Genomic DNA, 144179 nt, shown 5'->3' with positions numbered 1-144179 from the left:
CCAACCAGTATAATCAAACTAGAAACCGGCAGAATCCCGCTAAAAGCCTCAAACATGACATCAGATTGGTCCCTCGCCTTCATATCTTGGCCAAATGTTACTCCTGGGTGGATAAATTGGTTTCGTAGAGTAGCAGGCAGTCACCGAGCCACCTAGGAGCAATATGACATAAGCCAATGTCTCAATTTATCTCTATCTGAAATGGTTAAGAATGAGCCGATGCTCATATCAGCTTCCTTCTTTTGGTCTGATGCCGTAAACGCCTTCTTGTTTGGTCATGGCCCTATGACCCAACCTTGCTAGATGTCATGATGCTGACTGGACTGAATATCACTGCCTCTGATAGAGCTTTTAATTTTCTAGACCCGGCCTCTTTCAAGATAAAAACCAGAACCATCGGTGGCTAGAGCAGATATGTCTCTGAGAATATGAAAACCGGCTCGGTGTCAATCAGAGAACACACCGCTTTCCTCAACATGTGGTTGGAAAAATTCATCTTCTGTGGCAAAACAGTAGGCCCAACCAACAACACCCTGAAGATGGCTGAAACTTTGGCTAGTGGAAACCCGGTGCCCCTTGTCAAACATATTTTAGGATCAGTCTACCATCTTCTCCACCAAGTATCGGCCAAACTAATGGCCAACAAGTCAATCTCCAATCTGGGAGGTCCCTGGTGGTTATCCAGCCATGGTTAAACATGTACATGCATAAGACCATGGGTATCAGGCTATCAAAACTATCTTTCTCATCTGAAGTATTTGATGAAGAGGAAGATCCAATCACTCGCCGTTGCACTTCCTTCGGTGAAGCAGCTATTATGATTGCCAATGATTCCAATGTCTTTGGCAAAACTTATTTCTTCAAATGTTTCTACAATGGCTTCACCGAAGACTCTACCATCTAGTTTGCATATCATGATGATAACAAAGAGTATGAAAATCCTTTCAAGTTCAATCTTGATTCTTGGAAAAACGACGAAGAAGCCACAAACATTTTGAGAGAGGCCATATCTCCAAGAATTCTGCCTGCCAACTTCACCTCTGGCAAGAGTGCAATTGGCTATGAGTTCTGCTACCCATCAGTTGTAGCTAGGCAACTGGGATTCGTTCAACTACCGCCCCTTCTCTACTTTGCCGATAAAGTGCAGGCAAGAAACTCAATCGGCACTGCCCTTACATATAATCGGTTGAAAAGTTTGGAATCTGTCATCGACACGACACAGCTAGCCGATTGGCAAGTAGCGTCGCTTACCACCATTCCTTTCATACAATGGTGGTCAGAATGGCAAGAGCACCTTTTTTGCGGATCACTCAAGGTCTACTGCATTGCCTTGGATGAAAATTACCAGGGTTCTGATGATGAGGTAAATATAGAAACTTCTTGTTGCATTCTCATGTTATACTACTTTTTTGCATTCTAACAAATCGTCTTATCAGGTTGACAGTACTCCACCTCCCACAATCAGCAGAAGCGGACTGCCGATCAGATATGCTCCACCAACTGACTACCCTCTCATCGGCTATAATGCACCAACCCTTGCTGATGTCGCTGCTGGCAAGAAGCGAAAAGTGACCAGCACCAAGAAAACAATTCAGAAGACCCCGGGCTCTTCCAGTCGAACCCTGATCATTGTATTGGCACCAAACGCCGATGTTTCAGCAGCCTCATTGCATTGGTACCAAACGCCGATGTTTCAGCAGCCGCTTCTCCTCCTCGTTCAGAAGGTAATGAATAACCCTATTCCTTCTACGAGTTGTAATGCATCTCTTATTGACCTTGTCATTCGGCATACTCAGACATAGCTGCCGAAGATACGGATGAAGATGACGTCCAGGAGATTGCCTCCCAAACATGTCTGATTGTCCAGGTATTCTTCTTGCTTACTCATAATCTTCTGATAAACACCTGATATTTGCATTATCACATCAGATTCAGCATCTTCCTTCCAAGAGGGCCAGAATAACTGCTTCACCAATCCAGGTAACACAACCATCTTTCTTTTTCTGATCAAATTATGCACTTAACATTGATCCCTCTTCTTCAGCAAACATCAAGCGTTGTGCAAGAGCCATCAATTATCCCACAAGATGCTCTTCCTGACTCTGGTGTTTCAACATTACCACTCGTATCTTCTTCTGCACCAATCACTGATGAAGTTCCACGAATTCAGGTAAGATATCCCATTATTTTCAGAAATTCAGAAAGAGGTCATCTAACTAACATTTCCTTCTTCCTGACTAGGCACAAGATAGTCCAGACAATAGTCTGTTCTCTTTTCAACTTGGGGCAGTTGGTGCAAAAGATGAGGTGCCATCATCAGCTGAATCGGCTCCATTTTCTGAAGAAACCAAGGCCAAACTCCAGGAAATTCTATAGTTGCTTAATCAAGATATTGGCCAATTGGTTCGAGATGCTGAGCCGATTCGTACCATTCTGAGGTCTCTGAAGGGTACTCTCCCTGAATCCCTTGAAGAAGCACTGCATCCCGCTGCCTGTATTGAGAGTCATCAGATCTCAGTCCTCAAAGCCCAGAAACGTCTCTCTGATCGGCTTCACCAAGAGCAAACGATCAAACAAAGAGATGATCTGAAGAATCTCGTAGACACAACCCGAGGGAAAATTGCTTCTTTGACCCAGTCCAAGGCAGCTATGGAGCAATCTAAAAGAGATCTAGAAACCAAACGGGATCACCTCATCAAGGAACTGGAACATGTGAACCAGGAAATTGCCGATGTGGATAACAGATTATCCCAGCTTCCAACGGCTCTTCAGCAACTCGAAGCAGAGAAACAAGAACAAGCTCGTCAGACCTACCAACTCCACAAGAGCATCAAAACAGTACCCGGCTCTACCGAGGCCGACATCCAAGAGATCCAGATTGCTTATGATATTCCTGCGTGCGATCTCTGTAATCCAGAATGCCCTGGGACCCTTGTGAACTATCACTCATTCTTGTTGTGGTGGAAAAACTTTTAATCTGATGTATTGTAAATGACACTTAATTTACAATCTCTGCTTCTGCCCAATTCATCATTTTCCTTTTGGATTTTATTGCCCTAAGGTCGATACAAGAATTATATCGGCCATCCATAGCCAATGTTATCACAAAACCACTGGCTTTTCCTTACATTTTTGTTCTAAAGGCGACACTTGTTATGTCGGCTATACTAAAACCTAGCCGATGTCCACACCATCAGCTTTTACAATGTCACCTAAGATTCATCAGTAGATCCAATTGCTGAACTTGATGATATCTCATAATCGGCGACTTTCAGAAACTCTGCTTCCCATGCTTGGCCAAAAAAGCACTTCACTCTTTCATAACTCTCTTCACAATCCTCTGCCGACGCAATACTGAATGATGAATCGGCAGCAACGACTTCAACAACATCACCGATCCACTGTATAAGGCATTAATGCATGGTAGATGGTATGCAACAGTTGGCATGAATCCAATCTCTCCCCAACAGCAAACTGATGATCCTTTCCCATTGATAACAAAGAAAGTAGTAGGAAGAGTCTTACTACCGATGGTCAAATCAACGCACAACGCTCCAACTGCCGGATATACGACTCCTTCAAAATCTTTGAGCATCATATCTGTCTTGGTCAGATCTTCACTACTTTTTCTGAGCTTGCGTAACTTCGCATAAGGCATTATATTTACCACTGCTCCTCCATCCACCAGCATCTTTGTGATAGGTTTGCCATCAACAAATCCTTTCAAGAACAGAGTCTGAAGATGTTTGCATTTTTCATCCTCTGGCTTCTCAAAAGTAGCTGGTATAGGCTCCAAATTTAGCTGAGCCATAGCCTCTTCCAATTCTTGTTCTTCATAATCATTATCTAGAGCCATGAACTTGCTAGGTAGCATGAAGACCATATTAATAGGTGAGACTAATGACCCTGATGGTTGCTCTTCATCAGCCTTTGGCTTGACACGCCAAACTTCAGATCTGACTCTATTCCTCGGAGCCTCTCTTCTTTCCTCTTCTTCTAGTGCCTCTGTCTGATGCAACCTTTGAACTCGCCTCTTCTGTGATATCGTCAGGTTTCCCGGACACCATCGAGGCCGATCAATGTTATCATGAACAGGCACTCTTTCTGGATCTCTGCGGTGTGGGTATTCATTAGGAGCTTGAGCAACTGCAGTTTGTTCGACTCGCTCATCAGCAGAAATCCTTCCTCCTGCAGGATCACATAGCATGGTCCTGCCCCCCAGCCGATCATGTACAGAGATGTGTCTATCATCACCTCTTTCTCTAATGATCGGCCCTCGAGGCCTATGGTCGAAATGTGGCTTCTTGTATGACCGGTCTTCATGATAGAAACCGTTGCACTCTGGACAATTATCCACCGTCGGCAGAGTCAACCTTTCTTCCCAACAGTACACAAAGAAAGGACACTTCCAATGCCCTTTCATCGTCGTGCAGAGTCTTCCCGATACTGTCTTCTTTCTTGATCACACTGGAATTTGTTCAACAACATCTGAGACGTGACCTTCTTCTTAGGCACCGCTGATTCTTCTCTCTATTGAGGCCCTTTGCCTTTAGCTTCATCGGCAGTTATCTGTGCTTTGGGATCAATAGCACCAGATTCTTTCGCCAATTGCGATGTGAGCATCTTTGTTTGTGAAACATTACCCTTCTTTCCAACATCTACCATGTTTGCTGGAAACAGATGCCCATCAATCTTCATCGGCTTTTTGGGTGTCTCAAACTTGAGCCTACCCTGCTCTATAGCCGATTGTATTTGCTGGCGAAACACTTTGCACTCATTGGTGTCATGAGACGTTGCATTGTGCCATTTGTAATATTTGATACTCTTCAAATCCTGATCTATCGGAATTTTATGGTATGGCTTCAGCTTGATCTGCCCCTCTGACAGTAACAGGTCGAAGATCTTGTCAGCCTTGGTAATATCGAACCCATACTTCTCGGGTTCTTTGTTACCGAAAGGACATGAGATCGGCTTCTTATTGTTTTGAACCCATTCAGCCGATCCCACCATCTGATCATCGTCTGAATCAGAAGAATCTGAACTGTCAACAAAATTAACTTTCTTCTGAAAGTTACTTCTCTTCTGCTAATACAGTCTTGCCTCCCCTGTCATCCTGTCGGCCATCTGACTGATGCTATAGAACTCCTGAGAAGCATACTTCTCTTTGATGTGTGGCAGGAGTCCTTGGAAGGCAACCTCTGCTAGCTGCTGATCAGATAGAACCAGACTAAAGCACCGGTTCTTGACATCTCTGAACCTCTGAATGAAGGTAGCGACTGATTCATCGTTTCTTTGCCTCAGGTTGGTCAGATCGGTCAGCTTCATCTCCTCTACACCAGAGTAGAAGAACTGGTGGAACTGCTTCTCCAGATCGGCCCAGTATATAATGAAATTGGCTGGCAACATAGTGAACCATGTAAAGGCCGATCCAGACAAAGACATAGAAAACAAATGCACTTTTAATGCGTCATGTTGAGCTGCTTCTCCACACTGTACGTTGAACCTGTTGATATGCTCCACGGTGGAGACTTCCCCCTGTCCAGAAAACTTAGTGAAATCTGGAAGCTTGTATTTGTGGAGCAATGGCAGTTGATCATAAGCAGCTAGATATGGAGTTCTGTCCATCAGATTCTGCTGCTTTGGCTTCAAACCAAACTGATCTCTCATCACCTCAGCAATCTTGGATGCCCAGTCAATCTGTTGGCCACCAGTTGATACTGCCTGTGGTGCTGGTGGAGTCAACGGCAAAGTTGCCAATGCTAGCTGGACGTTTGGCAAGGTCATCGGCTGAGTAGCCGATGTTGTCTGTGTAGCTTGCTGAGGGGGTTGATTGGATGGTGATTGGTACAGCACCATCTCATTGCTATGATTGCCCTGTGTTGCCCTCTGACTAGGCTGACACTGTGTAATATTAGGCACATTAGGCACATCCACATGGCGCAAGCCGCCAGTCGCAAGATCATGGAAACCCCAGGTGACTCCATCTATTAGATAGGACTTCTGTTGGAGACATGGGTTGCAGCATCATCGCCAAATACTGTTGTTGAGGTGTTGACGCTCACTAACGATCATTTCCAGGCGTCAACTTGATCAGAAAATCATGAGAGTTTGCATTTCTTTCACGCATCCTTATCCAATAAAGTCCCTAAACCACACTTTACCTTTTAGAATATGCAAGTTGTGTTTTCAAGCTAATATGCAGGTTACAAGCACACTTTCGCCTGACACAAAATCACAAAAATTATCAGAGCACTGATTCAGGCTCAGATGGACCAAAAGTAATGCAAGAACCCAATTCAAACAAGTCAAGACAGGCCAACCCCAGCGTGGATCAGACAAAGAGGCCCAAGACAGCCCACCAAAAGAAGTTCCGGGCGGTTGGTGGCCCAAGCAGGCCGACCGACCTACCTGGTCGGCCGACCAGGCCCGTGGGCCCCACCGCCTCAACCAGGGCACGTGGCACTTCCCCATTGGTCCCCTACGTCGGTTGTGCTGGCTTCACCCCATGGCTCCCTGCTATAAATACAAGGGGCGGTGGAGAATAGGACACACACACACACCACACACCACTCACCTCTCCTCTCTTGCATTCCTTGCATAGTCTTTAGGCTTAGTGGAGTTTAGGAGAAGTCTAGGAGTCATCGAGCCGCCGGAGTTGCTCGAGAGTCTGGTATGGGTTCATCTCTAGCTCTCTCTTGTAACATTCGGTTGTTTGTAACAGAATTAGACTATGGTTACCGATATCTGCTTGAAGTATATTCTGAATTATCAAGTATATGCTTCTTGTCATGGTTGCGTTATCATTCTATGCTTGCATTGTATGATCGTCGTGTGCTGGAGATGGTTAGTCTTTTGTTCTTAGAACTCTATCAACTGCTGCAGTATTCGTATGATTGCTCGAGTGTGATGTCTGTCCATCCGGAGGGTGGGGGATCCGCGCGGGACACTAGAGTATCCCTTACTAGTGTAGACATGGTGTCTAGATTAGCTAAGTGTTGCTGGATGTCAACTATACCCACGGTTTGTTGCTTGATGTTATTATCTTACCCCTGTTTATGCATGAGAATATCCAATCTAGATAGAGTTCACCCACTAATCTATATATTCTCTCACTCACTGCCTTCCCTGCGGAAATATAAATGACACCCCGGTATACTCCCGGGTAAAATGCTACAGCGGTATTCCGTGCACTTGCGGATTTATTCGTGGTTCATGAAATACTGCCACCCCAAATTGGCATCTGCGGGCGTCATCGCTGGTGACGTTGGTAGGCGCTAACAAGCATTTTTGGCGCCGTTGCCGGGGAAGGCACAGAGTGAAATATATAGATAAAAGTTGTGAACAAAATCGAAATTGGTATTCGCTTGCTAAACAGGCTAACTTGGCTTTGTTTTCTTGTCTTTATTCATATGTAAATAGGGTAGTGTATGACCGGTTTCGATCTGCCGCAAAACTTTCATTCCAATCCAGAGTCACTTTTGAGAAGAGTTCGACCTCGTATCGTACCTCCTCAGATCTCACTCTCGGCAGTCGATCCAGTCATCGCATCATCATCAGCTCCTAGAGCTTTGGCCCAGAAGACACTCCGTGATTACTCTGCTCCGTCTGCTAACTAGGTCCCTACTGGGCCTGAGGTTAACACCGGAGGAGAAAATTTCGAGATCAAGACGGGTCTCATTATGATGGTGCAGGCCAGCCCATTCTATGGCAAGGCCAATGAGGATGCCAGCACTCATCTCCAGCAGTTCCTGGAGCTCTGCAGTACTTTTGTTATCAAGGGTGTATCGCAAGATGCTATCCGGCTCCGTCTGTTTCCGTTCTCTCTCTTGGGGAGAGCGAAGCAATGGTTTTATGCTAATAAGGCTGATGTGGATACTTGGGACAAATGTGCCAAGACGTTCCTCTCGAAGTTCTTCCCGACGGGCAAAACCAATGCTCTTCGTGGTCGGATTTCAAACTTCCAGCAGGCGTCAAATGAGTCAATTCCGGAGGCTTAGGAGAGGCTTCAGGAGTACATTCTAGCGTGTCCGCACCATGGAATGGATAATTGGCTCATTCTACAGAACTTCTACAACGGGTTGACACAGTCATCCCGTGATCATGTGGATGCCGCTGCGGGTGGAGCTTTCTTCTCGCTAACCATTGAAAGAGCTACATCATTGATCGAGAAGATGGTTTCCAACCAAGGTTGGAGCGATGATCGCCTCCAACCACGCTAGCGAGGTATGCACTCCGTTAAGGAGGCCAACATGCTCGCTGTGAAGATTGATCTCCTCCTCAAGAAATTTGAGGATTATTCCCAAGATAAGGCTCAATTGCAAACACTTCAAGCCTTGGAGACTCGCATGACGTGCGAGGTCTGCGGGAATGTTGGACATTCGGGCGATAATTGCCCAGAAACCCAAGAAGAAGCTCTATTCCTCAATGGCAGCAATGGGTTTTGTCTACAAGGAGGTCAGGGGTGGAATCAACGACGCCCATACTACCAAGGAGGTAATGGGAATTCGAATTCTTTCGGTCCTAACTAGCCTACCTTGAGAGATCTTGTCTACGGCCAAGCGAAGATCAATGAATCTCTTCAAAAGAAGTTGGCCGCTATAGACAAATCCATGGAGACTATCCATGCCAAGATGGACGGATTCTCCACTGCCATGAAGAACCAGCTGAGTTTCAATAAGGCGCTAGAAACTCAATTGGCTCAACTAGTTGCTGCTACACCTGCTGCTGAACTAGGGAAGATTCCAGGGCAACCCGAATCAACTCTAGAGAGCGTAAATGTCATCAATGCTATGTGGAAAGAGTCACTTAGTAGGACACCCCTCAGCTATGCAGAAAAGCTCACACGGCCAAGAAGAGGTGCGTGGGGCGAGTTAGCAGCCACAATAAGAGAAGATCCCGGAACCCCAGTGATCAGTTGGTCAATCTTTGACTATGAATTTGATCATGCCCTTTGTGACTTTGGAGCCAGCGTCAACATCATGCCCAAGGTAACTTTCGAGAAGCTAGGCTATCCATCAATCTCCCCTACCACTATTTGTGATTAGCTGGCGGATTCCATGATAAGATATCTAGAAGGAGTTGTGGAAAGGTTAATGGTAAAGGTCAAGAATACCTACATATTAGTGGACTTTGTAGTCCTTGATATGGAAGGAGATCTTAGAATTCCGCTCATACTTGGGCGACCATTCCTCAAGGATACAAACGCCAGAATTAATGTGGGGATAGGAAGAATCAGCCTTCGTATCATGGGAAAGACCATGAAATTCAAGTTCCAGAACAAAAGGGAGGTATTCCTGATTCATGAGGATAGTGAGAAACAAGGGCTATGGGCAGAGCCAGGTTGGGATGATCAAGATTATCATCCCCCTTCCAAGCCAGCTTGGGAGGATTGGGAAATTCATACTCCACCAACCGAGCCAGTGGAAGATGACCAGAAGATCTCTGACTTCATCACCAACACAGTATGGGAAGATCTGGAAATTGTCTATCCTGCATCCGAGAATCATGTTCCTGCACAACCTACTCCACCAAAGAAGACCAAGAAGGTGTGGCGCAAGAAGAACAAGATGTCATCGACCGCAACTATTTCTCCAAGTACGGACGAAACGACCTCAACCTGATCAGGTATGGAGAAAGGTCCTACTTTTTGGATCCTAAACCAAGAGCTAGCTTGGGGGAGGTTCCCTCCCCTAAGTCAACTGTATCCCTTTATTTGCTTTCAATTAAATTTGATAAAAAACTTTCAAAAACAAAATAAAAATTTACTGCTTTATTTACCTTTTTCATGATGCGCGGTAAGAATGTTTTAACTCCTTTTGATAAATTGAAAAGATGAGTTTTGCTTTGCTCTATCATGTCTGTTGTGCCTAGTTTGAAAATAAGAGTTCTCTTGAGTTTAAATCTGCTGGTTATGCAAATATCTTGTCAATGAACCTGAAAGTTCCGTGGGTTGCATATGCTTGATTCAAGTCTAAGTTTTTGAGAGTTCAGATATGGTAAATAAGGTTGTGCAAGCTTGTTCTAGTGATGCTTGAAGTCTGGAGTTGTTTTCAAAAATTATAAAAGAGGCAAGTTCCCCAGCGATATGCAATGTCCTACCAAAGCGATATGCCATATTCCATGAGAAACCCTTTACACATATGCTGCTTGATATTCTGTTGAGTTTTGTCAAATTGTGTGACCCTAGAGAGATGCTTTTCATGCTTTCTCGATCATAAGCACGTACACGTCCCATCCAATTGCTACACTGGGAATTGGCACCACCACCCATTCATTCCACATAAGTGCTCCATGTCTTGGTGATCTCTCTCGTAGAACATCCCTGAAATAAAATAAAGTCAGATTATGGTTGCCCCAAAAAGAGAAAAGATGGCATGCCAAAGAAGCATGACCCCAAAAAAAAGAGAGAAAAAAAAGGGGTAGCCATGTCTCAAAAAAAAGAAGAAAGAGACATAGGGATGATACGAGAGAGAAAAGCCATTACCTCAAGGAGTAAGTCATATCCATCCATCCATCCATCCACTCATACACTTGCACCTTTTGATCGAGATTGCATGACTTGTTTCTCCATGGATCCTCTCTTTGACTTTACAATAAATAGAATACAAGTGTGCCATGTTCTTATCCTACCTTGAGCTCCATAAAGGCTTGTAGTAGTAGGGAAGATCAAAGGCAGATATTGCCCTGGTAAGGAAATACAAGATGAGTGCCTCGAGAGAGTTATCCTGGGAGCTTTGCCATGTTTTCAAAATTCTTTCAAAAAAGTATCTCCAGATGGATTGCGAATCTATGAACAAGTAAGTATCACTCTATGCACCGTTCTAACTTTCAACAGCCCAAGACAAGGAAATAGCTAAAAAGCCCCATGAAGGAGTAAGGTAATTGAGCAAAGGTAAGGTACGAGTCAAAGTGATTTTCTGATCAACAACCTGATTTGTCCTACTTTGCTCGGGACGAGCAAAGGACAGCTTGGGGGATCTTGTTGACGCTCACTAACGATCATTTCCAGGCGTCAACTTGATCAGAAAATCATGAGAGTTTGCATTTCTTACACGCATCCTTATCCAATAAAGTCCCTAAACCACACTTTACCTTTTAGAATATGCAAGTTGTATTTTCAAGCTAATATGCAGGTTACAAGCACACTTTGGCCCAACATAAAATCACAGAAATTATCAGAGCACCGATTCAGGCTCAGATGGACCAAAAGTGATGCAAGAACCCAATTCAAACAAGTCAAGACAGGCCAACCCCAGCGTGGATCAGACAAAGAGGCCCAAGACAGCCCACCAGGCGGTTGGTGGCCCAGGCAGGCCGACCGACCTACCTGGTCGGGCGACCGGGCCCGTGGGCCCCACTGCCTCAACCAGGGCACGTGGCGCTTCCCCATTGGTCCCCTACGTCGGTTGTGCTGGCTTCACCCCGTGGCTCCCTGCTATAAATACAAGGGGGGTGGAAAATAGGACACACATACACACACACCACACACCACTCACCTCTCATCTCTTGCATTCCTTGCATAGTCTTTAGGCTTAGTTGAGTTTAGGAGAAGTCTAGGAGTCATCGAGTCACCGGTGTTGCTCGAGAGTCTAGTATGGGTTCATCTCTAGCTCTCTCTTGTAATATTCGGTTGTTTGTAATAGAATTAGACTATGGTTACCGATATCTGCTTGAAGTATATTCTGAGTTATCGAGTATATGCTTCTTGTCATGGTTGTGTTATCATTCTATGCTTGCATTGTATGATCGCCCTATGCTGGAGATGGTTAGTCTTTTGTTCTTAGAACTCTATCAACTGCTCCAGTATTCGTATGATTGCTATAGTGTGATGTCTGTCCATCCGGAGGGTGGGGGCTCCGCGCGGGACACTAGAGTATCCCTTACTAGTGTAGACATGGTGTCTAGATTAGCTAAGTGTTGCTGGATGTCAACTATACCCACAGTTTGTAGAGGAAGCCGGCAGGTGGTGACAGCCCTGTCCGAGCCTTTTAGTAATCCTCCACGTTCGGTATGGGGGTAGGAAGTACATAAAGTCGCCGGGGTGTACGGGCTCCTCCCATCGCTTCGATAGCGATCTCCCTGTTGTGTAGTTTAATCTCTAACGAGCTAACTGATGAGAAAGTGTAGATATAGCTAGCCTAGTACAGCTGACTCGAGCTCTGACTTTTACCTTGCACCCGGCCTAAAGCATCTTTTATCTTTCTTTTATTTATTTATCCGAGAGGGTAGTTTGTGTGTGTGTCACACTACCTCCTTCCATGTTATTATCTTACCCTTGTTTGTGCATGAGAATATCCAATCTAGAAGGAGTTCACCCACTAATCTATATATTCTCGTACTCACCGCCTTCCCTGCGGAAATATAAATGACACCCCAGTATACTCCCGGGTAAAATGCTACAGCGGTATTCCGTGTGCTTGCGGATTTATTCGTGGTTCATGAAATACAGCCACCCCCAAATTGGCGTCTGCGGGCGTCATCGCTGGTGATGTTGGTAGGCGCCAACATGAGGTGTCGGCCATGGAGCCGACACGTTGCTTGGACTTGCTGGCGAAGGTATCGACGTAGGTGTAACCACCGGTTGTGACGCTGGTGCGGTTTCTTGGGGCTGAGTCGGCTGTGGAGCCGACGCACCGACTTGCTAATTCATCGGCTGAGAAGCCGATGCACTTGGCTGCTTTGATGGAGATGGAATCATGAATTCTGGAGGCATACCAAGTCCAGTAGTTGGATCCCAAACAGCTGGGTATCCTGACATGAAATTCCCCTGTGCATATGTAGCCATCGGCGTAGAATTGGTGTACACAGGAGGAATCTGAGTTGACGCTACAGTACTAATCAGCTGTGCATCTATGACACCCTCATCAGCCGGAGCTTGAGGATGGATCTGTGACGTTCCAGTAGCCGATCCAATAGGAGAGAAAACCATCTGACTACCCTGGTAGTAAGCTGGTCCCATAAATCCAGGCGTCCCTCTATCTTGTAGCATCTTGAGCACAGCATTATGGATGTGGTTGGCCATGAGTGGAGCATGATTCACGAAAGCATGTCCAATCGCCTGATTCATCAGATGAATCATCCTGTCCTCCTTCTGTGACACTTCATGTGACACAAAAGTGGGAAAATCGAATTTCTTGATTACTTCTCCACTTCTGTTGGTGCTGAAGGATAAAAGGCACCGTTGCTCGAAAGCATCTGTTATTACTTTAAGTTCTGCCTTATGTTCTTCCTTCAACTTCTCTTTATCGATCGGGATCTGATTCTGTTCAGACACCTCTGCCTTCTCTGACATCTTGATGTTTCTGGTCCCACCAGGCATGCCAAAAGATGTGTTGACGCGAGATGATCACACACCAAGCCCAGGAGCCCCGCACGCCAAGCCCAGACTGCACTGATTTGAACCAAGGCGTGCCAGTCAATTTGACCTATAAATTGACAAGGAAACAGCAAACCATCAAATTCAAGAGTGTATCGGCTGGATTTCCGAATCACTCTTACGAGGGGTATCGGCAAGGCCCTGCCGATACAGAAGGCGACAAAAGATCGTGTAAGATGAGCGTGTAATAAAAGCGATCTACTATGGATCGGCAATGAGTTTCCGATGCCGATGAGCAACCAGACGGCTAGATCTGAAGCCGACACGTGCCAGGTAACAATGTACAAACCCACGAATGTATGGATCTGGACAAAGCTAAGCTTATGATTCAATCTAATCAGCTTTATGAGATTTATCATGATAAACAAGGAGCTTACAACCGATTAAACAGATCACTAAGCTGGATAGTTTGTGAATTAATCTAAATGAGAAAACAATGATACGCCTAGAGATCAAAGCTTAGATAAATTCGGTAAATTTTGAATAGATATGAACGAAGCGACAGCAATGCGCTTGGAAGCTAAAGCTCATATTTACTCGGTAAATGAAAACTTACCAGCAAACCAAGTCGCTCGAATGTGAGACGTCCTTGATCAGCTTGAAAGCGCTCGCGAAAAGAAAAAAGATGGTGAAGTCGCCGACAAGAAAGTAAATTGCGAGTAGTAAAGTTTTGTTTGTTTGGATGTGTATCAATCTTTACAATAGTTCGGGGGGGTCTATATTCTAATACAGTTCTTGCCGATTACGGCAAAGCATTGATTCTATCTAAAGAAACTTATTCTAATAAATAAAAAACACCGCCTTCCAAACCGAGACCATCCCGTATTAATACTTGCCTAGAAAATGTTGAGACGTCCGATCGGCATCAAACTATGCCCGATCCTCACCCTCCGTACACCATCATTATTTCCAACCAGGCATTCCTCTCCTTTACCGATCCTTTGACACGTGCCGAAAAATGGTGTCAACAGTATCATCATGATGAGGATATCTGCCATCAATGAGTATAGGATGTTCGATCTATCAAAGCATAGTAAGTCCACAGCTAGTTGTATAAGTGGTTTGCTTAGTTTTGTCGATGAGCTGATTCATGTTATTGGAAAGTCGGATGTTGAGAAGCTGACTAATAATCCTTTCAAAGATTTGCCGACTTGTGATGTTGCTGGTCAAGATGAAATTCGGCCGTCTCAAGCTGAAATTGTTAACCCAATATTCCCTAGCGTGAGCATAGAAACTGTATTGGATACTTCTATGCTCGGTGGGCAACAAAGAAAAGATAAAGGGGTCGGTTGTGACAAAACCAATCTGACTGATCTTGGGACTGGTCTAACCGCTTCATCCAAGATTTTGCAAAATAAATCAAAACCTAGGATGGTTAAGCCTAAAAAACCCGAGATTAGTGTTTGGAAAACTGTTGAATCCAAAGGCCATCATAAGTATGAAAAGAAAACGCTAAAGCCAAATAAGGAGCAACCTGCTAAATCCTCAAACTAGAAGGATATCAAACATGCTAGTCAGCCTAAAAATGTCAAGCAAACTCCAAAACATCAAGTCCATCATCGGAATCAGCTATTTTTTCTACATTGATGTCGTTTCCATCATATAGATCACCTATGAATATGCCATGGGGCGCTTATTTCAATATTCCTTATTCTTGTCCACCGTGGTTTTATAATTCATATATGTCATCTCTTCATAGATATTTGTATCTAGATTATATTACCTATAGGGAGCCGGTAATTAATGAGCTACCACCTATGCATAGTGACCATTTTGATAAAGAAAACTAGTCTATACAGAAAAATAAGCGTAAGGTGGTCAAGCAAGTCTATCGTGTCAAAAAGGATGGTAGAAATTCCGATTTAACACCAGACATAGAAAGCTGAAAAATGAAATATCATCAGCTAGTTCTATTGATCAAATTGCCCCTGATATTGAGCATGTTTCAAACAATATAGCTGAACAAGAGTCAAGTTCAGATGGGGGGCAACACGAAAAGGAAAATGCCAGATCTGCGAAGACCGGTCTGACCGGCCCTGGAACCGGTCCAACCAATCCATTTGGGGACTTTAAGAACAGCCCCAAAACTGAGAGGAAGGAAAGGCCAAGTTTCGAAGGACTTCGCCAAATATAAGAAGGAAGGGGTTTCCCATAAGCAGAAGAGTCGGCCAAATAAAAATGAGATGGCGAAGTCATTGCCAAACATCAAGAGCAACCGGATCTTCCTCAACAACAAGGTATTCATAATGCTGAATCGTATCCTTTTACTGGACTGTTTATGCCTTGGTTTTGGTCACATTATGATTATTATTCGCCTTACAATTATAACATGATACTCATGCAACCATATGGTATACAATATCCTATATCATATTCAAATTATGGTTCATCACAACGTCCGATTACTGCTAGTACTAATCTGGTCAAGATCGGTGCATGTGCTAATGTTAACCAGTGTGAGAAAAGCAACAAGCCAGGTTATAAGTATGCACAACCGAGATGGTGCCCCTCGGGCTTATCTCACACCCAAAAGAGAAGACTACAAAGAATGCACAAGAAACGAGCAATGGAGCGACCAACCGAAGATCAGCCAGCTAAGCCGACACATATCAGGAAGGAGTGGAGGCCCAAGTAGGTTAATCCAGTTTCAGCTTGAGCCAATCAAGTTTATGGACGATAGTGTCTATTGCCCTTAGAACAATATATGGCCGATGAATTGTTCATCAGTGTTCTTAGACAGTTTTGTTCTAGAAGATTTTTTTTGGCATGCAAGTATTGCCAAAAAACAGGGGGGCATATGTTGATGACCAAAATTGGCAGCAACAGGTCTGACCAGTACGCACAGACAGTTTGATAGGTCTGAAGTAGCAGACCGTCCGTGGCCACAGGCAGACCGTCCGCAAGTCAGGATGTTCGGACATCCGAACATTCTGACCTGATTCTACTGCTAATTCTGAAGGTGCGGACCGTCTGCATCCCATGTATGGATCGTCCACTAGTTTGAACATCCGAATGTTCTGGCCCGTTCACAGTGGAATTTGACGATCGAACATCTGAACCAAGGCGGACAGTTCGCCTGAGGCCAATCGGTCTGAACAGTGGATCTAACCGATCCAATGCAGAATCTGAGTACAATTAAAGATTTTCATAGATTTAGATCTGTAAAAAAATTTCTTGCGGGACAAGTCCTCCCCACCCTATAAATATAAAGGGCCATGGCCGATTGAAGGGATCCAATCGAATTTATCAAACATATTTATCTTTTACCTTTTCTCTTTGCCCTAAACTTTTCCAACCCTATGTGTTGTTGGCCTCTCATCTCCATGGCGTGAGGGGGTGCCCTAGCTAACCTGCGGAGCCTAGGGCAATCCATCGTGTGGTTGCCCTGACAGGGTCCCTCCCGGGCGAATGTTCATTGGATCTTTGTTGGGCTTCCCGGTGAAACCGGTCTAACCGACCTACCAAACTGGTCTGACCAGATCTCGCGGAGGTGCTGCAAGGAGCCCTCTACGAAGTGCACGTGACGTGCTCGTGTGACGGTGCATTTTAGTGTCAACAGCTCTCAGGTGCCGCAGGCAATATACTACCCTAATGGTGATGTGTTGAATGCTGGCAAACGAGGTGGCATGTCATACATGTGGAGGAGTATTGTGTAGGGTATCAAAACACTGAAAAATGGCTTGATATGGCGAGTGGGTAACGGGAGAAGTATAAATATTTGCAGTGATCCATGGCTGCCACAGGATTGCACTAGCTGACCTATTACACCAAGGAGAGGGTGTCTATTGGTTAGTGGAAGATTTGATCGACCCAATTACGGTGTAGTGGGATGGGGAACGTGAAGTAGTTATTTTATGAGGGGTGATCCTGTCATTACCTGTCTTGCCTAGCTGGATGATGTGGTCGCATATCAGTATGACAGTAAAGGAATTTTCTCATTGAGATCAGCATACAAGGTGCAGAGGGAGCATGATATGAGGAGGAGTCGGCATGGTGCACCATCATCTTCTAATGGCCAGCTGGTCCGGGATGATGACATGTGGAAAGGGCCATGGAAAATCAAATGCCTAGGTAAAATAAAACATTTCCTCTGGAGGCTTGCACACAATAGCACTGCACTGTGAATTGAACTGAGAAGGCGAGGGGTGGAGCTGGACACCAAGTGTGAGCTGTGCAACAGAGATTGAATGAGGACGGCAGCCACCTATTTTTTAAGTGCAAGCACGTTGCCAAAGTGTGGCAGGCTTTGAACCGAGAAGGATACAAGGCAGCTATTGCACAAATGCAAGATGCAAATAAAGTCGTTCGGCATATAATCGCTATGAAGGAGGAGGAACAGTTGCAAATGGTCCTCGTTTTTGTAGCATTGGTGGCTTGAGAGGAACTGAGTACATGAAGGGGACCCTATGCGCTCGGCAGAAGACTTGGCATACATTATTCAGAGACAGTCATCTTAACTTCTGAAACTGGAAGCACACATTGAGGGGGCGTGTGTCTCTAGAAGGAAGCGATGGTGCAGGCCAAGTGAGGGGTTCACGAAGATCAACACAGAGGGATTGTTTATCGAACCAAGTAACCAACTGTCAGCGGCGGCGGGGGGGGGGTGTCATTCGCGATGATAACGCGGAGGTCACCCATGCGGGAGCGGGAGCTATCAACACTTTCTGGACGCTTTCCATGCGGAGTTATGTTCACTTGCACCCATGGTGTGGAGTAAGCCGTGGAAAGAGGAATGGGCCTGGTCGTCCTGGAGACGGATTCCCAACTGGTCAAGTCAGCACTGGAGTCGAATAAATTTACACTCGCAGCGATGAGTGGTCTCGTGTACGAGCTGAAGACCATGGTCGGTTCTTCTTTTATTGATTTTTCGGTTAAGTAGGAGTACTGCCCTAGAGCTTGTAGTAGGGTGGCGCCATAACCAGATGCGCTAGAGGACCTTGTGATCAGTGATTCCGCTGATGAATAATTGAGTTAATGGAATGAAAGTTCCTTCAACAAAAAAAAAGGTAGCCACCCGGAGAAAAGAGAGAAGAGAGGACTCAATTTCATATAGAAGACTACGGTTTGGTTTGTGGGTCTAAGAAGAAACAAATGGTCAAAAACAACACCAACAGCATATAAAACCCATATGAAATTCATCAAGTTGGACATCATGCTCCAAAATCTGTTATAAGCTGACTCTCACCTTATTAGTGACTTCCAAAAATAATTCTTTTGCATTTTCGTCCTCGCATAGTGTAAAAAGAGATTACCAGAGGTTCTATACGTTTGGAACGGCAAGACAAGAATTATAAGCTGACTCTCACCTTATAGACTTCCAAGATGGTACTAAGCCAACACAACTGGACCACAAGACCAGATCATTTATCGGGTTAGGTCAGGTTCGGATCAGGTCAAAAAAACCCGACATTTTTTTCTTCAGCCTATACCCGGCCCGACCCAACCATCGGGCTGAATTTTTTTGCCTGAGCCCAACCCATCATATGGTCGGGTTTGGTCGGGTCAAACCCGATTTTTTTGTGTATAAAGTTTGGGTCGGGTCGGGTTTCGGGTCAAAAAATTCGGCCCGTGCCCGACCCCTTTTGTCGTGTCGAAAAATTCGGCCCACGCATTATTCGGGTCAGGTTTTCTTCGGATGGGTCGGGTCAGGTTTATCGGATCGGGTAGCCCATGATCAGGTATATGGACCATATGGGGCCGATAACTACTACAACTATGAGATAGTCGGTTGCGTAATTAAAATTACTTTTTTTAAAAATGTCAATGCATGAATCTAGTCAGTTCAGATGGTCTTCTGGAATATCATTTTGAACTTAGACGTTCCATATGGATTTTTCTAAATAGCCTATTTGTAATATGTATAATAAATTGTTTAGATTTCGCGCCACAACTTCTTCACCCGAACATCAAAATTGAGAAAACCATATATCCATGAAAAGCTTCTTATAAAATAGGGGTCCTATTAGTGTTAGTTTCTTGGGTTCCAGGGTTTACATAAAGGATCGCGCTGTGTGCACTAGGTCGGACATGGGGAAACATGCTCTAGTCATGGATATACAAAAGGATCATGTGTTCTTCCCTAGATCTAATACAAAAGTAAGAGAGAGAAGTAGAGGTCGACAAGATCCGCTGGCAACCGGAGGCGCTGGCGTTCGGAGTCGACACGGCTCCAATCGCGGCGACGAACTCCAGGTCGGTGAAGAGCACGTCCGGCGGTGGCGAGGGTCGGCGTGGATGTCGGTGGCCCTCAGGTCGCCACCGACACTGGCCGGCGACAGGAACGGAGGAGCGCGTCGGGGAAGCGGTGTCGGTGGAGCTTCCCGTCGCCACTGCGCACCCTAGATCGGATTAGGGCTAAGGACTGTAGGTCGGGACGGCGGAGGTGGCGAACTTGGGTTATCGAGCTGTGGGGTCCCCACCCCCTCTATATAGCGTAGCGCAAAAGGGGCCCACCAACCACAATAAGATTGGGCGCCCCCGATCAAGGCGCGGATTCAAGGCCCGATCTGGCCTTTGGGCCAAATCGGCGAGAGATCAATCCAACTATCTTCCCCTTGATCTCCTCTTTCTTATTGCTTTTGTTCTGTATCTGAACTTGCTCCATTCCATCACAAATCAGTGGATAGGGCGTGCCTCATTGTAATAATTACTACCGTTAGATTAACAGCCACAATCACCTTTCTGTTCTGAAACAGAATCTTATTCTTGGCCCTCTTTGTCCAGGAATCATAGGTCTTCTCTCAACCTCATGCTGGCTAATTGTTCTCTAAACACATTGGGTGGTAGACCTTTTCCGAAAGGGAAATAAACCATATATCTGTAAAGCCCACTAAGACCCAGTAGCAGTAGAAACAGTGTGTGGCCCAGTAGTAGTGGAAACAGTGCGCGGGGCCCAAATTAGGAATCTGAATTCAACACTTCCATCGGCACTGTAGTCTCCTCATCGGCCAGAGCTTTCTTTGCCTTCTTCCTCCTCAAGCCCCAAAAAACCCTAGCCTCTTCTCTCTTCTCCGAGCAAATGGCTAGCAACAAGCACGCCGGCGAGGGTTCGTCCACTGCTCCTCCGCCGCTTCGTCCCCGCCTCGAGTAAGACATTTGCCCTTCCTGTAGTTGCTGCATTTTAGATCTCCATTTGACCCCATGTTTGCAGATACGCCGCCATGGAGCTCCCCGCCAACTTCCAGGTCCTGGATGAAGGTACTCAAGACTACATCCACAACCTCCTCCACCAACTCACCGAGGCCCACTGCGACCTCGACCGAACATAGACAGACCAAGTTGTCGTACGCGGCCAGCTCACCAACGCCGAGACTAGGGCTGCAAGTAAGTTTTCCGGCCATGCCTTCCTTAATGATTTTTCCCAAATCTTTTACTCTAATCCCATCTTCTTTCAGACCAGGAGTCGTAGGTCCAGACCCTCCTGGACGCCGCCAGAGTCGCCATTGAGTCGGTGAACGCAAGGGGGAGCACCGTCGCCGCACGCCTCCGGAACGTCCCGGCTGGCGTCATGGAGGTTGCCGAGCACGGGGTCCATGTTGGCGCCGCCAGGGCCATCGCCGTCGTCTCCTCCATGTCCGGGGCGGACTACCGGCAGTGGGAGCCGGTCTTCCCCGAGTGGGGAGAGGCGCGGAACGCCTTCGACGAGCTAGTTGACGACCTCAGCCTTCCCGCCGATGCCATCGTCGCCGACGTGAGCTTGGAGGGAGTCGTTAGCAATCTCTTCGGAGGAGAGTCAGATTAGGTTGTAAATGTAACAGCCTATCTGGCTCTTGTAAATATAATCAATGGACTAGCTTCTCCCCTGTTCGCCTTTGCTCTCTGTTTTTACTGTGTCTTGTGCTAATTTTTTGTCTTGCATTTGTTGCACCGAACAAACCAAATAACCCAAAATCGAACAGAAAACCAAGTCGAATCCAAACCGCATGTTTTGGATTTGATTTTTGATCTAAGGGTGATACATGTCATATCGGCCACGAAAATACCTGAACGCGTTACGATACGATCAAGTCTTTTCTAATTTTGCACTAAAGGCGACACTCCTTATGTATCGGCTATTTCAAAACCAACCGATTTTCTCATGTAATCGGCTATGCATCTACCCAAACACTTGGGTAATATTTCTTCAAATATTTGCCATTAAGTGCGCTGAAAAAATTTTCTCCTTCCAATGTTTCCAGAATGTACGCATTCCCATGAACACATCTGCTAATTTTGTATGGCCCCTCCCATGTCGGAGACCATTTGCCGAATTTGGGATCTTTTGTTCCTATTGGCAAGACTAGCTTCCACGCTAAGTATCCTTGGTCAAAAGACTTGGCTTTGACTTTCTTATCATACCATCGGCCCACCCTAGCTTTATTAGCTTCGATACTGATGAGAGCGTTCAACCGATGTCCAGCCAAAACTTCCAACTCATTCTTCATCAGCGCAGTATAATCATCGGCTGTCAGCTGATCTTGAAATGTAACCCGTCTAGAACCGAGTCTAGTTTCCCAAGGAAGCACAGCTTCATGCCCATAAACTAGCTGATACGGAGACAGTTTAGTGGCCCCATGGCAAGACATTATGTAGGCCCACAAAGCCTCATCAAGAGTCATATGCCATTTCTTTGGCTGCTCTTCAATTTTCCTCTTAATCAACTTAATGATCCCTTTATTGGAACCTTCTGCCTGACCATTGGCTTGAACATAATACGGGGAAGAATTTAATAATTTAATTCCCATACTTGTAGCAAAATTCTCCAAATTCTTCTGAAATAAACATACTGCCTTGATCGGTCGTAATAATCTGTGGAGTACCAAACCGATAAACAATATGTTCCTTTACAAATTCAATCATCTCTATGGATGTCACAGTTTTCAGAGGAATTGCTTCAACCCATTTGGTGAAGTAATCTGTCGCCACTAGTATGAACTTATTATTCTTGCTGGATGGTGGATAAATTTGCCCAATCAAATCAATTCCCCATCCTCTGAATGGCCATGGCTTAATAATAGGATTCATAGCCGATGCCGGTGCCCTCTGCACATTTCTAAATTTCTAACACCCTTGACAACCTTTATAAAAAGTGAAGCAATCTTCTAACATAGTTGGCCAAAAGTATCCGTTCCTCCTGATTACCCACTTCATTTTGTACGCCGATTGATGCGAACCACAGACACCCTCATGTATTTCTCCCATCAAGACTTTAGCTTCCTCTTTGTCAAGGCATCTGAGTAGAACTGCATCAATTGTTCGATAATACAGCTCTCCTTCAAGCAACACATATTTAGTTGCCTGGAATCTGATTCTTCGGCTTACTTTCTTGGAAGGATTTTCAAGATATTCCATAATTTCTCTCCTCCAATCATCAGCAGGTAACTCTAAAGTCATCACACCCTCTATCGGCCGATAACCAGAAGCATGCTGTGCCAACCGATTAGCATCTCTATTATAAAGCTTGGGTACATATTCTATGGCTACCTTTTTTGAACTCTTTCAGTAATCGGCAGCATTCTTCATGATAAACTCGCAAGATATAATCTTTACATTCATATATGCCGATTAACTGATTAACCACCAGCATGGAATCCCCAAATATTTCAACTGCATCAGCTCCAATTTCTTGCAACAGCCGAATTTTTTTAAGCAAGGCTTGGTATTCAGCCTGATTGTTTGTAGCAGTAGCTTCTATTTATAAAAGACAACTCAAATGTTGCCTTTCGAGGTGACACCAAGACAATGCCAATACCAGATCTAACTCCACACGACGAACCATCAAAGAACAATGTCCATGGAACTAGATCAACAATCCCCAATTCTGGCCCGCAATGCTGGACAACAAAATCGGCCATAACTTGTCCCTTAACTGTTTTGGATGATTCGTATCTCAGATCAAACTCAGACAAGGCCAAAATCCATTTTCCAATTCTCCCACTCAAAATTGGCAATGAGAGCATGTATTTAATAACATCATCTTTGCTTACCACAACACACTCAGCCGATAACAGATAATGTCTAAGCTTGGTACAAGAAAAGTATAAGCAAAGACATAATCTTTCAATAGGAGAATACCTGGTTTCAGGATCCAAGAGTCTTCTACTGACGAAATAGATCACACATTCTTTTCCTTCAAATTCTTGAATAAGGGCCGATCCGATAGCTCATTCATCAGCCGATAAATATAATTTAAACGGCTTGTGCTTTTGTGGTGGAACCAACACAGGAGGCGATGTTAGATACTGCTTGATTTCATCCAACGCCTTTTGCTATGCTTCGCCCCATACAAATTTCTGATCGGCCTTCAACTTCAATAAAGGACTGAACGGCTATATTTTACCGGATAGATTAGCAATAAACCTCCGAATAAAATTAATCTTGCCAATCAACGATTGATGTTCAACTTTTGTTTCTGGAGCCACTACTTTGTTAATGGCTGCAATGGTCTTCTGACTAATCTCGATCCCTCTCTCATGCACCATGAATTCAAGGAAATGCCCAGCCGACAAACCAAATGCACACTTGTTAGGATTCATTTTCAATCCATGTCTCATGGTACATTCCAAAGCTTTGCGTAAGTCGGCTAAATGTTCTTGGTACCCTTTGGACTTCACCACAACATCATCATTATAAATCTCAACAATCTTGCCGATGATCTCATGGAAGATATAATTCATGGCCCTCTGGTACGTCGCTCCAGCGTTCTTCAGCCCAAAAGTCGTGACGATCCACTCGAACAAACCGACATGTCCTGGACATCTGAATGCAGTTTTATGAATGTCTTCCTCAGCCATGAATATTTGATTATACCCAGCATTCCCATCCATGAAACTGATCACTTTATGTCCTGCAGCAGCATCCACCAACATATCGGCAACTGGCATTGGGTAACCATCTATCGGTGTAGCTTTGTTGAGATTCCTAAAGTCAATGCATACACGTACCTTCCCATTCTTCTTATACACAGGAACCACATTGGATATCCATTCAGCATATCTGCATTGCCTGGTGAATTTTGCTTCTATTAACTTCGTGATCTCGGCCTTTATGTCGGGTAGGATCTTAGGATTGCACCGTATTGATCCTTGCTGATGTGGCCGATACCCAGATTTGATAGGCAAATGATGTTCAATAATAGATTGATCCAAACCTGGCATCTCATAATACTCCCAAGCAAAACAATCTTTGTATTCTTTCAACAGCTTCACTAACTCCTGCTTATACTCGGGATCTAACTTAGCACTAATAAACGTCGGCCTTGGTATATCTCCATCTCCAATGTCCACTTCCTCCAACGCATCGGCCGACGTGAACCCGTGCCCCAACTTCCCTTTATCTTCTAGGAACTCATCCATTAGGAACGGTTGGGAGAACCGACTGCTTGGATCGGTAGAAGCATGGAAGTTACATTAACCGATGTAGCCAATGATTCTAATTGCTGTCTTTCATTGGCTTTTGGCTTGACACGCCAAACTTTAGATCTGACTCCCCTCCTGGGAGCCTCTCTTCTTTCCTCTTCCTCCAGTGCCTCTGTCTGACGTAGTCTCTGAACCCGTCTCTTCTGAGACCTGGTCAAGCCTCCAGGGCACCATCGAGGCCGATCAATGTTGTCATGAACAGACTCTCTCTCTGGATCTCTGCGGTGTGGGTATTCATCAGGAACTTGAGCAGCAGCAGCTTGCTCAACTCGCTCATCAGCAGAAATCCTTCCTCCTGCAGGATCACGTAGCATGGTCCTGCCCCCCAGTCGATCATGCACTGAAACCCTGCCCCCCAGCCGATCATGTACAGAGATGCGTCTATCATCACCTCTCTCTCTCTCTGATGATCGGCCCTCGAGGCCTCTGGTCGAGACGTGGCTTCTTGTGCGACCGGTCTTCACGATACAAACCGTTGCACTCTGGACAATTACCCACTGTCGGCAGAGTCAACCCTTCTTCCCAACAGTACACAAAGAAAGGACACTTTCAATGCCCTTCACGTCGTCGTGCAGACTCCTCCCAGTACTGTCTCCTTTCTTGATCACACTAGAATTTGTTCAGCAGCATCTGAGACGTGACCTTCTTCTTTGGTGCCGCTGATTCTTCTTCCTGTTGTGGCTCTTTACCTTTAGATTCATCGGCCATTATCTGTGCTTTGGGATCAACAGCACCAATCTCCTTAGCCGATTGCAATGTGAGCATCTTTGTTTGCAATGTATTCCCCTTCTTTCCAACATCTACCATGTTCGCTGGAAACGGATGCCCATCAATCTTCATAGGCTTTTTGGGTGTCTCAAACTTGAGCCTACCCTGTTCTATAGCCGATTGTATCTGCTGACGAAACACTTTGCACTCATTGGTGTCATGAGACGTTGCATTGTGCCACTTGCAGTGTTTGATATTCTTCAACTCTTGATCTATCGGGATCGTATGATATGGCTTCACCTTAATTTGCCCTCTGACAGCAACAGGTCGAAGATCTTGTCAGCCTTGGTAATATCGAACCCATACTTCTCGGGTTCTTTGTTACCGAAAGGACATCAGATCGGCTTCTTATTGTTCTGAACCCATTCAGCCGATCCTACCATCTGATCATCATCTAAGTCAGAAGTATCTGAGCAATCAACAAAGTTGACCTTTTTCTGGAAGTTGCTTCTCTTCTACTCATACGGCCTTACCTCCCCTGTCATCCTGTTGGCCATCTGACTGATGCTGTAGAATTCTTGAGAAGCATACTTCTCCTTGATGTGTGGCAGGAGTCCTGGGAAGGCAACCTCTGCAAGCTGCTGATCAGATAGAACCAGACTAAAGCACCGATTCTTGACATCTCTGAATCTCTGAATAAAGACAGTGACCGATTCATCATTCCTTTTCCTCAGATTGGTCAGAGCGGTCAGCTTCATCTCCTCTACACAAGAGTAGAAGAACTGGTGGAACTGCTTTTCCAGATCGGCCCAGTATATAATGGAGTTGGCTGGCAACGTAGTGAACCATGTAAAGGCCGATCCAGACAAATACATGGAAAACAAACGCACTTTTAATGCATCATGTTGAGCTGCTTCTCCACAATGTACGATGAATCTATTGATATGTTCCACAGTGGAGACTTCCCCCTGTTCAGAAAACTTGGTGAAATCTGGAAACTTGTACTTGTGGGGCAATGGCAATTGATCATAAGCAGCTGGATACAGAGTTCTGTACATCTGATTCTGGTGCTTTGGCTTCAAATCAAATTGATCTCTCATCACCTCAGCAATCTTGGATACCCAGTCGATCTATTGACCACCAGCTGATGCTGCCTGTGGTGCTGGTGGAGTCAACGGCAAGGCTGCCGATGCTGGCTGGACATTTGGCAAGGTCATCAGCTGAGCAGTTGATGCAGTCTATGTAGCTTGCTGACGGAATTGATTGGATGGTGATTGGTATAGCACCATCTCATTACCATGACTATTTTACGATGTCTTCTGATTAAGCTGTTGCTGTACTACTAGAGGCACGTTCACGTGGCGCAACATGCCAACCGCAAGATCCTAGAAAACCCATGTCACTCCATTTGCTTGAGGAAATCTATTTGCCAGTACTTCTGTAGGAGACTTGGGCTGCAGCATCATCGCCAAATTCTGTTGTTGAGGTGTCGGCCATCTGGCTGACACGTTGCTTGGGCTCGCTGGCGAAGGTACTGACATAGGTGTAACCGCCGGTTGTGACGCTGGTGCGGTATCTTGAGGCTGAGTCGGCTGTGGAGCCGACGCGCTAACTTGTTGATTCATCGGCTGAGAAGCCAATGTACTTGGCTGCATTAATGGAGATGGGATCATGAATTCCGGAGGCATACCAAGTCCAGTATTTGGATCCCAACCAGCTGGGTATCCTGACATGAAACTCCCATGAGTTGACGCTACAGTACTAATCGGTTGTGCATCTATGACACCCTCATCAGTCTGAGCTTGAGGATGGATCTGTGATGTCCCGGTAGCCGATCCAATAGGAGAGAAGACCATCTGACTAGCCTGATGATAAGCCGGTCCAACAAAGCCAGGTGTCCCTCTATCTTGTAGCGTCTTGAGCACAGCATTGTCGATGTGGTTGGCCATGAGTGGAGCATGATTTATGAAAGCATGTCCAATCGCCTTATTCATCTGATGGATCATCCTGTCTTCCTTTTGTGCCTCTTCATATGGCACAAAAGTGGGAAAATTAAACTTTTTAATTACCTCTCCACTTCTGTTGGTGCTGAAAGACAAAAGGCACTGCTACTCAAAAGCATCTGTAATTGCTTTAAGTTCTGCCTTGTGTTCTTCCTTCAGCTTCTCCTTATCAATCGAGATCTGATTCTGTTCAGACACCTCTGCCTTCTCTTTAGTTGACATCTTGATGTTTCTTGTTCCACTAGGCGTGCCAAAAGATGTGTTGAAGCAAGGCTCTGCCGATACAGAAAACGACAACAGATCGAGTATGATGAACATGTAATAAAAGCGTTCAACTACAGATCAGCAATGAGCTGTCAATGCCGAGAAGCAACTAGACGGCCGGATCTAAAGCCGACATGTGACGGGTAACAATATACAAACCCACGAATGTATGATTCGATCTAATCGGCTTTACAAGGTTTATCGTGATAAACAGGGAACTTACAGCTGATTAAACAGATCACTAAGTCGGGTAGTTTGTGATAATCTAAATGAGAAAATAGCGATGCGCCCAGAGATCAAAGCTTAGATAAATTCGATAAAGTTTGAATAGATATGAACGAAGCGACAGCAATGCGCCCGGAAGCTAAAGCTCAGATTTACTCGGTAAACGAAAATTTACCAGCAAACCAAGTCGCTCGAATGTGAGACGTCCTTGATCAGTTTGAAAGAGCTCGTAGAAAAAAAAATGGTGAAGCCGCCGATGAGAAAGTAAATTGTAAGTAGTAAAGTTTGTTTGTTGGATGTGTATCAATTTTTTACAATGGCTGGGGTTTCATATTGATACCCCATGCTAACACAATCCTAGCTAATTACGGCAAAGCATGATTCTATTCTAGGGGATAAAAACTACTTCTAAAAATAAGATAACTCTTGCCAAACCGAAGCCAATATATCTGGTCGACTTCCTCCTCTTCGGTCAGCAAAATCTTTGACCGTGGCACACGATCATCCCTCCAAATCCACCAATCATACAGCGCAGAACATTTTCTCCTTTGCAACACTCTTCCTTGACACGTGCCAAAATCTGGTGTCAACAACATCTAAAAATAGTAGATTCAACATTTTTCAGAAACACATACAAAAACATGTTGAAAATACTACCTTCAATAATTTTACAAACTATTTCAACATCTTAAGAGAATGAATTCAACATTTATCAAAATCAAAATCTATATTTTTCAAAAAATGGATTGCCATATCTTCTTCTCGGCTGCAGCGCCGGTGCACGCCGGGAAGTAGGGGGCAAGGGTGGCAATGCGCGACATAAGCCTATGCCGCGGTGGCGCGCACCGGGGAGCAGGCAGTAGGGCTGGCAGTGCGCGGCGTAAGCCTCTTCCGCGACAGTGCGCGGTAGGGAGCAATGGGGCGGCCGCAGCGATGGCGCGCGATGAAAACCTCAGTGGCGGCGGCCTACAGCAAGAAGCAGGGGGATGGGCGGTCCGCGACAAGAAGCAGGGGCCCCCGCGCGGCGAAGACCTCGACGGCGGTGGTGCGCGGCGGGAAGCGCACGCTGCGGGGGAGGAGGGGGGATTCAGATCCTCTGCAGTCGCTTCATCTGCGTCGTTCTGCTGCGATGTTAAACTCCTCTCGCGGACCGCACAATAGCAAGTCCGAGCGGCCCATCGGAGCCCATGATGCGAGTTCACCTATTCCCCTTTGCCATCGATCATTGTCTTCCTCATCTCCTCGGGCGTCGTCGTCATCCCGAGGGCAGGCTGATGCGTCTGCCCTCACTCCCCGCCTGGCTTGGCTACGGTGGAGTTTGGCCGCGCTCCTTCTCCTCGCGTCTGGCGGCCGAGCCTCTCCTCCACTCGTCCGTGCACCCGGCTACAGCGGCTACGCCTTCCTCCGTGTGCGGTCTACTGCGGCATCCTGCATGTGCCTCCTGCTTCGCCCACACCGGATTGAGCTTGAGGACTGAATTCGTTTCAGTTAACTGCGTGTGCCTCCTGCTTCGCCCACACCAGTTCAACTCATAGGATTCTAAATCCGTTCCAGTTAACAGTAAATTCGGGGAAAATCACTGTCGTATTTCGATTTGATCTGTGCTTTGACTGCTCCAGCCAAGTCGTTCACTCAGCATCTCTAGGGCCAGGGACTACAACGCAACTATCGAGTTCTACTAGGCGCTGATGCTTGCCGAGTCCAACTCCGCCGTCGGGCACCGCGTCGGTGAGCGTGTCATCCGGGGCACGTCTATGGAGAAGCACTCGAGGTTCTAGCAGGGGAGCGAAGGCAGCCGCAGCCTGCCATCAGGATGACGACACCGGAGGAGACGAGGAAGAAGATGATCGATGGCGAAGGGGAATAGGTGAACTCGCCTCATGGTGATGGGCCGCTCGGACTAGCTGTTGTGCGGCCCGCGAGAGGAGTTTAACTAGCTCGCTATTGGATCGCAGCAGAACGGCGCAGATGAAGCGACTGCAGGAAGCAGTCGATATGCGCGACTGCAGAGGATCTGAATCGGGGGTAGGGGTGGGCATAATACCCGAAACCCAAAACCCGTACCCAAAAAACCCGAGCCCAAACCCGAAAAACCCGAGTCCAAAAAACCTGAACTCTAATTCGGGTTCCAACCCATGGTACCCGAAATTATTATGTGTAATTCGGGTATCAGGCCACGGTACCCGAACTACACGAACAACAGGTCAGCCCAAAAATATCATTCATTTCAGCCCACTCATATTTGCAGCCCAGCCCACCAAACCCCTTCCTAATCCTAACCCTGGCTAGCTCCCATCCCCCTAAGCCCCCATCCCCCACTCAATCCGCCGCCACAGCACCCACCCGGCCACCTCAGCCACCGCCAGACGCCCTTCTCGGTCCTCGGCTCCTCACCCCCCGCCGGCCGACTCGACACTACCGCCTGCCGACGCCCTCGCCCCCGCCGGTATCCGCGGTGCCACTTTGGCCCTCGACAGCCCGAAGACCCCGCCCTCGCCGGCTGCCGGTGGAGGATGCCGTGATGCTGCTCCAAGTCGGGGAGAGACGGCATAGGGGTCGCCGACGCAGCTCTGGTCGGGGCAGTGACGGCCGGGAGGGCAGGGCCGCGGCGCAGATCCACTCCGGACCCCTGACGGCCCAACGCCCCCGCCCCCGCCGGTGGTGCAGTCTGCGCCACCGCGCCGCCGACGCCCCCGTCCGTCTCCACGTCACTGGTCGAGCCGCCGTCGCCACTCCTGCTATAAGCTGTAGGGCTGCCACTTCGGGTAGTTCGGGTTTACCCGAACCCAAATTTTGGGGTACTCGAAATGTCGGGTTTTTATTTTTTTTCAGGCAAATTTCGGGTATCAAATCTCAAAACCCGAAATTTCAAAAACCCGAAAACCCGACCCGAAACCCAAATGCCCAGCCAAAATCAGGGGGTGCGTGGGCATCAGTCCAGCAACAGCACCAACGTAAATGGTGTGGTGGGGGGGATGGATAAGGGAAGCATGAGTGTGATGGAGATAGTGGTGGGGTTAAGAAATCCAATGAACAGGAGGTGTTGCATGAAACATTGAAAGTTGAGGAAGAAAAAATCTTCCAGAAGATATATAGAATCGACATACTCCTTCCACCCTCCTCTTAAGAGCAGGTACAATAATGGGCTTATAGCTAATCTAGTCAGCAATTTTGATGATGTGAAGGGGGAAAGGAAGGAGAGAGAAGAGAGCTTGGCTCTAAGTTAAGCACCAAGCTAGGCACAGATACATAGGCAATAGTGGGTCCCAATAGAGATCTTTGTGAGGAGAAGAGGAAAGAGAATGAAATCACATAATAATAAAAAAATATTTGGAGCCAAATAAGAGCCTAATTATTGTATAGCTTGGCTCTTGTTCTTTAGCTATAAGCCAAGCACTTGGCTCTATTATTAGCTCGGTAAGTCTACTCAAAATTCGTGCCCACCACTCTCAACAAGATAAGCAGACACACCGTAGGTCCGTAGCACACTAGCACTGGGCGATTTTTTTTATTTTTATATTTTTCAATTTCATTTTTTACAAAAATATATTTTTGTTTTCGAAATTTACAGGAATATACCCCGGCCGTCCCGCTGCCGGGCGGCAGGGGCTTTTCTACAAAAAGTTTCGCGAAAAATTTGTGCCCGGACCCCTGGAGGACCGGTCGCTCGGCAGCGGGGCGACCGACCCCCCAGGCCGCCCGGCTGCGGGGCGACTGCCTCCCCCTCCACTATATAAGGGTTTGGCTGCCACCCCACCCCTCATTTGCCTCACTAAAAATCCAGTAAAAAAGAAAAGAGAGGAGGGAGGGAGAGGAGGGGTGAGGGAGAGAGGAGAAGCGGTGAAGCCCAGCCGGATTTTCAAGCCGGCGACTGCAGGTAACCAAAATTTTCTACACTTTACAAATAGACTATAGTGGTTAAGGTAAAAATATAGTTTTCAAGTTTAGGTGTAGTTATTTGTAGTGATTAGCGTTGATACAGTACATTAGCAATCTGATTAATTAATGTTAGTAGTGATTAGTATTAGATTAAGGATTTAGGTACGGTTATGTATGGATATGTATTTGAACTAGATGGTAGCATGTAACAATATAATTTTATTATGTATGTATAGTTGAACCATATGGTAGCATGTAACAATATAATTATATTATGTATGGACATATAGTGTTGTACGATGGTACTATTTAATTTAGATGTGTGATTGTATTGCATTGTTTTGATCTTACGTGGTAGGTATGGCCGGGGTTACTCCTGTGTTGCTGGACCCAACAATAGACTAGGGTCACCGGTCCTTCCTTGCTGTGGTTCAGTACCAACAACTCAACGTGCTGCATCCACGTCCACCTGCAGAGTTGGTTCCTGTAGACCCACGATGGGTGCCCAGGTGATATGTCATCTATTTTTTGTTTTTATCCGTTATACATTTCGTTATATAAGGTATTAACGTTTGTGCACTGTATGATGCAGGCAGAGAGAGGTAGGTCTTCTCACTGTGGCTCGTCTTGCTGAGAGTGCCTTGGTGAAGCTAGACAGGTCTCTACTTTCAGCTCTCGTTGACAGATGGAGACCTGAGACAGAGACGTTCCACCTCCCTTGTGGAGAGATGCCACCGACTCTGCAGGACGTTGCGATGCTGCTTGGTCTTCCTATCACCGGAGACGCTGTCGGGCCCCGCGTGGTACCTTCTACGTGGCTGGAGGATCTTGAGCAACGTTTTGCAGGTGTTGCCACCACGATTGATCCTGAAGATTTCAATGAGCACCCATAGTCGAAAGTCCCTTCCAAGTCATGGCTCCTACAGTTTCAGGTACAACTTCCTACAAAACGATGTATTGATGCATTTTATGGCTTTGAAATACCTCATGTGTTTCTTATTCTCAATGTTCGTACTTCATTGCAGCCGGATCTGTTGCCAGCCGATACTGATGAGTACAACGTGACTAGATCACTCGAGGCATACCTGTTGTGGTTGTTTGGGTACATCATGTTCAACAACTCACACGGCTACTGTGTGGATAGGGTGCCTGTGCCCTACGCACAGGAGATCGCCGATGCAGATGAGGATGCCATACCCATATAGTTGGGGTTCAGCGGTTCTTACATGCACATATCGTAGACTCTGCAAGACATCACGGCAGAATGATAGGAATGCTATCCTAACGGGGTGCTCAATTCTGCTACAGCTTTGGTCTTACGAGAGGATTGTTATCGGTCGTCTCATGATTGACCAGTCACCATACAAGCCGGATATGTACGGTGACACGGAGGACGACAGGCCCACCATGGGGACTCTCTGGTACTCTCGACAGGTATGGACCCGATAAAAGTTTGTATTATATGCATACTATGGTCATACATTGTTCCCTCAATACCTTCCTTATGGACACATAATTTTTATTTTTGCAGAAACATGGGCACATGTACAGACCCGGCGGTCTTATACTGAGTTTGTTGTGGAATTTGATCGATTGACCCCAGAAGATATTGTGTGGGAGCCATACAGTCCTTCGGCTATAGCCACACGTGCACTGCTTGGGATATCTTCGGTGTGCACACAGGACCAGGGCATATGAATGACTACTGCAGGATTAGTGTACGACGTTGCAGTTGAGGCCCACTGCCCGGACAGAGTCATGAGGCAGTTTGGTCAACGCCAGTCTTTCCCTGTGTCTTCAGCGTTGGATCGTGTTCAGCGCCATGATCATAGGTAACAAAAACGTATAAGTCCCCATGTACTAATAACGTGTAACTAATTTTTATTTAACGTGCAGTTTATCAAGGGTTGGACATCCTTTCTCGACAATGTGGGTCACTAGATTACAACTGTGGGTGGCTGCGTGGGATGATGCAAACGAGCAATTGGCTGAGGATACCGGTCCACACACTGAGGCTTCGTTTCGGGCGTACCTGACCTGGTACGAACAAAGACTCGTTGTCGTTTGACGTATACTGACATGCATCCACAGCCGCATGTTGCGACTTCCCAGGATGGCTATGCGCGACACAGGGATGAGGCACTAGCTGGGGCGGTGAGTAAATGTTGACGGCATTTTCGATCTTTTAAGATTTGTGTACTAAGTTTTATTGGTTGCAGTTTGAAATGTGTAGGTTGCTTGAATTAGATTGCTCACTGAATGTAATGAGGATTCATGGCGGGTCTACGATGAGCATGCTGGCGCAACTCGAGCCATGGACCACTCAACGTGATAGAGCCCGAGGCATCCTTCAGGCCTTTGGTACGCGGACGGAGTACGAGGATTCCTACGGATCGTCGCAAGCGTCAACGTCGGTTCCTTGTGGTCCCGCATAGCAGCAGCCTCCCCCATACCACCAACAGTACGAAGGTATGGTGTGATATTTACCGATCCGTATGTTTGTAGGCAGTATTTAAATACGACTCCACATAGGATACGGGTACCCCGGTTCTCAGCCCTATGGAGGGCTAGGTGCCTCGCAAGGGGCTCCATTTCAAGGAACTCAGTTTACCTCTATGACACCAGCTGTAGGGACTTTAGGTAAATATGTGGTGCATAATTTTATTTGCTTATGTTTTATGGTCGAAGGTTCATACGTTATTATTTACACTCAGGATCACAACAGTTCACCGGAGCAGGGCCTTCTTCGTATCACCCTATGCCGCCACCAGGAGAATATGAAGGAGCTTCTTCCTATCCACCACCACCACCACCTCCAACACAGGGTACGTACAATAATTTGTACGGAATTGCATTCACCTATTGAACGTTGCTTAAAAAAAAATTTGGTGATCTATAGGGTGGTCTCAAGACAACGACGAGGCCAGCTTCGACGACTTTACACGGTTGTTTGCTATGCCTGTCTAGGACGATAATCCTAGCTTGCATACACCTGTGGCTCTGTTACGCCGTCCTGCCAGAGACGTGAGGCCACCAGACCGTCATAGCTACCCTACAGATCACGTACACGCACAACAACATAAGAGAGGTCGGCATGGCAGGGGTGGTTAGTTGTTGCCACTTTTTTTTCTATTGTCATTATGGACATGTCGTCTTGGTTTTCATATTCCGTACTCAAACTTCATCTATGCTACCTTGCAATGCAAGCACACTTTTACAGTACTAATGAACTGTTAGACCATGATATGGTGTATAAATAGTATTATGACGAACCGAGTATTTTTTTCCTGGAATTTTTGAACCAAATGAGGGGGACAGCCCAAATGAGGGGGCAGCCCTTTTAGAAGGGAATGGGGGCCGGTTTTGGGGCAGCCCTTTTAGAAGAGAATGGGAGGTGGCCGCCCCGCCCCTGCTGCCGGGCGACCGGTCCTCCAGAGGCATGGGCGCAAATTTTCAGCGAAACGTTTTGCAGAAAAGCCCCTGCCGCCCGGCAGCGGGGCGGCCAGGTGCCGGCCGCCCGGCAGCGGGGCGGCCGGAGTATATTCCTGTAAATTTTAAAAACAAAAATATATTTTTGTAAAAAACGAAATTCAAAAATAAAAAAATAAAAAAATCGCCTAGCATTGGATCTCCTACCTGACCCACCAGTAGGTCCTCTACTATAGTGTTCCGTTGACTGATCGCTGCTAGCCAACCAATTGTCGCCCACACGTGAAGAAAGCGAGAATTCAGCCCATTTATAAGTCGTATTGCGGAATACAGCTCGGCCCATGATTGTTTTTTTTTTACTTTTCTTTTTCATTTCAGTGGAACTAAAGAAAAACACACAAAATGGGATGCAAACTACAAGTGGTCTAGATTGAAGTTTGCATGGTTTGCAAAAAAAATTGGTTTGCACCAGATATATTTCCAAACTACAAACCTACCTATCGAGTGAGATAGAAGCCAACTACAAGTCTACAACTACACCATTGGATGACTTATATTTAAATAAACTTTAAATATTTTCTTCTAAAATGGCTACTCCATGTCTTTTTTTCTCCTCCTCCTTTTTCTTTATTCTTTTTCTATAGTATTATTATGGACACTTGTTCCCTATGTATATTATATATTCGGTTGCATGAATGATTTAATTTGTTTCGAGTGCTTCTTCCAATGAAAGGTAGCATTGGTCATTGAGATTTGAGTCGGTTGCATGCGACGGAGATCTCTAGACAAGGAACACGGAAAATTGTACGAGGGGAACAATTCGTGCAGAAGAGAACAAATTGCAAAACATTGCTATCCAAATAAATGGTTTTGATTCAGGGGTATTGACTATTGAGTACAGAGCTGACAAATTACAGACTGTTGGTGATCCAACTTTTTCTCCAACACATACATATAAAAAGAAGAATACAGTAAACAAAGTATCTGTTGAAGCCGTCTATACCGAACCTTTTATTGACTTTCAAGAAAATCTGAGTTATCCCCTTTCAATTCAAAAAAAAGTATCTGTTGAAATCATTTTTTTTCACCAGCTTTAACTTCATTATTGAAGCCGTTTTGGAAGAAGAAGCCCTTCCAAACTGTCTACGATTCCCTGGCCAAAAGCCGGAGAAGAACGCAGAAGATGGCGCCTTCATGCAAACCACCCCACACGGCGATGGACACGGACGCGCACCTCACCGCCGGCTACTGCGCCGCCACCGGCACCTACAGCAGCCACCACCCTCCACTCGCCACGGCCGCCGCCGCCTCGTTCCCCGACTACCTCTTCCCGCGCCTGCTGACGTTTCCTCCCGACCGCCCGGCCTTCGTCGACGCGTCCACCGGCGCCACCCTCTCCTTCCCGGACCTGCGCACGCTCTCCCTCAAGGCAGCCGCCGCGCTCTCCGCGCTGGGCCTCCTCCGCGGCCACGTCGCCCTCCTCCTCGCGCCCAGCTCGCTCCACTTCCCCGTCGTCTCCCTCGGCGTGCTCTCCCTCGGCGCCGTGCTCTCCACCGCCAACCCGCTCCTCACGCCCGGCGAGCTCGCCAACCAGGCCCGCGACTCGGAGCCTTTCCTCGCGCTCACCACCGCCGAGCTCGCCCCCAAGCTCGGCTCCCTGCTGCCCGCCTCGCGGGTCGTCCTCGTCGACCGGCTCCTCGCCGGCCTCGACGGCCACGACGCGTGGGCGGGCGCGTCCGGCATCGGCCCCGACGACCCGGCGCTGATCTTCTACTCGTCGGGCACGACGGGGAGGAGCAAGGGCGTCGTCAGCACGCACGGCAACGTCATCGCCGCGGCCGCGCTCCTCCAGCACGTCTGGCGGCGCCGCGGCGACGGCGACGATGCGGAGGACGTGTACGGGTGCGTGCTGCCCATGTTCCACATGTTCGGCTTCTCGGCGTTCGTTCTCGGCACCCCGGCGATCGGCGCCACGGCGGTGCTGGTCCCCGGCAGGTTCTCGGTGGACAGGCTGATGGCAGCAATGGAAGAGCACAGGGTCACCAGGCTCCTGGCGGTGCCGCCCATGGTCGTTCAGATGGCGAAGAAGGTCGCCGCCGGAGAGCCGTCGCTGACATCATCCGCGCGGCGCCTGTGCCTGAGGGAGGTCGTGTCCTCCGGAGCGCCGCTGCAGCGCGATCACATGGCGCGCTTCGCCAGCTGCTTCCCGCGGGTGTGCCTTTTGCAGGTTAGTCATTACTTTACTCGTAACAAGTCTCAAATTCAGTGTTCATCATCGTTCTCCTTTCTTCAGTAATCCATCCACCTTTTGAACTACAAAAGTAGAACCCTTGGCGAGTTGCTACTATTAGACCTTTTGTCATCAAATGTACTGATGAGTGATGACACACAAACCGTCTCCAACTAATCACTCTGATCAAAAAAATATCTATAGAAATCTAAAGTCAAATGTGTGAATTCATACAGGTATATTGGTACTAAACATTATTTAGGCAAGAACATCATTGCAGTATATATAGTTTAATGATATATTTCTTTCAGCTAATAGTACAAGCTTTACACATCCAATCAAGATACATTTTGGCAGTCTAGTTTAAAATGGTGTGCAGTTGCATTTGTAAACAGATATGATAGCGTGTCTTGTGCCACATTGGTGTGGCGTCATCGTTATGCGACGTAGTGGTTCTTTTTTTTTCTTAAAGTCAACATGTGTAGTATAATGACCGATGGTTCGTTGAATACTTTTTCGAACATGTACGACACAGAAGAGACCTCGATCCTCATTCCTCAGGGCAAATTTTTTACAACTAATAGTTGCACCATTCTTGAAGCCACGTAGTTGACCTAGATAGTTGACTTCTCGTTCATAAACAATATTTGTAACCAGTTGACTGTCGAACTGTACTTAGTAACTATATAACATGGTAGGAATTTTCGAAGCTAACTGCTTCCTCACGTATTGATTAGGTTATGATTTCGAGTCTGTTGAACTATTAAATTATTAAGTATACGTTCACTATTACCTCGTAAAAACAACCAAGACAGTTAAATTATCTAGTTGCGAACTTCGTTTAGATTCTTATAGAGGAATTATCCATTCTGTTTTGAGTCTCTGATTGGAGTCTCAAGTTTTTTTTTAAAACGTGCCTAGCACGAATTTCATTAAGAGGCAAGTAATACGATCAATACAAACCTTAATAGGCAGATTCTATTAAGGCGGTTATAATGTACCATTAAGGAAGTGGCAGGTGACCCAACACCAAACAAGAACAGCAAGAACAACTTAGAAGAAAACACACACCAACCTACAAATCTAAACACGACCAAGCATCTGAACCTTCCAAAAGATACAACAATGTCAAGGGTGCAACAAGTCTCCAAACTCAACAAAGCATCCACCCGACCAACATAACCATGGCAGCAAAGCATCCGCCCAAAGCGATCACAACCAACATGACGGTGGTGGCAAAGAATCCACCAGTGAAAGGAGGGCCAGCAAAGCATCCACCAGACGACGACCTGCACAACCCTGACGAGATGAGCAAGATAAAATAAAAGCAGGTGGAGAAGCAGGAACTCCCCCGAGGAGAGTAGACGACCACCGCTAAGACCAGGCGTAGGAGGGGCCGGACATTGCCAACAATCCCAACAACAACGAGCAGAGCTTCTAGGATAAAGCCTCCATGGAGGGGGCGACACCACAGGCGCAGTCATCGTCCGACCAACATGATCAAAGTTTTCACCAGGTAGGCTCACCGGAAAGGAGGGAAGATGGGGAGAGAATGACGTCTTCAAGAAGGTAAACGGTGCCTGAGGGTGTCATTGTCATCGGCCCGCAAGCAGGGCCAAGGCTTTTACCTTTCCCCCGCACCCACCCTAGAGCCGAAGATATACTACCTGGCGCCAGAGCACCGCCACGGGGCCGAAGAATGCTACCACAACGCAAACAGGACCTCCCGCCGACTAGCTTTCCATCACCATAGACGGTGCATACACTAGGCATGGGCAGGGCACTCTAGCCATGCCCCCTAGCGCACGACCGTCGAAGCGCACGCAAGCCGCACCTCCTTCCCACCAGGCAATGAAAAGGGGGGAGGGGGGTAAGAGACCACATGGCTAGGGGAGGTGCGTTTTCGCACCTCCGGCCGGGCTAGGGGTGGCGCACAACCGGCTACCAGTGCCCACGACTGGGACCACCTGCCAAGGAGGTAGCGGCACATCTAGGCCGTGCCCACGACCCACCAGGGGTTGGGAGGCAAAGGGTGAGGCGGTCGACGCCCCTATGTGATAGGGATAGGCGTGGTGGCGGCGGCAGACAAGTTCCACCCAAGGAGCCCCTAGAAAGGCGGCCACGACACAAGGGGAAGCATCGCAAACCACCACAAATCCAGCAAGGAGGCGGCCGGATCCTCCCCATCAACGGGTGGCGCAGCATCAAGAATGACCTAGGTTTAGGGGCCCGTGGGAGGGAGGCGGGGGAGGGGAAGGGGGCAAGTTGAGCTAAATTTGGCTCAATCGTGGGCCGCCAACGCTGCCCAGACGATTGCCGATGGTGGCAGCGGCCTTGGGCGGGGGACGGCAGCGTGTCGCCAGGGAGAGTGACACAGGGGCAGTCTCAAGATACGTAAGCTCAATCTTTTGTAGGCGTCCATAGGTTGTACATGTCTAAGTATATTTATGGAGGATTCTGCGTATGGTCAATTTCAGACTGGCTGTCGGGTAGCCCCTTTCCCTAGTTCATAATATCAAAAAATAGACAGATATAATATTATATCCAAAATATTTTTATAAATTCCGGGATAAATTTTTTGATAAATGTGGAGAACAACAAACTAGAAACAAATTTTGGAGAAAAAACTTCAAATAAAAGGACGAAACAAAAAATCTAGATGCAAAAACTAGGATCAGACTCAAAAATAATAAAAGAACAGAACACAAAATTTCAAAGAAAATATGAACAGCAAATTCATGAAACAACAAAAGTTTTATGTGTAACTTTTAGAAAAAAATACAACAAAAAACCAAAAGGAAAAAAATAGCTAGCCGCCGCCGCGCTCGCCGTCATGCCGGACGAGCAGAGTGCCGTCCGCAGCTGCTTTGGGCCATGCTTCGCCCGCCGTGGAGTCCAGCCGTCGCACCCATAGTCACCGTGGAACGTGGAACGCCGTGTTCCACGTTCCGGGAACGGCGTTCCTGTTCCGAAACGCGGCAACATTTTAGTTCCGACAGTGTAAAAATGCATCCAAAGTGTTTGTTTTCCATGATCCTGTCGTTCCGGGAACTTCGGTGACTATGACCGCGCCCTTGTTTGGTGCGGGAGATCTTCGCCTCCTCGCTTGATGTGGGCTCACACCTGCATCCTCCGTAAGCTTGGGGAGAAGAGACAGCAGTATCCTCCGTAGCTTGGGGAGAAGAGAGAGCGGGGGAAAAGGAAACAGGGAATGAAGGAGAAGAAGGCTGCCCGCCTGCTCCTGGATGAGGATGGAAGACTGACCGGAGGAGATAAGACATGCACGTGGGACCCACCATGTGAATTGGCTCTACGCTTCCGCGGGACCGAGTTGGCTTCCATCCGGGCGAGCGTAAAAACAGTATCGGATATATTTATAGGGATAAGTGTCGGTATGTAATGTTGTGTTTGCCTTTCTACTGTGTTATCCTTCGTACCTAGCTATTGTTAATTACCAGTAAACATAATCTGTTTATGGATAGTACTTGAAAAATTGTCAGTTTTTACAAGATTATGAGCGCGTAACAATTGGTATGGCATACGATATATTAGGTAAACAAAAAAAAATTCGCAAGATCGGGCACGAACTGCAAATGAAGAAATTGGTAATAATTGGGCATCGGACTCGTAAGCATCATGCAGGAAATTGATGCCAGGCTTAACAATGTTGTTTGCGTGCGTGCAGAGCTACGGGCTAACTGAGACGACGGGGAACGTCACCATGTGCGACCTCTCGCCGTCGCTGCACGGCAACGGCGACGGCGGCGTCGAGTCCTCCAACGAGCCGCCGACGTCGATCTCCATCGGGCGCCTGGTTCCGAGCACGGAGGCGAGGGTCGTGGACGAGGAGTCCGGCGAGTCCCTCCCGCCAAACCGCGTCGGCGAGCTGTGGATCCGGGGCCCAAGCGTGATGCAGGGCTACCTGCGCCGCGAGGAGGCCACAGCCGCGGCTCTGGTCGCGGACGACGGCGGCCGCCGGTGGCTGCGCACCGGCGACCTCTGCTACGTCGACTCCCACGGCCTTGTCCACGTGGTGGACCGGATCAAGGAGCTCATCAAGTACAAGGCCTACCAGGTCGCGCCGGCCGAGCTTGAGGACGTCCTCGCCGCCCACCCAGATATCCACGACGCCGCTGTTGCGCCGTGAGTCGGCGTACACTATCACTTGATTCTTCTTGCTCCCTCCGTACCGGAAAGGACACAACAATTCTAATTTTTCCTTTAAATCAATCTATATTAATTATTAATACTATTCATAATAACAAATAATTATAATTAAATTTGATACAGAATATTTTCATATCATCTCTCTTTGGAACATAAATGTTACTATGGCCTTGTTTAGATCCAAACTTCAAAATTCCAAATTTGTTGTAATCGCATACATGATGTATTAAATGTAGTCGAAAACAAATCGCATTACACAAATAGATTGTAAATCGCGAGACGAATCTAATGAATATAATTAAGTTGTGATTAGATACTAAATTGCTAGAGTAAAGCTACAGTAAACATATGCTAATGATGGATTAATTAGGCTCATTAGATTCGTCTCGTAGTTTACAGACGAGTTCTTTAATTAGTTTTATAATTAGTATATGTTTAATACTTCAAATATGAGAAGATTTTCTTTCAAAATTCCAAAACCTGAGAACTAAACACACCCTATATTTCTACGAAATTATATTCTTTTTGGGAGACACAGTACCTTGTACACCTGTGACCATACACCTGTGACCAAATGACATGACTTCACATGCGTTGCTGATGGTTTGGCACGGCCCCAAAGGTATCCCGACGAGGAGGCCGGCGAGATCCCGGTAGCGTGCGTGGTGAAGAAACCAGGGAGCAACCAGCCGCAGGCGCAGGACGTCATCTCCTTCGTTCAGAGCAAAGTGGCGCCGTACAAGAAGGTGAGGAGAGTGGTGTTCGTCGACTGCATCCCCCGGTCACCTTCCGGCAAGATCCTCAGGGCGCAGCTCAAGTCGTTCCTGCGTACAACGACATGCCAAATGCATGTAGGAGCAGAGCTACAAGCTGGGCCAACAGCAGCCCCAAACTGATGGAGGGCCTTCATAACTTTGCAAGGATGATGATGAATAAAGGTGGCTTGCATTCGTGGTGTACTAAGACCTGTTCTACCACATGAAGTTTGAATTACGATATAACATGTATACGTACACAATTGGTCTTTCTCCATGGCTTGCATTCTGAGTTTTCCTCTTGTGTTGCTTCATGGGCTCCTACCAGCTCAACTTCATTCAGTCAGGCATCCGCAGCAAGATTGACCAGGATGCCTTGCTGGAACTGAAGGCAATCCAGCATGCTGTCATCCTGAAACGGAATTACTAAACTGTGTCATGGTCCAGGGTTAGTAATAGTATGCAGCCTTTTAGGCATCACCGCATCATACCCGCTTCCATTGGCAACTCGACATTCTTGACAAGCCTCAACCTTAGAAAAAAAATGCTGCAATGTCGAATCCTGCAACTGTCAGCCACATATACCGGTTGTGATATCTTCACTTCTCAAACAATCCACTCCAGGGTGAGATCTTAGTTGGCCTGAGGAACTGCAGCAAACTTCTTGTGAGCATCAGGCTTGGCATGAAGCAGCTCATGGGAGGAATCCCCAATAGGCTTGGAGAGCTTTCAAACCTCCAAGGTGTGTTGTGGCAGAACAACCTCACAGGGGCGATCCCAGTCACTTGCCAATCTCTTCTAGGGAATCAACCTCAGCAGCAACCGTCTCTAGGGCAACATCCCTGAGGAGTTGTGTTGTTTGATACTGCTAAAGTAACAGAATTACATGCTCTCAAGAACAATTTCCGAAGAGTTACCCCCACATGATTGGTCTAGAAGAACTGTATTAGGCTCCAAACAACCTTTCGGCATCAATCCCTTAGCTTGCAGGGCTAGAGCCAGGAAGCTTTTCCAGACCAGCAGCTAGTGGAAATTGTAGATCCTGTAATTATAGCAATAGACGAAAACTATGCATGTCATTGGTGTGAAGGAAGCAACAATGGTCATCAGGGACAAATCAACAGCATCAGCAGAAAGGATATCATTATCCATGAGGGATGCTGCCATATCGAGCTGCGAATGCAAAGGATAAAGGTCCACATTATCCGCCAATAAATGCCAAATCAAAAAAGCTTTCAGGCTAGATAGATTAAATCATGGGGGTTGATACTGTTGTATCACATCTTGGGAGTAAGAATGTCAACCTGTCCTGCATGTGCCTACTGCTTAGACAGAACTGCTCAACAACAATGACTGCAGTCTGCAAACATGTAAAATAAAGAATTACCTTCAGCTTGCAGGCTACTATCCAATTTGAAATTTATTTTTGAAGTGTCTAAATCTTGAGAAGCACAAGCATGCCTGATGCCAGTCAAGCTTATTGCTTTTTCAAGTACTTGAATACATGTCTTAAATGAGATCCTTTTCAGTTAATGACCAAGCTGTAACATGGAGCCTCCACAGCATCATTTTAATTTATAATTTATCCTAACTATTTTGAGATCTTCCAAACAGTTCTATCGTCAATTCAAACTTCGGTAATTTCGAGTCTTAATATCAAATGCCCTGTTCAAATTTTTGATAATGTGGCCTGAGGATTCTCCTGCTGCAAATATTGTCAATGTCAAACGCCCATCCAGATTACAGATGGCACTTTTCTGCTATACACTCTATGCATGAGTTGCTACAACTTACAAATAAATTAAATAATGTCAGTGGTTTCATGGAACAAGCACCAGGAAATTCTATTTGGCTTTCTCTTCACATTTTTATGTGTTCTCGCAGAAGAAAATGTATTGGCAACCCTTCAATATCATCTTTTAACCATTCATATTTCTTCAGAAAAGCAAATACAAAAGATATTTCAGTGCAAAGGGTGCATCATCAGCCCTCAGTGGCATCTTGTTGGCCCAGCCTCTAGGTGAGTTCCCATTGGCAAGCGGTAGAAGAAGGGGATAGGTGAGAACAGAGAGCACAAGATTCTTGGTGCTGCTGAACTTAACTAGCGCTGCAGCTACTATCCTATCTTGCATATATCACAAGTCAAATGTACGCTGCAGCTACTATCCTATCTTGCATATATCACAAGTCAAATGTAGAGTAAAAAGACATACACCCACTACTCCACTACCTTCTATTGTTGCTGACTACAGGTACTGCCTCCTGCTGACTACAGTGCATGGCCAAAAGAAAAGAGGATCTCTACTTGCTCCATACAAGAGAGAAGCAGGAGCAAGGCTATCCATCACTTATTGTGTAAATCATTCTTGGCAGATTAAGACCACATCAGTTATCTTGTTCCAAAGCTAAAAGTCCAAGTACCAAGGAACTAAACAAGGAGCTACAAGTGCTCTAACCAAATAGTCTAAATTCAGAACAAGACGACCAAAGCTCAAATGCTCAATGCTTCTAAAATCTAAAAGAGAGATTATGTTACATGTTGCCTTTGTTTAATCACCATGGAAAGATACTGTTTTTTTTCTCATGACGCACATTCAGAGGAAAACATAAGATAACAGGCAACTTGCACAGTGAGTGAATTATACCCTGCACTCAGACAATTAGAAACAACTTGCATGTTATGGAAGGTTGCCAACCAGCACCATGGATCTTGACCACTATACTGCTGCTCCAGATTTGGTCACCTTTAGACCTGTAGAAAGAGATAATCATCAAATTATCTAGCTGATCCAATGAACTGAATAAAACATTGTTCACAGCTAACTTTAAGAGCAAGAAGCATTTAGAAAGGAGTGGGAATACTATGAGTCTTCTGAAATATTCAACCTATGTATCTTTAGCAAATCATACGAGCCTATTGGGGCTGACTTAGATGTAGAAATAACATTTAACCATATCATCAAGTGACATGTTAGGCTCTAGCAATGATTGTTGGGAGGGGCAGTAACTCTGCAGAAAGTAAGTACAACACACGTGCCTGTCTTTTATGAATAGATGCATCTCTACAAAAGTACAAACATATGCATAAAGAACTATGCATGCATGTATTCTTCCAAGAGAAGGAAAAAAAAAAGACACCAGTAAACCATGTAACCAATAAGAGATCTTTTTTATGTCTAACACACAAGCTCCCCTGAGCTGAGCACTCCTTGCCATTAGAGCCTTTGCGGTACAGTATACCCCCTTTGACACGTGATTCAAAAAGAACGATTACAAAGCAAATAGGCAATGTCATATCAATCAAGAATTAAAGGGTGAATGAAGTAACATTTGCACCAGTTGCAAATTTGTATAAGTCCCTACTTGTCCTTTCCATACAAGCTTCAGCAATATTCATTCAGTCTTTTGGCTGCGAACTCCATCCATTGCCTTCCCCCAACATTTGGAGGCATAGTCATCGGTGAGGCCTGGGACATGGTTCTTGAAAGGATGCACAAACTTCTCCACAAAAATCTTCTCACCCATCGAGGCAGTGCCATAGTAGTCCGGCTGACCTTTCAGCAAACCTTTCTCCCTGAGAACTTTGAGCAAGTAATGCCGGGGCAACAACCGCCGCTCAACACTATACATGAGCAGCACTGGTCTTCGAGCAATATAGGATACCTCTAGACCGACATCCTTCATCAAGAAATCCATATTTCCCTGAATCTTTTGCTCAGACGTGCCCAGAACGAGAGGCTGCTTCCTCACAATCGCCAGCACATCATCCTTTGAGAACCCAACATTGTGTAACAGCAGTATTCTCCTGGCAATAACCCCCTTGTCAATAAAAGCAACCACAGCGATCGCGCGGCGGAACATTCTGGCACTACGCTCGACACCCAACTCCTCCACTCGCTGGACAGTCTCCTTGAGAAGTTCTGGTTTCATGGTGAAGATCCGACTGACGTAGAGATTGGTGCCAGCAATCTCAGAAATGTCCTGGCCGCATTGCCGGAGGAAGGCCACGTTGGGCCTGGCAACCTTGTCCAGATCCATGCTGAGAAGGCCGGAGCACGACCTGAGGACCTTCAGTAGCTTGTCGAAGGACCCGATCTCGGCAAGCCAGAACTCGAGATTGCTGCGGAGAAACCTGTTGCGGAAGGAGTTGGGGACGAGGGGAACGAGGCGCGCGATCTGGTCCCGCGACAGGCCGAGGTCGCGCAGGTCGGCAACGCGCCGGGCCAGGGTCTGCTCCACGTCGGCGCAGAGGAAGGTCGAGTCCATGACGACGACCCTGGTGACGTCGGCGGCGGGGACGCGGAGGGTGCTCTCGAGGTAGGCGAGCACGGCGTCGGGCCTGGCGCGGGACGGGAGGTGGGAGATCTTCGCGGCGGCCTTGAGCGCCTGCGCCTGGGTGAGGCCGCAGCGGGAGACGAGGTAGTCCGCCGCCGCGAAGGAGCCGGAAGAGGACGCGGCGGCAGCGGAAGAGTGGAGGATGAGGGGAGGGGCGTGCGAGGAGGCGGGGAGGCGGGATGGCGAGCGGAGGATGCGGGAGAGGGCCGCTCGCAGGTGTGAGACCACCATGGCGTTCAGGCGGCAGTGGCGGCGGCCGGCTGCCGGCGGCTGAAGGGTAAACGGCGGAGGAAGAGGGTTTGGGGCTTCGCTTCCGAACTCAGCTTCTTGCAGGCTCCTAGCGAAATGTAGGCGCCGCGCTTAATCACAAACAACGAACGGAACTGAGTTGTCCAAAATCCGTAGGCCCAAAAGAATACGGCCCATACAAAGCCCAATCAGAATCCAAATTCATTTATGTTCTTATTTTCAAAATTTAAAGACCCCGATTCGAAAGTTTGCAAAAAGCATGCAGTTGTTCGTCATCGTTGTGGGGTTGCTTCACGGGTTAATCTCAACCCACCAAATCAAAGAGCGGATGAACTGTTCATCATGTACATCTACGATTTGTACCATTTTTTAATCATGTACATCAACGATTTGGACCATTTTTGTGGGCATAGCAGGTGTTGGGGAGCTAGCCAAATGTGCACGCAGTTGCCAGCCAGCATTTCTAGATCCCCATTGGAATTCAGAGTTCTTATTATCCAAATTCTGTGACTTATAATATGTTCCCATCAAACTCCAAAAAGTGTTAAAAATATATTCCAAAGGACAGTTGCACATGCGTCACAGCGGGACATGATCCCAGACCCAGAGCAAACGGCCACAAACAAAACTAAATCAACCAGACCCGAACTTCCAAAGAACGGCATACAGTAATGGTACGAGTGCAAAATACAAGTAATTGTAGGATACACAAATCTCTGCGCATTCTAGTTGGTATCGCAGATCTCCACACATGTACAACTGACTAGCACATCAAACTGAAGCTCTCCCATCAGGAGCACCATGACCATGCAGCATATGACATGTCTCCAGCTTTAAGAAAGCTCGACAACATCCAACAGCACTGGATGAGCATTCAGTAACCCACGGAATTGCAAAATATCATGCTCCTATTTATCTCCAAAGGGAATCGACACTGGCGACAGAAAAGATATGCATCCAATCTCTGCCTTTGATTCAAGGGTGACACCGATTCTCAACTTATAATCTGCCACCAAACTATTACCGCATTGTCAGCTATAGCAGGAAGATAGGTATACACAATAGGTACTCTTCCAACAGCCGAGCTGGGACTTGCGATACATCTCAGGTTTCCAAGCAAATAGGCCATTCTTCACCATAGTCATTCATGTGCTTCTTTTGAAAAGCATATGAATCTTTTGTATCATGATTGGTGATTAGGGTAAGAGTATCCATGCCCCCTACCCATATACCCATATCCTCCACCATAATAGCCACGACCTCGAGGACCACCACCATGAGGACCACCCCCACCACGAGGGGCCCTCCCTCCTCGCATGCCCATTGGCCGATGCCTTGCCGAGTCACCGAAGGTCTACAACCAAAATAAACATCATCAGCACTGAATGCTAACGAGATGTGTAAGGTAAAGAACACCGTATATGTCTGTTCAATACCTCGGTATCAATTTTTCTCTGCTCAGAGAATCTAATCCTTCCACTCCTCCCTCCATTGTCAATTGTGTTGCACGAGTGAATCAAAGAAATCATCTTTAACATACACAGGCTTTGCACACACAAGAGAAAAAGCTAATCAGCATCTAAGATATTGAACAGTAAAACATGAAAAGCAATCCAATAGAACTGCTACCTTAGCTTCTGGCTTTCTAGGAGATATTTCATCTTCTACAACGTCTTCATAATCATTTGGATCATCATTTAACTGTCCTGTACTTTTACCAAGATGACCCCATACTTCATCTTTGTTGAACTTCTCATTCATTGCCATGAAATCGAAGTCCTCTGTGAACTTGGTTATGGGACGTGAAAGCTGTAGAGAGAATGTAAGTGAAGACTACAATCTAATGCAAAAGTGGAGCAGAGTCCAAAAAGGTTCTGAATATAGAACATAGGCACTTAACGACCTCGTACTTGAAAAATACTTTTGGGAGTTCAGTTGTCCACCATTTTATGTTTCTAGGTGACAAGACGATTTGTTTAAACTGCTTTGATTTGATTAAAATACTTTTGGGAGACATTTAATGACAAATGCACTGGATTAGTATACTGCAAAATCTTTGCAACTCTCAACTGGGAAGTCCCACAGCAGTATACCCCAAACAAAAATAACTAGCATATTAAAGAACAGTAGGTACAGTTTTGTTGTAGATTCTACATTATACTTGATCAAACTACTTGAGCTACAAAAGAATGCTGAAAATACCAAATTTGCCTAACAAGTCATTTTATAGAGCTCATCAAGCAACCAAGAGCGCCGAAGTATCTGATAGTGCTTTCTTGAGGATGTAAAAATTAGTAAGTATATTCACCGGGTACCAAGTTGACTTCATATCACAAGAACTTCTGTCTCAGATAAACGTAAAATGTTTAGAACAGAAAATGTTCTAAATCCTAATAGCCTTTGGAAAGCTATTAGGCTTTAGAACAGAAAATGTTTCAGAAAAACGTACCCCATTTCCTCCACCACGACCTCTTCCTCTTCCTCTTCCTCTTCCTCAGCCTCTGTTGTTGTACTGAACATATGAGGAAGCTCCAACAGGCTGATACCAAAAGAATTACAGGAATGAGGAAGGCAACAACCTCAAAGCGTGCAAATAACTTGTACCTTATGATGCAAACCCGCAAACAAATGTTGTGTTCTCTTTTTGAGGGGTTATTTCTTGAAGGGGATGTGTGTGTGTGGGGGGGGGGGGTGGGGGGGGCATGTGGGGGGAGTTTATGCAATTTTCCTTAAAATAACATGCTTTCTATGTCCACCTGTCTAATAACATGCTGTCTAGAGAAACCACTACCTTCTCAAGTACAGGCTTTGGTGCTGGCAACAGAGGCTCCTAATTTCCGGACGGAGCAACCGCAGGTTGTTTTGCCTTCCATTCGCGCTGCTTAACTGCTTTATTTTCACCTATCACTTGCACCTCTTCTGACAGAACAGAAGAGGAAGCAGCCTTCAAGGGTGAAGCTGTAGACGAAGTAACCTGAGAGGATGGAACCACAGAGGAGGTTGCCTGAGAGGATGGAACTGTGGAGGCAACCTTAGAGGATGGAACCGTAGCAGAAGCAGTTTGCAAGGCCTGAGATGGAGTAACTGTGGAGGAAGCAGTTGGCAGAAGTCGACCAGGAGTTACCAATGTAACTTGCTCTGCAACATTGACTGGTCATGCATCATTAGCAGAAGGTGGCTGAGAGGAAGGCAGATAGGTTGGCACTGGAGCAGCAGGTACACTCACAGGCTTGTCACTGGAGAGAGATGGCACAGTGGAGTCGGGTAGAGCTACTGGCTTAGTGTTCACCAAAGAAGGCATGCCTAGCGACACGAGCATGGAGGGTTCAACTGTAGAAATTGAAGGACTCACAGACGGGGGAGTTAAACCCACCGAAAACACAGAAGCGGAAATGGAGGAAAGCTTATTTGGCAGTTGGTTTCCTGATGATTCTGTAACTGATGTACTCGATGAAGCAGGTGCTGACACTGATGTCGAGACACCCAAAGATTGACTTAGACTGTTACTATTACCAGGTTGAAGAAAAGAAGGAAGCTCTGGAATACTTGGAAAGCCAGCTGGTAAGGATCCATTAAGCCCAGGATAGTGGACAGGAGGTTGCAGTGCTTGTGGAACTGTCAAACTGTGCGGTGGCCGGAGAAAGGGTGGTGGCTGAAGATGAGGAAACCCAGTAGGTGGTGTGTAATATCCTGGCCAGTACATTGGTGGCATTGTTAGACCGGCGCCATTTGCTGATGCTGGCATAGGTGATGAGTTCCATGACTGTAAGTTCGCGCCAGGTTGGAAAGGTGGCAAATTCCCTTGAAATGGTGGTGGCATCTGAATTGCGGATGGAGCATTGTGTGAAGTAGTATCAGCTGATGTTGTGCTTGCAGCAGGAGGCAAGCTTGTAGATGACGAGACTGGACGAGGATAATGTGACTGCACAAAAAGAATAATAACAGTGAGCAAAGACGAGAAAAATTATAAAGAATTTTTTACAAGAAAGAACCATAAAAGGCATTTAACATACAAGAAATAACAGAAATTTACCTGAATAATCGCAGGATCATTGTGTAAACTGTAAAGGTGCCGGCTGAGCTGGTGGAGAGGATTTGACTTGCAAATCCTACAGTAAAAGGTAAGGCTAAGATACCACCAAGAATATTATAAAGGAGTATCACAAACACATCAGATTAATGGAAACAGTGAATGAGCAAACTCACTAAGGAAAACAGCGAATCATTAAAAAAAATATGTTTGCATTGAAGGTGCATGACTCCCTAAGGCTTTGAGAACACGTATGAACAAAGCTGTTAGGATCTCAATATAGACATTAGGAGATTATTAGAAAACTCATGCTCATGTGGAATCACTGTAATCATCATGCAACTAGGATGTCAGTTAAGTAAAACCATAAATATTAGTGATATAGTCCTTTCAACTTATAATATTTATCTATGTTTTTAAAGCGGTAAGGCGAGGCGAGGCGATCCACCACCGCCTTATCGCCTAGGCGACGCCTAGGCAGGCTAAGGCGGGCTAAGGCGAGACCTTAATCAAGGCGAGCCGCCACCGCCTTGTCGCCTAGGCGACGCCTTGAAAACAGAGATATTTATAATCACAATTCATGAAGTTATACCGCATACATGAAAAGTCCTAACTTAATCCCAACCCAGACAAACATACTTACAAGAGCAACCGCACCCTCCTAAATTTTCCTTCAATACCCATCCAGTAAACTATACTGCATCAGCCAAGGCCTTGATTCACCACACCCTCAGTAGTTGCCTAATTCAGGAGCTTGGAATAGACAATTCGTTTTCTAGCATTTATGTGATTTCCTGAATCCATCTGTGCATTATCTTGCTCCAAATAACTACAGGACTAAAATGGACAATTCTCAAGTTTACCATACTGAACAGCACGGGATAATATAGACCAAATCAATGATGGCAAATTGTTGTTCAATAGTAACAATAACAGAAATTAAAACTTAAAGCATTAAGGGGTATCATTTTTGTTTCACAACCATTACCTTTATATCACTCCCTCGAAAGAGTATGTATTCATATATCTTGTCACTGGCAGGAATCTGTTGGCCATCCTTCTTACGACCTTCAGTTCCAAATGAGCGAACTGTAACAAAAAGTGACATGTTAATACAATCAGAATAGACAAAACAAAGAGAAAAGAAAGCATTACTAAGCTAAAAGAAGAATACAAGTTAACTCTAGATAACTTCTTTTAATGAAACCTCCAGGAAAAGAATAATTAAAAAGGTCATGGAATTGGGGAAATACGAAAGCCAATAAACCTCTCCTACAAGAGAAACTCTTGGTGTCTTCAAGGATTAAAGAAACAAATTTAAGTTGCTGCACAGTCTTTTGAAAATGCCTAGGCTCTAGACAGACACCATGCTTAAAACCTAACTCGGTTCAGGTAGTCATCTAGGCAGGCTAGACAGCTACACTGTATAAATTGAAAAGGTTCAACGAAGGACATTACTCAAATATGCCAACAATAGATAAGGATATTGCACAAGTAAAAAAAGGATGAGATAGATAAGTACTAGATAAATATAGGACCCAAATTCAGAATCTGTCCAATATGCTATTAACACATTAAAGTTTACTATTTGCTCTCTAGAAAACATTGAAGGTAAACTCCGTGCGATTTTGAAATTATCGTGGATTTGACTATATTAAGACTGATCAAAATACACCTATCCCCCACATAAAAGGTCCAGAAGAGAACCCATGCCAACCTTTGACTGGTTGTCTCTATGAAAAAGAAGCAAGTCAGCTGACAGCTTGGCCACAGATTGTTAGCAGTTCGACAAAGCATTAAATCCCACCATTACAAATACTGATAAGCACACAAGGCACGCAACATTAAGTGCAAGCAACGTCAACAAGGAATATAATTTGGATCTGAAGTATGTGAGCCCAAAAATAAACACCTGCCTTTTCTGTCAACACTTAAAATAGGTGCTTGGCAAACCACAGCTAGACAACCCAAACATAACGGACCTGGAACACATATCGTTCTCGATTTCGGTGTAACTAGACAATCCAAAGGTGGCAGAGGTTCCTAGCCCTTTCTGCTTACGGTTTCTGGTGCATAGGTGTTCGAAAAAAGGGCACGTAAAGTGAAGCAGGATTACTCAGAATAAAGAGTTTTCCATATAATTAACTGATGTACAAACCTACCTCGTAAAGTCGTTAGAACATGCATAAGCTGCACAACTTACCGCAATGTTCACGGTAACGGCATATGGCCTATCTTATTGTGCTATTTTGCCAGTGAAGTAAATAGACAGTGTAAGATAACAAGATGTGAACAACTCAAACCCGTACTAGATGCTTATTGCCAACCACGCACTTTGCATAACCTGAATTCCGCAACATTCGTTACCCATAAGCATTAAGTATTTCATACGCATCCTAGCTTACGAGAGAATTAAAAATAGTAAGAGCATGAAAAGGCTGAAAACCTAACAGAAATCGTCCAATGGAGAATTCCAAAACCTAACACGAATCGGAAAAAAACGGGGGTGAATCCGTAACCCTGACGCATCCCCCATGCCTCTCCTGCTGCCACGACCGAGTACCCCCGACCCGTCTAGGAAGAGAAGAGAGGGGGCATCCTTTACCTTCCTGAGCCCGATGCTGGATTCCTCGGTGTTGATGGTGTAGAGGACACCCTCGTACCGGATCTCGCTCTTGGACGTGAGGCTGATCACGCTCCCGATGTACGACTCCGGCGCTCCCGCCGCCGCCGCCATCGCCGCCGACCGCGCCTAGGGTTTCGATCCCCCGCTCCCTCTTCGCTGGTTTCTTTTTTTTTTTCTCTATCTATCTCGCCTCAAATATTTGCCCCTTGTTTTTTAAAGCCCTTCCTAATCGCTCCCCCGCGTCGTCTCCCAACCAGGGTTAAAAAAACCGGCCAGAACCGGTCCGATTACCGCGGTTACCGGTCTAACAGGTCCGGACCGGTTTCGGTATCGGGCGGTTAGAAACCGGCCTAAATTCAAAATTTAAATTTAAATTCAAAAAATGAAAATTTTCTAAAAATACTTCAAGGTGCGACGAATCTAATGGTGTCAAATTTTCTCAAAAATTCGTTCATTTAGTATAGTTTGCGGGGATTTGAAGTTAAACAAAAAAACATGCATACAAAAATATACAAATACAATATAAAAGTAGTACAAAAGAAGGTTGGAGGGTTCATTTAGACTAAAATATGTTATACAAACATTTATTTAGTATACTTTGCGGGCATTTAAATTTAAACAAAAAAGAAAAAAAATTGAATTTGACCGGTTACCAGTCAAACCGACCGGTAACCAGTCAAACAGGTCCAGTTTGACCGTCAAACCGACCAGCTAACCGGTGCTGACCGTTTTAACGGGAACATTTGAATTCAATTTTGAGTTTGGGCGGTATAAACCGGTTACCGGTCCAACCGGTCCGGTAAACCGGAACTGGTGGCCGGCGCCCGGCGGTTAGGGTCAAACGGTCGGAAAAAAAAACTTTGCTCCCAACTCGCCCAAGTTTCATTCATATGGACTGGTAACGTTGCAACCTCGGGCCCACTTACAGGTGGGTCCATACGGACCTCAACATGTGGACCCACTTGGCCGTGGAGCTCGCGGGCGGTCGGGTTCGACGGAGAAATTTTAAGATTTGGGTTTCGATTCGTGAGCCTTTTCAGGTGATGTGGATGTATATACTGCAAGTATGTAAAGAAATAAACTTGTTTGTCTGTTGGTATTTTTTCGCCCTGAGCTCGATCCGGCACATAGTCACATAGGATTGGGTTCGATAATGTTAGCTAAATATCAACTTTTTATATATAATTTTTGGGTTAGATCAGATTGGATTAGGTTGTTTCAGATTTTGGATCATCAGCTCTGAATCCAGCCTATACATTTCTCGGTTCTTTCGGGTTGGATTTTTTTTTGATGGATCGAATCCGATTTGTCAGGATTAACAGCCTATTATCAAGCCTAACGAGAAGTGGAGGTCTTATGGCCGGATTCGTGACGATAATGATAATGGACCGAATTGGTATGACCATAGTCGTCGCATTGACAATTTGGTGTTTGATCCGTGTGCTAATGTTCTTAAGTGCAAGTTAGCGCTATCGTATCAAACGGAAAGTGCTAAAGAGGTGGGTTAAATTTTTAGCTAAGACTTAAAAGCTCTAGTAAAAGTATAAATGCTAAAAGATGCTAAAATTTAACACTTAATTTTAGCTTATCCAAAGCATGTCCCATGTAAATTTAGAGTCGGAGGTCAAATTGAACTCAGCCTCTGCTAACTTTTAAAAGTTTTCTGAAAAAGAATTCAGAAGATTAGATTAGCATTTGGCCACCAACACTAAGAATTTTAAAACTTTACCTTAACTTTTGTCTCAACCAACATATAAGTGGTGATTGGTTGGCTGCATCAGGCCAGTCCCACTCAAGAAACCACTAGTAGTTTCTATACTTGTCATGTCATATAGACACTACTCATAGAAACTATATCTCCAATGAATAGTTTTTTCAAAATAAATTGCTATCCAACCATATCTATTCTCTCTCCTATTTTTCTCCAATCCTCTCTTTTTTTTGTCTTGGTTTTCGTGTAGACATGGTTTCTTACATGAGACCTGGTTTCTTCATATTTTATCCTCTCTCCTCATTAATTTTGCTATCATATCAACTTTTTGCTTATATGGCAATATATTTAATGCTATGAAAACCAGCTGAGTTGAAGGGTTGGGACTGCTCTCACCCTGCCCAGACTCCTCGGGTGGATCCAGCGCGTGATTGGATGGCTGGGCTTAACTCCTCGACTCGCGGGAGCTAGGCATTAGTCTATTAATAATGTTATTATTGAATAATTAGCATTTAAGTAGTAATTATATATTTTAAATTATATTAAGATTTACAAAGGTAAATAAAACTATTAAAAGTTTAAAACACAACTCCATAAGCTAAATATTATAAAATCACTTATTTTTTTAATCTTATCTCATACATATAGGTAACCAAACATTTTCTCTTCTCAACCATTCTGGACACATACAGATAACCAAATAAGAGGATTTGTATGCACTCTGCCTGACTCAGGAGTTTGTCTCACAGAGCGAGCCAGACTAGGATCACGCAGGCTACCAATCAGACCCATAGCACACTGCCCTCCCCCCTCTCTTAATTTTGCCTTGTATTCCGCCACTGGCTAGATCAGTATATTGGTGGATTCACTGTGAAAGTGTTGTTATGCCAATACCAACCGCAAGTTTTATCATTATCTGTAAAGATATCTTATACTCTTATGCCAAAAGTGTTGTTATGCCAATACCAACCCCACAAGTTTTCATTGCATAACTATATTTCTTGTGAAAAGACCTTCAAAACAAAACTCGCATATGTCTCAACAACATTTTTAAAAAACACATAAATTGTTTACATAGATTTAAAAAAGATGTCAACATAAATTAGTAAAAATGCTCAATTAACTTGTTAAAGTTACCTATCATTAATCATGCAATAAACATCCACGCACCCTAACACAATTGTTTGTCATTATCCTCTAATCACATCATCCAATTATCTTCTAAATATCAACACCAATACCCACTTAACTAAACTCAACCAATATCCACTTAACTAAACTCAAGCAAGACAAGCAACATTTTGTAAAATGATGAGCTTGTCATCATTTTACAAAATTCATATGCAAAGTAGAATAAACTAAAAAAATATTTTCTCATAGGGAAAATATATCTTTGAAATATAGTGGTGTGGGATCTTGTTTCAAAGCTTTTATTGAAATGAGTGCAACTGTGGAATCTAATTTTGATTTGGACGCTCAATATTGAAACTACAGTCTTTTCTTTATTTGAAATTGTGTATTGCGTAACGATACAGAAGTTGAGTAGAATGAAAAAAAAACCAAAATAGAAAACTGTGATTATAGACTTTCCCTAAAAGGAGTGGCCGTACGGCGGGCCACCTAGTGTACGCCTGCCCGTACATTAGCCAGCTCCATAAAAAAGTAGTAGTTGTTTTGGTTGTGTGTTTGGTGGTCTCAAAGCTCTAGAGCTAAGTGGAATTGAACTTTGTTTATATATTAAATTATGCTTGGTGATGTAGCACTAGCTCGATCTTTCGATAGGTATGATATATAGATTCGATTGGTGGAGGACTTGACGTTGGTGATCCGGACTTCTAATCAATCAAGATTCAATCCCCTGCAATCTTTACACCACTGCTTTGTTGGTTATTAACCAAACACAACTCGATTGATCTAGTCAAAAAGGTTTTTCCTTGCAAGTGAATCGAATAACACAAGCAGCAAAGTATAAACACAATCTGAAATTGTAGATATATGTGAAATAGATCTGAGTAAAGAGTTCAACCTCTCAATTCAAAAAGACTAATCGACACAGTAGAGGAGAACAAGAACAGAGACTCTGTATCACAGTAAAAGGACATATCGCCACAGTTACAATAAACCGATCTCAGTTTCTCAATGGAAAACTAGAACTAAACAAAACAAAAAACTCTTATGTGGTGGCTACTCAGTTTATGAGAGAAAAGGGACGTCCTAGTGTTGGGGGTGACCAGGGAGGTGTCCTCAACCTGGGCATAAGACCCGACATGATAGAAGGCCAACTTGGCCGAAAATAGGAGACATAGCACCTTATCATGGTCATGCAAAATGGTTCACGAGGTTTCTGGAGCTAGGACCATAATCAAAAGAAGCATCTCATCGTCAGGCTTCCAACGCATCCAAGAATACCACATTTTGGTGTTGTATGAAGGAGATATCACCGTTTTGGTGTAGGACTGTCGGCTGATTCCGAAGTAAACTCATGGTCCAAGTTGGCGATGACTTGTAACTTAACGATGAGGCCCGCTTGTGTATCTCCAAAGTGGTGATGTCCTCATCACTTAGGGTGGACCCACCGTCGTCATAACACAGGAACAAATCCTAGTCGATTATCACTAGAGATGCACCATCCAGCAACAAGATTGAGCGAGACGTTAGATTTCACGGGACTAAAGACTCCCTCCTAACACATGAACAAATCCCAGTCGATCAACACATGAACAAATCCCAATCGATTAACACATGAACAAAGAAACCCTCATCATACCATAGAAATTTAGAAAAGTATATAGGGCCATCAGCGGTTGTGTCTGCTATTGGGGAACACAGCAGGTTTCCGCTGATGGGTCAAAAGTTTTCAGGTTTCCGCTGATCGGGCCAAAGGTTTTAAATCATACGCACGACGTACATCTGGGCGTGGAGGTGACTTTGATACAAATTAAAATCCTCCTGCACACAATAGGCAGAAGCAGTTAGTTCATTGGAATTTGAGAAAATTCAATGCAACCACTCACCGTACAGCCGTTATTGCTTACCTGATTGGGAGAATTGGCAGCACTATACAAGTTGAGCACGAATGGTGGAACATCAACAAATTGTAGTGCCCTATTTGTCATCTTCACAACTGCTGACACATACAAGTTTCCGGTGGTTAGGCGAGACGGATCCTCTTCGCTGAGGTATTCATATCCAAATCTCCCGTTTCTGCAGCTGCTGGATCCATCTGGCTAGCCAAACCCATCGGACCCTCTGTGTTTGGACATATCCAGCGTACCGGCATAGAGACCCAAGCATGGCCCTACAATCGAGACCATGCCACCTTAGGCCTAAAAGTTCTCATGCCAGGACTGTGCTTGGGCAAGACCAAATAAGAATGGGCCTCGTGCCCCATGGGCTTCGAGCCTTTTGGTCAACTATAACGGGCACAAATTCCTTTCATCCGTATGAGTAAGCATCTATTGCACGCGTTGAGTTCGTCACCCCACACTTGTTTACCCACCTCCATATGCCAATCCAATCCATGTGCTGACAACTTGTTTACCCACTTCCATTTGCCAATCCATGTGCTGACATCGCTGGCCCTCATGGCCTCATTAAGCATCTATTGTACGTGTTGAGTCCGTCACCTCAAACTTGTTTATCCACCTCCACGCGCCAATCCATGCGCCGACACAGCTAGCCCTCATGGCCTCATGTGGCAGAATTCCCTTGCATCGTTGTCGGTGTCCCGACCCGGGGGCCTGGATCCCAACTAGTAAATGCTGCGTGTTTCCTCGTCCCAGATGATGATGCAAGAGGCAATCACAGTAACGCACGGTTTATCCTGGTTCCGGCCGCGGGGCCGTACGTCCAGCAAAGGGAGTGTGCGAGGGCACTGTATTATCTTGCACCCGGAGTGCTTGTAGTAGGGGGTACAAGCAAGGCGAGAGAGGGAGGGAAGCTCCCAAGTCTCTGCTAGGAGTGGAGTCGGTTGAGATGAGTGCTCAGTAGTGCTGAGAGTTCTCTTGGGAGATAGAAACCAGAGAGAGACTAACTAGCCAGCAGCCTAGAGTCCAGTTAGAGCCCAGAGAGGCTTAAAGGGGGTCCGCCTCCTCCTTTTATAGTCACAAGGAGGGGGCGGCGTACACGAGTTTAGGGGCGCGGAAGTCGTCGTTTTCCCCTGAATCGCGGGTACAGTGGTCGAACACTGTAGGAAGTACACTGTGGGGAGGTGGCGCGCGTCGCAGTCGTCCCGGACATTGTCCTTGGTCCTGTGAAGATCGCGCCGGTCGTCCTGCAGTGTCCCCCAGGCGGCGTGGTGGTGGTGTGTAGTAATGGCGCGCGATGGTCCCGGACCCCCTGGTGGGAGTGCGGGCGTGCACACTAGAAGGTCCGGGGGACACGTGGAAGTCCCGGACCCCTTCCCCAGTGGGAGGCGAGTCCGGATGGTCGGCGTCGGCAGAACAGTAATGGGAGCAGTGCCGAGCCCATCTTGTTCTGCGTGCAGGTCCCAAGGCACTGCTACAGCATCCGGGATGGCGGAATGGTGACCGGAGTCAGCGGATGGGGACCCCGGTCACATCCACCGTGGGAGTGGCAGTCTGACGCCGCCCGTCCTTTGAGGCGTGGCGGAGTGGCTGGCCTTTAATGCCTTCGTACGGCGGACGGTTGGGCGGCAGGGCCATTTGTCCCTTGTGCCGAGAGACGGCCTCGAGCGAGGCGGAGATAAGTCACCTGCTCGAGGGCGGATCCGCTACCCTCGAGCGAGGCGGAGGTGAGTCACCTGCTCGAGGGCAGATCCGCTACCCTCGAGCGGGGCGGAGGTTGTCCGGCGGGCCCGAGAGGGACCCTCGAGCGAGGCGGAGGTTGTCCGGCGGGCCCGAGAGGGACCCTCGAGCGAGGCGGAGGTTGTCCGGCGGGCCCGAGAGGGACCCTCGAGCGAGGCGGAGATTGTTCCGCGGGTTCGAGGGGGATGTGAATGGGCCGCACGCTGGGCTTCTTTGAGTCATTTACTTTCTTCCGGATGGGAAGCAGGCCGTGGGCCTTTGTGGGCCCAGTTACTTTAACAGGTGTTTTGTGTTTTTGGAGCGATCTTAGTACCCCGATTAGGGTGTCCCTAATTGTGATACCCGACAATCGTTGGTCCTTCCCCGGAGATAAACGATGAAAGAAATCGGTGCTCATAGCTTAAGATAGATGATGAATTAGACAAATTTAAAATCTTAACCTATAACTTAAACTAAATTGCACAAAATTTAAACTAGAACAAACTATATATCAAAATGTCAACTATAAAATTTTTTATATTGACAATATACTACATGCACTGGCCGCCACTGCTACACTAGTATGGCGGCGCCGAGAACGAGGGGTGAGGGTCGGGGTGGAGTCCGGCAGCCGGTGGCTAGGTTTCCTCCCAAGCCGCCTTGAGAAGGGGATGCAACCCTGTTGCCATATTGATTTAACTATTGAAGTCCGGATGAACAGCACGATAAAACTGGCACATCATAATTTCCATTGTATCAGTACCATTTATATATACAATAATTTCTTATACTGTATAATCTCATGTCTGCTTAAGTCTCTTTGATATTCTAAATGAATTTCGGTGCCTAACTTGGAAAGTTGTAAGTTGCATCATGATGAGCACGGCAGCTTGCATTCCATGCGACGATCAATCCGGCAGCAACATCTGGAAGAGCATCTCGTTCCAGACGTCGATGGGGCCGGGCAGGCACCAGTGCACGCAGAGCGGAGCCAGAACCAACATAAAGGGGGGCCAGTTTGCCAATAAAAGCCATCCATAATTAGGTCATCAAGAAATTAGTATCACAGTTCAATAGATACAAGTGTGTATTTGTCTGTAAAGACCATCACACTACCAAATTAATATTATATTGTTTATATGCATGCCAAAATGGTTGGACGCATAGAATCAAACATACCAAAAAATGCATGTTTGGCTAATTGCTGTACGAAGAGCAGGCGAGCAGCAGAGAGGCCAGACTTGCTATACAGGAGATTATGCGTTATGGGGCCATGGACTTCAGAAAAATTTGAGAGACAAGGGGGGCCATGGCCCACTATGGCCCCGTGTAGCTCCGCCAGTGCTCGCAGTCGTTGTACAGCGTCACGTTCTCGCTCGCCCAGTGGCCGTACCGGCTCGGGTGCCCGTCCGGCCGGAGCAGCATCGCCGCCGTGGTGTCCATGAGCTGATGAGCACCAGCCTCGCCCTCGCGCCGGCGGCTTTCCGCCTCCGCCTTGGCCCTGGCGAACTCCTCCACCTGCGCTGCGTGGAAGTCGAGGTCCAGCCCCGCCATGCGCGCCTCGTCGGCAGCGTACGGCCGCGTCCGCCGGCAGTCGCCGCCCTTGTCCCACTCGCCGCCCTCGTAGTGCGACGTCGGCGACAGCGTCCGCACGACCGCCGGCACTCGCCGCCCTTGTCCCACTCGCCGCCCTCGTAGTGCGACGTCGGCGATAGCGTCCGCACGACCGCCGTCCGGCCGAACCCCCCGGCGACGAGCGCGCGGAGCGCCATGCGCTGCGGGTACCGCAGCGTGAGGTCCGGCACGCCGGGGAGGAGGCAGTAGTGGCAGCCGACGACGCGGCCGCCGGCCCCGCGGTGGAACACGGAGGGCCGGGTGTGTTAGGTTGATCTCCTTCCTAATAGGCCCAACGGCCTATTAGGCCCTTAATCCGCGCTCTGATCGGGGGCGTCCAACCCTTAATGGTTGGTGGGCCCCCGTTGCACTGCGCTATAAAGAAAGGTGGAGGCCGGCGGCACACGGTACGAGGTTCACCTGTGCGCCGCCAAAACCACCGAAAACCCTAGCCGATCTGAGGGTGCGCAAGAGCAACGGGAAGCCTCCGCCTCCGCTTCACTGGCGCTTCCTCCGCTGCAGCCGACTCCCTCCCGCCGTCGCCGCCACCGTCCTCGACACCATCGGCCCGGCGTCGACCTCTCTGCTTCACTCGTCGCCGCCCTTGAGCGGATCTCCATCAACGAACCCGAGATGGTCGCCGGCTCGAGCTCCACTGGTGGTACAGAAGGTCTCTCTCCCTCTCAGTGTACTCTTGTGTTCTCTACGTTCTAGATCTAGGAACATCTTGTGCTTGAACAAAGAAAAGAGAAAGAGATCCATCTTGATCGTGCACTGTGTTGATTCTAATATTTACATTGGTATCAGTCGCCTACACTCGTGTAGATCGAGATTGGTAAAGTTGGATTCGTCTGTGATTCGAAAGAAATCAAAGGAAAAGAAAGAATACGATGCAAATCGAAAAGAATAGAAAGAATCGATGGCAAATCGAGTTCAACAGTGAAACCCTAACCCTAACTCTAGGGGAAAAGGGACGCCGGACTTACTGGGTCTATGCGTCACCCATGGCCGCCCTCGTGCGGGACAGACCCGCGCAGCCCGTTTCGTCGGGGCGCGGCACAGGATGCTCCGCCGCTCGCCGCCGGGACGCCGGGGCGCACGCGCGCGGGCTCGAAAGCGAGGCGCCATCCATGGCGAGCTCGACGGCGGCGCGCTCACCCACCGGCGAGCGCGCACGCCGGCGAGCAAGCCGCGGTGGCGCCGCCCTGCCCACTCCGCCGGGTCACCATGGCCAGCGGCCGTCGCCTCCGTTTCATGGAGAGAGAAGACAAAGAGGGAGAATGAGCCTAGGGTTTGCGGGCGATGCGGCGTCGCCGAGTTTTGTTCCCGCGAAAAGAGCGCTCGGCCGTCCGATCTTGATCGTCGGCGACGGACGGCTGGGAACGGCGGCCGGCGAACGGGCCAGTTTTGGCCCAAGAGGGGCGCGGCGCCGGGCCGGTTTGGCGGCCTGGCCATTGGCTGTTGGGCTGAAGGCCCGAGCGTCACGCGCGCCGAGCGGGCTGGGCCGATTTCGTGACTGGGCTGCTTCAACAGTGAAAGCTTTAAAATTGTTTTTTCTATTTTCCAGAAGCATTTTAATGGCAGTTTTTGAATAGTTTGATTATAGTTTGATCTCTATTCAATTTTGCACCAACGTGTTTATTGTTTAGAGATAAAAGTTTATATTTTTGCTTCTGGAAATAGAAACTCCTACATGTTTCCGCTGCTAAGTTTATATAGTTGCTTTTATACTTTAATTCGAACCAACGAGACAATTAAAGTTTAAGAGCTTGGTTAAAAGCTTATTTTAAGGATTATGGTATTGTTAATTTTCTGACCAACGTTGTTAATTACAATATTGTAATTTTCAGCGGGGATGAACTTGATGGGATTCATCAGTCACATCCCGACTCTAAAAGGAGACAACTATGGCGAATGGATCAAGAAGGTTGATCTTGCTTTCGTCTGTGGAGAGGTGGATGAGATGATCACCACTCCAAAGCCCACTGAGCCACCGGCTCCAGTGAGAGGGGAATCTGACACTGATGCTGAGTGGCAGGAAAAGCAAAGGGACTATGCTCCCATAAAGATGGCTTATGATCTCCAAAAGATAAAGTGGAATAATGCCAACAAGAAATGTGTGGCAGTGATAAAGAACACAATTGATCCTAACATTTTGGGTTCAATTGGAGAGTGTGATTCAGCTGCAGAGTACCTTGAAAAGGTAAAGAACCAGTTTACTGGTTCTTCAAAGACATATGCCACACAGATCATAGAGCAGTTGGTCACAAAGAGGTACTATGGCAATGCCGGTACTATAAGAGATCATATCATGGGGATGTGCGCCTTGAACTCCAAGCTCAAACCAATGAACTTGGATCTCAAGGAAGAGTTTATGGTGCACCTGGTGTTCGCCTCTCTGCCAAAAGAGTTTGCAACATTCGTTGTAAACTATAACTCACAGCCAGAGAAGTGGAACATGGAAAAGGCTATTGCCATGTGTGCACAAGAGGAAGATAGACTCAATAAACAGAATGGTGGGTCTGTCAATTTTGTGCATAATAACAAGAAAAGGCCCTTCCATGCTGCTTCTTCCTCTAAAGCTAAAGACAAAGCCCCTATGCCACAGAAGTATCAGCAACAGCGTCAGCAACAGCGCACTCCAGCACAAGATGAGTGCTTCCACTGCTTTGACAAGGGGCATTGTAAAGCAGATTGTCCCGCTTATTTAAAGATGATAATGGCAAAGAATGGTGAGAATGTAATTTCATTTGTTAATGAATCCCTGTATTTAAAGTTTTCTAAATCTACTTGGTGGATTGATTCTGGTGCAACTGTGCATGTTGCAAATTCTTTACAGGGATTCCGTTCGACAAGGACTACGCAAAGAAGCAAAAGACACATTAAAGTCGCGAACGGAGTACAAGCAGATGTTGAAGCTGTTGGCGATGTCTCCATCGAGCTAGTTAATGGTTTCATGCTTGTATTAAAAGATGTTTTATTTGTTCCTTCGCTTTAAAGAAACTTGATAAGTGTATCACGCTTAGACACAGATGGTTTTGGTTGTCATTTTGCGAATGGCAAATGTGAACTATGGTTTGATAATAATTGTATTGGTGATGCTGTCCTTTACAATGATCTTTATTTATTATCTATGCGTGATAAAGTGCATTCTGTATGTAATGTGAATGTGAATGAATCCTTGTCAAAGAAAGAAACAAAGAAAAGAAAGAGAACTCAAGATACTTCATCGAAATTATGGCACTGTCGTTTAGGCCATATTTCGAGGGGGAGAATTGAAAGATTAGTGAACAGTGAAATTCTTCCATAGTTAGAGTTCTCTGATCTTGAACAATGCGTCGAATGCATTAAAGGAAAATTTGTAAAGCAAATTAAAAAGGGTGCCAAACGAAGTGCAGGAACGTTAGAAATAATTCACACTGATATATGTGGACCGTTTCCTGTTAAAAGTGTGGATGGCTATGATTCGTTCATAACATTCACAGACGATTACTCCCGCTATGGTTACATTTATCCAATTAAAGAAAGATCTGAAGCATTGGATAAATTTAAAATATTCAAAGATGAGGTTGAAAATCAGCTTGACAAAAGAATTAAAATAGTAAGATCAGACCGTGGAGGGGAGTACTACGGTCGACATACCCCTTATGGACAAGTTCCTGGACCCTTTGCGAGGTTTTTATAGGAAAATGGTATAGTTGCCCAATACTCTACACCGGGGGAGCCTCAGCAAAATGGAGTAGCTGAAAGGCGCAACCGTACACTAATGGATATGGTGCGCAGTATGATGAGTTATTCCTCATTGCCATTGAGTCTGTGGATGGAGGCATTGAAAACCGCCATCCATATTCTCAACAGAGTGCCAAGCAAATCGGTGCCCAAAACGCCGTATGAGCTATGGACAGGAAGAGAACCCTCACTGACTCACCTACGGGTCTGGGGGAGCCCAGCTGAGGCTAAAGTGTTTAATCCAAATATTGGAAAACTGGATCCCAAAGCTGTTAGCTGCCATTTCATAGGCTATCCTGAAAAGTCGAAAGGTTTTCGTTTCTACTGCCCAGACAGACATACAAAGTTTGTAGAAACGAGACATGCTGTCTTTCTAGAAAGTGAAATGATCAGGGGGAGCATGGTACCTAGAGAAATTGACCTTGAGGAGAAGCGGGTGTATGTGCCTACTCCTATGATTCAAGAGCCATTTTTCTCACTACCTGTTGATGCTGCACCAAAAGTTCCTGAAATAGTGACGTCAGTACCTTCTTTGGTTGTTGCTGCGCCAACTATTCCAGTTATTATGGTGTCAACACCTGTCGCAACTCCACCCATACCAACTATGAGCGAAGGTTTGGAACCTGTCATCCAGGAACCGCATGAACTCGCGGTTGGACATGAGGAGGAGGTGCTACAGCCCCCTATGGAAAATATGCCACAAGTTGAGGCACAAAATGTGCCACAAGCAGTGGCCCTTAGAAGGTCACAAAGAGAAAGAAGGTTGGCTATTTCTAGCGACTATGAGGTTTATAATACAGAAGAGGTTCATATGGAGGGTGATCCCACTTCATATGAAGAAGCCATGAGAAGTATTCACTCATCTAAATGGCTGGAAGCTATGAAGGATGAGATGAAATCAATGAGTTCCAATGGTGTTTGGGACTTAGAGGAAATTCCTAAAGGAGCCAAAACAGTAGGCTGTAAATGGGTTTACAAGATAAAACATGACTCCAAAGGGAATGTAGAAAGGTTCAAAGCACGACTCGTGGCAAAAGGCTTTACGCAAAGAGAAGGGATAGACTATAACGAAACCTTTTCTCCGGTTTCGTGTAAAGATTCCTTCAGAATTATAATGGCTTTGGTGGCACATTATGACTTAGAGTTACATCAGATGGATGTAAAGACGGCATTCCTTAACGGGGATTTGTATGAAAATGCTTACATGGCACAACCAAAAGGTTTTGTCATGAAAGGAAAAGAACATATGGGGTGTCGCTTAAAAAAATCCATTTATGGATTAAAGCAAGCCTCTAGGCAGTGGTATTTAAAGTTTGATGAAACCATAAGAAAATTTGGGTTTAAAGAAAATGAGGAGGACAATTGCATTTATGCAAAGTTCAGAAGTGGAAAATTTATTTTCCTGATCCTGTATGTGGATGACATTCTACTTGCTAGTAGTGATGTTGGTCTGCTACTGGAGACAAAGAAATTCTTGTCCTCAAACTTTGATATGAAAGATCTTGGTGAAGCTTCATTTGTTTTGGGAATTGAAATTCATCGAGATAGAACAAAGGGGGTATTGGGACTGTCACAAAAGGCATACTTAGAAAAAGTTCTAAAGAAATACAGTATGCATATGTGCAAGCCTTCACCTGCTCCAATAGTCAAGGGCGATAGATTTGGGAAATTTCAATGTCCCAGGAACCAGTATGAGATCGATCAAATGAAAGCGGTTCCATATGCTTCAGCTGTCGGAAGCCTACAGTATGCTCAAGTTTGTACACGTCCTGACTTAGCTTTTGTTACCGGGATACTTGGTAGATATCAAAGTAATCCAGGACAGGCACACTGAATTATGGTAAAGAAAGCATTACGTTATGTGCAAGGAACAAAAGGCCTCATGCTAACATACAGAAAATCCGATTCCCTAGAGATAGAAGGGTACTCAGATGCGGATTTTGCGGGGGACATCGATGACCGAAAGTCCACATCCGGTTATGTGTTCACACTCGCAGGGGGAGCTATATCGTGGAAAAGCTCCAAACAAAGCGTCACTGCGTCGTCGACGATGTACGCTGAATTTGTGGCATGTTATGAGGCCTCGGGGCAGGTTGAATGGTTAAAGAAATTCATACCCGGTTTAAGAGTGGTAGACAGCATTCAAAGACCACTCAGAATGTACTGCGACAATGAACCAGCAGTGTTTTATGCTCACAACAATAAGTCAAGTGGTGCTGCCAAACACATTGACATAAAGTTTTATATTGTGAAGGAGAAAATCCAGAATCACTCTATTACACTCGAGCATATAAGTACAAAGAAAATGCTTGCGGATCCGCTAACTAAAGGCTTACCACCCAATGTGTTCATGGAACACATAGCCGGCATGGGTTTAAGGGAAAGCCTGTGATTTCTGGAAAACAAAAGGGCCCAAAAGATAAAGAATTTGTTTCAAAAACAGTGATGTGTGTGGTAGCTGTTGAGTCTATCAGTCTTGGACCGTGATGATAAGGCATGCTCTATTCATTAATCTGTGATGGAACAACTAAAGGAAAAGTTTCAGGTTAAAGTATAAAGTTAAAGTACAAAGTGAGATCAAGGGGGAGAATGTTAGGTTGATCTCCTTCCTAATAGGCCCAATGGCCTATTAGGCCCTTAATCCGCGCCCTGATCGGGGGCGTCCAACCCTTAATGGTTGGTGGGCCCCCGTTGCACTGCGCTATAAAGAAAGGTGGAGGCCGGCGGCACACGGTACGAGGTTCACCTGTGCGCCGCCAAAACCACCGAAAACCCTAGCCGATCTGAGGGTGCGCAGGAGCAACGGGAAGCCTCCGCCTCCGCTTCACTGGCACTTCCTCCGCTGCAGCCGACTCCCTCCCGCCGTCGCCGCCACCGTCCTCGACACCGTCGGCCCGGCGTCGACCTCTCTGCTTCACTCGTCGCCGCCCTTGAGCGAATCTCCATCAACGAACCCAAGATGGCCGCCGGCTCGAGCTCCACTGGTGGTACAGAAGGTCTCTCTCCCTCTCAGTGTACTCTTGTGTTCTCTACGTTCTAGATCTAAGAACATCTTGTGCTTGAACAAAGAAAAGAGAAAGAGATCCATCTTGATCGTGCACTGTGTTGATTCTAATATTTACAGGGTGAACCAGTTCGCCGCCGAGAGGATGACGTAGTCGGAGCCCGCGATGCCGGGCAGCCAGGCGTCGTCCGGCTCATCCAGGTAGAGGTGCCACAACTCGCCGGACTTGTTCGCCTTTACGAGGAACGGCGACCAGAAAATGGAGACGGTGAAGTTGTAGGACTCGTAGCGCAGCGTCCTGAATTCGGGATGGGTCGTCTTGGATATGTCCTTGGGGTACGCAACCTGCAAACGTATATACTCCATCCGTTTCAAATTATAAATCATTTCAAAAAAATTAGAGAGTAAAACCATCTCAAAGTTTGACCAAAACTATAAAGAGAAACATAAATATTTATGACATCAAATAGATATACTATGAAAATATAGCTAACAAAGAATCTAATGATACTTAATTGATATCATAAATGTTATTACCTTGTTATATAAATTTTGTCAAACTTGAAAAATTTTGACTCTCCAAGATTCTTGGAATGACTTATAATTTGAAACGGATGGAGTAGTAATAAAAACGACAGGAAACTTGGTACTTCGATCATGAGATTTCAGATTAAATTAGACCAGTTTCATTGGAAGTGTCATCGACACAACTGTCATAACACTCCTCTCACAATCTATGACACTCCTCATCCTCTTTTTTCATCAAATTTTTGCCATGTTAGCAAATTTAATGCTCATGAAACTAATATGACACTCCCACTAAAACTGGCCTTACTAGCAAATTCGTCGAAAACTAACATTCATGTAATTTTCTTGCAATATAATTCAATGCTACAGATGGTAATTATATGCCTAATTATATACTCGTAGTACGATCTCCATTAACTCTGTTGGTTTAATTTCTTGACTGGTTAATTAGGAGCAGTGTTCAAAATTTCGGCGAAATTTCGTGAATTTCGGCCTTTTCGGCCTATGACGAAATTGGCCCATTCGTTTTTATATATTTCGGCCCGTTTGAATTCGATCCGGTTCCTATCGGTACAGCAGCCCAAGCCCATTCTATTGGGCGCTTTTTTCTTTTTTATATTTAAAAAAAATCAAAATTTCAAAAATATATGTCCGTTTTGAAATATTTCAAAACTACCTCCAGTCGCCCCCCATAGGGCGACAGGCTCTAAGTGTAATTTTTTTGTTCAAATTTGCAATGAGGTCCCTGGTCAAAAAAAATGCAAGGGGGCCTGTCGCCCCCCCCCCCCCCAACGGGCGACGGGGGGCCTGTTGCCCCCCTCGGGCGACCACTGGGCCCCGCCCACAGGCGCGGCAGGGGGCCTGTCGCCCCCCCTCCCGCGGGCGAAGGGCGATCGGGGTACCCTTTCCTATATAAGCATTCTACCCCCCATTCCCTCCTCATTTGAGCCCAAAAATTCCACAAAATCCAGAAAAAAAGAGAGGAGTGAGGAGAAGGGAAGCGGCGAAGCCCTGCCGGATTCAGCACTTATGATCTGTAGGTTAGTACATTTAGTTTATATATTTTTTCATTCGTATTGTAGAGTAATTTAATTTAATTAGTGATATAGTAGAACCATTTAAGTAGGAGTGTAATGATACTTTAGTTTTTAGTTACGTAGTAGTAAATTAGTTTAGAAAATTAGTACTACACATTTATTATTACAATTGCAGTACTATTAGAGACGTGTTTATAAATTAATTATGATTTAGAATAGAATTTGGCATATGCAGTATAGAATTTGAGTGTCATCACGTAGTTATGAATACTTATACGTTGTAGTTGAATTTCATACTTAGTTTTTACGGATTATTGAATAAGGTAGTGAAGTAAAGAGTATAACTCGATAAGTATTCTGTGATATACAGATATGTCGAGCAAGATGCAGTTTAAAGTATTTTATGATGACTACAATATTTTGTATGGGCCAAATGGAGTAGATCTTTCTGCCTTTAAGTGCACATCTAGCGCCATAGATAAACCTCTAGAAAGGAGTTTTGGTTCCATATGTAAGTGGCTGCAGCGTGGGTTCCGTGTTGATCCGTTGACACATGTGATCACCGTCCAGTCTCTTGTTAATTGGGAGGTAGAAAGTGATTTATGGGAATTGATGATGATACACAGAACTGATGACTAGCAGAAGTATATGCAAGCAGCTCTAGAGCGTGGGTGGACTCTGGCCATTCTTGTTCAAATCCGGGAAAAGACACAAAATGAAATCCAACATGGTGCAGATCAAGCAACTTCGAGTATTCGAAGAGAGACCAATTATGTTGAGCAAGATGAGTCCGAAGAGATAGAGAACCAAAACATGGGACCACAGGGCCTTGCTGATGAGGGAGAGATGATACATAGCATTGTGGACGAGATGGAGGCAGAAGACCAAACCGCAATTGAGATGGAAGAATATGAGGGCTCATCTGATGACGAGCAGTACTCATTGCCAAAAGAGTGGAAGGAACATGATTTTGGTAGTCATGTCGCAGAAGACGTACGAAATCAGGAGTGGGAGTACAGAGGGAATGAGGTAGTGCAAGGTGCAACATATCCAAACATTGAAGCCGTAAAAGATGCTGTGAGACTATGGGCAATATCATTGAAACGAGAATTTAGAGTCGTAAAGTCTGGCAGTAAAGCATATGAGGTGAAGTGTGTGAATGATGGATGTCCATGGCGAGTACATGCATTCAAGGGAAAATGGAAGTCGAACTGGAAATGTTCCATTGTGACAGAGCACACTTGTTTGCTGTCAGAAGTTCTTCCCTCGTATCGCAATATATCATGTGACTTTGTTGCAAAGCAAATATATGGGTTGATTATGGACAACCTAAATTATGAGCCAAAAATGATTGTTCGACACATTGAGCAGACTTACCAGTACACCATTAGTTATTTGAAGGCATGGCGGGCTAAATAAAGGGTGTTCGAGATGCGGTTCGGCACATACGAGGCATCATATGATAACCTACCTCGTATGTTATCCCAGGTTGCTGCTAGAAATCCTGGAAGCTTTTATGACACATACCTCGTACCAGCCGTGACTAGGGGGAAAAGAATTATGCAACGAGCCTTCTTTTGCATAGGTGCTTGTGTTAGAGCATTTCAGTGTTGTCTTCCGGTGATCTGCATTGATGGCACATTTCTGACTGGAAGGTATAAAGGTCAGATACTCACCGCAATCGGGGTAGATTGCAACAACCAAATAGTTCCGCTCGCATTTGCATTTGTTGAGAATGAGAACTTAGACAGTTGGTATTGGTTCCTTGAACGAGTGAAGGTTCATGTTGTTGCTGCACGTCCAGATGTGTGCCTTATTAGTGATAGGCATGCAGGTCTGCTGCAATCAATACTGAAATTGCAATGTGGAACTGCGACAAAGCCTCTATTGTGGCCCGATGTCCAAAACAGGTGGTGCATTAGGCATATGGGTGCAAACTTCTATGACCACTTCAAGAACAAGGATCTTAAGAACATGTTTAAAAGATTGTGCACCCAAAATCAACAGAGAATTCAATGCATTATGGCAGATGCTTGATCAGTTGACTGCCGAGCTAGTGAAGGTAAGGGCATCAGGAACAGGCACGAGTCAGACTGCAGAGGCTAGGGATTCAATGGAGAAGCCATTTTCACACTGGATTCGAGGTGCACCTAAGGAGAAATGGTCATTTCTTTATGATACCAACGGAATACGGTATGGTATTCAGACAACGAACCATGCGGAGTGTTTCAATATGGTTATGCGTTCTTGTCGTGCCTTTCCTCTTGTGGGAATTATTGAGTTCATCATGTATGGGTGCATGAAGTATTTCAGAGAGCGTTACATGGCTGCAAGCATAAACATCAGCAACTCACAAAATCAATTTTGCACAAGAGTGACACAATATATGCAAGAGAATATTGAAAAGGCCAAACTGCACCGCGTCATATCGACAGGTACAATGGAGCATAGATTTGAGGTTCTATGCAAGGATAGAACTGGTCGTGGTATACGTACAGATATGGTGGTACAGGAAATAGATGGCGGTTGGCGTTTCTTTAAATGTCCACACGCATGGGTAATACTCGGTTGTTTCATTTCTTTATCTTCAATGAGACACCTTACATGAAATTTGCTTTGCAGTCTTCCGATGCTCCAGAAAACTGTGGTTTTACTAGGTGGGTCGATCCTGCACCAATTGATTCAGTTCAGGAGTTCATTGAGTACCTCCAGATAAAGATCTTTGATCTGGAATGCAAAGTGAGCCATTATGAGGAAGTGAGCGAGGGAAACAAAGTCGACGAAGATGATGATACCAGCAATGCTGCCGGTTCACAGGATGAACCATGCACTATTCCTTACTGCAACTGCCCTTGTCACAAGAAGAAGGGCCCTGCGCCTCCGGCACCACCGCCTGCACCACCAGCAATGGGTGGATACTGTGGAGAAGGCTCAACGCAGTTTGCTACGTGGGGGTACGGCTACTAGGACTACCCTAGTGCTAGTGACATGCTGCATCGTTGTATTTGCTGTGTTTTTTTTTAAATTACCTAAGGCATGTTAGGTTAGTCCAGAATCTGTTTACCGTAGTTTGCAACGGGTTCTGCCATGCCACTGCATGTGTGATGTGTGTTTCATTATCGTTGTATTATGATGTAAACTTGATGGTTCACATTATGTAATGCATTTCTTAGTTCTTATTTCTTATCGTTATATTAATTAAATGTGTGGTTTTTAGTATTCTATTGACATGAAAAGCTCCGAAAATATTAAGGACAAGTTCAAAGATTTCATAGATTCCCGGCTACAACTACAAATTAATGGTAAAAGTTACAACACACAGAGTCAAGCTCTCAATTGAAAACATAAACAACTAATTACAGTGGCATGTGCACGCGACAAGGTAATTTCTTGTTGCATCTAAACCTACCATGCCTTATGGAATGTAAAATGCCGGGATTACATGGTACTACTCTACTGAGTGCACCGAGGATATTTGCCCTTCCTAATTGCTTCGGGGCCGGCTTCCTTCACACGGCGTGCCCTCTCTCACTTTCTCTCCCTGTCAGCTTCACGTTCGGCCGCCGCCTTACGATCCACCTCCTCCATCCTCTTGCGGATCTTTTCTTGCTCTTTCTTGCGCTCCTCCTCTTGCTGTTCCTCGTGCTTCATTCGGCGCCAACATTCTGCAGCCCACCTTACTTGTTGTTCCACAAAGTCCTTTGCCTGCTACGACTGCACAGTGTTGAACCACTGCATAAAATCACAAAGAGGCAGAGGAGACTTTGTCCAACTAAAGTTAGAATCATAACTCAATGTTAGGTCACAAAGAAAAATAGTGTATGTTGTCCTGCTACCTTGGCCCGGTCTTTGCCGTATCGCTTAGGTGGATCATATTCATAGTTCTCACACATAAAGAACCTCATGCCGTAGTCATCTCCTAAAACCTCAGATTGCATGAACTTGCATAACGAACCGCAGAAGCACATTGGCACATCAATTCCTTCAGGTACGGTGGCTTCACACTTGCTCCACGGAATGTAGCTTGATCCTGGCGAAGACATTGGCGCTATAGTGTGGTGCGCCAAATGACGAACAATGATTTAAATAATGCACATATCGTATACCAAATCGATGCGTGAAAATATAGGTACTGTCATAATTCTATTGTCTTATGCTGCAATATCAAGGTACTGCCATAATTCTATTCTAAAGCATAATTAATTTAAAAACAAGTCTGTAATAGTACTTAAATTGTAATACTAAACGAGTGTTCTAAAGTACCAAATCTAATTCAGCTAATCCGCTAATTAAATAAAATTGTTATACAATATCAACAGATTCATACGGAAGTTACCGGTAGATCACAAGTGCGGAATTCGACAGAGCTTCGCCGCTTTTCTTCTCCTCACCCCTCTCTTTTTTTCTGAATTTTTAGACTCAAATGACAAGGGAATGGCGGCCAGGGCTTATATAGAGGGGGAGGACCTTGTCGCCCCTGTGGTGGGCGACAGGCCCCTGTCGCCCGTTGGGGGGGGCGACAGGCCCCCTTGCATTTTTTTGGCCAGGGACCTCGTTGCAAATTTGAAGAAAAAAAAAACACTTAGGGCCTGTCGCCCTATGGGGGGCGACCGGGGGTAGTTTTGAAATACTTCAAAACGGACATATATTTTTGAAATTTTGTTTTTTTTAAATATAAAAAAGAAAAAAGCGCTTCTATTGGTAACCCTAGTTCCCCTATATCTCGATACAGCAACGTATTTTGGCTTTTCACGACGGCTAGCTTTTGTCTCATGGCTCCTTTTGGCTTAATTCCATGGCTTTATCTTGTCAATAATCATCTTGGTTCTTGGCTGTTAGTTAGCTTGCTAGGCTGCTAGTAGATCGACGATATGTTATCTGCGTGGTGGTGCTAGTAAATCGGTTTTTAATTCTGCACAAACGAAATTTCGCCGAAATTTTCAAAAAATTTCGGTGATTTCGGCCAAAATTTGGTCAGATTTAAACGTGCCTGTTTGACCGGCAGAAACGAAATTTCGTCCAAATTTCGTGAATTTCGGTCATTTCGGACCTAGGCGAAAAGTTTTGCAAAATGAAATCGAAAACCCTGATTAGGAGTGTGTAGTTATTAATCCCTCCTTCCTTGATTCTTAGGCGTAACCAGAAGGTTCACGGAGACCAAGGCGTAACCCTGCATGGCTTGCTCATTCGCTCATAGCTCCTACCAAGGACGATTATTACTGGAGTCTGAGAAGTCCCGATGGTGCGCGCCTTATATTGGAAGAAAAGTGCAAAATGCTCATGCACATTAGAATCGAGGAAGGAGGGAGTACCTTGGAGAGGAGACACAAGAGCAACTGCATGTGGTTCCTGGCGAGCGAGTCCCCGACACTACTACAAAACAGGCCTTTGTTCCTGGCCATTTGTCCCGGCAGCCTTTGGGCCCGGGACAATAGGTGGCTTTTGTCCCGGGTCCAACGGCTAGCCGGGCCAGCGGGGGGGACGGGGGCCTTTTGTCCCGGTTGGAGACACCAACCGGGACAAAATGGGAGCCTTTTGTCCCGGTTGGTGGTTCCAAGGCCCAAACCGGGGCATATATTATTTTATATATTTTTCACTTAATTACTAGACTCAATTATAATTTTCATTCAATAATGGATTACTCAACTAATTTTATTTATTTCATGAAATTACATTCACATTAACACACTATACTCTCTCACTAACACACACAATCTCACTAACACACACTATCTCTCAAACTCACACACTACTCATTAATATCATGACATTGCTTAATTTTATCTAAAATTCACTTTTTAAACGTTAATATCGTGATAGAATCCACTTTCTATCGAAAAGCAACAGTTTGAAAAAAATTTTCACCTAATATATTTTTGCATGGTCAAAATAACAAATATGATTTCAAAAAAGTTAGATATTTCATTGACCCAATCACTTGAATGAAAATTAATTATTTTTGTTGCGTGTATCAAGTTTATATAGAGATAAGAAATTTTGTTCCATAATTTTTGGAATCATAATTTTATTAACTGAATTAACAAATGAAAGCCAATTTTAAAAGAGAAGTAAAAAGAAACAAAAACAAACATAACATTAGGCGGGAACGAGGGAAAACGGGCCCCTTTTGTCCCGGGTGGTAGATCCACCCGGGACTAAAGGTGGGCTGCGGGCTGGGAATTTTCCCGGCCCGCCCAAAAACCCCTTTTGTCCCGGGTGAAGCCACCACCCGGGACAAAAGGACCTTTTGTCCCGGGTCGTGGATTCACCCGGGACAAAAAGGGGGGGCTTTTGTCCCGGGTGAAGCCACGACCCGGGACAAAAGGTCCTTTTGTCCCGGGTGGTGGCTTCACCCGGGACAAAAGGCCCCCCCCCCCATATATTTCCTTCCTCCTTCGCCCTTCTCCTAACACTTGGTTTCTCATCTGCGCCCGTCCTGCTCCCCCCACCGCGCGAGCCGAGCACCGCCGCCATCGACGTCGCCACCGCCCAGAGCCCCGACCTCACGCCGCCGCCCAGAGCCACCGCCGCTGCCGTCCTGCTCCCCCCACCGCGCGAGCCGAGCACCGCCGCCATCGACGTCGCCGCCGCCCAGAGCCCCGACCTCACGCCGCCGCCCAGAGCCACCGCCGCCGCCGTAACGCCCTCGCCACCATCCCCTGCTCGCCGTCGACCCGCCGCTACAGGCCATCCCAGCCCACGCCGCGTACCCAAAGGTAGAGCTCGATCTCGTCCCCTCCAACACAGAGCACTAACAGAATCACCATGCTTGTCTGCTGCTCTCAAATGTAGGTGCATTGATGCTTGGTCATCAAATAGGAAATGAGGCTTCACAAAACTATTATAGTGTTCACCCTGAATCTGACTTAAATCATCTGTCACAAATAGGAAATGGAAGGAAATAAGCTCACGGATCGACACAAATGCACCGTGTAAATCATCTGTCAAACTTACAGTACCACAACAATGAGTAACATAACTTTCTAATTATGATCTGCATGAGAGAAAAATTATTGATAAGTAATTGACATGAATCTATGAATTTACTATAATAACATTCAGGGTCCAACTTAATTGACGTAAATTGCTGACTTCGATTTACTAGAAAGAAAACTCTTGGCAAGTATGTAACATGGATCCATAAATTTTCTATAACATTTACTAATAAAAAAACTTTTAGTTTCGTGCTACTTAGACCTAAGTCCATAAAATCAACCACAACAAAAGAACCTGATGAAATCGGCACAATTCAAAGAAAGTAGCAAATTATATGGTTAATTTAGCATTGTACAGGATCAATGAAGGTCTAGAAAATTCATTCCGAGAGACCCCCCTTCAGACTACGAACGCACAATTATCAAAACTACTGAGAAAAAGAAGAGACAATCAAAGTCGTCGTCGTCCGACGTTCCACAGCTCGGAGCCCAAAAGAAACAATCAATAGAGCCTCTCGTAGTGGGACAGACGACGCAAGAACAAGACTTTGTTACATTTCTGAAAGAATCAAACCCGACGGCCGCTCAGATTGCAGGGGGAGAAGATATTCCAAAGGCCGATGTGGTCGTCAAATGGACGTTTGAGATCGGCAAAACTCTTGTACCCCCCGAAGTAGTGTCTGTGCTTCCAACGCAAATGTATAAGCTGCACCAGCACTACATGCGTGCGATGGCCGATTGCATCTTCATGCAGGGCGCAAAGATTAAAGATGACGATTTCTTACGGGGGGAGGCCATTATATGGATAAACTGGGAAGAAATTTACCAACTATTCCATCAGGAGGCCCTCGACATCTCTATGGTCGGCTTGTGTGTTCTGTAAGTATTTTACTCTCCTTACGTATTGTTTTGCATGATCTCAACATACTGATCTCTTGATTTATTCGGTATCATGTAGAATGGAGATACATACTTGCAGAAGAAAGGGATACTCTCACCTCGGCTTCATCGACCCAATTACTTGTAATTGGAGGCTTCTACAGTACAATCCCGATGACATATTCCAAAACTTGTTCAAGTACATAAGCGTTCATCACAACAAGCAAATGATATTGTTTCCTTACAACTTTGCGTGAGTGATTCCTTCCGTCTAACTCTTTCTATTCTATAATCGAATTGTTTAAACCTTAACTACCAAGAACTGCCTCCGTATAATCTTGCAGTGAACACTTTGTCCTAATTGTCATAATTCCCGAGAAGAGCCTACTCGTGGTTATGGACTCATTGAGGAGACCTCCAGAATAATACGAAAATCTTCTTAACATGATGAAAAAGTAATTCTACCACTACTCCGTCCATGACCGATAATTTGAATCACTTTGTTACTTGACTATAATTGTTCTAATCATGTAAAGGGTTTGGAAAGAATTCGCTAAAAATCATCCAGGCAAATTTGACAAGGAATTGAAGATCAAGACAGATTTTCCGGTACGCGCTTGAATGATTCGTTGCACGATTCATTAGTTTTATTATATATTCATGTAAATACCTGATAATTTCTTCTCTCTTAAAGTGTATGAGGCAGAAACCAGGCACTGTATTGTGCGCATACTATGTATGCGAGAACATCCATAGTCTGGTAGGTCCTCCAAAGGGCTGGACAGATTGGGAGGAGGAAGTAAGTAAAAAAATTGTTAATATTTGAACTCGTATTTTAATTAGTCGAAATTAATTATCCCCTTTTTTCATAGGTCGGGGAGATACGCGATAAACTCATACCGGAGGAAAAGATTATGGCGATTCAAGAACAATTCTCCGGATTTATTGTTGAGCAAGTCCTCGATCCAAAAGGCGAATTCTACTATGATGGAATATCTAATATTGACAATCACAATAAATATGACAATATACGCGTATATATGTAATTAAGAACGAATATAACTATGTAAATATATATGTGTGTCTATGTATTAAATTTCTATTTATGAGTATGTATGTATGTATTAAATTTCCAAAAGGCGAATTCTACTATGTAATTAAGAACGAATATACCTATGCAAATATGATGGAGTATGTATGTATTATATATATAAGCACTCCAATAATATATATGTGTGTGTATATATATATAATATTGGTCCTAGACATTTTCATATGTAAAGGAATTCACATGTATAGATATGTGTGTATATATATATAAGTGAATTAATTTATATATGAAAACTATCTAGGACAAATATTATATAAGTAACTATATATATGTATATATTAGTGGAGATCATACACACTGAATTCCAATACATAAGTTTAATTGAAATGCAAAAGTATAATTGAAATAGAAAAAGAATTGAGAAAAGAAAAACGTGAAAAAAAAGGACCTTTTGTCCCGGTTGGTGTTACCAACCGGGACAAAAGGGTGCGCCAGCCACGTGGGCGCCGGCTGCACCTTTTGTCCCGGTTGGTGTTACCAACCGGGACAAAAGGTCCTCTTTTGTCCCGGTTGCCACATTCGGGACAAAATGACACCCCTTTTGTCCCGAACAGGCGTTCCCGGTTGGGAAACCGGGACAACAGCGGTTTCCCAACCGAGACATATCAACGTTTTTGTAGTAGTGCGATGAAGGCCAGCGACCTGCCCCTGACGACGTCCAGGAACGCCGCCGCGTCGAACCGCGGCAGCTCGCAGGCGGCCGGCCGCCACCGCCAGCGTAGGAACCCGAGGTCCGGGCGGCCGTACTTGAGGCAGTTCTGGTGCTCCTGGATCAGCGGGCAGCTCCGGTTGGTGTAGTACGGCGTCCGCGCCGCGGCGTCGTCGTCGGGGACCCACTCGCCCCGGAAGATGTCGCATCCCGTGGGCACCCGGCCGGCAGTGGAGTTCCCGGCGGAGGCGGAGCTGGACGACGGGTAGGCGGCGCCGAGGAAGGAAGCGCGGCGATCGGCGAGGACGAAAAAGAAGACGACGGCGAGGAGCCGCAGCAGCGCCGGCAGGGACACCGCGGTGGCAGGGTTGACGCGCCCGAGTAGCCCCCGCATTATTGGATTGGATTAGCTAGCTAGCGGTTGCCACAATGTTCAGCAGGAGGAGCAGCAGCAGCAACGCGGCGAAGAGCGACATCGTTGACCATTTCAGTCCAAGGGGAGGAGGTGGAACATCGTAAGTGGCCGAGCACGCTGGCAGTTGTTGCATCAACAGCCAGAGCAATATTTTCCAATTTCCATGCTATAAAATTCAGGCTCCAGCTCAACAGAGCAGAGCTCCGAGATGGCGGCGATCCATACCGGCCGCCTCAGGTCCAATCAGAGAAGACCCTTGTGATGACCCTTGTGCCGGGAATCCAGACGGCCTCAGATCCAATGAGTCAAGTGGCCAATGGAAGAAAGAAAGAATCGCGGCAAGCCGGCAAGAGGGGTAAAATATACACATCCATTCAATGAATTTGGATTTGTCGCCACAGCACAGCAACACTGGACAAAAATGTGGCCTTGTTCAGTACAGTCTGGAGCAAAACTGATAGTTAATGAAGAAACGGAACCATCTATCCTGTTGACCAACCTATGAGCTATAGTTGAGTTGCAACTTCGCAAGAGAATAGACTGACTATATATGTACATGGTATGTACGAAACACTAAAACAAATGTCAGATTGCCTATGTAAGCTCCCGTCAGTAACTCCCTCAATGACATGATTAAATCAGGCATATACACAGATTGCAGAAGCTCCGCGCACTAGCCTGACTTTCTTCTGCCAATGCTAGGAAAACCAGCGGATGAGTAACTCTGGTGAAGCCCCACCTCACCAGCAGCACCAGGTCACCACTTTATCTACCTTGCAGTTCCATCCATCAGAGACAGCCAACCACAGTTTATTGCATTTTCATCAACAAATTTTACTGGTTAAGGAGGGAAACAATCCAACGCTAGTTTATACAAGAAGCTGCTGGCCTGCTACAACACAGGACTCAGCTACCTTCATCTTTTCAACCATGTATTCCTTTATATCCCTACAAGGATTACAGAGCACTTGCGGGTGAGCTAATGGGTGAAAGCAGGGTCTATATAGCAAATGTAGGTGAGCTTCATGAGAGAGGAGCTGAATAATTCAGATGAGCCATGGTTTTACCTGCATCTGGGAACCATACAGTCTGTTTCATCGCAACCTTTTGAGTGGTGGAGCAGAAGTTTCCACATTTTAACACACTTGTTGCAACCTGCCTGATTGCGGGCACGGATCTCACATCGTACACCGTGGAAGAACAGTTTCTTCAAGGTTAAACAAACTTGAAGAGTGCAGCTACGAGGATCGAAGCATCTCGATGCATGCACAAGGCATTCAATGTAGTCCTGTTTTGGAAACGAGCACAAGATTCATAAGAACACATTAGTATCATTTACGAATCAGAAAGCCAAGAGCAACTATGGAATGAGACATCAATGTCAGCACAAGCAATCATCAACAGAAATAATGGTTTAGTCTAAGTAATAAGGGTGGAATCCACCTGAGATCTGCCACCTATGCCCAAAATCATCTTGCAAAAAGTAACACCAAAAGAAAAGAATGCCAGAAGAGCTTGCAAAGATTTAAACTTTGTTGACTAGGGAACACAACATAAGACATTCAGAAGTTCCAAGACGGTACCTGCATAGTATTCTTCTTGCCAGTGTCAATCTTTCTTAATTCATGAATATGCAAACTTTCACCATTTTGTTTGTAGCATGTATCACAAAACGTGCAGCCTAGGCACTCTAGGCACCGCCACACCAAGCATTGATCCACAGCATGGTGGCAAGCAGAACAAGTTGAATTATGTAGATAATAAAGAATCATCATTGTCGAATGCTTTGCCCGACGGAGGGTATCAAATTGGAATTGATTGTCTTGACAGTGCTTCAAGAAATCTATTCTGCTGTCAAAATATTTGCTTTCCATTGTTGGATCTCCATCCTCAGTCTCTGGAAGAGGTTCTACCTCTATCTGTTGGACAGTAGGCTATAGTAGTTAGTATATAAATTCCACCATGCATCTATTAAATAGAAGCATGTTGCTTCCTTTAATTGATTGATCAAATCAAGCACAGAAATGAAGTTTGTGTACATACTCTTTGAAATGCATGCTTCTGTTTCGTTGTCGCTGGATGCCTGTCCTTCTGTGCCGTATTCTGCTCCTCCGCATGACACCTACGAAAACCAAAACACATCAACAATCAATAATGCTGCCTTATTGATCGAGAGTCAACAAGTTACAACAATTGACAGCTAGTGCCCAACTTCTACCAGATGCTTACTTGTCACAAAGATGGAAATTTTTACAGCTAGTGCAAACCCAACTTCTACCAGATATAATAGGTTTGTGACAGTGCTTGCAAAACTGCTGCAGACAAAGCATCATGAAGTCTTCTTTCATGGAGCGCAACCTTTCACCAAGCTAGCAATAATGAAAAATAAGATGTTAGGTACCCATGAAATGCTGGAAGGCAAGAGAATCATAAGCAAAATAAAATAACCTTGTGCAGAAGTAAAATATCCTCAAGGTTTCCTTTTCTGTCATCACGTTTGGCAACACGTAAGAGCCTTCCTACTTGTGTCTCTTGCTTCTGTGAGGTTTTATCATCTTTCTTCTCAAGAAGCCTCTCCACTTCTCCAGGCCAGAAATCATTCTCACAGTATGGCAGGCATGCTGCGGATATATTGGCCTTGCATTCATTGGTAGGCTGAAGGAAAAAGTCAGAGAGCGTACTACGCTCCACGACAACACCCTCCTTGACAGCTTTCTTGATCAAGTTCTGATACCTGAAATTATCAATAAGATAGTCAAATGAAGGCCCATAAAATATATTTGGTTTAATTCATTGATATCATGTTAGGAAGACAAACCAGCTTCGAAGCTTGTCCGACTTGGGCATCTTTTGTACTGTTGGATGACAATATAAAACATAATCATCACGCTTTGTAGATGGGCAAGCCCATATGGAACAACTCACAAACCCTCGTTTCTTGCAGTAATCCAGATAACCGATCTACGATAAACATTAGAATGATCAGACTCTAGAAACTTAAGCTCATTGCAAGCAAGGACAAATCTATGTTCGGTGATTTGCAATTCACGTACCAAAATTTCATGATACACAAAGGTACGGAGAGCCTCCCCACTTGTAGATTTGATTTCAGGCCTGAAGTACTTGACAGAGTCGATATATGCAAGATAAACATGCCTTTGATTTGGTGATGGGCAATCTGAACCGTACTCTTGTACGTACATGGCGAACAGGCAAACATCCACACCTTCAATCTTTTGAAACAAGAGAATTGCCTGTACAAAAGACATAAATCAGTCAACATAGACACAATTACCTACTAAACAGCTCAAAACTGGATTTTATTGGTCAAGTAATAAACCATCCTGTACCTTTGATTTGTATGGAAATTCCCCAGGATACTTTTCTTGTTTAAAAAATTCATGAAAACGTGGTTGGACTTGCAGTATTCTGTCAGTTGAAGATACTACTCTAACTGTAAGACCTTCAACTCGTGGTACCTGAAAGCACAAAGGGCAAAAGTTAAATAAACCCTATGCACAACTGACATAAGTTTGTTATGAAATTCCCAGCGACCAAAGAAAATAAAATTGCAGCCAATATAGGTGGTCTGATTATTCTAAGCATGTGTTGTTCAATGTGAACAAGCATCAATGACTGCATCTTCTCCAAAATTCTAAACTTCCGAAGTTAGGAATGTATTATGACCTGGATAGCTACATCAAATGAGAAGTGTCAGATATTTACCTCTTCAGCAGCCTTTCCTAAGGCGCTTGCCCTCTGTTGCCTGTCCTGCTCAAGCCTTTCAGAAAGCCTTTGCTCAATATGATCACTTAATTTAGTTCTTTGTAACTCCCGTGCTCCAAGAACACTGGATGCCTCTAGTGCATGAATGTCTCCACTGTCCTTTTCCTTCAAAAAACATTTTGCACAAGTATATTCACCCTTCGCCCCTTCACATTTTCTGTTGAAAAGACCACAGATTTCATGCTGCCAAGCTTTGCACTTGTCGCACTGGACCCACTGAAATGATGCAAGTGAACAAAAGATGAGCAATTAAAATACACATTAGGACAACTCGAGAGAAAAAGAAACATACCCACTCAGCTTCAGCATCTGTTTCAGCATAATCGGATTTCTTAACATATTTAGCTCTGGAACTGCTTAGATGGTGGCATTTGCTACAAATAGAAGTTTTATCCTTTCCATTTTCAACTTCAGCATAATAGCAGCCTGTAGAATTTATTATTTTGGAACAGAGAGCACAAAATCGTGGAGGTGGTTCAAAAAGAAGCTTCTCCATCCCACACAAACTGCATTTATTCGGATCAGGCAAGACTTCATTGTTTTGGATTTCTTGATATGTCACCTTGCCCTGGAGAAAAAAAGCAAGGAAACCATAATCAGGGGCGTGAACTAAGTGAATAAATAAAATCCTGAATGATAGAAGCGATCCAATCAGAATGAAACAAAGCCTTAACAAATCACACAGAAGATTCTTGTTTTATCACGTTGCCAATCAATCAAGTTATATTATCATCACACGCAAGATAATACATAACTATTTATTAGCTTGGTAACAGTTGACACTACAGGATTGAACAAGAATCAAGTCTACTCACAGTTACAGAAAACACAGGAGATAGAAATAGTTATTCACTCACCAGACAAGTATGCTGATTTATTAGACTACTAATGTGATCTCTAAGCTCCTCAGCAGTTAACGTGTAAAGTATAGAAGCTCCTCTTTTTCTCCTCAAACTTAAATCGATCCCACTTGCTGTCTTATCCAATGCAGCCGTCATCTCAATGTCACCCTTTACACAGGGCAATTCTTCTGTAGCAATCTCCATGTTATGTACATCTTCACTACCCTGTTCTAGCATATTATCGGTGTCAGCATTAATGTCACCCAAGGAACTGCAAGGTAATTTTGTAGGTGATTCTGTGATTTCTTGTTGTACTGTTTGACCACATGCATGACTCTCATTCACAAGAGGCTTTTGCTCCTTTGGACTCTCTACTTGATTCACATCAACAAGATTGGGAACATCAGCCTTCAGGCGTTTTGCTGGACGCTTACCATAAGATTCATCTGAAACAGGTGAAGTTGGCTTTGATACTGTGCTAGTTGATGTCTGCTCAGATCTCTCAATTTGCTCTCTCTCAGGGTCAGAAGGATCACAACCTGTTATGAAGCAGCACTGGTACTGGGCATTGGGGGTGCTTAAACTTGAGTATTTCTCCCTGCACAAATCTTCACAGTCCGACATGCACCAATATTTTTCTTTCATTTGCACACATCTGTCAAGTTGAAATTGTCCCTTGGGATACATTTCATGTCTTTCAGTTGTGCTATCTGAGTGAATTGAGTGCTCTACTGGCTGGCTCCATGCACCATCTAGCTTTTTCTCGTATTCTCTGTACTGTTGCAATGATTGTCCCTCACTGGTGGAATCAGAACCAGCAGAAAGTTTTTGTCCACTGGCTTTAGAGATAGAGTCCATCGATGATCTTATCAATGGACTGGAACTTGTGGTTGGATCACACACGGCTGATAAAGGACTGGAACTCCCAGACATAAATGATATTGGACTCTCAACAGGATGAGCATCCCCTGGCAAAAATTTGATGATATCATTTATGATGTTATATGACCTAACCAAATATGGGAAGTACATAAGGTCATTTACAATCAAATCAAATATAGGGATGCAAATAGTTTACCTGGAAAATGGTTCTTGACATGGTCATTTGGCAATCCAGCACTAGCAATCCCACCAAGGCCAGAACTACAATTAGGAAGTGCTGAAACACATGGAGCAACTATGGTGCTCCTAAAGCTTTCGGGCCTTTCAGTAGCAAAATTAGCAGCTGACACATTGTGATTATATGCTACATATCCTGCAAAATTATAGCCAATAAATAATTATAGATTTAAAGGCATGTCTTGAGATACAAATACAATTCATCATCCGAACTTACTCTGAGAAGCGAACATAGAATGTGTATGCATGTCTCTTGCACGTGCAGGCAAATTAGTAAAAGCAGGGTCAAATCTATTATGATAGACACTAGAGTCTGTCATCTGCATCCCAGGCAGCTGATGTAAATTTGTGGGCGGTGAAGCTGCTGAAGATATCCAAGGATCTTTGTGGCTTCTATATGATACAGAACTGAGCAAATAATTCACACGGACTTCTAGAGTGCTGAGATCCATGTAATGTACCTGATATAGAAAAGGGCTAGGTGTTAGCGCGACATTATAAACTAGTAAGATGTTTTATTATGCAGTTACAACAAAAACTTCAACGGGCATATACAATTACACAGGCACAACAGTGATATGAAAGATGCAACTGAAGCAAAAAAGACAAAGGTACAAGAATAGATAATTTAAAAATCAGTTAGCATAAGTAAAACACTGTTTCATACGAGCATATAATTAATGGACAAGCATCAGAGTTAAGTTTTTAGTATGCCATATTATGTACTGTAGTTGCATTTGCAGCATTAAAGAACACTAACCTTTGGAGCACTTTTGAAAAGTAATTCGTCAATGTTTCTCGAGATTTTCAGAAGGTAATCTGGGCTGCACTTAGCAAATTGTTCCCTCATTTTCAGGCAACTTGCACTGGATGGATGAAAAGAAACATCAGAATATACTTACTGTTTGAAAAAGAGATATTACCAATATAAAAAGGAAAGGAATGGGAAAAATGAATCCACTATCTCTTTTCAAACCATTCTTTAGTATTCTTGGAGAAATTGTAAAATACTGAATTATGCGGGAAAAGATGTCCAAAATAGATAAAAATGAACCAAAGCATCTCTGTTTCAACCACCCACTAGACTCTAGTACATACTAATGGGAATTAACAAAAAAAAATGTTTATCTGTTGTACTCGAAATGAAGTAAAATCACAGAACAAGTCAAATCTGCAGCTAGATACAAATGCATACATGTCACATGACAAATACAGTGTAATAGCAATCTACTGAACTATAAGAGTAACCATACAGTGTCATCAAAATACAGTTAAAATGAAAAATTCAGCCCTGTAACAATTCAATATAAATGCATGACAGGTGAGTACATAGTGAAGACAACCTAGATTAACACTGTACAATACCCAGAACCTATTATCAGTTGCCACTATCAGATATTTGCATACAAAATTGCACTGAAAATTGACAGCTCAGAATGCTTATTTTGCAGCATTTTGCACCCACAAGAGAATGGATGATTCTGAAGTAACAAATTTCAATCATATGGCCAGCCTACTTCAGAAGTCAAGAAATGACCTCATAGCATCTACATACACAGAACCACAGAACAATGCATGCTCACAGAAAAATATGAACATAGATCTATTGCCAATCATGAAGGTAACATTCCGAGGATTAAATACACTAAATTAGCTGTGTGAATTCCTAGAATGCACCAGTATTGACATGATTGCTTGTTCACAAGCAAGCATCCATATTAACAGCGTCTAGTAATTTACAATTCAAAACTACTATGGATGCTGGTGGTTTCCAAACTTACATTTTCTGAATGATAATGCCACGAATCGGAGAGGTAGATTGATCCATGTTATCCGGCTGAAGCATTTCAAAATCGCCCGGTGACATCTGTTGCCGGATAGAAAAGCTGCTCGGCGCATAGGAGGGCATAACTTTCCCTTGCATGGTTTGAGTCATCATGCTGGTAGCATTCACCTGAAATGCAGAAATTCAACATGTCGTCAAGAGACGGACCAGCAGCTGCAAGCAACCACAATGTGAGGACAAGCGACAGCTCACTAAAGCAAAGCACAGCCGCAAACAAGTGATGCTAGATACCGAACGTAGAGTCATTGGTCCTGAAGCAAATCGCCTAAAACAGGTAAACAGTTTACACATTGGAGCATAAAGGCCGTGCTCTGAGCATAGACCCACGCTACAGCATCGCAAATTTTCGGAGTGGAATACGAAAGGCCACGCAGGGCGAGGGCATCAGGTGCCCATCGTGAACCCATGCCAGACGAGAAAGGAAAAAAAAAGAGACAGGAACCCAAGAAAACCCTAACCCTAGGGGAGCCGTACGGCGCCCGGACTCCTCCAGCGGGAGGTAGCAGATCGGATCGGGCCGAGCCTGGCGTTGTGGGGAGGGAGCGTTACCTAGCTCTCCCCTGCGGCGATACGGCCGCGGGGGGTGTCGTCCCAGGGGGCGGTGGGCAGCTCCCGGGCGCTCCGGCCTCGCCGGCGGCGGCGGCGTAGGTGGGCAGGGGCGGTCAGAGTCAACGGGCGGTCGGATGAGGAGAGAGAAAGCGGGGATAAGTCAAGGCCGCGGGGCCCACTCGGCGGGCCGAATTCGAGACCGCCGAGCTCTTCGTTTGTAGTGGGCTCGGGAGGTTTTCGGGGGGATCGCGTTTGCGTAGAGGGGCGAAGTGTTTTTTTTTCTCTTTAGGCGGTAGCCCGGGTGGAGGCAGAGGCGGAGCCGTGTAGCTGCAGGACACGGGACGGTGCGACGCACGGCTGTGATCGAGAGAGGTGGGGCACATCGGACGCTCGAGAGTCGAGATTTTCACCTTCCAGGCGAGCGAGGGTGATAACAACCGGCGTCGGTGGGCTTTCGGCTTTGATGGGCCGGATGGCTCGGGTAGTTACGCGGATGGGCTGACCGCCTGGATTTGTGGGCCTAGGAAGAGATTCAACTGCAAGGCAGCAGCGGTGAATCCTATACGCCCCCACACGCATTGAGTGATAAAAGTGGCTGCACTGGTGTTGCGGCGGGAGTATTCTATTAAAGCAAGGCTGAAACTGGGGATCGACGGTCGTGTGTGTGCAGTATGAGGATGACAACCCCGTGGTGGAGGAGTTCTGGTTTGCCGCTTAGGCTTGCAGCGGGTCGCGGCTTTTGCCGTGGCACAGCATTGGCGACGACGGCGCAGTTCTTGGTGGTTTACTTTCGGCTCCTCTCTCAGGTTGTGGTGGTGTAGCGTTATGTTGTGTGCGTTGTCTGCATGTGTTGTTTGTGTGGTAGTGAAGTTCGCTTCGGCGCGTGATGTACAATTGTTTCTTCTTCTTAAATGACAGAGCAGTGCTCCTGCTATCTTTTTTTTAAAAATAAGTTTTTTCTACCCATCTTCCACTTTTTAAGATTGGTGCGGCCGACAGGAGCTGCCGCACGATCTTATTTTTCCTCTTCTTCTACCCATCTTCCACTTTTTAAGATTTGTGTGGTCTACAGGAGCCGCCGCACGATCTTATTCATCCTCCTCTTGCTCACGCTGGCTGCTGCTCCATCTCGCGCCGCCGTGTTGGTATTTCTTAACGTTCACAGAATAATCTGCAAGCGCACAGAAGATACCGTTATAGCACTTCACCCGGAAGTATTCAGGATATCGTAATTTCCACAGGGGACGGATGTGTAACGATCTTCTAGCTAGTTTAACCCAGGAGAAGAAGAGGTAGGCGAGCTTCGGGTAGTGTAGTTTATCTAAGGTTAAAGATCAAGGCAAGGTAAACTTAGGCTCGTCACTTGTTTACTTCGGGCACCGGTCTGACCCAGGTATGTTAGGGACCTCCGGCTTGTGGTTCTACGCCGTACTCGGACAGGGGGGAGTGCACTAACCACGAAGCAGCTTCATAGCGGACCGACAAGTCTGTCACCACCTGCGGTCTACCCTGCAATACTGTGGAGCACGAGGCAAACAAAGGTAATCTAGGACCTAAGCACCACGCTTAAGCCTTCGACTACTTACTCTAGCGTTGCGCAGGGTTACCCGTCTTTATCAGGGGCCCTCTACTAGAGCAACCGCTACGAGAACGGACGATGATCCCGTAAACAAATGAACAACTTAAGAATATTGAACCAAGAACTTAACGAAAAGATGAACTTCGGATACTTACTCAAATGATTCGTACCCGCCGAGGTACAAGACGAAGAGAGGCCGACACGTCCGGCTCTTCTCCAATCCTTCTCCCGCACACTCCCTCTACTCTACTAATACAAGTGGAGACATACTACTACTTCTCCCCAAGTGGAGTGATGATGGAATGAGTGAATGACTTGAGAGGGTGTGTGGGGCTCCTTTTATAGCTCCAAAGGTCGGTTCCCGCCATCAACAAATATGGGAACATGGATAACCGCCTTCTGGAGGATAAGAACGAGCTTCCCGCCAAATCTCAGCCTGGTTCACTGCCATGTGGGGTCGGCCGAACCCTGTTGGCCGCCTCTGGCCACCGCCTTCTGCTGGGTCTCTGTTTGGTGGGTCCTGATGTCAGATAGGTCGGTGCCGGGGCTGGATTGGTCGGTTTGGTCTAGTTTGTGGGCCCTTTTTGTTGGTATGACGCAGTGTCGGATATTCTGTGCATTTGTGTTGTGTCTTTCGTCTGTTTTGGCTCTATTCCGGGTGTGGGTGCCTGCAATCCAAGAATCACCAAAACTCGTGGAAATGGTTAGTATTAAGCCCTATAACTACTTTTGGTGTTCGAAAGTTATGAAAAGATACAGGAGTTGACGACTTTATTTCTGACTTAAGGGCCATCAACAACACCCCCACACTTAGCCTTTGCTCGTCCTCGAGTAAAGAGGCGAAGACTAAGGTGGATGCAACTCCCTGGAAGAAACCTGCATACAAGTTATTCCAAGTTTTCTCCCAGACTTGTGAACTTTTTAAGTGTCTACCATGCTTACCTTGATAATTGAAACTTGGAACGGTTTAAACTTCAGGTTCCTTAGTCTCCCAAGCTTAGGTACTTAGGTTTTATGAATATTTTCAAAACCAAAACATAGCTTAGCTCCTCAGTTTGTAATCTCGATTCTCTCTTTTGCTTTTTGGATTCCTTACCAAGGCAGATCTTGCCTTTTCCTCCTACCTCTAGAAAGGCTTATGTGGAGCTCAGGGTAGGGAAAAGTTGCAGGCATTCCTGTTCCTCTTGTGTTGCCAAGTCAAAGACCGGATCCTTTAGGAGAAACAAGTCATAATCCTTGAGCAAGATGTGCAAGTGTGTGGATTTTGTGGATGATATATGAACTCCTTTCATGAGCTATTTCTCTCTTATTTTCTTTTGGACATGGGCTAACTTTTTTTGAAACACATTGGTCCTTCATGTGTCCACATTTCTTTTTTCTCCTTTTCTTTTTAAATACCTTGGACCTTCATGTGTCTATTTTTTAATAGCCCATGTCCTTTCAACTTGGAGAGAATAGCCATGAATATTATGGAGTTTTTATTCTGTGGATTGGATGCGCAACTTCCAGTGTAGAAGTTGGCAAAAATATGTGGAGTGTACGTGATCTTGATCATGGGAATATGAAATGCATCTCTCAAAAAGGGTCACAACAATTTGACAAAGCTCAAAGAGATAACAAGTTGCATATGTAGAAGATTTTAAGTTTGAACAATATATGACCTTGGATAGGAATTTTATAAACAAACGAGGAGCCATGCTATCAGAATTTTATTTTTAAAAGAAAATTCTAAGTACTTTGCAAGGGAGAACTAGGTTCCATTCATTTGAACCATATCGCAAAAGTCAATTACTAGATTAGCATGGGGTCCCTATCATGAATTGGTTCACAAGAATGAGATAAACACAAGGAATAAAGAGTATGCAAATTTTACCATGAAGTGCATGGAGTGCATGGTTCTTTTTTATTTTTTATTATTTTTGCGCAGGATTTTCTTTTTGGAACATAGGGGAAACAAGATTAGAGATGCAAACTGAGGTCCAGGAGGAAGATGGGCCGAGGTGGGCTCTCCTTGGGCTCGGCCGAACCCATGGGTCGGCCGGCCCAAGGGTGACTCCTCTGGCCTTGATCTTTTTGTGTGTGGCTTGTCTTGGTGTTGTGTGCTGAGTTGGGTGCGTGCTGCTCCCCCACACTGATCTTTTGCCTGTGATTTTATTCAAAAATACATGGAAACAAAACAAAACTCTGCCGGTTTGAAGACCGGGGAGTTGATCTCTTTATTCAATTATCAAATATGGGGGCACATTACAATTTGAAGGGAAATACATGAAAATAAATGCTGAAAGTAAAGTGGTAATGTGCCCAAAGGATACTGTGAAGGGTGATGTGCAATCTACTTGTTGCCCTTCTCAACTCGCTTTTCTAGGCGTTCTATCTTAACGCCTAGACCGCGGCGGAGAAGGTGTCTTGGCGATGTGCTCGGCCTCCTGGTCGACATCCATGACTGCAAGGGCAAGGTTTGCCGGCGAGGGCTCTCCCTCGAGGGTGAACGTGGACGAAGCTTCGTTGAACGGGACGATTGCCTTGCCGGCCATGGGGAATGATCAGAGTTGTGGAGGGGATGAGAGCAACAAGATCAAGATGGAGGTGAGGAAGAAAGGAGAAGGAGAGGATCATTTTAAAGCCAAAACCGGGAGAAAATTTCCTTTCTGCAGCCCGGCACGTATGGAAACGAGAAGTGGCCATTTGAGGGGATTCAAATATGAAATTTGAAGCGCTGCAGCTGCCAGGTGGGGTCGGCCGACCCAGGGGTTTGGCCGGCCCCATTTGGGCCCCTCTGGCTCTCATCTTTCTCTCACGTGTCAGGAGGCACGAAGTGACACCCATGCAAGTGGGTTTGGGTTTTATTTTGGGGCTGAGAAGTTTGATATGTGTCAAATTCTACTAAATTTATAACATCAAACTCGTCACTGGAGTTATATGGCATATGAAAAACTTTTAAGCGTTGGCCATTTACCTTGAACAACTTACCTTCGTCGTCTTGGAGTGTGACGGCTCCTTGTGATTAGGCATTGACGACGGTATATGGCCCCTTCCACTTGCTTCGGAGTTTTCCTTCGCCGAAGAGTTTAACCCTGGAATTAAATAATAGTACCTTATCTCCGGGTTTGAATTCCTTTGGCTTGATCCTCTTGTCGTGCCATCATTTTGTTCTGTCTTTGTTAATCTTGGCACTGTGGTAAGCCTTCTCTCTCCATTCTTCCAATTCTGCCAGTTGGATCTGTCGGTTCTTTCTGACTTGCTTCAAATCCATGTTCCATTGCGCGATGGCCCAGTGGGCTCTGTGCTCTAGTTCCACTGGCAGATGGCATATTTTGCCATAGACAAGCTGAAATGGGGACATTCCGATGGGGGTCTTGTATGCTGTCCTGTATGCCCAGAGTGCATCAGGCAACTTACTTTTCCATCCCTTCTCCATCTCGTTGACGGTCTTCTGCAGGATATTTTTGATTTGTTTTTTATGTCTCTGCTTGACCGTTGGTTTGTGGGTGGTATGGAGTGGCAATGTTGTGCTTGGCTCCCAACTCCCTGAGGTAGTTTCGGAAGGTCTTGTCGATGAAATGTGAGCCTCCGTCACTTATGACCATTCTCGGAGTTCCAAACCGAGGGAAGATGACTTCTTGGAACATCTTCCGGGCGTGTTTGGCATCGGCAGCTCTGCATGGTAATGCTTCCACCCACTTGGATACGTACTCCACTGCCACTAGTATGTACTCGCAATCCTGGGATTTTGGGAATGGTACCATGAAGTCAATGCCCCAAATATCAAAAAGTTCGACTTGAAGATTGTTTGTGAGGGGCATTGCATTGCATTGCAAGTTGTTATGCCGCCATGCATCTGGCATCTGCGACACCTTCGAATGAACTCTCTGGTATCTTCATACATTGTCGGCCAGAAGAAACCACTTTGCCAGATTTTTGCTTGCGTTCTGAATGCTCCATAGTGACCTCCATATGCTACAATGTGGCATTTCTCGATGATTTGTATGGCTTCTGCTGCGGGTACGCATCGTCTTAACAGACCATCTGAGCATACCTTGTATAGGTATAGATCGTCCCAAAGGTGTCGACGACTCTTGTAGATCAGCTTTTTCTTGTTCTCCCCTAGTGGCACATATCCTGCAACCATGAAGTTCACAATATTCGCATACCACAGGGTAGAGTCCATCACCTTTAGTAGCATGTCATCGCGTAGAAAGTCGTTTATTGGTGGTTCCTGCAAGTTAGTAACCTGCATACACGATAGATGATCTGCAACAGTATTCTCTACTCCTTTTTTATCTTTTATTTCAAGGTCAAATTCTTGAAGTAAGAGAATCCATCTTATTAAGCGTGGTTTAGCATCTTTCTTGGTGAGCAGGTATTTTAAAGCTGCATGATCAGTATAAACAATGACCTTTGCTCCAACCAAGTAAGACCTAAACTTGTATATAGCAAAGACAACTGCCAGGAGTTCCTTCTCTGTGGTTGCATAATTCAGTTGGGCTCATGTTAGCGTCTTGCTAGCGTAAGCGATTGCATGATGTTTTTTATCTTTGGTTTGGCCTAAGATCGCCCCAACAACAAAGTCACTGGCATCACACATTATCTCGAAGGGAAGGCTCCAATCTGGAGGTTGGATGATTGGAGCCGAGACGAGTGCCTTTTTCAAAGTGTTAAAGGATTTTAAGCACTCGTTGGTGAACTCGAAGGGCGCGTCTTTAGCTAACAGGCTTATGAGGGGTCTAGCAGTTTGTGAAAAGTCCTTAATGAATCTTCTGTAGAACCCCGCATGACCTAGGAAGCTACGAATGCCCTTAACATTCACCGGAGGTGGAAGCTATTCTATGACCTCAATTTTGGCTCTATCCACCTCTATTCCTCTTTCGGACACTAGGTGTCCGAGGACGATGCCTTCACGGACCATGAAATGTCATTTATCCCAATTAAGAACTAGGTCCTTCTCTTGGCATCTTTGTAAGACCCTGTCTAAATTTTCAAGACAATGATCGAAAGTTTTTTCATAGACGGAGAAGTCGTCCATGAAAACTTCCATGATTTCCTCGATCATGCCAGAAAAGATAGACATCATGCATCTTTGGAATGATGCAGGAGCGTTACATAGCCCAAACGACATCCTACGATAGGCATAGGCTCCGTAGGGGCATGTAAACATGGTCTTACTCTTATCGTCGGGATGGATGGGAATTTGATGATAACCTGAATACCCATCGAGAAAACAAAAGAAGGAATGTTTAGCTAGCCGTTCTAGCATTTCGTCAATGAACGGAAGCGGGAAGTGATCCTTCTTTGTGGCTGCGTTGAGTTTTCAGTAGTCTATGCACATCCGCCATCCTGTGACAGTTCATTGAGGGATTTGCTCATTTTTATTATTTTCAATGACCGTCATTCCTCCCTTTTTTAGTACTACCTGGACTGGGCTAACCCACTCACTGTGTGGCACGGGATAGATGATCCCGGCATGCAAGAGTTTCAGGACCTCTTTCTTAACAACCTCTTGCATCGTATGTTTGAGCCTACGCTGAGGCTCTCTGGAAGGTGGTTTTGTGGAATCCGTTGGAATACGATGCGTGCAGAGGGCAGGGCTAATTCCCTTAAGGTCTTGGAGCGAGTAGCCGAACACGGCCCTATGCTTTTCCAGAACAGCAATTAATTTTGCTCTCTCCTCGTCAGATAGCTTGTCACTAATGATGACGGGGGTTTCAGAGTTATCATTTAGAAAAGCATAGCGGAGTCTAGAAGGAAGAGGTTTTAGTTCTATGGGTTGATGAGGCGGTTGTTCATGAGTGGGTAACTCAATTGTTTCATCCTGATCGTCCTCTTCCTCAGTAAAGAGTTTGGCATCGTTTTCTAAGGACGATTCAGGAGTTTCTACGGGAAGAATGACTTCAACCTCATCAACTATTTCTTCTTGGGGTGTAGGTTCGGTCATGGAATCTTTTGACCGGAGGATTGGCAAGCTAATGTCCTTACCCCCAAGAGTGATGTCGAGTGTTCCTAAGGAAGAGATGTTTTGGAACATCTTCTCGACGGGATGCCCAATCAGAATGTCGAAGTCTTGGACTTTGAAAATATGAAAGTCTAGGGCAAGCTCAGTTTGATCGTACCAAACAGGTACGTCATGCAAGATTCTGATCCCTTCCATGGTGGAGCGAGGTCCACTCCAGAGGGATCTCAAGGTTGGGAGCAGTGGTTTGTCGCTTAGGTGGCTAAGCGCAAATGATGCAGACATGATGTTGGCCCTGACCGTGGGACTGTAGTGAGCGGAGACAGCAATTCCTTGGATGAAACAGGGAAGAGTATATAAGGGGGTTTGCAATCGAATTGCTTCGATCGACATCTCCCCTTCGTGTACCCATTCGCTGTTCATGACAACTGTCAACCCCTTAATTGCCTCTTGTAAGGAAGCTTTGTCTGGAGGGGTTACTGGGTCCCTGGGAACTGGAAGTCTCTTTTTGCGTGGATACATCGAGGTGTTTCCAAAGTTTTGGAAAACATCCTCCTCGATGTTGAAGGGAAACTCTGGAGGTTGAATTTCTTCTTCCTCCATTGTTTCTGGTTCGGGGGAAGATTCGGTGGTTGGTTCTTCAGGATCTGATGGTGGGTTTGTGGAATCAACCAATGGAACTTCCTCATGGCTTGAGGATTCCGCTGCCGGAAGGGTTTCTGTGAAGGATGTGTTCTCTAGGATATGATCTAGGAGAGCTTCTCCTTCGGCTGTGGTTTTATGGGTGAATGACCCTCCAACAGAGATGTCAAGCTATAGGGCAGATTCCTTGCTAAGTCCTAACCAAAAGTTTTGGAGCAACACGTGGTTAGGAATAGACAAATCTGGGCCAGCATGTGTAAGCTGTGAGAACCTTGCCCAGGCTGCACCTAAGGATTCCTTCTCGTCCTGACAAAAGTTGAGGATTTCTTTTCGTAGGGAAGCGATGCGAGAAATGGGAAAGAACGCGAGACAGAACCTATCTCGTAGTTCTTCCCACTCTCCGTTTACCTTTTCTATGTTATGGGCGTACCATTGCCTCGCCCTCTCACTGAGAGAGAAGGGAAACAACTTCCACCGAAGTGTTTCTTGTGCCATGCCTGCGATTGACAGACATGAGCACAGCTGCTCAAACTCTCGTAGGTGGTGGTAAGGATTTTCATTATCATGTCCTGAGAAGGTTTGTTCCCGAACCATGGCTATAAAGCCAAGGCGGAGCTCGAAGCTGGAAGCTGTGATTGGCTTCGACGATTGTGGTGGCTCTACGAACTCGCCCTTGGGAGCATAAAGATTTTGGATAGAAAGGTTTTCCATGATATAAGAAAAGGGTAAAAGAAAAGAAAAGATAAAAGAAAAGATACACGGGCAAACTAGGTCCGAAGATAACTACAGCAACCGTTCTCCGGCAACGACGCCATAAATGCTTGTTGGTATTTCTTAACGTTCACAGAATAATCCGCAAGCGCACGGAAGATACCGTTGTAGCACTTCACCCGGAAGTATTCAGGGTATCGTAATTTCCACAGGGAACAGATGTGTAACGATCTTCTAGCTAGTTTAACCCAGGAGAAGAAGAGGCAGGCAAGCTTCGGGTAGTGTGGTTTATCTAAGGTTAAAGATCAAGGCAAGGTAAACTTAGGCTCGTCACTTGTTTACTTCGGACAACCGGTTTGACCCAGGTATGTTAGGCACCTCCGGCTTGTGGTTCTACGCCGTACTCGAACAGGGGGGAGTGCACTAACCACGAAGCAGCTTCATAGCGGACCGACAAGGCTGTCACCACCTGCGGTCTACCCCGCAATACTGTGGGTCACGAGGCAAACAAAGGTAATCTAGGACCTAAGCACCATGCTTAAGGCTTCGACTATTTACTCTAGCGTTGCGCAGGGTTACCCATCTTTATCAGGGGCCCTCTACTAGAGCAACTTCTACGAGAACGGACGATGATCCCGTAAACAAATGAACAACTTAAGAATACTAAACCAAGAACTTAACGAAAAGATGAACTTCGGATACTTACTCAAATGATGCGTACCCGCCGAGGTACAAGACGAAGAGAGGCCGACACGTCCGTCTCTTCTCCGATCCTTCTCCCGCACACTCCCTCTACTCTACTAATACAAGTGGAGACCTACTACTACTTCTCCCCAAGTGGAGTGATGATGGAATGAGTGAATGACTTGAGAGGGTGTGTGGGGCTCCTTTTATAGCTCCAAAGGTCGGTTCCCCGCCATCAACAAATATGGGAACATGGATAACCGCCTTCTAGAGGATAAGAACGAGCTTCCCGCCAAATCTCAGCCTGGTTCACTGCCATGTGGGGTCGGCCGAACCCTGTTGGCCGCCTCTGGCCACCGCCTTCTGCTGGGTCTCTGCTTGGTGGGTCCTGATGTCAGATAGGTCGGTGCCGGGGCTGGATTGGTCGGTTTGGTCTAGTTTGTGGGCCCTCTTTATTGATATGACGCAGTGTCGGATATTCTGTGCATTTGTGTTGCGTCTTTCATCTGTTTTGGTTCTATTCCGGGTGTGGGTGCCTGCAATCCAAGAATCACCAAAACTCGTGGAAATTGTTAGTATTAAGCCCTATAACTACTTTTGGTGTTCGAAAGTTATGAAAAGATGCAGGAGTTGATGGCTTTATTTCTGACTAAAGGGCCGTCAACACGCAGCTACATCCATTTTCTCTTGTAGGAATTGGAGGGGTGGAGGAAGAGGAGGATGAACAAGACAATAGCTTTGATCACAATGATGAGTTATCACCACTAGTATAAAAACATTGATTTGTCCCAGTGAGCCAAGAATAGTCCTAGTTTCCCAAATGGGACCCCATTCCGGGACTAAAGGCCTCATCTTTTAGTCCCGGCGCATGGCTACGACCGGTACTGAACATTGCGAATTTTTTTTAAAAAAGCTTTGTGCCCTACTGTTGCCATGTTTGCGGTCGGCCACCGTGCTCGCCACCATCCAAGAGCTGCACCACGGCTCACTGCCGGCCACGGACCCCAGTTCCTTTCCGACGATACTGAGAAAAGAAAATGAAAACAAGATCATTTGATGAGAAAAAATAAAATACCACATCACGCACTACAAGAATTCTAATTTTTTATGACAAAAGTCCCCATGACGAGGACAAATATCGTCATATATTGTAAAATAATATGACGAAAAAAACAGTGGCATCATAAATTCATGAGACCTTGAACTATTTGTGACGACACTCTATATTATCTCACCTAAAGATGCCGTGTGTCGTCACAAAATACCGGCCGGCAGTAGCCGATCGATGGAATTGTATTTGTGATGACGTGGAGTGGTTTTTTGTGACCTTTTTGAAGCGTCATTGTTTTTTAATTTTGACATGACGGTCCCCATCGTCATTATTCAGCCATAGTCCTAAAAAAATAAAAATCGTGAATATACTCCCAGTAGGACTTTGACTATTTCGAATCATTCCCCAAAATCCCCCACTCCCACACGAGAGGCGACGGGCAGCGTTTGGGCGAGCGGAGCGCGGCTGCCGGCGAGAGGCTGGACCGAGCGTGGCTGCCGGCGGCGGGTGGGCCGGTGTTGCGTGGCGGCCGGGCGCAGGCGGAGGGGTTGGCGGGCGGCCAGGTGGAGCGCGGCGGCTGGCTGGTGGCGGATCTCGGCGTGAAGCTAGGGTTGACGGAGCGCGGCGGGCGGCGGAGCTTGGCGGGCTGAGCGCAGCTTGCGGGCGGGCGGAGCGTCGGAGGGGCCCGGTTTGGCGGCGAAGCGGAGGTCGGTTGGGCGGCGAGGCGCGCACGGCTGGCTGGCAGGCTGAGCGCGGTGGGCGGGCGGCGGAGCGTGGTGGGCGGGGTGAGCGCGGCTTGCGGGCGGGCGGGCCGACCGCGGCTCGTAGGCTGAGCGTTGTCTCGGCGGTGGCAGCTCCTCATCGCCCTAGGTGTGTCATTTTGGTAGTGCCCCCTCCTTGTCCCCCCCCTCTGTTGCCTTTCACTGTTGCTCACCTTCCCTCTTCAGTTGTCATGTCGCAGGAGTCCTCCTCAACCGCTCGAACTCGGCGGTCAAGCGCAGCTCGGGTTGCCCTGCAACCTGGACCCCTTGCTGTTGTTGCTGCAGTGCCTCCGCCCACTGCTGTCGATCTGCAGGCGCCGCTTGATGATATGACCGGTTTACCATTGATCATGTGCCCGACTTGCAAGGATGTGCGGGTGTTTGCTGCCACTACCATGAAGTCTCAGTATAATATTGGAAAGAGGTTTTTCAAGTACCCCCCGGCAAGGCTATGGAAATTTCAGTTCAGTGGTTCCCTGAATGTGCTTCCCTGAGAATGGTAGTGTTTGTAGCATTCAGTGCGTGCACTATTGGTGTTAAATTGTCTGTGGTTGTCATTTGGATGCAGGGGAGATGTTCCAGGTATTGGTTCGAGGAGGAATATGTGGTGTACCTTGAGGATCATGGTTATCTACTTCCAGCTTCCTCGACCATTGCAGCTGCTTCGACAACAGAAGTTCCTGAGCTGGTGGGAAAAATTGATAGCTTGGAGCAAAATCTGAATGAGATGAAGGAAGTGGTTGGCAAGAACAGGGAAGGCTTGGGAAGTTGCATTTGTCTTGTCTGTGGATGTGTGAATGTAACAATATTCGTGGTGTTGGCCACTGGCTTGGTTGTAGCTGTATTGAAGTAGGCAATTCTGATGATGTATGGGCCTTTGTGTTGAAGTTGTAGTGTTGAAGAACATGTTGTATTAACCTATTGTGGTGGACAGTAGTATGCCCTATGTATGTGCAATGCTGATGTATGTTGGAAATAAAGATCACTTTTGCTTTGATGTGAAAATTGTGTGGGTTGAAACTTTTGCAGCATCTATGTCACTTCCAATTACATTTTGTGTCAGATTTTGTACTTTCCATGACATGGCCTTGGGGTCATAAAAACCCAGAAATATATTTTAGGACAGATTCTGTGCATTCCATGACATTTTCATGTGTCATGAAAACACAGAAACCTTGGACTATATAGATATACATCATGTGAATTAAATCTGGACACTGTAACTTGGATCAGACATGAAGTATCCACTAAAAACAGAAACATTGCATATAAGGTCTTACAATCTCACAAATCGGATACAAATGTAGTAGAATAATTCAAATACAACAAAATCAATAATAGAAAAGTTCATGGTTCACAAATCTCTAGAAATGCAAAGGTCAATCAACATCACTATGTTCTCCTGAAGTGTTGCCTTCTTCTGGACTATGGTACTCAAGGTAGGTTTCATCTTCATTTTCATCTTCATCTTCGCGATCTGCTTCATCACCTTGAGCAATATGTTTTTGTCGACGGATGCTCTCGACGAGGTCTGTACTAATAGGGCTGCCTGGTTCATTATCCATGTGCAACAAATCCATATCTAGAGGAATGTCTCTCACTGCACCATCTGTAGATGAAATATGCTCCTCTTGGTATGCCTCTTGACATCTCATTTGTACTTGTTCATGGATTGGTTGGTTTGTGTGGGACTCTTCGACATCAAATATATGTCGGTGGCCAAATTCTTGAAGCACTCGCCAACATGGACCTAATTTTGTATCTTCCAAGAAAAATAATTGTGTAGCATCTGTGGCCATAGTGAAAGGATCATCCTTATACCATCGACCTGTGATGTTTATGCTCTTGAAGTAACCATCATCTTTCATCTGGTATGTCCTTCCCCCAAGATGGTACCATTCACATTGTAATAAGATAACAGTTCTACACCCTTTGCTGTTCCTACTATAACTCAACTCAATAATGTCTGTGATTGTCCCATAGAAGTCAATTGTGTCATCACCGTGAGTACCTGCAGTTTTGATGGTGGAGTTCTGTGTCTTCCTATGTTCGTCATGAGCCATAGTGTGGTACCGAACCCCATTGATTATACAGGCTGTGTACGAATGCATGCGCGGATCCGGCCCTCATGCTAGTGAGTACAAGTCTTCATCAACAAGTGTTGAGTCTTCGTATTTCAATTTGGTAATCTGTAGGTAAAAAACATACAGAATTAGTGATTTGAAAATGGATTGGATCATAAATTATGAAGTCATGTTGTAGAAGTAGCACACACATGATTCTCGAACCATGCAGTGAATTGTGTTGACATCATTTTTCCAACATCGTTGACCTCTTCTTGTTCTAATTGTGCCCTATACATGCTGCCAAGGAAGAAGCTAATTAGTTATTTTGTGACACTAGTATTGAATAAAGATGGCTGTAATAACATGAATTACTCACTCTTTGTATTCATCAACCTCTTCGCAGTTATTTAGAACAAACCAAATCATGGAGTCATAGTCTTTGTCTTGGTTATGAAGTTTTGAAGCACCCAACAGGTTAATACCATGACCAAAAATAGAGTAACCATTGGGTGAGATGTTCTCTTCTCCATCTAACTTTCTTTCAGGCCTAGTGAACCTACTAATGATGTCACTGAAATATGTTGAGCACTGGGTCATACACTCATAGGCAGTGTATGCCTCTGCAATAGATCCTTCAGGTCTTGCTTGATTGCGGACGAAACGCTTAAAGTTGCCCAACCTTCTCTCAATGGGATACATCCATCCATACTGCACCGGTCCCCTAAGGAGTGCCTCATTAGGTAAGTGTACTGCTAGGTGAACCATAACATCGAAGAATGCTGGAGGATAAATTTTCTCTAGCTTGCAAAGGATAAGCACAATATTTTCCTTCATCTGGTGTAGTGCATCAACCTTTAGAGTTTTGGAGGAAAGTTGTCTAAAAAAAAGTACCCAATTCAGTAATTACTTCGTATACGTCTTTGCGCACCAAACCACGAAGGCCAGTTGGTAAAATATGTTGCAGCATTATATGACAGTCATCTGTTTTCAACCCATGCATTGATCCTCCTCCCTCCATATTGATACATCTTGATATATTGGAGGCATAGCCATCTGGAAACTTAACATTGCTCACAAATTGCAAGAACTTCTTCTTGTCTTCTGGTTTTAGAACATAACAAGCTCTTGGCTTTGATGATGAACTACCACTGTCATCTAGCAAATGAAGCTCTTTTCTTGTACCTCTGTCCTCCAAATCTAGTCTAGTAGCGATGGTGTCCTTTGTCTTGTTTGGAATATTAAGTAGAGTTGACAAAATGTTTTCACATATGTTTTTCTCTATGTGCATAACATCAAGGTTGTATTGTAGCTTCAATTTTGACCAGTATGGTAAATCATACAAGCTAACCTTCAGATGCCATACTGGTTCATCTTCATTACGACGTTGTTTTCTTGATTTTGGCTTATCTGGATTCTTGCTTGGAACATAGCAAACTTCATCCAACCTTTCCATAACCTCATCTGCACTAAATTTCCATGGCTTCTCTCTTTTTTCATGCCTGCCATTGAAAGATTTGTTTGTCCTCCAAGCATGGTCGTTAGGGAGGAAATGTCTATGGTCTATGAAACCAATTTTGTTTCTAAGACATTCGGAGCATGGATTCTCATCACAGTGCACACATGCAAAGTAACCCTTAGTGGTTCTGCCTGACATGGTGCCTAATGCAGGGTAGTCATGGATTCCCCACAGAATCGCGGCACGCAGGCTGAAGTCTTTGCCTTCAACTGAATCATAAGTTTTTACACCCTTCCAAAGCTCTATCAAGTCTGCTATCAAAGGCTGCTATCAAAGGCTGCATGAACACATGGAAATCTTTGCCTGGTGATTTTTTGCCTGGAATTAGTAAAGCAAGCATATAATTGGATTGGTCCAGGCACATCCATGGTGGAAAATTGTATGGTACAACTATCACTGGCCATATGCTATATGAATTACTCATCTGACCAAATGGGTTAAATCCATCAGTAGCAATGCCTAACCTCAAACTGCGGGGATCATTTGCAAAAGACTTGAAAGTCTCATCAAAATCTTTCCAAGCTTCCACATCAGCAGGATGTCTCATTTCATTCTCAATGGGTACCCTCTTTTCCTTGTGCCATCTTGCATATTGTGCCCGCTGCTTTGACATAAAAAACCTTTGAAGGCGTGGAATTATTGGAAAGTAACGGAGGACCTTGTGAGGAACTTTCTTTCTGCCCTCCTTGTTCACTTTCCATCTTGTGAAGCCACAAATTGGGCAATGATCATCGCCTTCATGGTCCTTCCAAAACAAGGCACAATCATACTTGCACACATCAATACAAACATAACCAAAACCAATCTTCCGAAGCAGAGCTTTCATCTCGTTATAGGACTTAGGAAGTCCGGGCACATTCTTCAAAGATGAAGAAATCAACTCAAGGAATGCATCGAACCCAGATGTTGTTATCCGATTGTACACTTTTATATGCAACAGTTTAATAATGAATGATAGCCTAGTCTCCTCGATGCAACCTGGATAAAGTTCACGCTTTGCCTCTTTCATGAGTTGTTTATATAAGTTACCACCAAAGCCATGGCTTGCTGCATCGCGCAAATCTTGAATCAACCCCTGAACTCCCCTTGCACTGTCATCTACGACATTTTCGAGTTGTCCTTCCTCGTCAAGTGCTGCCTGGTCATTTCCGTCCAATGACATATCTTCAGGTACAATAGCGAGTTCTCCATCTTCATCTTGTCCAACATCATCTTCTTCCGCTCCATGGTGAACCCACCTAGTATAGCACCTAGACATACCATTGAGTTCGATATCCTCGTGTACATCATCTAGGCTTTTCTCTATCTGGTTCAGGCATTTTCGGCATGGGCACTTGATTTTCTCATCTACACTATATCTACCTCTGACATATTCCATGAATTGCAGAACACCAGACAAAAAGGCCGGCAAAAATAGTGCACTATTATAAATCCAACTTCTATCCATCTCGAACTGGATAAAATTAGGTGCAAAGAGTAACAAATCCATCATAAATCCCTCGACTAAAGTAAAAACACTAGAAGAAAAATCTAAATCGAAAGATGTACACATCGATTTGCTCACCTTTTTTTGTGAGCCACTGAGCTCACCTTGTGGGGGTGGTTGCCGTGGCTGCTGGTGGGCAGTGGAGCAGCTCGTTTTGCCGAACAAGATCCACCGCGGGTTCGATGGGTTCGAGGGAATGGGTGCGAGATGCAGGTAAGGGGAGGGGCGGCAACTGCAGATGATTTTTTGCCGGTGAGGCAGCACGTGCAGGTCGGCGGTGTGGCAGCACGTGCAGATCGGCAGCGAGCTTGCAGGTGCTAGTCGCCGGCGAGGCAGCAGGTTGGGGCGGCGGGATGGCTAGTGCAGTGGCCGAGCAGCCACACTGAGCTTCGTAGCTAAGTTTTTTTTAAAAAAGATATAGAAACTGGCAGCATAAGTGAAGTACCCCTACTATATATGACATGTGGACCCAGATGTTATTTAGGCTTGAGTGCCAAGTGGTCCACCGTATCAATGACATGTGGGCCAATATCTTCATTAGCCTCTCTTGCTCCCTGTGAATTGCTCACACATTTGTGTTTTTAATCCGTGGCAAAATGTTGTAATAAGTTTTTCTCCTACATACTATCTCAAAATCTGATGCTTTTTTTATAAAAATTTCTAAAATCATGATCTGTCAAATTGTTGTGTTGATTTTGGTCATATTTTCTTATTACAAAGTTTGAACGATTAAAAAGTTGAATTTAAAAGAATATACAACATCAAACCATAATTTGAAACTCCAAATGACTTCAAGTACAAAAGTCATGAACACGAGAGTTGTTCGACTCATGAAGACCAACAATTGTTATTTTGGCCATTTGCCCATTTGACAAAGTGAAAGTAAAGTAGTTCATAAAATTTACAATCTCTCTTATAGTTCCATGAACTATAAGTGAGATATGTCATTTTCATGAACAAACTTACAACCACTTTGTCGAATGAACAAACTACCAAAAAAAAAGTGTGCATTTTCATGAGGTGTGCAATCTTTGTGTTCATCACTTTTTAATTTGAAAGTATTTAGTACACCAATTTTTTGTCTAAAGACCTAATAGAACTCAAAGGGTTACTGACAAGTGGACCTGTTGCATCAGAACCAACTTTGCCCTAGTCTAGGACCGGCCACCGACAATCCGGCTCCACCCGTCAGGCCAAAATTTTCACTGCCGCACCTAGCTCTCTCCCGCGCTATCCCACTCGCCGACACACGGGACCCACCCCACTTCCCGCTCAAGCCATCCAAACCCCCTCCCCCCCTCACCTTATCCTCTTGCCCGGTCAGACAAAGGGGAAAAATCCCCGCAGACCCGCGCAAACCCTAGCGCCGCCCCGCCGCCGCTCGCGCCCCCTCGCCACCGCTACTCGCGCCCACCACCCCGCTGTCCCTGAAGCCCACCACGCCAACTAGCATGGCCTCCTCCTCCCTCCCCGCAACTTAGCGGTGCCAAGCGCGGTTCCACCTCAACGCCGGAGGCCGGCGAGCCCCGTCGACGTCCTAAACGTTGCTCCGACAGCGTCGCCCGACAACATCCACATGCACTTCTCAACGCCGGCTGTACTCTACTTCCTCCTGCTCCAAAGGTACTCTACTTCCTCCTTCTCCTCCATTGCTTGTGTGTTCTACTAATTGTTCGAGACGTTTGGTTCCAGTGCTTGTGTGTTTTGCTAATTGTTCTCTGTCTGACTAATAAAACTTGCCCATGGCTGTACGTAACTTGCTATGTTATTCTTGATTGTTATTTTTCCTTCTTTCTAAGATTTCAAAGAATATTGATTTGTTAGTTCTTTTCCATCTCTTTTACAGAAACTGAATCCAGTTTCTGCTCTCTGTGCGTTTGATGAAACTAAGTAAGAAATGACAAAAACCCAGTATGAGCTGGACAGGGATGAAAGGGTAAGGGATATCGAGGAACATTTTAAGTCTCTTGGCATTCCAATATTACCTCAGGAAGTTAGAGATGTTATTTCCAAAAAGGAAAAGTGCAAAAGGAAGATAGTAGTGTCTGACAATAGCGATTCTAACAAAGAATATGACCCATCCTCTGACATTGATAACCAATCTGAGAGTGATGATGACCTAAATAATGAGGATAATACTGAGGTGAGATGCATTACTAGTCCAATTAACAAGTATCTTGTCAGTCTTTTTCAATCATGTACTTCATTATAGTCATTTAATGTACTTCACACTTGTTCCTTAATTGATAAGATGCATGTTTCTCTTGGCAGGTAGGAGCGATGGTTCCAGGAACTCGCCCTCAGCAGAAGAAGCAAAAGATGGCACAAATGGCGGCTGTAAAACAGTTGCCACCGCGCACGCCTACCAGATTGACTAGGCAACAGGCAGCCATGCCTTCGCCTGGAGGTTGTCCACCACCTAGGGAAAGACTGCCCTTGCCTCCTAAGACCACTTCGAAAGCCAACCCTAAAACTAATCCCATTTCCAGTGCCAGCAAGCTGCCTAGTCCTTCTAGATTACCCAGAAACAGTCAACCCGTATCTGCGCCTGGTGGAAACACTGAGCATAGTACTCCTACTCCTACACCCACTCGTGCCCTATTTCCGCAACTTACTCCCACAACTAGTGTTAACCAATCATATCCTATAGAAACCTCGCCAGGTGTACAGAGCTCTAGGCAAAGCAACGACATCAATGACTCAAATGACCTAGTTGATGCCGATTCAGAGGGTCATACAAATGAAGGAGAACCAGTTGGTGACTTAGTTCCAGGTAATCAATATGCGTTTCCAACCATTATTATCTACATTCAATATCTACATTTGTGGATGCTATAATAACCCAGTTTGCATGTTGTTTGCCAATGCAGCGCCCCGAAAGGAAGTCCGCAAGAAAACCATTGGGGTTGGCTTAGAGAAGATGATAAAGAGAGGAAACAAGCTGGCTATCCAAGTGGCTGAAGGGAAGAAAAGACCTGATGTCCCACTTCAAGCTGCGAAGCTGGTATCAGAAACTGGTGTAGCTCTTAGAGACAAGCTGCCTATCTACACATCTTGGAAGCTTTATGAAAGAGATGGGGGCCCAGCAGAAGTACAAAAAGTCCTTGACAAAGTGGCGGTGAGACACCTATTTCACTACAACTACTTTCTTTCATTACTAGCTCTACTCCCATGTAAGGAATTTTTTCTAATAAATGATTTGTGTGGCTGCAGAATAGGTTGGATGTCGATGTTAAGAATGAGGGACCAAGTAAATCTGCATGCACTGATATCATTAAGAAGGGAGTAAGGCAGCAGAGGTATCACCTAAAAAGGAAGTACTTCGATGAGTCCCTGACAAAGGAACAGCTGTTGGCCAAAGAACCTCCACGTAAAATGAAGAAAGAGGAGTGGATCAAGCTCGTAGAGTACTGGTGTGACCCAAAGAATCAGGTCCATGCCCTGCATCACTGCTTTTGTTAATATGCAATCAAACTGTGCATGTGAATTAAAAGTTTGTATTGCATTTGTGGTGCAGGAGACATTTGCAAAGAATAAAGTAAATCGAGGCAACGTGCACCTTCACCAAAAAATGGGTTCTAGGTCCTACATAGCCCATCAATACAGCCTGGTAATACTATTGCTTTCACTTTTGGGGTACTATACTACACACTTTTGGGTTGCTTTTGGGTTGTATGTTCAAATTCTTTATGTCGTTATTTTGTTCTATATGCACACTGATTGCCTGGTGTTGGCCTGGATCCTTTTGTTACTACGCAATGCAAACTGAGATGTGTGCTTCAAAGTAATTCAAGGCTTTTACATGCTGCAGAGGCCTAAGTACAACAACTGTGAGCCAGATGCTGTAGAGTTCTTTGGGGAATGTATGAATAGTCAAAAAAATGGTCGCACTCCTCTTGCCAATGATATATATGTAAGTTCCAAAGTGATTGGATACATCTGTTGTACTAAAATACATGCCTGTTTCGACACTGTTCTGCGGCCTTGTTATGAAGTGCATTCTTTTTATGTAGGAACGAATGATGGCAGAGAAGAATAGAGAGCCAGAAGAAGGAGAAGCAAAAAAGTCCCCCTCCAAGATTGTTGATGAAAGTCTTAGCCAGATCAGCCGCTCATCCACATTTCTTCCTAACATTGGTGTCCCTCGACCGTCAAAGACTGGTCAGTCCTCATCGACAGCAGCACAAGCACGCATGCAAGCTCAGTTTGAGGCAGCCCTCCAAGCTGAAAGAGAGGAATCTGCTAGGAAGCAGGAAGAGTTGAAGGCACAGCTTCAAACTCAGCAGGCCGCACTCGAAGAAAACCAAAGTTTGTTGCGGCAGACCCAAGAGCAAGTGAGGGGGATGACTATCAAGTTTGAGGAGACTAATGAGCTGCTGCGAGCTGTCCTGAAATTTCAGAAAGAATGAGGTATGAATGCAGTTTCTGAGGATGAGGCCTTTGCCTAAGCTTTTCTACATTGCTTCAACTTAGTCTGTGCTTGGAACTTTGTTAGAACTATGCGCCATCTGGTTGTATGTTATATTCTGCATATATTTTTATGTTTGCTGGAACCTGGAACTATGTGCCGGAACCTGGAACCTGGAACTATGTGGTTGAACAAGTATGCTGCAAGTTTGTGGTTGGAACATGTGTATGCATGATGGCTTCGGTGAATTGTGTTATCACTTGGGATGTCAATCTGTGAATTCTCAATGATTTATGAATTGTGATGTCAATCATGTGGATGATGGCTTTGATGATATATGTGTATTATACTTTTGTGTGTTGTGATGAAAGATCAGTGTGTTGTCACTGAATATGCATGCCACGCTCGTCATAAATGAAATGACAATTTGTGACGCCACACATCCGTCTACAAATGTGAATAAATACCATACGAAACAGTACAAAACATGACAAAATATAACTATCACATAATCTACAAAACCATACATGACGACCTTGTGGCGTCATAAAAAAATCCAAACTGGTTCTTTGGCTGACCATTTGTGATGACTTGTACATAACGTGACGCGTTGACTAACTAATATATGACAGAATCAGTTGTCATAAAAGGTAATAATGTGTGACGCTATAAGGATTCCGTCACAAAAGGTACATACATTTTGTGATGACGGACCATAAAACCGTCACGAGGTACATTATGTGACGGTCGTTTTGTGACGACCTCGTGACGCGGGGATTTTTGTCATAACATATTTTTTATGACCAATTTTGAACTTTATATGATAGATTCGGTTTGTCATACAAGCCAAGAATTCTTGTAGTGACGGGACCTTGACTTGCCTTGGTCCGAGCAGCCATCGGTGTTCTGAACTGCTCGGTGCAGACCCGAGCCACCGCTGCTTATTGCAAGCGCGGCTCGTGCACTCCAGAGCCGCCGCCTCGCTGCTGGTGTTGCTTGACATGGGCCTGCGTTTCCGCCGCCGTGTGGTCAATTTTGATCCAAAATATTTTCATGATCGTTGTACTACCTACATAGTCAATTTGGTGGTTAATGATGGTTTGGAGCCAATAGATTCATCAATAAGTAGTCTTAGTAACACGGTGAAGTATTTCAAAAAATCACCATCTCGTATGTACAAGTTTATTGAAGTTTGCAACAATTGCTCCATAGTCCATACAAATTGGAAAAGGGCTAGCTCTTGATGTTAAAACAAGGTGGAGTTCCACATATAGAATGCTAGAATCTTGTGTTGGTTATAAGGAAGCATTTTTTTATTAGGCTGAAGTGGACCATAAATATGCTTGGAAACCTACGCAATCTAAGTGGAAATTGTTTGAAAAACTTAGACCAATATTGGAAAAAAATGAGTGGGGCAACCATAGCCTTTGCCGGATCAACCTACCCAACTGCCAATGTTTTCTATCCTTATATAGTCAATGTTAAGATTGTATTGACAGAGGCACACAATTCTAAAGATACTTATTTGATGAGTATGGCTGATGCAATGTTGGGCAAATTTGATAAGTACTGGGTGGAGAAAAACAATTTAATGGTTATTGCTACAATACTTGACCCTAGATTCAAGATGAGGTACATTACTTGGTGTTTTGGAGAGATTTATCATCCATGTAGGTGTATCAATGAGCTTGATGAAATCAATAAGTAATTGGAAATGTTGTACAAGAAGTACAACAAGCTGCTGGTTGATAGTGGCAATGATAAAGCTCAATGTAGCGCTCAAGTTCAAGGGATACAACTAACTCATTGGCTAGTGTTGTTTCATCCGGATTTCAGTCATTTTTGCAGTCTAGTGCTACATAAGTGTTAAAGTCTGAGTTGCTTATCTACCTTGAAGAAGCAAATGGGTCGGCTCGGAATATAGCCGACGGGAAAACTACTCGATTGCTAGTGTGTCGTGCGTTGAATCGGAATGGTCTAGCACACAATGACTTGAGAATTTAGACTGGTTCGGGCCGGAAATGCCCTACGTCCAGTATGGCGGTGGTTCTCTTGCTCTATTGCTCGAGCCCAGGTGCTCAAAGTTGGAGGGAAGCTTACAAGCTTTCAAGCAGTGGACTGTTCTCTCGAATTCTTCCGAATCCAAAAAGCCCCTCTCCTACGTGGGGGGCTTTCCCTTTTATACTTCAAGGTGGGGCTCCCTATTTACATATTTCTATCGTGATATCTTGGTCTGCCTGGGGGTCCTTCGTCTTCATCAGTCGGCGAGTCCCGCTCGGTCGGTCGGGAGTGGAGAGGCCGTGTCTGGTTTTTTTTCTTGGGCGACGGGTTGTCAAGATGTTGTCCCGTCTTGGTCAGTTGGAGTGGCTTCAGCACTCGGTCAGGGCTTGGCGGTTGTCTTCTCTCCTGTCCGTTTGTATGGGCACCTCCGTCCGTATTGCCGCTGCACGTCCTTCCCTGCGTGGCTTCTGACCTGAGGACGGCACGCCCGTTGAGGGGTGCCCTGACATGGTTAGGCGGCCTTGCCCTTTCACGATCCCTGGCGTAATGGAGTGGCATCAGGGGGAGCCATCATTACGGCATGCGGGACGGAGCTCGTTGACACCCTCTCTCGTCCCTCGTCCATTAGGTCATGTAGGTGCACGACCTGCACTGTGTGTATGTCAGGGGGTCTTGTTGATCGTGCGGGCATGGCATACGGTAGGACTGGGCAGCACGTACGGGCGCTCAGGGGCTGGCTTGACCGGCACGCCTGTTGTACTGGGCGGCGTTCTTGGTGCGCACGGCTCGGGCCGTGTGGTACGGCGCTGACCCGACGGGTCCTTGGTCGGGAGGCCTCCACGTGTCCCTCTCAAAGGGTCGGTAACCGGCCGGGCCGGGCTCTGGAGGTTGGCATCCGCTTGTGCCCTTGGTGGGCTTTGCTGGTGTGCGCCTAATGGGATGTTTGGCTGGTTTTATCAAGGTGGGTCCGCTGGGGTCCCTAGGCCCGTACCCCCATCAAATTGTTAGTTTATATGATAAGACTTTTGACTTGATGAATTATTGGAAGGTGAATGGTCATGCTACTTGATTTCCAATATTAATAGCTATAGCAAGGAGTTTCTTGGCTGTCCCAGCTAGTAGTGTATCTTCAGAGTCTACCTTTTCTACGTGAGGAAGAATTCTTTATGACTACACACTACTACAGAATAGGCCTTTGTTCCAGGCCATTTGTCCTGGCAGCCTTTGGGCCCGGGACAATAGGTGGCTTTTGTCCCGGGTCCAACGGCTAGCCGGGCCAGCGGGGGGGGGGGGGACAGGGGCCTTTTGTCCCGGTTGGAGACACCAACCGGGACAAAAGGGGGGCCTTTTGTCCCGGTTGGTAGATCCAACCGGGACAAAAGGCCTTGGCCCCCTTATCCCCTTCCCTCTCCCCCCGCCCGAGCCATTCATCTCACTTGTTTCTTGCTGTTCTCGGCTCGGGAGAGAGTTCTTGCTCATTTCTTCACCACATTTGTGAAGATCTTTGATTCTCCGTCCATCCATCGGCGCTAAAGGTTTGGGGCTTGTTTTTCTCTTCTTCCTTGGCTTGTATAGCTCATTTCATGCTTTAGAAATAGAGAAAATGTGTAGCTAGCTCATTTCTTGGACATTTAGCTAGATTGCATATGTAGGTGTGATTTTCTTTTAGATTTAGATGAGTATGTGGATAGTAGAAATTTTTAGAATGAGTGTAGACACTTCATGTGATGTACTTGTATACATGATCATATTGTGGATAGTTGATTTTTGTATTCATGAATGAATTAATGAAATGAGTATATTAGAATTTTTTGTATTATGAATGGATTATTTTGACACTCTAGTGATGTATTTATTCAGGCTCACATTGAAACCATCTAGAAGCTAAAAAAATCTTTATTTCGAAACAAGTATACGTTGTTAATCTCCATCCAACGGTGATGGCACTACCTTTCGGGAATACACGATGCGCTATAAGCACGTCGCGAATCGGTTGGTCGCATCACCAGCACTTCTGATTGATAAGAAGACAGCATTTGATGCAGTCAGCATGGCCGTTGTTGTACTGAGAGCATATCAACGAGCATGCTGCCTGTGCCTATTAATCGTAAATGTTGGTGCTGTGACTGGCCGATTGGTGACATCCTTGTACTGCACCGTGTCCCCCCGAAAGGCAGTGTCATCACCGCAGGGTTGAGGTTACTGACATATACATTTTCAGAAATAAAGGTTTATTTTTCTTCTAGAGGGTTTCTGGATATTGAAAAGAGTGTACTCCTGGAACTGAAGGGTGTCAAAGTAATTAGAAGTTATAGAGATTTCTTTCAATTAATTAGAGATTTCTTGAGGATTAATGATACATTTCATCTTTTTTATATGATTTCATTGTTATTTGCAAGAGTTATTAATCTGATCATTGTAATTGTAATAGTAAATAATTTTTGCATTGTAATGGTAAGAATTTATAATTTTGTGGAAAATAAAGGTATTTTTCAGTAAAATATGGCTTCAGCAGCTGGAGAGAGTAGCGCCGGTGGGGGTGATCGTTGTCCTTCTGGAGAGAAGGGCACAACTCGAGTAGGTCGTCGGTCCAAAAAACCTAGTGCTTTTCATAGGGCAGCGCTCCGTTATTTGGAAAAAGAATATAGAGAATGCATGGCAAGGGGCGAGGAACCTCCGTTTGATCTTGAGGATTTATTGCGGCGTTACGGTTCGTCACCACCAAACTCGAAGGTTTCAGCTCCGCCATCTTCTTCTACGCCAGCAAGAAATCCGTTAGAGCATTCTGCGTTCCAACGCAAGGACGGTTGAAAACCTATGTGTTGTTGACCGAATTTTTAAGTTTCATGTATAGTACTCCTTTGTTAAGTTCTGTAATGGATTAAGCACTCCTTTTAATTAATCAAGATGTATGATGGATATTGCATATCTTTTAATTATTCATGTTATGTTACATTTAGTTTAATTTAGGTTTGATATATTTTATTTATTTGATACGTGTAAAGAATTCAAATCGATTTATTTAAAATGCAGATGGACCGGCAATGGATGTACAATGCTGACCGACATTCGAAAGAATTCATTGATGGCCTGCATTATTTTTTGTCTGTGGCTGAGGCAAACAAGCAGAATGGTTTTATGTGTTGCCCGTGTGTTCATTGCAACAATAACAAGGATTACTCATCTTCAAGAATCCTACATAGCCACATTTTCGCAAATGGTTTCATGGAGAAGTATGTTTGTTGGACGAAGCACGGAGAACAGGGGGTTACCATGGAAGACAATGAAGAAGAAGATTTTGACGACCACTTTCCCAGGAATGCTGGAATCGGTGCATTCGATGACGATATTCCCATGGAAGAGCCCGAAGTAGATGTAGCAGAAAATGATCCCAGCGACGATCTGGGGCAGGCATTGCACAATGTGCAGGCAGACTGTGAGAGTGAAACAGAGAGGTTGAAGTTCCAGAAGTTGTTAGAGGACCACCATAAGTTGTTGTACCCAGATTGTCAAAATGGATTGAAGAAACTTGGCACAACCTTGGAGTTGCTGCAATGGAAGGCGACAAATGGTGTATCCGACAAGGGATTTGGTGAATTACTCAAACTTGTTAAAAAAAATGCTTCCTAAGGACAATGAATTGCCTGCCATAACGTATGAAGCCAAACAACTTGTTTGCCCTTTAGGACTGGAAGTGCAAAAGATACATGCATGCCCCAACGACTGCGTCCTCTACCGAGGCGAGTACGAGAATTTGGATGCATGTCCCGTATGTAGTGCATTGCGTTACAAGATTAGAAAAGATGATCCTGGAGATGTCGAGGGGGAGCCTCCCCGGAAGAGAGTTCCTGCGAAGGTCATGTGGTATTCGCCTATAATACCACGTTTGAAGCGTCTGTTTAGAAATAAAGATAATGCTAAGTTGATGCGATGGCACAAAGAGGAACGCAAGAAAGACTCAATGTTGAGACACTCCGCTGATGGGTCGCAGTGGAGAAAAATAGATAGAACGTACCCTGAATTTGATTTGGATGCGAGAAACATAAGGTTCAGGTTTGAGTACGGATGGCATGAATCCTTTTGGTGAGATGAGCAGTGGTCATAGCACTTGGCCTGTGACTCTTTGTCTGTACAATCTTCCACCATGGCTCTGCATGAAACAAAAGTTCATCATGATGCCAGTGCTTATCCCGGGTCCAAAGCAGCCCGGAAATGACATTGATGTGTACCTAAGACCATTGGTCGAAGAACTCTTATTGCTCTGGGGCGATGAAGGTGTACGGATGTGGGATGAATACAAATAGGAAAACTTCAACCTACGAGCATTGCTGTTCATAATGATCAATGACTGGCCTGCTCTTAGTAACTTGTCAGGACATTTGAACAAGGGATACAAAGCATGCACACACTGTTTAGATGATACCGATAATATATGGTTGACTCACAGTAAGAAGGTTGTATACATGGGTCATCGTCGGTTTCTTCCCATCAGGCATGCGGTACGAAAGAAGGGCAAGAATTTTTGCGTCAACCTGATAGCATTCTTGGGAGTGTACGGAAAGACAAAAGATACAGTAGAAGCACGTCAAGAATTACAACGTATGGAAGAACGAGATGCCTTACATCCACAACAGCGAGATAATGGACGACAATACTTAAGTCATGCCAGCTATACTCTTAGCAAGGAAGAGAAAGAAACCATGTTTGACTGCTTGAGCAGTATAAAGGTTCCATCTGGATACTCATCCAATATAAAAGGAATCTTAAATTTGGCAGAGAATAAATTTACAAATCTCAAGTCCCATGACTGCCATGTGCTTATGACCGAACTTCTTCCGGTTGTGCTGCGGGGGATTCTGCCTGATAACGTCCGGTTAACCATCGTGAAGATATGTGCCTTCCTCAATGCAGTTTCTCAGAAGATAATTGACCTGGAGAATTTGATAAAGCTACAAAACGATGTGGTGCAATGTCTTGTTGGCTTTGAGCTGATATTTCCACCATCTTTCTTCAATATCATGACACATCTTCTAGTGCACCTTGTCAAAGAGATTGATATCCTCGGACTAGTATTTCTACACAACATGTTCCCATTCGAAAGGTTCATGGGGGTACTCAAGAAATGTGTTCGCAATAGAGCTCGTCCAGAAGGAAGCATCGCCAGTGCCTACGGAACTAAGGAGGTCATTGACTTTTGTGTTGACTTTATTGATGACCTTAAACCGATTGGAGTCCCTGAATTGCGATATGAGGGGAGACTAACTGGAAAGGGTACATTAGGAAAGAAATCTTATGTCTGCACAGATGATTTCTCATTCAAGAAAGCGCATTATACGGTTCTTCAACAATCATCCTTGGTTGACCCATATATCGAGGAACACAAGAAAATTCTGCTCTCCAATTTCCGGGAAAAGTCTGAGGCATGGATTACACGTGAGCACATGAACACTTTCTGTAGCTAGTTGCGGAAGCATCTAATGCATAACATGGATATAAGTGAACAACTGTTCTTATTGGCTAGGGGACCATCTTGGAATATCTTAACATACTAAGGGTACGAGATAAATAGAAACACATTTTATACGATAGCCCAAGATAAAAAGAGTACCAACCAAAACAGCGGTGTTCGTATGGATGCCACAGACAATAATAGAAAAAAGACACATATTACGGCTACATTGAAGAGATATGGGAGCTGGATTACGGTCCCAATTTCAAGGTGCCTCTATTTCGTTGCCAATGGGTTAAGCTATCTGGAGGAGGGGTAACAAAAGATGAGTATGGGATGACAATAGTTGATCTCAACAATCTTGGGTATAGAGACGAGCCATTTGTCCTAGCCCAGGATGTCGCTCAGGTTTTCTACATTAAGGACATGTCCAGCAAGCCAAAGAAGGGGATAAACAAGCAAAAGGATGAGCCTAAGCGACACATAGTTCTATCAGGAAAGAGAAACATCGTTGGAGTGGAGGACCAGACAGACTTGTCAGAAGAATATAATAATTTTGTTGCCATTCCACCTTTCGAAGTAAATGCTGATCCATGCATCCTGCTAGCCAATGATGATGCTCCATACTTGCGCCGTGATCATAATCAATTGACATTTGTGAAGAGAAAGTCTGTTACCGCTAATCCTTCATGTACTTGAATCATTTTATATTATTGTATAAAAATATAATCACAATTTGAATACTTTTATTATATATGTACTGTACAATTATACATTATGTGTTATATATATTATTTTATATATTTTTCACTTAATTACCAGACTCAATTATAATTTTCATTCAATAATGGATTACTCAACTAATTTTATTTATTTCATGAAATTACATTCACATTAACACATTATACTCTCTCACTAACACACACAATCTCACTAACACAAATGTTCCCCCACCATATATTTCCTTCCTCCTTCGCCCTTCCCCCTAACACTTGGTTTCTCATCTGCGCCTGGTGCCGCCACCGTCCCCTGCTCCCCCACCGCGCGAGCCCAACGTCCCCGAGCCCCGCAGCCCAGAGCCCCGCCGCGCGAGCCCAACGTCCCCGAGTGCCGTTGTCCCTGCGAGCGCCGCTGCCGTCGACGTCCGCCATCCCGGCCCGGACCCAGCCGCGCGAGCCCAACGTCCCCGAGCCCCGCGTCCTCCGGCTCGCCCCGCCGTCGCCTATGCGCGCCCTCGCCGTACGTGCGCCACGCGCCGCCCTGGCCCTGCCACTGCAGCGCCCAGCCGGCGCCGCCGGCCGGCGCCGCCCTAACCAATTATGTGTTTTATTTGTTTAAATTTATTTAGAAATTAGTTTAAATATGGATTATTTGTTTAAATTTGAAAATATAGATTATTTGTTTAGAAATTATGTTGTAAAATATAGATTATTTGTTAATTTGTTTAATTTTGATTACAAATAGGGTGTTAATTACTTTTGAAATTACATTATTTAGAGTTCATGTTATTTAGAGTGAAATCATAATTTGTTGTTTAGAGTGAAATCATAATTTGTTGTGTAAATAAAGGTATATTTACAAATTTTTAAATGTATGAATGTGTATGTATGTATGTGTAAAGTGAGTTTAAATTTCTTTTAAATATTTCATGTATATTTCTTGAATTACTTAGAGAATATTTCTTGACTTCATCCATCGATCGTTACTTAGTGAAAAAACCGTCTAGAATATTTCATATATAGATGATTTCAAGTTTATTTCTTGAATTACTTAGAGAATATTACTCGACCTCGTCCATCGATCGGTACTTAGTGAAAAAACCATCTAGAATATTTTACAGTCGATACTTATTGAAATTATAGATAGAATATTTTGTGTATATTTTTTGAATTACTTAGAGAATATTTCTCGACCTCATCCATCGATCGGTACTTAGTGAAATTATCGATAGAATATTTCTTTTTATATTTCTTGAATTACTTAGAGAATATTTCTCGACCTCATCCATCGATCGGTACTTAGTGAAAAAAACCGTCTAGAATATTTCATATATAGAATATTTCAAGTTTATTTCTTGAATTACTTAGAGAATATTACTCTACCTCGTCCATCGATCGGTACTTAGTCAAATGCTCGCAAATATGTGGATTATTTAGAGAATTTTTTAAGGGTTTTATTTGTATTCATATTTTAGTTACGATGGACCCGCGACACACAGACGCGGAAGACGAACAGTTCCTGTTGAATATGATTGGCGAAGATCAAGGAGATGTCCCTGAACAAGCTGATGATGGCAGCAATACCGACATATATTTGAATATGTCCGGTGATGGAATTGAGCCACCATCTATTCAGGATGACGCTGCTGCTGAACAAAGTACTAATGTACATATCACAACTATACTTATTTGTAGTGACAATCATATTTTCATCTGAATCTATATGAATACTATGAATGTTTTTTTATAGCCGTCTGGATCATCGTCGCAGCAGAAAAAGACGAAGCGAGGCCCAACAAAAAAACTGGAAGGGCGGTTCATTATAACGGAAGTTGGTCCAGATGGCGAACCGATCGCTCCAGAAGCTGCCGCCAAAAAAATCATAAGACAATCTGGATGTATTGTCAGGGACCACATCCCGATTAGCTTCAGGCTCTGGAAAGCTTTCAATCCAAGTGAGGAACGGGAAGCGGTACCCGAAAGAGAAAAAGAATGGTGCTGGCGCGAGCTTAAGAACAACTTCACGGTTCCAGCTGAATCCGAAGAGATATGCAAGCGCTAGACCCTGAGTAAGATGGTCGAACAGCTGCAATCATTCAAGAAAATTTTGACGAAGAAAGATATCAAGACCGGGACCACACCCGTATTTACCGGCGAGCTCGAAAAACTCAGGGGTCACTGGGATGCATTTGTGGAATACAAGTCTTCAGAGCTTGGGCTTCAAAAGGTGCAGAAGGCTAAAGACAATGCCTCGAAGAAAGTGTACCATCACACTCTAGACCAAGGAGGCTACAAGCTTGCAATACCCAAATGGGAGAAGATGGAGCAGGATCTGCTTGACAGAGGCATCCAACCCGCGACCATGAACTGGCCTGAAAGGTCAAGGACCTGGTTTTATGGTCACGGGAGAAGCTTGGACCCATTGACTGGTGACTACATCTATGGGCCAAACATCCAGCGAGCAGCCCAGAGACTACAGGAGGCCATACAAGCAGCGGCCGAGGGAACATTCCAGCCGGATAGAGAGAGGGACGAGCTGACTTATGCCCTTGGGAAACCAGAGCATCCGGGACGCACAAGAGGCAAAGGCGTGGTTCCGTGGAAGTATGGGTTCAGGGATTACATTGAATCATATAGAAGCCGGCAAAGAAGAAAGAATGATGAGCGGGAGCACTTGCGAAGGCTAGAGGAATGGCTCATGTCACACGATCAAAGACTGGAGGAAGAGGTTCAATGCCAAGTGGCCATAGCAATGAGCCAGCAACAGCAAGCGCAAACGGTGCCTCCAGAGCCTAATGTCGCAGCCGATCACCTGTCTCAGCAGAAAAGCAGCTGCGCTTCCACAGACGTCGCCATCGCCAAGCCAACGGGGATCCAGGCCGCAGTTGAAGTGTCGGCTCCGCAGTGATTTCTAGTGGATGAGATCACCCAGCGGACACCTTGTGACCTGCAGACTGCCGTTAAGAACTTAATGTTCACTGTTGCGTACAGTACCGCCATGCCAACCCAACCAGGCGACGTGTACCACGGGAAACAAATTCCGCCTGGATACACAAGAGTTGGTGTGGAGCAGGTGTGCCAGGGTTGGAAGACGCTTGAGCTTGATATTCCTGGAAGCGATGGGGAGAGGACACTAGCAGAAGCCATTCATGGCTACATCCTATGGGATAAGCGCTACATTGTCCTAAAGTCGGATGATCAAACACCAAGACCGGCATCTCAGCATGCCTCTCCAAGACCGGCATCTCCGCAAAACTCCCCAAGGGCAGCATTGTCTCGGCAAGGTTCACCGGCACATTCTCCATCACCATCATCTCATGCGCCGATGAACACTCAAGCGTCACCATCGCCTCCATGGTCACCCCCTCCGCCGCTGGCAAAGAAGCAGAAATGGCCGCCGGCAAAGAAGGTAGCTGCACCGGCTATGGAGCCTCCAAAGAAGAAGGAAAAGGAGAAGAAAACTAAGGAGGCTCCTATTAAACCCTGTGACATGAGCCTTGAAGAATGCGATCGGATAACTCAAGAAACAGTTAAAGAGCACTTCAAGCCGAAGCCGAAGCCGGAGCCCGAGAAAGTGATAAATCCGATAGATTTGAAATTTTTTAAGGGAATGTGCGAAGCAAATAAGAGAAAATTCATTCCGAGAGACCCCCCTTAAGACTACGAACGCACAATTATCAAAACTACTGAGAAAAAGAAGAAACAATCAAAGTCGTCATCGTCCGACGTTCCACAGCTCGGAGCCCAAAAGAAACAATCAATAGAGCCTCTCGTAGTGGGACAGACGACGCAAGAACAAGACTTTGTTACATTTTTGAAAGAATCAAACCTGACGGCGGCTCAGATTGCAGGGGGAGAAGATATTCCAAAGGCTGATGTGGTCGTCAAATGGACGTTTGAGATCGGCAAAACTCTTGTACCCCCCGAAGTAGTGTCTGTGCTTCCAACGCAAATGTATAAACTGCACCAGCACTACATGCGTGCGATGGCTGATTGCATCTTCATGCAGGGCGCAAAGATTAAAGATGACGATTTCTTACGGGGGGAGGCCATTATATGGATAAACTGGGAAGAAATTTACCAACTATTCCATCAGGAGGCCCTCGACATCTCTATGGTCGGCTTGTGGGTTCTGTAAGTATTTTACTCTCCTTACGTATTGTTTTGCATGATCTCAACATACTGATCTCTTGATTTATTCGGTATCATGTAGAATGGAGATACAAACTTGCAGGAGAAAGGGATACTCTCACCTCGGCTTCATCGACCCAATTACTTGTAATTGGAGGATTCTACGCGATAATGCCGATGAGCTATTCCAAAACTTATTCAAGTACATAAGCGTTCATCACAACAAGAAAATGATATTGTTTCCTTACAACTTTGCGTGAGTGATTCCTTCTGTCTAACTCTTTCTATTCTATAATCGAATTGTTTAAACCTTAACTACCAAGAACTGCCTCTGTATAATCTTGTAGTGAACACTGGGTCCTAATTATCATAATTCCCGAGAAGAGCCTACTCGTGGTTATGGACTCATTGAGGAGACCTCCAGAACAATACGTAAATCTTCTTAACATGATGAAAAAGTAATTCTACCACTACTCCGTCGATGACCGATAATTTGAATCACTTTGTTACTTGACTATAATTGTTCTAATCATGCACAGGATTTGGAAAGAATTCGCTAAAAATCATCCAGGCAAATTTGACAAGGAATTGAAGATCAAGACAGATTTTTCGGTACGCACTTGGATGATTCGTTGCACGATTCATTAGTTTTATTATATATTCATGTAAATACCTGATAATTTCTTCTCTCTTAAAGTGTATGAGGCAGAAGCAAGGCACTGTATTGTGCGCATACTATGTATGCGAGAACATCCATGGTCTGGTAGGTCCTCCAAAGGGCTGGACAGATTGGGAGGAGGAAGTAAGTAAAAAACTTATTAATATTTGAACTCATATTTTAATTAGTCGAAATTAATTACCACCTTTTTCCATAGGTCGGGGAGATGCGCGATAAACTCATACCGGAGGAAAAGATTATGGCGATTCAAGAACAATTCTCCGGATTTATTGTTGAGCAAGTTCTCGATCCAAAAGACGAATTCTACTATGATGGAATATCTAATATTGACAATCGCAGCAAATATGACAATATACGCGTATATATGTAATTAAGAACGAATATACCTATGTAAATATATATGTGTGTGTATGTATTAAATTTATATTTATGAGTATGTATGTATGTATTAAATTTCCAAAAGGCGAATTCTACTATGTAATTAAGAACGAATATACCTATGTAATTAAGAACAAATATACCTATGCAAATACGATGGAGTATGTATGTATTATATATATAAGCACTCCAATAATATATATGTGTATATATATATTGGTCCTAGACATTTTCATATGTAAAGGAATTCACATGTATAGATATGTGTATACATATATATATATATAAGTGAATTAATTTATATATGAAAACTATCTAGGACAAATATTATATAAGTAACTATATATGTATATATTAGTGGAGATCATACACACTGAATTCCAATACATAAGTTTAATTGAAATGCAAAAGTATAATTGAAATAGAAAAAAATTGAGAAAAGGAAAACATGAAAAAAAAGGACCTTTTGTCCCGGTTGGTAACACCAACCGGGACAAAAGGGTGCGCCAGCCATGTGGATGCTGGCAGCACCTTTTGTCCCGGTTGGTGTTACCAACCGGGACAAAAGGTCCTCTTTTGTCCCGGACTGGCGTTCCCGGTTGGGAAACCGGGACAACAGGGATTTCCCAACCGGGACAAATCAACGTTTTTGTAGTAGTGACATGAGCTCTTTAAAACCAGCCATGGTTCAAGCATTAAATTAGTTTGTGCATAGTTGGATAAGAGCCTCTTCAAAAGACAATGATACTCCTATATATTCTTGTGGTTCGTAATTGTAATTTTGGATAGTGTTTCAGTTCAAACCATTTTTACTAAGTTGTGCATCTGGTTATCTATTTGTACTATTTTTCAGGAGCAACATGGCGATGATGACATTGAATCTGTGGAGTTTCCAACATGTGTCGTGTCCAGCAACTAGTAAGTATATTTCCAATATCTCCTTGTGTCATTCTCTTTGCTAGTATGCATTTTAAGCATTTCTAAAATTTCTTTACTTGTGTCATTTGCCACCAACTAGATTGATGGGCCTTGAAGTATTTTGTTTTGTTATGCTGCTGGCAGCAAGGGGGATCGGACCGGAGGGGACAGGTCACAACCCACAGGTAACTGTATTGGCGTTTTGGGAAAAATTCTTTGGAAGGCCTTGAAAAAAATGAAGCTCCCTTCTACAGCCTAGAACAATGAAACTCCCTTCTATAGCCCTGGTTTCATTTTCGTTCCCTTCTATGTCCCTACCCCTAATTCTGAAGTTAAATCCCAGTTAAGTAGTTGTGAAAAGACCAAAATACCGCTGGCACTACATAAGCAGATAGGCCTTGTTTGGTTTGTGCTAGAAAAATTATAGAACACACTTTGACCATCCATTTGGGGTGTCAAACAAAGCCAGTTTATAAAAACCAACTTCAGAACCCCCGCGGCTAGGAACCCTGAGGAATCTAACGAGGCTTTTGACCGCGTGATTAGAGGATTGTTACTGTACCATCAATGTAGCCAATCATCAATTAATTACCATCATTAGATTCGTCGCGAAAAATTATACTCATTCCTAAAAAGATTTTGCAAATAGACTTCATTTAGTACTTCATGTGGACAAGATTCTTTTTTTGGAATGCGTGTGCTAGGATTCCCTAGCGGGAACCAAACACGGCCAGAAAAAAAAATATTGGGCATGTACTATTTTTGGCAGCATGATATTAGTTCGTTTAGAGAACTAATACATACTAAGACAACTAGTCCAAGATATGGTGAGCTCCACTAAATGAACTAATATCATGCTGCCAAAAAATAATATATACCCAATATCTGTTCTCTATCTGCTTATGCAGTGCTAGGGGTATTTTGGTCTTTTCACAGCTACTTAACTGGGACTTAACTGCAGAACTAACAGTAGGGTCATGGAAGGGAACGAAAATAAAACTAGAGCTCTAGAAGGGAGTTTCACTATTTCAGGGCCATAAATGGGAGCGTCATTTTTTTCAGGGCCTTCCAAGGAAATTTTCCTTTCTTTATTGGGCTGTTGGCAATGAAATGTAATACGGTGATTTCCTTTGTGCCTCTGTGCTTGTCCAGTGTCCATTGAATGGACCGATCAATTTATGTATCTGAGAGACCAAGACTCAGTAATTTGTAACCATTTGCTTATGATAGGCTAGCTTGTGGGCATATATTATTGATGGAACATGTATGGTTGATGAATCATGGAACTATGACCTGTGGAATTATGTATGGTCCTAAACGTATGGAAGTGGAACCATATGTTAACCTAATAATTTTTTTTGTTATATAAGTGTTATGGAGATTAAATTTGCTAACATGTGCCAATAGTATGAGGAGGGAGGATAGAGGAGTATCATGAAATATGAGAGGAATGTCATCCCCATGACACTCCACTGGCACAATTCTCAAATTTCCAGTCTTGGTAACTGTGTTGATGCACTACTAGAAAAAAGCTCATTCGTCCTATGCCTTTAGTACCAGACATATTTTGGTCTGGTACTAACGTTGCCCCGTGGTCATTTTAGTACCGGGCCAAAATTTAAACGTCCCCTGAGTCATTTTAGTACCGGCCCAAGACACCGGCCGGTACTAAATGTCGTCTTTTAGTACCGGCCGGTGTCTTGGGCCGGTACTAATGGCACATTTAATACCGGCCCAAGACACCGGCCGGTACTAAAAGACGATATTTAGTACCGGTCGGTGGCTTGGGCCGGTACTATATGGCTCTCTACGGGTTACTTTAAAAGGAATGCATCTTCTACCCAATCACATTTGGTGTATAGTTGGGATGGTAAGGAAGCTACACGCGAGGCTGGAGGTCATGGGTTCGAATTCTCGCGACTGCGCACGCGCATTTACGCGTGAAAAATGGGTTCAAGATTTTTTTCTTTATTTTTCGGCTGTAAAACTGTTTAGTACCGACCGGTACTAAACGGCACCTTTAGTACTAGGCGTGCCATTTAGTACCGGCCAATGGGTACCGGTCAGCCGCCTGTACTAAATGGGGGTTGCTGACCGGTACTAATGTTGATTTTTCTAGCAGTGATGACACTCCCACTGAGACTGGATTAAGGGATATACCTCCCACTGAGACTGGATTAAGGGATATACACCAATTGTTGAACGATGGCCTGTGTGTCTGTGTCCGGGTGTTTATGATGTAGTAGACGTGTTTTAAAGGGATCCCTACGTGACTTGTATATGGTCTAGGGGTAGAGTTAAAAGCAGGCTGTGGGTATTTCCTAGTCGGTGACAAGGAAAGACTTTGTACAATTACAATTCCTAATATCCGACTAGGCACCGTAGAAGTTGACCATGTCAATGTATGAGAAATGGTTCAGGGCAGCGATAGCTACTAGCTACTTGCTCTGCAAATCGTCAATGGACAGCATCTTATTAACTTTTTTTAAAAAAAAAACATCTTATATTCAAACAAAACGTACGTCTAAGTCACGGCAAAAACTACACTCGACCTAGGAAGAAGATTAACTAAACGACCAAGTCACCGTGCAATAAAAAGTAATAGCACGCCGGCGGGCTGCTTCAAACAAGTACCATATATTGATCATTGAGGGACATAAGAAGGCTAGCGATCGAGTATAGATACAAATTAAAGTAGTGAGATGGTTGATCCATCGCCACACATGGAAAAGATTGGGAGTAGAGGAGATGCGGCGTTCGCTGCTCTAGTAATTTCCTTGCTGCTGCTGCTGCTAACGCCACTCGGCGCCGCGGCAGCCACCGGCATGGCCGGGAGAAACTGCACCAGAAGCTGCGGCGACATAGACATCCCCTACCCGTTCGGCCTGGAGCCCGGTTGCTACCACGCCGCCGGCTTCAACCTGACCTGCAGCCACCAGGAGAACCCGCCGAAGCTGCTCCTCGGAGACGGCGCCACCAGCCTGGAGGTGCTCGAGATCTCAGTTCCCGGAGGCAGGGTGCGCGTCAACGGGAGGCGCGTGCGCCTCGACTTCGACGGCGGGAACGCCACCGTGAACGGGACATGGGGCGGCCTCCCACGCGGCGGGCCGTACATCCTGTCCGAATCGGCGGCGAACAGGCTCGTGGTCGTCGGCTGCGGCGTCCAGGTCGACCTCCGGGCAGCCGGCGACCGCGACGTTCTGGTCAGTTCTTGCACCGCTGTTTGCCCATACGTCCCCTTGGGGCAGTCCGGTGGTGGTACCTTGGGCAGCATCGTCCTAGGCCCTGCCGGGAACTGCACGGGCATCGGCTGCTGCGACACCAACATAGCTCTGGGCTACTCTGCGTACAACCTTCACGGATCACAGCATGGCGACCAACGGTACTACAAGCTGTCGACCACGGCCTACATAACTGACGGTGGTTTCAACTATAGCCGGGACATGATTGATGGGAGCGATGTCCGTGTCCCTGAGGCGCTCCCGGCAACGCTGGATTGGGTAATCAGCAGCTCGACATGTCCGACGAACGCATCTGCTCCTGAATGCCGCAGTGACAACAGCTTCTGCCGAAACTCCATGTCTGGTGCTGATTTCCAGCAGCCGTTCAATGGTTATGTGTGCTCCTGCTCTGACGGATTCCAGGGCAATCCATACATCCTCGGTGGCTGCCAGGGTACGTAACGTTTTGTTATCGGTTACTCCCTCCGTTCCAAATTATAAGTCATTTCAAGAATTTTGGAAAGTCAAACCATCTCAAAGTCTGACCAAAATTATAGAGAGAAACACAAAGATTTATGACATGAAATAGGTATACTATGAAAATATAGCTAACAAAGAATCTAATGATACTTAATTGGTATCATAAATGTTATTATTTTGTTATATAAATTTGGTCAAATTTGAAAAACTTTAACTCTCTAAAATTCTTGGAATGACTTATAATTTGAAACGGAGGGAGTAGCTAGATTTGTAATGGAACATAAGTAACTCTATATATTGAGGACATGCTATTATTGTGTTTGTTTAGATATCGATGAGTGCAGATCATCAGAAATCTACCCATGCTATGGCGACTGCAAGAATACTGTAGGAAGCTATATTTGCACATGTCCAAGTGGATATACAGGGAATGCTTCTATCCCCAATGGATGCAAAGGTACAAAAATGCTTCTTTTTCCCCCTCTTTTGTATAAAAATGCATACTACTATTTTTGACCCAATTTTGCGTTGTCGAGATCGACCTCTTTTGTCATTGTTCACACAAGCAATGGAGTACCTAGCACTCCTACATTAATGGAATAATATAAAATTCTAAAACATGAAATAAAATGTATGCAACACATCCCTAAAGAATGATTAAAATGTTGTATACGACATGTATTCATGGGACTATTTCTCTTCCATGTTGGACGTTTGTAAGAATTAATGGTACAAAAAAGTTGGTGATATATAATCTCATATATGTAGCTGTGGTGACACTACTTTCTGAATTGACAAATCCTTTGAAACAACGGTGTTCATGCTTTTTTCCTCCTGAACATGTGTCCTAGATATTGATGAGTGCGAACACCAAGAAGCATACTCGTGCTATGGGATATGCCAAAATTCACCTGGAAGTTTCCATTGCCAATGTCCTGATGGAACATATGGAAATACTGCCATAAAAGGAGGAAGTGTTACTATCAAGAATTCCTTCACAGGTTAGAAGCCACTATGTGCAACATATTATATTATCACAACCTAGAAATTTATCACCTGAACTAAACAATAAACATACAGCTTGATATATTATTTTACTCTGAAATCATTAATGTGTCCCGTAATTATTTCCTTAGGTTTAAGCATTGGGCTAGGAGTTGGTGGTGGAACAAGTATTTTGCTTCTAGCCCTTGGTGGGCCCTACATAATGCGCAAAGTCAAGCTACGAAAGGTGAAGAAGATGAAACAAAACAATTTCAAGCAAAATCATGGGTTACTATTGCAGCAATTAATATCATTCAATACAGACATTGGTGAAAGGATGATAATTACCTTAAGGGACATACAGAAGGCGACAAATAATTTTGATAGCGCTCGTGTAATTGGTGGTGGAGGGCATGGTGTCGTGTTTAAAGGAATTCTAGATCTTCGTGTTGTGGCGATCAAGAAATCAAAGATAGTAGTCCAAAGAGAAATCAATGAATTCATAAATGAAGTTGCAGTTCTTTCTCAAGTGAACCATAGAAACGTGGTGAAGCTCTTAGGATGTTGCCTTGAGACAGAAGTCCCATTGCTAGTTTACGAGTTCATTTCAAATGGAACTCTTTGTCGACATCTTCATGTTGAAGGGCCAATATCACTATCATGGTATCACCGATTGAGGATAGCAACCGAGGTTGCCAAAGCACTATCCTATCTACACTCATCTGCTTCGATGCCAATATTTCATAGAGATATTAAGTCCTCCAACATACTTCTTGATGATGCTTTAACTGCAAAGGTATCTGACTTTGGACAGGAGTGACTACAGCGGTTCAAGGAACGATGGGCTACTTGGATCCAATGTACTATTACACAGGCCGACTAACGGACAAGAGTGATGTTTTTAGTTTTGGTGTCCTTCTTGTAGAAATGCTTACTCGAAAGAAACCATATGTGTATAGGTCTGTCGATGATGATGGTCTTGTTTCACATTTTATTTCATTGTTCACACAAGGCAAACTGGTTGACATAATAGATCCCCAAGTCATGAAAGTGGAAGATGGAGAAATCCAAGAAATAGCCACACTAGCAGCAAAGTGTACAAAATTGAAGGGAGAAGATAGGCCTACAATGAGGGAAGTGGAGATGGCCCTTGAAAGCTTGCTAGTTAAGAAGAGACAAGTTCTATATAATGGAACACCAACAAGAAACGAAGGGGATGAAACTATCGCTCATTACATGTCAACTGACGACCCAGCTAGCAGGCAATACACCATGGAAGAGGAAATGCTATTATCAGCAAGCTATCCCCGGTGAAACTTTATACACTCATTTCTAATGCCTCAGAGCATAACAAGTTGAGGAGAATCTGCCACTTCCTTTGTTCACGTCCAAATTAGTATGTTGATTGAATTCGGTTCTCCATATTTCTACTATAATAAACAATACAAAGTCCATAATATTGTGATTATTATTTGTTAGCTGAACGTGAGATTTTTTTCCCTAATTTGCATGTTTATTGTTCAAGAAAAGTTACCGATCATCAACTTGGTTACCATATCCTTCACCTTCAAATTGGGACTTTCCTTCACCTTCAAGGTTTACATTAATGATAGGGGGGGACAGATATCATCGATAGACACATTTATTGGATTTATCAGAATCCCACCCATTTTCTCATTTTCTTTATAACAAATTTGTTTTAAAAAACTCATTTTATTCAGAAAATCATTTAGATTATAACATTTAAAAACAACAAATAGTAATACATAGAAATAAGATAATTTCACAATTTCATACTACAACTATAGACAATCTGTTCATGAAGTTAAATCCTTCAACGTGCAGTTCCAAATATACACAAAGGTGCATAATACTAAATATTAAAGAGTATGTCCATAGTTCCAACTTTTAGCAAATATTATTTAGAATGAGCGAATGAGTTCATTGTTACCTAGAATGAGCGAATGAGTCCATTGTTCTGAAACAAAATACAACTGCATATGCCCAATCTTGGTCACCATAGCAGTCTAATAAGAGCTACAGTCTATGCATACTTTAACAACCACACATGGAACAGCCCTGAGATGGCTATCAGAGGTTGTTCTAAGTTGAGAATAGTATGTTGTTAACCTGAGTTAAAATTTGGGGATGTCTGTACCATAATCGCGTATTTTTCCTTCTCCACACCTGAATTTTTTTAACCATTAGATCAAGATCTGACGGTGGATCTTCCTTGCATTGTTCATCTTGTCCCCCGACCTCCTTCTTCCTTGTGCGCCGCCACCCCCGCTGCCATCCCGCCTCCCTAGCTGCACGGCGTGGGAGGGTCTCGCAGGAGCTCCGGCGGCTGGCGCAGGGCTCCGGCGAGACCCTCCCGCGCCCGTCGCTCCTCTGCCTACCCTATCCGCCGCCGCCGCCGCCACCATGGTTGTTGTCGCCTACGCACCTCCCTGGCCTAACCGGCCTCCTCCATTGCCCGGCAGCCGGTGCCAGCACCGCCGGCCTCACCGTCCCGTGCCGGCAACCTTCGTCGGGCTAGCCTACCACTCTCGTCCTTCTTCTCAGCCCGGCAATAGAGATCACCGGAGCCCAAACCCCAACCTAGCCGGAGCGATCTCGCCGGAGGTCGAAGGAGGTAGAGAAAGCCTTGAATTGGTAGGAAGAGGAAGAAGCAAAATCTTGGTGTGAGAGGGGGGACAAATACCCGGTTATCATATAGCTTTCCCGTAAAATTTATTTGTCTATTAGTTTCGACCCACTATTTTGTTTTGCGCAATCTTATTGCATTGAAAATTTTGAGACTCACACCGTACACTGTGGGTCCAATATGATTTACCTATCGTAATAATCATAAAACAAAACTAGATATGACATACACCGTACCCTCAGCTAGCTATTTAAACCTGCTTAAGTTACAAATTGCTAGAATTGAAAGGACGAACAATATTGTACTGATTCAAGTTTTTGTATCAAATAGGGAATCGGTTTGAACTTTGGTGTGTCAGTTCATCAGTTGTGAGAAAAGGGAAGAAGAAGAAGCTCACCCAATTATGAAACTTGAGCCTTAATAAAGTGATCTTGGTTGCAAGCTGAGCTATGCTCAGCTGATAAGGTTCCTTGTGGTGTAACCTGTCCACCAGAGTTCAAGTCCTCGACTCGGCACTGGTGCTCGCATTTTCTTGGATTTATCCAGAATTTAACCGGGGTTATTCTTTCAGTGATAGGCGACGTGCCTGTCGATAGCGAGGCGCCAGTGGTGACTTCGTCAATCTCAACGATCTGCCTGCTCAATCATACGGTTGCGTACGTGTATTCATAAAGGTGAGTGTGCGTGTGTTTGTGAGCATCTGTGTTTGTACTGTGTTTTAAAAAATAAAGTGATCTTGGTTGGATACGTACTCACAAGTCTGAAGCATTTGTTGTCAATTCACATGTAGAGAACACAAAAGGTGTACGTGGACAGAGATGGAAAACAACGACATGCCTGCGCAAGTATTAACCGTATCCCATGGCTGCCAAAAGACTACCCAAAGTAGTCGTTTCTGCACTGCCACGCTTTAAAACTTTAACCCAAGTCTAGAATCAGTAGGTTAATTTGCATGACTTAATTTCAGCACTGTGAATCTTGCTCAGGTCTCTCGGTGGCCCAACAACCTAGAAACTTGCTGCACCCCCACATATGCATGCATGCATGCATGGGCCATGCTTGCAATCCGTCTAAATGACTTGGTCCACTGCCCCGCATGGTCCACTTCTTACCTTGGCCCAACCAACAAGGGAATAAAGATTCAAGAAAAGCACAAAGGAAAAATACAAAATTAAATATGATAGACAAAAAGGGGAAAGGTAGCACCATCTGATGACCTTAACCTTAATGATAGGGACGAAGTAGATTAGTGAAGATCAGGATATGTTGAAACTTTTCTTTTTCTGGTACCACTGAACTTTTCTCCTTTTAAAAAATAACAACAAAATCAAGCAATGTCATTGGGCATGTATAAAGGTTGAAATCAGCTTTACTACTTGGTACGAACCATTGTGTTTCTTTCGTACTCCTCAGTTCTTCCAAAACAGATTAATCCCCATTCACTTTTATAAATCAAACCATAGTATTTTATTAGTTACGTTTCATATGTCTATATTAATTCAAAGGAAAAGGTCGCAAGTAAATGCACGTTAGTGTTCTTAGTGAAGCACAAACCAATATAGAATAATTGACCAAAAATAATTGCAATGATAAATAAAAACTAAAAATAGAAGCACTGGAGTTTACACATTTTTAACATATATTGGACTTATATATGCACTAAAAATTGTAAAAGTAGTTTTTTTGCTTGCCCGGTCCATAGGAAATGGTATGTAATCCATTTTATGCTATATGTGTTTGTGTTATATTTTTTGTAATAACTTGTAATAGCAATTATGTTTTCTACCTGCTGTTTCGAAATGTTGTGTGCCTTCAGTTAGTATATACAATTGAGATAAAAAGGTAAAAATGAACAGAAATCAATAATTAAAGGTTGGCGAATTCATTTCAGTAAAGGACAGCATGGTGGATGAACACCATCCTTTTGGCGTGCCAGAGAGAAAAGGGCAACATATTGATATGCCTACCAAATAGCTTTATTATCACAAATAAGTAGCATTGTAAACAGTATACAATGATGATGAAAAGCTTTTATTAAAACCAAATGATGGGTTACAAAACTAAAGAATAAGTCCTGACCTGCATGATTATTCTTTGCATTTGTTTTAGCTTTCCCACCAAACTTTCCATTGCTTTCAACAATTCATATATACTCCACTTGCTATACTTTATTGAGCCAGTTACCCAATATCATGGCACAGGAACTAGTAAAGACAAAGCTGATAAATTGTGTTTAACACCACACTTGGAATATATACGATTTGAAATTCTTTGAATTAATGTACCTAGCCACATCTCTCTACTCAAAAGATGCACAAAGTTGTCCAATGATATTTAGTTTCCTGGTTGTAGGTCTGGTTATGAAAAAGAGCATGCTACCATCTAACACCTTGTGTCAAATTTTGGTCTCCATAGAATGGATCCAAGAGTCAAACATTTTGTAGAGAACACAAGATATCTGATAATAAAACTTCACATATGCACAGTCCATGTTTTCAAGTAGTACTAGTAGCTCTGCTATATATATATTTCAGAAATGCACATAATTACAATTGCAAAAATCATTGAAGGAGAGTGCATATATACACAATGTGTGAGTTGCTCTATGCACCTTCTTTTCTTGAACCCTAAGAATATCTCACATGAGAATTTCACATACATAGTCGTGTTTTGTACTCCCTCCATCAACAAATATACTAGCTCCCTCCATCTACCAACAAGACAAGAGTGCCATCTAGTAGGCTAAAATATACAAAAAAAATTTATGAAAGGCAAGCAATGTGCTATTATTTCTTAGTTTTTTTAATTGCGGGTGATGTTATTTCTTAGGCTATTAATGGTCCATCATGGCAATATGTGATGCCAAAAGTGTAGCATGAATTCAGATCTTGCGCCCTTTTTCTGTGTGCATTAATTAACAACCAGAAGTCATATATAGTTGTTCATTTATGTACTCGAAAAATCTGTCCGGAGTTTTACCATACTGTATACGTAGCTCCGGTAAAATTCATGGAGGGAGTCCTTCCAAAAAAAAATCATTTGGAGGGGGGGGGGGGCAGCAATATGTTGCTTACTCATAAACAACACTATTACACAGTACAACAAACTGTAACCTAGTAGTAAAGTTAACACTAAACCAAACTTAATCTATACGTAATTAAGCTAACACAATCAGATTAACCATCAATATTTCACATAGCCACACCCATCAAAACAACCAAGCATGCACAGCCCCCATCTCCATAATAATAATGATAAGCAAAAGCATTTAAGCCAAACAAAACAGAAGCTTGCAAACAAATTAGAAGCATCTTTGCCGGCCGGCCCTCTAGAAGACTAGACTTGCTAAACCCTGAGGAGGTAGATGCTGAGCTCGGGCCCGCCGCCGCCGTCGGGGTTCACCATGTAGAACGCCTCCGAGTCCCTGGACCCCACCACGCGCTCGAACTTGGCCCTCATGTACATGAGGTCGCCCTCGCCGCCGGTGGCGCCCGCGTCGTCGCCGTCCGGGAGCACCCCGGCGCCCACGGAGACGGGCTCCACGGCGCGCAGCACCCGCCACTCGTCCGCGCCGCACTCCCGGCGCACGGCGTACCCGCACTTGCGGCCGTTGCAGTAGGCGCGCCACGTCGCCTCCTCCACCAGCGCTAGCGCCGCCGCCTGCCGCGGCCGCCGACTCTGGTGGTCACCTGAAATAATGCACGCCGGACCGGGCGACGACGATGACGGATCATCATGGATATGGGGTGTCGTGCATGGTGAAACCAGCCAGTCCGGTAATGATTATTACCTGGTGATAGCTGGTGCGGGGGCGGCTGCTTCTCGCACTCGAGCGCGAGACGGACGAGGCCGGACGCCATCTCCCTGACCAGCGCGCCGGTGGAGTAGGCGGCGAGCTCGAGCAGGAGCGCGGGCGGGGCGCGCGGGTCGGTCTGCAGCGCGAGGTGCACGCGCCCGCGGCGGCGGCCGAAGATGGTGCCGGTGACGGACGAGCCCGCCATCGCCGCCCGGCGGCGCCCGCCGCGGCGCGCGCGCGTCAGCACGGCCAGGATCGCCGAGCGGAGCCGCGACAGCGCCTCGCCGCCGCGCCGGTCCGGGGCTGGTCCCGCGCCGGGCGCCACGTTGGGCGTGGCGCCGGCGAACATGGAGGCGCACTCGTCGTCGTCGTCCCGCTCCCGCGGCGCCTCGACGGGCCGGCCGTGCCGCACCCGGCTGGCGCGCTTCCTGAGCAGCCACTGCAGGTTGGCGAGCCCGCCCGTGGCGTTCTTAATGGACTGCAGCGGCGAGGCCGGCACCGGCGACGCGGCGTGGAAGGCCCTTGCTGCCATGGCGCGGCTGCCTGATGACCGATGGATCGTTCAGCTCCCGTGGCAGCACATGCGAGTGCGAGACGGCCAGCGGTCGTGTGGCAGTGGCCTGGAGAGAGTGGCAGCTTTAGACGTGCATCGTGACAGAAGAATCCGTTAGCTTTGGACAGAGCAGAAGAAGGACAGGCAAGGGGTGCAGCGTGAGGCTACCGCCGCGAGCGGAAACCTTCATAAATACTTACCGGACCACACGCACAGCGGCAGCTAGCACAGCACGAGAGGGAGAGAGAGAGGGAGAGGGAGAGAGAGAGAGAGAGAGAGAGAGAGAGAGAGAGAGAGAGAGAGAGAGAGAGAGAGAGAGAGAGAGAGAGATGGTTAGGTTGGCAGAGCAGACGGACCTACGCCCACCAAACAGGTAACAAAGCAGGGCGCAGCCGCGCAGGGATGACAAAGCGCTGGTATGGATTTAACATTTTAACTGTTTGGCTTTCGCTTTCATGGCGACGAGCGAGCGAGGGGAGGAGGAAGAAGAAGGATACAGCGATCGAGACAGCTGGGCATCGGGAGGCGCAACGCAACGCAGCGACGACGCCGGCCGCATGACGCGCGCACGACACTGACACGCGACGGATGGACGCTGCATACGTGTGCCACCGTTGAAAGAACTGCCGGCGCTGGCCTTCGTTAGCTTCGGCAACTAGCGAGGGAATCTTGTACGTATGTATTACTAAATAGGGTCTATTTGTAAAATCTTTTTATTAATGGGTGTAACTTTTCGCGACATCTGATGATGGTAAAAAATCGATGATTGGCTACAGTAATGATACATTAATCATCCTCTAGTCATGCGGTCAAAGGCCTCATTAGTTTCGTCTCGCGAATGAGCGCAGAAGTTATGAAGTTAGTTTTATAAACTGACTTTATTTAATATCTCTAAATAATAGTCAAAGTTTGCTACAGTAACTTGTGCAACAAAACCAAACAGAACCTTGTTACACGTTATACCTAGCGTGATGAGCTTCGTCCTCTTCCGACCAAACAAGTCATCACTGCCAGTTATTGCTACACCACTCAGATGTTTCAAAAACAAACTACATATCTGTCGAACATAATTTCAATTTCTCAGCTAATTTCTAGTGTGTTCTACTTACAACTCTCAGGGGCACCCATGATGATTCACATTCTGGATCAGTTTACCCATGGACTGCTGAAATGCGTGCATGTTAATTATATGTCGATCACATTCACATCAGCATCATGCTGAAGCTGGCAATAAGTGGCAGATGATGGAATCGTGTATATCTAAGTCAGAGTAATGTATGTAACATAAATTATTGTGTCATCGTCACGACGAAATTGGCTCTCCAAGAACAAAGATCTCGTCAATGCCGTGTCGCCGATGGAGTTTATTTCCGGATTAGCGGATCGATTTTCCTTGTGTTTGCGTATGTCGACAATATGAAAGGAATCGGGTGCTCGTAGCCTAAGAGGTGGAGGGGGTGAATTAGTCAAACTAAAAATTTTAACCTCAAGCTCCAACTAGATTGCACAAAACATAAGCTGATCATGCTATATCTATATGTGCAACTATGGTTAAGTTAATGTAAAACCCTCATCCCAAAAGAATTATGCAGCATATAGTCAATCATACCAAGATACTACTCTATGAAAGTAAAGACACACAAAGATTGCAATAAGTAAATGCAGAAGCTTAAAGGAGGGATGCAAGAAAGCAAACTCTTTGACACGAGGATTTATCCCGTGGTTCGGTTAGCCACAAAGGCACACCTACATCCACGTTATTGAACCACTCACAAAGATTATTACTTCTCGGCCACCAAGTCTCTTCCGTGAACACAATCACGATCACCTTGGCCACGGGTTCCACTAAGGAGCTTCTCCACTACGGATGGGGTCTCCACGTCCCCGCACAAAAAGTGTCGTCGCCGCTCCACACCAAGCCGAAGGGTCGAAGACGTTGCCGGCGAGCCACCAAGACTCCAAAGGGCCGGCACACCGAGTACAAGATGTGGTTCTCTTAGAACCAAGGCACAAGACACAAACCTTAGCTTGCTCACTCACTCACTCAAGAGCTAAACTAGCACTAAACCTAAGGATGTGATCAAATTGCACTTTGGTTGGCTTGGAGATGTTCTTCAATGTGTCTAGGGTCTCTCTGAAATCCAGCAAACTTCAAATGACCGGGGAAACCCATATATATAGCCCTCCAAGTAACTAACCGTTTAGAGCCGTTAATTTTTTTTCTGTGTGGATAATCCGACGGTGCTCTGACCAAGGGCGTCGGATCATCCAACCATTCTGTATCCTTGGGTATCCGTTGAGCTTCTAACAGCTGGCGTGGAGTCCGTCGGATAGTCCGACGCGTTACTCCGACGGGCGTCAGATCATCCGGTCCTTAAGACTTTTTCTTCTTCTGCGCCTGCAAACACGACATCATTACTCCGACGCCTTTGTCCGACGGTGCGTCGGATTATCCGGTCCTTAAGAGAGCGCCTTGATCCCCCAAACATACTCTTTGCAGAATACTCCGAGGCTTGCTCCGACGGGGCCTTTGCAAGCGTCGGATAACCGACCCTTAAGTAAATTCTGAAGCCTGCCAAACAAGCTCTCTGAAGGATGACCCGACCATTAGTCCGATGGTGCTTTTTTGTGTCGGATCAACCGGCTTCTTTGGTCGGATAGTCCGACTATGGGAGGGTCGGATTATCCGATCTCACTCTATTTTCCCTGTTTTCTTGTTGCACTTCTCTGCTTTTTCACTGCGACTTGATATCTCTACGGTGGGTTGGACACCTCGTCTCAACAGTGCATTGGACGTCTCGGATATTGCTTGGACTCTATCCAAGGGACCTAAAGAATCCTACAAATACAATCTTGCAAACTCGTTAGTCTCATTTATTGTGTTGTCACTTGATCACCAAAATCACTCGAAATGATCTAAATGGGGCCATGTTCGTTACACAGTGGTTGATCACTTGATCTCATCATTGAGATCGATCGATATGCCCAAAATACTAACAAAATCAAACGAGCAAAAAGCGGCAAATGTACATAATAAGAAGCACGCGGCGAGATAGCAGGATCGCTGAAACGGCGATTAATTAAAGAGCACTAGTAATCATGATTAGACGCCAATCGATCGACCGAGCATATTTGTTTGTTGAATCAATTATTGGATCATCATGATCAACACAAGCTTTGTATTTTTAGCAGTGTAACCGGCCTTGCGTTCACAATAATGGAGAACGATTTAATTTGATTTGGAGAGAAATAAAGAGCCGGCCCGTGATGCTTAATCTAGAAGCATCTAGAAAGGCTATTGTTACTCAAGAAAAGAAAAAAAGAGCCGGCCACAACTCTATTGTATGTATCAAGCTAAGAGTCATACCACTTCATATTGCTTGGTCAAATCACAAAGACAATCTTAGGAGAAAGGAAAAGATGTGCTTTGTTGCCGTGGTGCTATCTTGCCAAGTGCCATTGGTAGTTGAGACTAGCCAGTCACGACACCTGTGTGCTCCAGTGTGGCTCTCTCTACACTCCTACTGTTGCGTATTTTAGCAAATAAACTCACGATTCACAGGTCATCACAAATACAACATTTCAGTTCGTGCAAAACGGCACAAAGCTGCCGTCGTCCTAAGACCAACCAAAACCAGCTCACTAGAAAACCTGCAACAAGATTACCTTTTCTTTTTTGACAGCTTTGTCACTCGACATAACACCAAAAAAGAAAAGGCGAATTCTGGCCATGCATACCACCATAACCTCTAGCTAGCCTCTAGGCGTCACAGTCTGCAGGTCTGCACAGATGCCACCATCATCATGATCACAGTCTGCAAAAGAAGACAGCAAAAGAGGAGAGCACAGCAGAGGTATAAGAAAAGGACGGCCTATCCTGTCACCATTGCCAACCTAGATGCATGTCATGAATAAATATGCCGGATCATCCAAGGAAAGCAAGCACAAACAGAAGCAAAAGGGGTGGAAAAAACTCTTGGCATCCAAAGCTTTTAGCCTCAGAGCCAAAGATAAAGAGCTCTGATGATACTGATAGTGAGCAGTAGCTATCATCCCTTCTGTCTGTCTAATAACCCATGCAGTCTTTAGTCTTTACCTAGCAGTGAAGCTAGAATTTTGCTGCTGCGCTTTTTAGTAGGCATGCATGAATCCCACCTTTCTTTCTTTTTTTCTTTTGCGCACAACACACATGGAAGCAAATTAAGGAATGAAATCTTCAAACTTCAGAAATTGTGACGACTGCTGCTATGTAAGATCGAGTTCGTCCGGTGTTGGAATCTTCAGCACTCCGTCCCAAAAAAGAATGTAATTGATTTGAACTGAATCAAATATTAACAATATTTATGGCTCCAAATAAGTATATTATAAAAATACTTTTAGTGATATCATAAAATATTGATTTTTATATATATTTTTGGTCAAAGTTGAGATAGATTGATTTGATATAAACCTACAATTGACTTTCCGTGCTCTGCATTTCTGCTGCTACAGTTCACTTTCTGTTCTTCGGTTAGCCACTTAGCCTGAAGTGTAAACTGCTATCTGCTGACCCCTGAACTCTTCGCAACCTTCGCAGTCTGAATCAACTCCGGCCATTTCTTTCCGTGCGGCTTTCAAATCCACAGGCTTGAGCAAAGTCCGAATATGCCTTCATGTTGCGACGACGAGATCTGTCGGAAGAGAAGAATCGAGCACTCTGTTCTTCGCCTTGGTCGCCTACGCGTGTTTTCAGACAAGGCCACGAATCAGTACTGAACGGCAGCATGAAACGAAAGTAACTGAACCTTTGTGCCGCATACCTCTTTCTGCCAGTCAGTGCGCAACGTGATGAGCAGGAGCAGCACGACTTGCACCACAATGCTGCAAATGATCCCGGTCCAGAGGCCCTGTTCATGTGTTGTTGCCGTCACTGAAATCATCAAGGGAGAAAACACTCCAAAGAAAAAGGGGAAAAATTGACGAAAACAGAGAAGAATGAAGGAGCACGTACCATTCCGCCGGCGCAAAGGACGAAGGCTATGAGGTATGCTGCCGGGACGCCGACGATGTAGAACGCGCCGAGGTTGACCCAGGCGCCGACCTTCTGCCACCCGCAGCCTCGAGCCACACCTACAGTCAGAGAGGTCGATCCAAAGAGCAATGCAGAACTGAGTTCGAGGTTTGCAACCTATGGGTTCAGAACTTCAGATCAGAGGTCTCTATGTTCAGTGGTTCTTCGATCAGAAACCTGCACCTGACAGAACGCACTGAATTCCATCGAAGAAGTTGGACACTGCAAGGACCAGCATCATCCTCGCCACGCATCTCACAACCTCCTCGTCGTCGCTGTAGACGCGGCCCCAGACGTAGCGCACGCACACCAGCACCGACCCCGTCACGAGCCCTTCCGAGACGGCCAGGAGCATGACGACGCGCACGGCGAGGCGGGCCGCCCGCGGCCGCCCCGCGCCGAGCTCGTTCGAGACACGGGTGCTGCACGGTCAGACACTCTGATGATGAGATGATCACGGTGACCGCCACGAGCGGAACTGGACAAGCAGATCTATTTGTTACCTTATTGCGGCGCCGAGGCCGTAGGGGACCATGAACAAGCAGTTGGCAGTGTTGAGCCTGTGGAGGCAATGCAAGTTCTGTCAGGACCTGATGAATCTGAAAATTCAGTTTGCATTGAATTAGTAGAGGAATGTCTCTCCCATTACGTGATGGAAAGGACGGATGTCTCGAGCTGGGGGTTCGGAAGAAGGCCCGACAGGAGCACGAGCAGCTCAAAGGACCACCACTCCAAGCTGCAAATGCCAAGAAGATTACTTACTGATGGAGCAAGAGCTTCTGAAACTGTCATGTAAAAAAATAGGGAAAAGTCCGTTTTTCAACCATGAACTATCACGATCGTCCGATTTTCAACCCGAAACTACAAAACCGGACATCCTGCACCCTCAACTCTTCAAAACCGTACAGATTACCCCCTCAAGCCAAAACCACCCCGGTTTTTTATGACGTGGCAGCTGTTTCCCCATGTGGCCACCAAAAATTACCAAATTGACCCTTACCCTCTCTTCCTTTTGTCTTTGCGCCTCTTTCCCGGTCACCACGCGCCTACACGGCTGTGGCGGCGGCGCTGTGCCCGCCCTACCTCCTCGCGGCGACGTCCTCGCCCTCCACCTTCTCCGCGCCCAACTTTCGCACGGACCGCCGCCACGGCACGGCCGGTAAGGCGGAGGAGGAGCAGTACAGGCACCGCATCCCGGCTGCGGGAGCCGTGGGCGGGCGACGGTGGCGGCGACGCTCGGCGGAGCTCCGGCGAGGGAGGGACAGTGGGGTCGGGCCGGGAAGGCTCAGTGGGAGGCGGGGAACCGGCCATGGGGGCTAGCTTGGACGGAGGAGGGTCGGAGGTGGGGCTCGGCGTGCAGGAGCGGGCGGCGGCCATGGCGGGCGGCGGCAAACATCGGAAACTAGCGCACGCATGAGCACCAAGGAGGATGGTCGGAAGGGGGTTCTCACCTTGCGGCATGACGACGGCGGTGCGGCTCGTCGGCAGGAGGCCTCTCCGGCCAGGGGTTGGGCCAGCCGGTGTGCGGGATCGAGGGAGGAGGTCGTGGGTGTGCTTCACGTGGAAGGAACCGCATGGAGGTGGCTTGTGCAGAGTTAATTCAAGTCCCTTTAAGAAGGGGGTGGGTGGAGCTCTAGCAGCCGGCCATGGCGGGCTGCGGCTGGCAAGCCTCGCGCGCTCGGCGTGCGCGTGGCGGGGGAGGTGAGCGCGAGCAGGTGAGGTGGCGAGGCTGTGACAAGAGGGCGGCTCGAGGCTGTGACAGGGCGCTCCATGGTGGTTCGCGAACAGGGGAGGACGACGCGGAGGCTGCTACTCGCCAAGGACGAGGCGCGGCGCGGCGGCCTCCTCCTCCGCGACGGCAGCGCTGTGCCTGCCGCACCTCCTCACGGCACGTCCCCATCCTCTTCCTCTGCCTGCATGCGGCGGCGCCTCGTCGTGGCCATGGACGATGACCACTACAGGACCTCGGCGGCGGCGGCGCGGCCGTGCAGGCGCATAGGAAGAGAGGGTAAGGGGCAATTTCGTAAATTTCAGTTGCCACGTGGAAAAACAAACTGCCACATCATAAAAAAACAGGTGGTTTTGGCTTGAGGGGGGTAATCTGCACGGTTTTGAAAAGTTGAGGGTGCAGGATGTCCGGTTTTGTAGTTTCGAGTTGAAAATCGGACGATTCTCATAGTTCAGGGTTGAAAAATGGATTTTTCCTTAAAAAAAAAATAGGGATCTCACTGTCTCACCAGACCATGAGGGCGGACGGCACGGCGAGCCTGAGAAACCCGAGGGCGGCACGGAATGCTTCCACGGAAAAGCCCGTCCAGGGCTTGCTACAGCGAGGCGACGCCCTGACGTAGACGGCCAGCACGGCGACGTTGACCCAGTAGGAGACGGCGCTGCCGAGCGCGGCGCCCTTGCCGCCCAAGCCGAGGCCGGAGACCAGCGCCCAGTACACGGCCAGGTGGCACGCCGCGGCGGCGCCGGCGGCCGCCATCACCGGCACCACGATGTTCTGCGTCTGCAGGAACCGGACGTGGCACTGTAGCAGCCCGTAGGCGAAGAGCGCCGGGATCATCCACCGGGCGTAGGCGCCGGCCTCCGTGGCGATGTCCGGGTCCTGGCCGAACAGGAGCAGGATCTCGCCGGTGTAGAACCAGACGACGGCGAGGGGGATGCTGACGACGGTGAGGAGGAACATGGCGCGCTGCATGTAGATGCCCAGGAGGTGGTGCTGCCCGGCGCCGAACGCTTGGCCGCACAGGGTGTCCAGGGCGCTGGCCATGCCCAGCTGATTGATCATCATTCATCAAGGAGTTGAAGCTTGAGTAGTAGAAGAGGGAAACATATACGTACACACACGATCAAGGGAACACTATTTCGATCAATCCACCGGAGCCGAGTGTTAGAGAATACCGTTGGCACATTCAGTTAGTTTGTCATGAAACGGCGGTGAAGATGTTTGAAACGGAGCAGTGAACTTGTCGTGCATTCAATTTCCTTGTTTCGTGGTTCACTCATGGTAGAGCACTATACTAGCTAGCACTTGTAATGTTTGACAAAAGACTAATAACATGGAGAGAAGATAATTCACTACACGAGAACTGAATTACCTTTGACGGCCAATAATTTTCTTGGCGGCCAAATTTGAACCACCAAGAAATATAGTCTTGCCTTGGTGGTGCTTGCTAACTGCCAGGATAATGAAATTCCTTGGCGGGTTTTTGTACGCAGCCAAGAAAATTTGTAATTGCCTTGGCGGTTTTCGAAGAAAGCACCCATTTCCTTGGCCTTTTAGTCAAACCGCCGAGTAAATTGTGCATTTCCTTGGCTGTTTCACCGAACCGCCATCCTTGGCTGTTTCGTCAATGTTGATGATCAAAATTGGCTGTAACTGGTCTGACCGGTCTGGCACTGTAGCATGTCTGGCAGGAGCCCGATCGGTCTGGCTGGTCTGAGAGGAGTCCGAGTATAATTAGAGTTTTTAATAAATTTAGATATGTAAATAGGATTTCTTATGGGATAAGTCCACCCCACCCCTATAAATATAAAGGGTACACGGCCGATTGAAATCATCCAATCGATCAAAACACAATACAATTACTACTTTTGATCGTCTTTACCTTTTCTCCAAACCCTAACTTTTCCAACTCTCATCTGTTGTTTTTCTCTGTCTCTGCGACGTCTGAAACCATTCTAGGTGGCTTGCCGATCCTAGAACAACCCTACGTGCGACTGCCTTGACGGCGTCCCTCCCGGGCGAGTGTTCGTCGATCATCATCGTTTCACCCCGGCGACCGGTCTAACCGGTTACTTAGACCGGTCTGACCGCTCCACGCAGGAGGAGTTGCAACGAGCCCCTCCTCGCGCCGCGCGACCTAGCGCGTTTATGTGTTGACCCGTGAAAGACGTCAACATAAATTTTGGCGACTCCGCTGGGAAGAAAGATCTTGGTTAGTAAAACTGATCTAATCCACCCCAAAGAAGATGGGCTCTAGTACTGAAATCAACAAGGACAACGTCATCCCTGCGACGTACGAGCATCTTCCTGAAGATGTCCGCCAGGTGCTGGAGGAGCGCAAGAAGAAGCGCGACGAAGAAGATTTACAAGCGACGCTTGCAAGCATCAAGGTCGATCGACGCGGCAAAGTCACCAAGATC

General features: G+C 45.4%; 6 protein-coding genes and 2 pseudogenes across 13 annotated transcripts; 2 read left to right on the top strand and 6 right to left on the bottom strand.

The window, feature by feature from the left end:
* The first annotated feature begins 36495 nt into the window (after positions 1 to 36495).
* On the top strand, positions 36496 to 42733 carry LOC120670057 (putative 4-coumarate--CoA ligase-like 8). Its single transcript, XM_039950036.1, has 3 exons — positions 36496 to 37506; positions 41195 to 41652; positions 42299 to 42733. Exons 1-3 carry the CDS (start codon positions 36496 to 36498, stop codon positions 42570 to 42572), a joined length of 1743 nt encoding a protein of 580 aa, XP_039805970.1. The 3' UTR covers positions 42573 to 42733.
* Positions 41096 to 47105, bottom strand: LOC120670058 (transcription termination factor MTERF8, chloroplastic-like). Of its 8 annotated transcripts, none has more exons than XM_039950040.1 (6): positions 45795 to 47105; positions 45077 to 45183; positions 43736 to 43791; positions 42923 to 43604; positions 42691 to 42843; positions 42127 to 42500 (listed from the first exon to the last, which is right to left on the bottom strand). In XM_039950040.1, the coding sequence occupies exon 1, from the start codon at positions 46995 to 46997 to the stop codon at positions 45825 to 45827; it is 1173 nt and encodes a 390-aa protein (XP_039805974.1). In that variant the 5' UTR covers positions 46998 to 47105; the 3' UTR covers positions 42127 to 42500; positions 42691 to 42843; positions 42923 to 43604; positions 43736 to 43791; positions 45077 to 45183; positions 45795 to 45824. The 8 variants fall into 8 exon arrangements, with proteins under 8 accessions (XP_039805971.1, XP_039805972.1, XP_039805974.1 ...); XM_039950042.1 differs by having other exon boundaries at positions 42923 to 43473; XM_039950037.1 differs by adding an exon at positions 41096 to 41718 and having other exon boundaries at positions 42218 to 42500; positions 42923 to 45183.
* Positions 47106 to 61035: 13930 nt separating this feature from the next.
* Positions 61036 to 80220, bottom strand: LOC120669168 (protein trichome birefringence-like 21). Its single transcript, XM_039948963.1, has 6 exons — positions 79595 to 80220; positions 75352 to 75409; positions 68593 to 68819; positions 61887 to 61999; positions 61479 to 61839; positions 61036 to 61111 (listed from the first exon to the last, which is right to left on the bottom strand). The coding sequence occupies exons 1-6, from the start codon at positions 80005 to 80007 to the stop codon at positions 61036 to 61038; spliced, it is 1248 nt and encodes a 415-aa protein (XP_039804897.1). The 5' UTR covers positions 80008 to 80220.
* A 159-nt stretch (positions 80221 to 80379) lies between these two features.
* LOC120669559 (probable histone acetyltransferase HAC-like 3) lies at positions 80380 to 88423 on the bottom strand. The gene is made up of 17 exons (XM_039949334.1): positions 88171 to 88423; positions 87557 to 87729; positions 86536 to 86641; positions 85993 to 86236; positions 85735 to 85911; positions 84672 to 85624; positions 84107 to 84382; positions 83755 to 84030; positions 83379 to 83507; positions 83082 to 83282; positions 82847 to 82989; positions 82477 to 82762; positions 82258 to 82397; positions 82072 to 82150; positions 81612 to 81947; positions 81096 to 81316; positions 80380 to 80976 (listed from the first exon to the last, which is right to left on the bottom strand). Exons 2-17 carry the CDS (start codon positions 87712 to 87714, stop codon positions 80898 to 80900), a joined length of 3804 nt encoding a protein of 1267 aa, XP_039805268.1. The 5' UTR covers positions 87715 to 87729; positions 88171 to 88423; the 3' UTR covers positions 80380 to 80897.
* Positions 88424 to 99714: 11291 nt separating this feature from the next.
* LOC120669167 lies at positions 99715 to 100170 on the bottom strand (annotated as a pseudogene).
* A 25849-nt stretch (positions 100171 to 126019) lies between these two features.
* Positions 126020 to 129295, top strand: LOC120669166 (annotated as a pseudogene).
* A 4386-nt stretch (positions 129296 to 133681) lies between these two features.
* On the bottom strand, positions 133682 to 135220 carry LOC120670261 (protein MIZU-KUSSEI 1-like). Its single transcript, XM_039950353.1, has 2 exons — positions 134419 to 135220; positions 133682 to 134317 (listed from the first exon to the last, which is right to left on the bottom strand). The coding sequence occupies exons 1-2, from the start codon at positions 134954 to 134956 to the stop codon at positions 133974 to 133976; spliced, it is 882 nt and encodes a 293-aa protein (XP_039806287.1). The 5' UTR covers positions 134957 to 135220; the 3' UTR covers positions 133682 to 133973.
* Positions 135221 to 139356: 4136 nt separating this feature from the next.
* Positions 139357 to 142803, bottom strand: LOC120670192 (protein DETOXIFICATION 16-like). The gene is made up of 7 exons (XM_039950254.1): positions 142265 to 142803; positions 140677 to 140763; positions 140531 to 140587; positions 140211 to 140449; positions 139968 to 140086; positions 139777 to 139863; positions 139357 to 139693 (listed from the first exon to the last, which is right to left on the bottom strand). Exons 1-7 carry the CDS (start codon positions 142801 to 142803, stop codon positions 139628 to 139630), a joined length of 1194 nt encoding a protein of 397 aa, XP_039806188.1. The 3' UTR covers positions 139357 to 139627.
* Positions 142804 to 144179: the final 1376 nt, after the last annotated feature.

Source organism: Panicum virgatum, chromosome 4N (genome assembly GCF_016808335.1).
Source record: "Panicum virgatum strain AP13 chromosome 4N, P.virgatum_v5, whole genome shotgun sequence".
Lineage (NCBI taxonomy): Eukaryota > Viridiplantae > Streptophyta > Magnoliopsida > Poales > Poaceae > Panicum > Panicum virgatum.
The sequence above is the reverse complement of the archived record's forward strand: the minus strand, read 5'-3'. Positions and strand labels throughout refer to the sequence as shown.

Bases quoted from the DNA above. Each gene is read 5' to 3' on its own strand.
- LOC120670057 (XM_039950036.1), top strand. From the start codon at position 36,496: ATGGACACGGACGCGCACCTCACCGCCGGCTACTGCGCCGCCACCGGC. The intron at 37,507-41,194 runs GTTAGTCATTAC...GCGTGCGTGCAG, and splicing joins CGCGGGTGTGCCTTTTGCAG to AGCTACGGGCTAACTGAGAC. The intron at 41,653-42,298 runs GTGAGTCGGCGT...ACGGCCCCAAAG, and splicing joins CACGACGCCGCTGTTGCGCC to GTATCCCGACGAGGAGGCCG.
- LOC120670058 (XM_039950037.1), bottom strand. From the start codon at position 46,997: ATGGTGGTCTCACACCTGCGAGCGGCCCTCTCCCGCATCCTCCGCTCG.
- LOC120669168 (XM_039948963.1), bottom strand. From the start codon at position 80,007: ATGCGGGGGCTACTCGGGCGCGTCAACCCTGCCACCGCGGTGTCCCTG. The intron at 62,000-68,592 runs GTAAATATTAGA...CTAACACACCCG, and splicing joins GCGGCGAACTGGTTCACCCT to GCCCTCCGTGTTCCACCGCG. The intron at 61,840-61,886 runs CGCTCGTCGCCG...GTGCGGACGCTA, and splicing joins GCAGCGCATGGCGCTCCGCG to TCGCCGACGTCGCACTACGA.
- LOC120669559 (XM_039949334.1), bottom strand. From the start codon at position 87,714: ATGATGACTCAAACCATGCAAGGGAAAGTTATGCCCTCCTATGCGCCG. The intron at 82,398-82,476 runs GTTATTTTATTT...CATTATTGCTAG, and splicing joins ATATTTTACTTCTGCACAAG to CTTGGTGAAAGGTTGCGCTC. The intron at 80,977-81,095 runs GTAAAACCATGG...TAATCCTTGTAG, and splicing joins TGTATGGTTCCCAGATGCAG to GGATATAAAGGAATACATGG.
- LOC120670261 (XM_039950353.1), bottom strand. From the start codon at position 134,956: ATGGCAGCAAGGGCCTTCCACGCCGCGTCGCCGGTGCCGGCCTCGCCG. The intron at 134,318-134,418 runs GTAATAATCATT...GCATTATTTCAG, and splicing joins CCCGCACCAGCTATCACCAG to GTGACCACCAGAGTCGGCGG.
- LOC120670192 (XM_039950254.1), bottom strand. From the start codon at position 142,803: ATGGCCAGCGCCCTGGACACCCTGTGCGGCCAAGCGTTCGGCGCCGGG. The intron at 140,450-140,530 runs GTAACAAATAGA...CTGACCGTGCAG, and splicing joins GGCCTCGGCGCCGCAATAAG to CACCCGTGTCTCGAACGAGC. The intron at 140,087-140,210 runs GTGCAGGTTTCT...CTCTGACTGTAG, and splicing joins AATTCAGTGCGTTCTGTCAG to GTGTGGCTCGAGGCTGCGGG.